This window comes from Tachyglossus aculeatus, chromosome 6 (genome assembly GCF_015852505.1).
Source record: "Tachyglossus aculeatus isolate mTacAcu1 chromosome 6, mTacAcu1.pri, whole genome shotgun sequence".
NCBI lineage: Eukaryota > Metazoa > Chordata > Mammalia > Monotremata > Tachyglossidae > Tachyglossus > Tachyglossus aculeatus.
This window is the reverse complement of record NC_052071.1, coordinates 3,233,036-3,376,669: the sequence shown is the minus strand read 5'-3', so window position 1 is coordinate 3,376,669 and position 143,634 is coordinate 3,233,036. Positions and strand designations below refer to the sequence as shown.

At 49.2% G+C, this 143,634-nt stretch overlaps 2 protein-coding genes across 4 annotated transcripts in view; both read left to right on the top strand.

Moving 5' to 3' along the window:
- The window catches only part of EDA2R (ectodysplasin A2 receptor), a 17,638-nt gene extending 11,327 nt beyond the window's left edge, over positions 1-6,311 (top strand). The window contains exons 2-8 of the mRNA XM_038748449.1: positions 2,210-2,315; positions 2,579-2,757; positions 3,725-3,810; positions 3,929-4,093; positions 4,824-4,976; positions 5,443-5,840; positions 6,099-6,311. Of these exons, the coding sequence (XP_038604377.1) occupies positions 2,229-2,315; positions 2,579-2,757; positions 3,725-3,810; positions 3,929-4,093; positions 4,824-4,976; positions 5,443-5,840; positions 6,099-6,134 (1,104 nt within the window). The 5' untranslated portion in view covers positions 2,210-2,228 and the 3' untranslated portion in view covers positions 6,135-6,311. The remainder of the gene's footprint in view (positions 1-2,209; positions 2,316-2,578; positions 2,758-3,724; positions 3,811-3,928; positions 4,094-4,823; positions 4,977-5,442; positions 5,841-6,098) is intronic.
- An 82,000-nt stretch (positions 6,312-88,311) lies between these two features.
- MTMR8 (myotubularin related protein 8) lies at positions 88,312-138,529 on the top strand. Of its 3 annotated transcripts, none has more exons than XM_038747838.1 (14): positions 88,312-88,350; positions 98,957-99,079; positions 103,026-103,188; positions 105,560-105,717; positions 107,956-108,084; positions 113,551-113,685; positions 115,772-115,904; positions 118,442-118,551; positions 121,089-121,214; positions 125,840-125,889; positions 126,468-126,668; positions 127,764-127,892; positions 130,164-130,290; positions 134,144-138,529. In XM_038747838.1, exons 1-14 carry the CDS (start codon positions 88,327-88,329, stop codon positions 134,411-134,413), a joined length of 1,878 nt encoding a protein of 625 aa, XP_038603766.1. In that variant the 5' UTR covers positions 88,312-88,326; the 3' UTR covers positions 134,414-138,529. The 3 variants fall into 3 exon arrangements, with proteins under 3 accessions (XP_038603766.1, XP_038603764.1, XP_038603767.1); XM_038747836.1 differs by having other exon boundaries at positions 130,164-130,308; XM_038747839.1 differs by lacking the exon at positions 88,312-88,350 and adding an exon at positions 96,914-96,990 and having other exon boundaries at positions 130,164-130,308.
- Positions 138,530-143,634: the final 5,105 nt, after the last annotated feature.

The following is a 143,634-nucleotide window of genomic DNA, read 5'->3' as shown; positions in this document are numbered from 1 at the left end:
GCACTTAGAACGGTGCTTTGCACATAGTAAGTGTTTAATAAATGCCATTATTATTATTATTATCCCCATTGTATAGATGAGGCTCTGTAAAGTGAAATGACTTGCCGAAGGTCACACAAAAGGCTAGGGCCAGGACTGGGGCAAGAACCCCGGTCTCCTGACTCCTGGTCAAGGTTACCCCTACTGCCCTGTGGCCCCATCTGCTCCTTCAGACTGGTTCTTTCCTCTGCCATGCTGCAGGCTGGGCTCTGGGCAGCTGGGCCTTAGTACAGTGCTCTGCACACAGTAAGCGCTCAATAAATACGATTGAATGAAATGAATGGGCCTCCTGAAGGGCGGGTCAGAGAGAAGCAGCACGGCGTAGTGGATAAAGCACAGGCCTGAGTCTCAGAAGGTCGTGGGTTCTAATCCTGGCCCCGCCACGTGTCTGCTGTGTGGCCTTTCATTCATTCATTCATTCATTCAATCACATTTATTGAGCGCTTACTGTGTGCAGAGCACTGCACTGACGCTTGGGAAGTACAAGTCGGCCACATATAGAGACGGTTCAAACCCAACAACGGGCTCACAGTCTAGAAGGGGGAGACAGACAACAAAATAAAACATGTAGACGGGTTTCAAAATAGTTAGAATAAATAGAATTATAGGTATATGCACATCATTAACAAAATAAATAGAATAGTAAATATGTACAAGTAAAATAAATAGAGTAATAAGTCTGTATAAATATATACAAATACTGTGGGGAGGGGAAAGAGGTAGGGCCGGGGGGGATGGGGAGGAGGAGAGGGAAAAGGGGGCTCAGTCTGGGAAGGCCTCCTGGAGGAGGTGAGCTCTAAGTAGGGCTTTGAAGGGAGGAAGAGAGCTAGTTTTGCGGATGTGTGGAGGGAGGGCATGCCAGGCCAGGGGAAGGACGTGGGCCGGGGGTCGACGGTGGGACAGGCGAGAACGAGGCACAGCGAGGAGGTTAGCGGTGGAGGGTGCGGTCAGGGCTGGAGAAGGAGAGAAGGGAGGTGAGGTAGGAGGGGACGAGGTGATGGAGAACCTTGAAGCCGAGGGTGAGGAGTTTTTGCTTGATTCGTAGGTTGGCGGGCAACCGCTGGAGATTTTTGAGGAGGGGAGTGCCATGCCCAGAGCGTTTCTGTACAGAGATAATCCGGGCAGCAGAGTGAAGTACAGACTGAAGCGGGGAGAGACAAGAGGATGGGAGACCTTGGGCAAGTCGCTTCATTTCTATGGGTATCAGTCACCTCTTCTGTAAAATGGGCATTGAGACTGTGAGCTCCATGTGGGACAGGGACTGTGTCCAACCCGATTTTCTTATATCCATCACAGCATTTAGTACAGTGCTTGGCACATAATAAGCGCTTAACAAATACCGTCATTATTATTACTATTATGTGGTGTCTGTGTCGCCAGTGACATCTGGCCCCTCAGGAAGCCAGCTCAGGACCCCTCTTTCGTACGGAAACCAGGCACTGAGGGGTCAGGACAGAGCCACATCTCCTCTAAACTAAGCTCCCTGTGGGCAGGGCAACTGTCTGCCAACTCTGTTGTATAATAATAATAACAATAGTAACTGTGGTATTTGATATTAATAATAATACTAATAATCACTGTGGCATTTATTAAGTGCTTACTAGGTGCCAGGCACTGATTTAAAAGCTGGGGTGGATACAAGCAAATTCGGTTGGACCCAGTCCCTGTTCCACATGGGCCTCACAGTCTTAATCCCCATTTTACAGACGAGGCAACTGAGGCCCAGAGAAGTGAAGTGACTTGCCCAAGGTCACCCAGCAGACTAGTGGCACAGCTGGGATTAGCACCCAGGTCATCATCATCATCAATCGTATTTATTGAGCGCTTACTGTGTGCAGAGCACTGGACTAAGCGCTTGGGAAGTACAAATTGGCAACATATAGAGACAGTCCCTACCCAACAGTGGGCTCACAGTCTAAAAGGGGGTCTGAAAGGTCCTTCTCACTTCCAGGCCTGTGCTCTCTCCACTAGGCCATACCGCCAAGCACGTAGTGAGCGCACAGAAAATACCATCGATGTTGATGATCTCCTTTCGTCCAAACCAGGTCCTACCTGTTGATTGCAGTTCAGACCAGGAAAGGGGTTAGGATTTAGTGGGTGGGGAGGGTCCGGCCAGAGGCTGTCGCTTTGCCCACCCCCATCCCTGACCATGCCCCCCGTGTACCCCCAGCCAACGCCCGGGCAGCAGCATGGTGTGCCAGGAGAACCAGTTCCAGGACGAGCGGGGTCAGTGTGTGGACTGTGGGCAGTGCGGCCCAGGTTGGGAGCTGGCCAAGGTGAGGGATGCCCGGGCCTGGCACTGCCGCATCTCTATTTATCCCCGGGGAAGGGGTACTCCCTGGGTAGGGGAGCGGTGGGGGTCTCGGTTCTCCAAGGTGAGGGGTGTCCGGGCCTGGGGAAGGGGCATTGTCCAGGGAACGGCAGCAGGGAGTTGAATCAGGTGGCGGGATGGTGCAGGGAGGGCCAGCCCAGGGCCCAGTCCTCCCAGTCCCCCAGCCCCACTCCCCTCGGGTCCCCAATGCGGCTAGTCTGATTTCAGGAGTGCGGCTACGGGGAAGGGGGCCCATCCCCTTGTACGGTTTGCCCCCGCCGGAGATTCAAGGCGACCCAGGGACACCACGGCTGCCAGGCCTGCACCTCCTGTGCCCTCTTCAACCGCGTCCAGACGGCCAGCTGCACGGGCACGGCCGATGCCGTCTGCGGGCACTGCCTGCCGGGGTGAGTTGCCGCCGGCCCGGGCAGCGGGGCGAGGGGTGGCGGAGGTTCCTCCGGCCGGGTCGCAAGGCAGCAAGGGGCAGTCCGTATTCCCCCCACCCCGGGGGACCCAGGAGAAGAAACCCCGACCTGAGCAAGTGGCCCGATGAGCCCGGGGTCAGGAGGAAAGCTGGTTGTGGGTCCAAAGGAAAGTAGGCAACAGGCCTGAAGGAAATCAGGCAGGTGGTCTGAAGGAAATTGAAGGAAAGTCCAAAGTAAATCTGGTAGTGGGTCTGAAAGAAACCAGGCAGTGGATCTGAAGGAAACCAGGCAGTGGATGTGCATAATAATAATAATAATTGTGGTATCTGTTAAGTACTTACTATGTGCCGGGCACTGTACTAAGTCCTGGGGTGGATACACGCAAATCGGGTTGGACACAGTCCCTGTCCCACGCGGCGGTGCTCATAGTCTCAACCCCCATTTGACAGATGAGGTAACTGAGGCCCAGAAGAAGTGAAGAGACTTGCCCAGGGTCACACAGCAGACAAGTGGCAGAGCCGGGAATAGAACCCAGGTCCTTCTGACTTCCACCGCTCCATGCTGCTTCTCTCCACAAGGAAGGAGACTATTCATTTTTCATTCATTCAGTCGTATTTATTGAGCGCTTACTGTGTGCAGAGCACTAGACTAAGCGCTTGGGAAGTACAAGTTGGCAACAAATAGAGACCAGGCAGCAGGCCTGAAGGAAATCCAAAGGAAATGGGGCAGTGGTCTAAAAGAAATCAGGCAGTGGGCCTGAAGAATATCAGGTTGAGTCCAAGGGAACTCTGAAGGAAAACAGGCTGCAGATGTAAGGGAAATCAGGCTGTGGTTCTGAAGGAAATTAGGCAGCAGTTCCAAAGAAAACAAGGCAGCGGGCTCCGAGGAAATGGGGCAGCGGTGCCGAAGGTGAGTGAATGACGTCCGCCGCTCCCGTCCGGCCCGGCAGGTTCTACAGCAAGACCCGGATCGGAGGCCGGCAGGACCGGGAATGCTTCCCCTGCAGTCCGCAGACGCCGCCCTCGGAGAACCAGTGTGGGTGCCCACTTCGACCCTCCCCAGACCCCCGGTGGCCCTGGCTGCCCGCCCAGGGTGGCCCCGCATGCCCGGCCGCCCCGCTGACCCTGCGACCCCCTCCTCCCCCCGTCCTCAGGTCCCGTCCGGCTGGACGCGGGGCAGCCGCCCGGACCCTCGGCATCGTGGCAGGAAGCCGTGCTGGTCACCCTGGTGAGCTGTGCCCTGGTGGCCATTGCCCTGGTGCTGGTCGCCCTGGCCTTCCTCTACCTCCGACGCTTCCTCAAGAGCCACTGCCAGCAGGGTGAGGATGCCCACCCCCCTCCTCCTCCCTCCCCTGTTCCAGCACAGTGAAGACCCCCATCCCCCTCCTCCTTTCCCCAGCCCCAGCACAGTGAGAACTCCCAGAGTAATAATAATAATAACGATGGCATTTGTTCAGCGCTTACTATGGGCCGAGCACTGTTTTAAGCGCTGGGGGGAGATACAGGGTCATCAGGTTGTCCCCCGTGGGGTTCACAGTCTTCATCCCCATTTTACAGATGAGGGAACTGAGGCACAGAGAAGTCAAGGGACTTGCCCAAAGGCACACAGCTGGTCAGTGGCGGAGCCGGGGTTAGACCCCACGACCTCCGACTCCCAAGCCCGGGCTCTTTCCACTATGCCACGCTGCTCCTGTCCCCCTCCTCCTTGCTCCCCCTGCCCCAGCATGGTAAGGGGCCCCCGTCCCCTCCTCCCTCCTTTCTTTCTTCCTCCTCCTCCCTCTCCCAGCACGGTGAGGACCCCCCATTCCTCTCCTTCTCTCGCCATCCAGTATGATCAGAACAGTGGGACCCTCCCCTCCTCTGCCCCTTCTCCTTCCCTTCCTGCTCCCTGCCCCACTGGGTGGGGACCACCCCTCCTCCTTCCTCGTTCTCCTTTTCCCTTAGGGTGAGGGTCTCCCCCCTAGCTCCATTCCCTCCCCCCACCCCTCCTTGCCTGGTGGTGACCCGCTCTCCCTTGGGCTCCCTGCCCTCTCCACCCCACCCCCTCAGTCTTCAGGAGGTCCCAGGACTTCATGGGTCAAATGGGCCCCTGTCCGATGTCCAGCTCAGGGGGCTGCTCCCCAGATGAAGAGCCCCCGCCCGGCCCCTGGGGCTTGGCTGCCAAAAGTTGGGGCTCGTGTGTCCGACCGGCTGCAGCTGGAGGTGAGCGCTGTCTGCCCGGCACTTGGGAGAGGGGGGGATCCCTGGATCTCACCCGGCCACCCTGGGAAAAGTTAGGGTCTCTCCCGACACTGACACACGCACAGGGTTCCCGTCCCCCAGGGACTGTCCCACCGCAAGGAGACCCGTCCCATGTCCAGATCTTGGGGGTCTCGACTCCTACCCCGCTGCATGGGGAGGGAGGGGGAGAGAAGAGGGGGACAGGGCGCCTGTCGGAGGTTAGGTATAGGCCAGTCACAGGAGGGAGGAGGTTGAGGGGGGTGGGCGGCCCTGACTCCAGCCCCTGTAGAAGAGATTAGATGTCCAGCTGGTCACCGGAGGGAGGAGGTGGGGGGCCCTGACTCCAATTCCCATCACAGAGGTTAGTTGTAGGCCAGTCACAGGGGAGAGAGGGGGTTGGGGGGGGTACCCTGAGTCGAACACCTGTCGGTGCCTGCTTCCCTGACAGCAAGTGCGGTGGACGACGTGGCCCCTGGCCTCCAGATGCCCCTCGCGCCCGCTGGCTGTGAGCTCTGCCCAGCCTGCCCCACTCCGGGCCTGGGCCCCCGGCCAGCTGCGAGTTCCCCGGACACCCAGCTGATGCTCTGTTCATCGGAGGGACACTCCGGCTGGGCACCAGGGTCCCTTTCCTCCGCCGGACCCCCCGGTGCCGGCCCCCCTCCCGCCTCCGCCCCCGCCTCCTGCGCCTCGGAGACTCACGCCCGTTGGCCCCACGCTCCCGTCGAGTGCACGGAATTCGACCTACACAAGTTCTCCAACATTGGCACCAATGAGGGGGCAGGGCCGGTGTCCCCCTCCTGCTGCCTCCACGCCAGGCGACCCCCGCAGGCTCCCCAGCCCCCCACAGTGAGCCCTCTTTCCCTCCCGGGTGGGGCCGGGGGGGCATTATTTGGGGTCTAGGGGCAGCTGGTGGGGCCACATCAGCCGGGGAAAGGGTCTGGAGGTGACCCAGAGGGGTGGGAGGGGTGAACCTGGGGAACCACCAATGCCTGATTTGGCGGGGATCTGGAAAAGTGGTCTGGGTGCAGGCAGGCAGTGGGTGGGAGTTCTGAGCTCCTGCCCTGGCACTAACCTGTGTGCCTTTCTCTCTCCTTCCCCTTCCAGGCATCCTCGTCCCACGGTGCCCACGTTCCCTGGTGACTCGGCCACACCTGCGTTCGCCGGATGGGCTCGGAGAAGGGAGCAGGGGTCCCGTCCCCGGCCCCTGGCCTGCCACCAGCCGGGTTTCCACAGGCTGTGGAAGGGTATGGCCCATTTTGCCCCCACAGGGGACAAGGGTCTTGAAGCAGGTCTAGTTTTGGGGGGCTTAGGGGGAAGGGCGACACTCTTCGCTGCTGTACGTCCTTTTCCCAGCTACAATAGCCCTTGGGGGTAGTTTGGGGGTCGGGGTGGGAGAGTTCTCCACAGTGGCAAGCCCCGCCACTTTTATTTGCGTGCTCTTCTTTGGGGAGCACTTTGGAATTCCTTTCCCTAATGTTTCCCTTCTTGATTGTGGTTCTGGGTGTTCCCGAGCACTGTCCCCGCTTCTTGGGGAACATTTTACATAATGCTAAGGGTCCTGAAGGGATCTGAACTTCCAGGCACTGTACCTCCTCCCTTGGGAGCACTTTTTATCTACTTAAGAGCGGCCCGCTTTCTACAGGATCCTGAGCAACGTCTCCCATCCTGAGAGAGCACATTTAGTAGTTTTCAGGAGCCTGAGGGCCGTGTTCCATAAAATGGCTCCGGGTGCGGGAGTTTCTGGAGCCGCTGGGCTCGGTGTGGGCTGGGCATTGGCTTAAGTGTAGTCTCAGGCATGGGCTTTGTGTGGGCTAGGCGTGGAGGTGGCATGGACTCAGATCTCCACGGCTGGGCAGGTTGGCAGCATGGTGATGGGGGTCCGTGGTCCAGACCACTAGCTCTCCCCTGCCCTCCCCTCTCCTTCGTGAGCAGCCTCCACCACGGCCAGTTGGGCTTCCCACTCTCCGCGTGCGTCTGCGTGTGTGTATGTCTGATTAGCATTCTTTCTACATTCCTGCGGATGTGGGAAAGGGATTGTCCTAGGTTTTGCCAGCCACATTTGCCAGGCTGGCCAGCAGCCATGGGCAGAGTCCCACCCCCGGCCGGTCCAGCGGGATTGTCCGGGGTTGGGGGAGAAGCTGGGACAGAACGGGCAGGGTCTCTAGAGCACCAGGCAGAGGATGTGGAGCGCACTCGGGACATATTTCCCGAAGCCTGGCAGGCCTCACCTACAGCTGCGTTTCGGGACATCAGCTTTTCTGGGAAAATGCCCCAAAGCATGACTGCACGTGGCCTGCAGCAGAATCCGGACCAGTGATACCCGTGGATGAGCTCAATGAATAAGCCCGGCCCCCTGCTCATCTCTCATGTATCGGGGTCCCCGCACTGTCCCTGGCCTCGGCAATACCGGCTAGCGGTACTTGGGCCAGGGACGGCGGCGGGCACTGGCCGTGGCTTATTGGAAACAGCCCAGGTCTTTGGGGTCAGAGGACCTGTTTTCTAATCCCACCTCTGACATCTGCCTGCTGGGTGACCTTGGGCAAGTCATCTGCTTCTGCCCTCTGCCTCAGTTCCCTCATCTGTACAACGGGGATTCAGTGTATGTTCTCCCTCCTACTTAGTGTGTGAGTCCCTCGTGGGACGGGAACTCTCTCCGACCTGATTATCCTGTATATAGTCCAGCGCTTGGCACAGTGCTTGGAACGTAGTAAGTGTTTAATAAATACCACAGTAATGATGATTATCTGGGCATCTACCAGTGGAGCAGCTTTGAGGTGGGTAGGCAGGGCAGCCCAACCTTGCTGCAGGGCAGAGTGTCACCCCAATACTGGAAAAGCCCATTTTCTGGGATGGTGTCCCCTCTCTCCCCCCAGTGCCCCCTTGTCTTAATCCAGCCCCTGTGCCCCCTGAGGTGGGGTCTCCCTAACATGGGGATTCCAAGGGTTGAGGGGCCCATATGGGCATCAGTCAGTCAGCCTTATTTTGTGCAGAGCACTGTACTTGGTACTTGAGAGCGGGGCTGGGAACGCAGCACAGCAGCTGGGGTGGCTCTCTGGGAAATTTGCCAAAATGCATTTGGTCTGACTTGGCTAGATATTTCAGGGGAGTGACTCTTCTGATGGTCTGAATTAGTCAAGTGACTTGCTAGTGTGGCCTGCTGGCCTGTGACCTCCAGCGACAGTGAAGTCTTTGCCCCAGCGAGACCAGCGATTTCTGTGGCTGAAGTGGGGCTGGGGGACGCTGCCCGTCGCTGACCCCCCGTCTCGGTGGTTTCAGCCTCTCCTGCTTGGAGGCGGTGGCCTGGATGAACTGACCCTACCTGGGCCCTGGGGCTCTCTGGCCGATTTGTTGCCGATTTGTACTTCCCAAGCGCTTAGTACAGTGCTCTGCACATAGTAAGCGCTCAATAAATACGATTGATGATGATGATGATGATGGCCACACTGCGTGGCCAGCCTGCTTTTGAAAGGGTCGCTCATTTCTTCTTAAGTGAGCTGGCTCGCTGTCAGCTGGTTCAGTGATTTTTCTTCATCCTCTCCATCACTGTCTAATCAGAGTAGCCGAAAGCCTCCTCTCTGAGCCAGGGCGGACGGGGTTTGTCGTTGCCCAGGTGCCGGTTGTGTGATTGGCCAGGGTGCCACCTGAACGCCAGCAGTTGCCAGGGGCACACATCCTGCTCCCCCTTCCCCAGAGGGTGACTGGGCACTCAGTAGCTCTTAACAGCCGTGGAGCTCAGTAAAGAGGCAGGCCAGGGTAGCAGCTGTCAATCATGGCCTCGGGTTCTAGGTAGCCAGTCAATTGTATTTATTGGGCACTTACTGTGTGCAGGGTACTGTACTAAGCACTTGGGAGAGTACAATATAACAATTGTATTTATTGGGCACTTACTGTGTGCAGAGTACTGTACTAAGCATTTGGGAGAGTACAATATAACAATTGTATTTATTGGGCACTTACTGTGTGCAGAGTACTGTACTAAGCACTTGGGAGAGTACTATATAACAATAAACAGACACATTCCCTGTCCACAATGAGTCTAGAGGGGAAGGCACACTTAATGCCAGTAAATAAATTACTGATATGTAGATCAGTGCTGTGGGGCTGGGAGGGGGAGATGAGTAAAGGGTGCAAGTCAGGGCGATGCAGAAGGGAGTGGGAGAAGAGGAAAGGAGGGCGTGATCAGGGAAGGCCTCTTTGAGGAGCTGGGCCTTCAGTAAGGGGCTGAAATGGTGGGGGTGGGGGGTAATTGTCTGTTGAATATGAGGGAGGGCGTCCAGGCCAGAGGTGGGATGTGGGCGAGAGATCGGCAGCGTGACAGAGGAGATAGAAGTGTAGTGAGAAGCGGATCAGCAGTGTCAGTCCCAGCTCCGTCACCTCTACCTCAGTTCCTGGGACCCCGGGGCCGTGGAAGTGACTGCAGGACACTGGCCATGGCCTCTGGATTTCCTTTCTCTGGCCACTTTCCCTGATCCTTTTTCTGACCCCTTTCAGGGAGCCCAGCGGGCTGGGGAGGCCTCCCCCGGGGGTTGCCCCCCGAAGTTTGTCCCTTCTCTATTCCAGTCCTGTGGGCCCGGGGCCCAGGAGGATGTCAGTCTCCCGACGATGGCGGCGGCTGTGTTAGCAGCCTCCCTACGGGCCCCCCCCACCCCGTTTCCACTCCTCTCACATCAAGCCCCGACTGGGATGTCTCTCTATGGTGAACGTGAATTTCTTTTGTAAACTGCTTTTATTTATGAAGATTTCACCCACCTTGGGTCCCCTGCCTGGGTGGGGATAATGACTCGATGTGGTTCTGATTTCCTCTGAGATGTGGGGCTCTGGAAACGTTTCATACTTGCAGTTCAATAAAAAGAGATCACAAAAATGTGTGCGTGTGCGCGCCAAGCTGTCCTCAAATATCTGGGTTAGATATAATATAGTCCCTGTCCTACATGGGGCTCACAGAGTGAGGGTGAGGGTGAACAGGCATTTTATCCCCATTTTACAGGTGAGGAAACTGAGGCACAGAGACGGTAAGTGACTTGACTCTAGTCATACAGCAGGCAAGTGGGTGTTAGAACCCAGGTCCTCTGATCTGATTTTATCGCATCTTCCCCAGGCACAAGTGGGTGTTAGAACCCAGGTCCTCTGATCTGATTTTATCGCATCTTCCCCAGTACTAAGAACAGTGCTCTGCACATAGCAAGCACTTAATAAACACCACAGTTAGTATAGGGAGCACAGGCCTGGGACTTAAAACAGCCCCTATCCCACACCAGGCACACATCTAATGGGGAGGTAGAGCGGGTATTTAATCCACATTTTGTAAATGAGGAATTTGAAGCCCAGAGAGTGAATCAGTCGATATTTACTGAGCACTTTTGGTGGGCCGAGCACTGTATTAAGTGTTTGGGAGTGTACAATACAATAGAGTTGGTAAGACAGTGATCCCTACCCACAAGGAGTTTAGGGAGGGAAACACATTAAAGTACATTACAGATAGGAGAAAGGGCAAGGTATAGGAATAGGTATGTGTGTTGTGGGGCTGAGGGTTGGGTGAAAACAGGTGCTTAAAGGGTAATAATAATAATAGCATTTATTAAGTGCGTACTATGTGCAAAGCACTGTTCTAAGCGCTGGGGAGGTTATGAGGTGATCAGATTCATTCAATCGTATTTATTGAGTGCATACTGTGTGCAGAGCACTGTACTAAGCGCTTGGGAAGTACAAGTTAGCAACATATAGAGACAGTCCCTACCCAACAGCGGGCTCACAGTCTAGAAGGGGGAGACAGACAACAAAACAAATAAACCAAATAAAATAGAATAAATATGTACAGGTAAAATAAAGAGTAATAAATATGTACAAACATTTATACATATCTACAGGCATCTACCTATCCTAGCCTACCTACCCCCTACAGCGCCTGGCGTGTAGTAAATACTCCTCAAAATCATCATCAGATGATGATGATGATGGCATGTCGTATTTATTGAGCGCTTACTGTGTGTAGAGCACTGTACTAAGCGCTTGGGAATAGGATAGTATATAGTATATTACACTATAGTATAGTACAGTATAGAGAAGCAGTGTGGTTCTGTGGCAAGAGCCCAGGCATTCGAGTCAGAAGTCAGGGGTTCAAATCCCCCTCCACCGCTTGTCACCTGTGTGACCTTGGGTAAGTCACTTCACTTCTCCGGGCCTCAGGTTGTCCCACGGGGGGCTCACAGTCTTCATCCCCATTTTACGGATGAGGGAACTGAAGCCCGGAGAATTCATTCATTCAATCGTATTTATTGAGCGCTTACTGTGTGCAGAAGGGCACTGTACTAAGCACTGGGGAAGTACAAGTTGGCAACATATAGAGACGGCCCCTACCCAACAGTGGGCGCACAGTCTAGAAGAAGTGAGGTGACTTGCCCAAAGTCACCCAGCTGACAAGTGGCAGGGCCGGGATTTGAACCCATGACCTGTGCTTAGCTCAGAGCTAAGAGCACAGAAGACGCAGAGGGGAGAGCGGGTAGGGAAAATGAGGAAGGCCTCTTGGAGGTACGACTTTAATGAGTCTTTGAAGGTTGGGAGTGCGGTCATCTGTTGGAGGGAGGACGTGGGCGAGGGCTCGGCGGCCGGATAGACGAGATGGAGGCACAGGGAATGGATTGGCGTTAGAGGAGCCAAGTGTGCCGGTTGTAATAGATCGGTGAGGTAAAGTAGGAAGGAGAGAGCCGAATAAGTGCTTTAAAGCGGACGGTAAGACGTTTCCGTTCCACTCGGAGGTGGGTGGGTAACCGCTACAGGTTCTTGAGGAGTTGGGCTGAGTGGTTTTGAAGAGAAATGACCCAGGCGGCGGTGAAGACTGGAGAGGGGAGAGGCAGGGAGGTCAGCGAGGAGGCTAGCGTACTAGTCGAGGTGGAATAGGATAAGTGATCGGATCCGTGTAGCAGTTTGGAAGGAGAGGAAAGGGTGCATTCTAGGGTAACAGACACGATTTTATGACAGATCGAATGTGTGGGATAAACGAGAGATGGGTAAAGGATGCCTCGGTTATGGGCTTGTGAGATGGAGAATAAGAGCGTTTGGTTTCCTCGCCCATAAGATGGGGACTCGATATTATTATTCTGATTATTATTAGTAGTAGTAGTAATAGTAATATCTCAGGGTCAGCTCTATCTTCGTCACTGGGCTTTATTCACCAGATCTCAGCCCACCATGCCAAGAGAAGCAGCGCGGCTCGGTGGAAAGAGCCCGGGCTTGGCAGTCAGAGGTCATGGGTTCTAATCCCGGCTCCGCCACACGTCTGCTGTGTGACCTTAGGCAAGTCACTTAACGTCTCTGAGCCTCAGTTACCTCATCTGGAAAATGGGGATGAAGACTGGGAGCCCCACGTGGGACAACCTGATCACCTTGTATCCCCCCCCCGCCCCAGCACTTAGAACGGTTCTTTGCACATAGTAAGCGCTTAACAAATGCCATCATCATCATCATCAATCGTATTTATTGAGCGCTTACTATGTGCAGAGCACTGTACTAAGCGCTTGGGAAGTACAAATTGGCAACATATAGAGACAGTCCCTACCCAACAGTGGGCTCACAGTCTAAAATGCCATCATCATCATCATCATGCCAGGACACAGCTGGTTGTATCTCACCCTAATCAGCATTCAAAATGCCCTCCTGCCCCCTCCACTCTCATCCCCCAACCCCAAACTGTCCCTCACCGAGACCGCACTATTAACTGAGTGACTGTTGCTAGCAGTATGACAAGTGTTACTATTCTCCTGTCCTATAAGTGGGAGCTCAGAGAGGTTAAGTGTTTTACCAACAGACACAAAGCAAATAAAGCTCAGGTCAGACACCAGAGTCCGGAATGGTGGACCGCATGCGGGAGAGAGACAGTGTCCTGATAGAACTGAATTCTATCTATCCCGGCACGGAGAAACAGTGCTTGGCACATAGTAAGCATTTGACAAATTCCACTGTAAACATTATGATACATCAGATTATTGGGGAAGCACCATACAAGAAAATAGAAAGAGCACCGTACTGGGATTCATTCATTAACCCCAGCTCTGCCACTTGCTGCTGTGTGACCTAAAGTAACTTAAATTCACTGTGCCTCGGTTTTCTAACCTGTGAAAAGGAGATTCAATGCCTATTATCCCTCCCCCTTAGACAGTGAGCCCTGTGTGAGGTAGGGGGTATGTCTGTTCTGATTATTTTGTATCTGCCCCAACACTAAGCTCAGCGCTAGGCACATAGTATGGTAATTAAGGACCAAAATTATGACTGTTATTTCTCATGTCAGGGTGCCACCCAGCAGACTCTCCTGCCGGCTAAGAGTCAGGCACATAACTGCTTTGAGGTGAATTTTTTGCACAACCTCAATAGCCCTCTGGCTGGAACCAAAGACTTATTTCAAACAATAGAACTGTGAGCTCTTATGTGCTTACAGCTTTTCACGGCAGATCACAAAACAGGGCAATTTGGGAACAGCCTGAGCCTTAGTGCTCGCTCTGAGAAGATGTCTTGGTTAGACTCCGGGGAGAAGGGAGAAATGTCTCGGTTAGAACCCAAGGTGGAGGGGGAGAGGTCTTGGTTAGACTCCAGGGTGGAAGGTTAGATGTCTTGGTTATAATCCAGGCCATAAAGGTAGATTCTTGGTTAGACTCAAGGGTGTAAGGGGAGATGTATCGGTTAGACAGCAGGGAAAAGGGGGAGATGTCTTTGCTACACTACAGGTTGGAGGGGGAGATTCATTCATTCATTCATTCATTCAATCGTATTTATTGAGCGCTTACTGTGGGGAGAGCACTGTACTAAGTGATTGGGAAGTACAAGGCGGCAACAGATAAGACGGTCCCTACCCAGCAACGGGCTCACAATCTAGAAGGGGGAGACAGATGACAAAACAAAACATGTAGACAGGTGTCAAAACCATCAGAATAAATGGAAGTATAGCTAGATGCACATCATTAACAGAATAGTAAATATGTACCAGTAAAATAAATAGAGTAATAAATCTGTACAAACATATATACAGGTGCTGTGGGGAGGGGAAGGAGGTAGGGCTGGGGGGGATGGGAAGGAGGAGAGGAAAAGGGGGGATCAGGCTGGGAAGGCCTCCTGGAGGAGGTGAGCTCTCAGCAGGGCTTTGAAGGGAGGAAGAGAGCGGATGTGTGGAGGGAGGGCATTCCGGGCCAGGGGAAGGATGTGGGCCGGGGGTCGACAGTGGGACGGGCGAAAATGAGGAATAGTGAGGAGGTTAGCGGCCGCAGAGGAGCGGAGGGTGCGGGCTGGGCGTAAAGCGTCTTGGTTAGACTATAGGGTGGAAGGGGAGAGGTCTTGGATAGACATCAGGGGTGGAAGAGATGTCTTCGTTAGGCATCAGGGGGAGGGGGAGATGCCTTAGTTAGAGACCAGGTGGGAGGGGAAAATGCCTTGATTAGATCCTCAGGGAGAGGAGCAATGTCTTGGTCAGACTCCAGAGCGGAAGGGGAGATGTCTTGGTTAGACTCCGGGGCGGAGAGGGTGACGCCTTGGTTAGACTCTGGGTGGGGTCTCCCCCTTTTAGGCTGTGAGCCCACTATTGGGTAGGGACTGTCTCTATATGTTGCCAACTTGTACTTCCCAAGCGCTTAGTACAGTGCTCTGCACACAGTAAGCGCTCAATAAATACGATTGATGATGATGATGGAGGGGACGATGTCTTGGTTAGACTCCAGGGTGGAGGGGTAGAAAACTTGGTTAGATACTCAGACGGAGTGGGAGATGTCTTAGTTAGACAATAGAGGGGAGGGGACATGGTCATGGTTAGATTCCAGGGCCAAGGGGGCGATTTCTTGGCTAATAATAATAATAATGATGGCATTTATTAAGCGCTTCCTGTGTGCAAAAGCACTGTTCTAAGCGCTGGGGTAGATACAAGGTAATCAAGTTGTCCCACGTGGGGCTCACGGACTTAATCCCCATTTTCCAGATGCGGTAACTGAGGCCCAGAGAAGTGAAGTGACTTACCCGAAGTCGCACAGCTGACAAGTGGCGGAGCCAGGATTTGAACCCATGACCTCTGACTCCAAAACCCGGGCTCTTTCCACTGAGCCACGCTGCAGGCGCCACACCGGAGGGGAAGATTCATTTATTTAGTCATTCAATCGTATTTATTGAGCACTTACTGTGTGCAGAACACTGTACTAAGCGCTTGGGGAGATATCTTGGTTAGACCCCAGGCAGAGGGAACAATAGTGTCATCATCATTCGTATTTATTGAGTGCTTACTGTGTGCAGAGCACTGTACTAAGCACTTGGGAAGTCCAAGTTGGCAACATATAGAGACAGTCCCTACCCAACAGTGGGCTCACAGTCTAAAAGAATGATGGCATTTATAAAGCGCTATGTGCAAAGCACTGTTCTAAGCGCTGGGGAGGTTACAAGGTGATGAGGTTGTCCCACGGGGGGGCTCACAGTCTTCATCCCCATTTTACAGATGAGGTCACTGAGGCCCAGAGAAGTGAAGTGACTTGCCCAAAGTCACACAGCTGACTAGCAGTGGAGCCGGGATTTGAACCCATGACCTCTGACTCCAAAGCCCGGGCTTTTCCACTCCGATCTTTGCCCTGCCTGGCTAAAGATTCACCTCAAGCAGATTTCTGCTTCCCTTGGATGAGATCCTTGGATGCCCCTCACCCAGATTTCTGATGCCCTAGGGAGAGATCCATAGATTCACCTCCTCCCAGATTCCTGGTCCCTGAAATGAGATGTGTAGATTGACTCCCCCCGCTGAGCAGCCCTAATTAACCGGGAGTTCATTCATTCAATCGTATTTATTGAGCGTTTACTGTGTGCAGAGCACTGGACTAAGCACTTGGGAAGTCCAAGTTGGCAACGTATAGAGACGGTCCCTACCCAACAGTGGGCTCACGGTCTAAAAGAACAATGGGCTCACAGTTCCTACATCATCATCATCATCATCATCAATCGTATTTATTGAGCGCTTACTATGTGCAGAGCACTGTACTAAGCGCTTGGGAAGTACAAATTGGCAACATCTAGAGACAGTCCCTACCCAACAGTGGGCTCACAGTCTAAAAGGGGGAGACAGAGAACAAAACCAAACATACTAACAAAATAAAATAAATAGAATAGATATGTACAAGTAAAATAAATAAATAAATAAATAGAGTAATAAATATGTACAAACATATATACAGGTGCTGTGGGGAAGGGAAGGAGGTAAGATGGGGGGGATGGAGAGGGGGGCGAGGGGGAGAGGAAGGAAGGGGCTCAAGGCAGTCCGCTGACAAGTTCAAAGTGAAACCCAACCATCACCACTGTGTGCGGCAGAAAACTTTATTCCGCTCTTGGCCTAATTTAAAAAAGGGGTAAATTCATACACACCCACACAGTCTCCCCCATACACTCAAACACAGACACACTCACACACGAATGCATCATTTTTTTTCGCCCATGGTACTCATTCCCACACTAGACATACACCTACATAACCCCCCACAAGCATACATGCTCCCTTAGAGACACATACACACACCTGAACACATGGATCTGGTCGCTCCCCAGACACGCAGACACAAAGACCCGTTTTAACCTAGTTACACTGCCACAGCCCCAAAATGCCCACACAAAGCTGTTGGGTAGGGACCGTCTCTATATGTTGCCAACTTGTACTTCCCAAGCGCTTAGTACAGTGCTCTGCACACAGTAAGTGCTCAACAAATAAATAATAAATAAAGTGCTCAATAAATACGATTGAATGAATACAGATACATCCTTGAATCATACAGAGATCTACTTTCCCACAGACCCACATTCCAAACACACACACACGCTCTGTCAGCTTGATCTAACTATGCAAGAGGCCTTCCCTGACTCTATTGGTTGCCTAATTGTACTTTCCAAGCGCTTAGTACAGTTCTCTGCACACAGTAAGCTCCCATTAAATACTATTGAATGAATAAATATGAATCATACAGAGATCTACTTTCCCGCAGACCCACATTCCAAACACACACACACACACGCTCTGTCAGCTTGATCTAACTATGCAAGAGGCCTTCCCTGACTCTACTGGTTGCCTAATGGTACTTTCCAAACGCTTAGTACAGTGCTCTGCACACAGTAAGCACTCATTAAATACGACTGAATGAATAAATATGAATCATACAGAGATCTACTTTCCCACAGACCCACATTCCAAACCTGCAAACACGCACACACTCTGTCAGTTTGATCTAACTATGCAAGAGGCCTTCCCTGACTCTATTGGTTGCCTAATGGTGCTTTCCAAGCGCTTAGTACAGTGCTCTGCACACAGTAAGCACTCATAAAATACAATTGAATGAATAAATATGATTGAATGAATAAGCCCTCCTTTCCTCTTCTCCCTCTCCCTTCTGCATCACCGTGACTTGCTCCCTTCATTGGTCCTCCCTCCCAGCCCCTCATCTGGAATTTATTGATACTAACGTCTGTCTCCCCCTCCGGACTGTAAGCTCACTGTGGGCAGAGAATGTGTCTGCTATACCGTTATACCGTACTCTCCCAAGCGCTTAGTACGGTGCTCTGCACAGAGTAAACCCTCAAAAAATACGATTGACTGACCGATTGAGCGCTTAGAGGCCTCTAAGCCTCGTTTCCCCTTCTCCACCTCCCTTCTCTGGCCCCGCAACTGCCTTCCCCCACTCTACGGCTTGTCTGCTGTGTGACCTTGGGCAAGTCACCTCACTCCTTTGGGCCTCAGTTCCCTCATTTGGAAAATGGGGGTGGAATGAATGAATGAATGAATGAATGATGGCATGTGTTGAGCGCTTACTATGTGCAAAGCACTGTTCTGAGCGCTGGGGAGGATACAAGGTGATCAGTTTGTCCCACGTGGGGCTCACAGTCAATCCCCACAGTCAATTGTATGTATGTATAAATGTTTGTACATATTTTTTACTCTATTTATTTTACTTGTACTTTACTCTCCCCCTTCCAGACTGTGAGCCCACTGTTGGGTAGGGACTGTCTCTATATGTTGCCAACTTGGACTTCCCAAGCTCTTAGTACAGTGCTCTGCACACAGTAAGCGTTCAATCAATACGATTGATTGATTGATTGATTGACTGGCATGTTCCCTCTACACTCTGTCAGCTTGACCTAACTACTGAAACCAAACCTTAGCGCTGCCTCTTGTGAGGGCCAGTTGAAGATGTGTGAAAGACTTCGGATGAGGGAGTGACCCCTTGCAGAGAAGCCTGACTCCTGGCCTTGCCCCCCCTCTCCTTCCTCACCCTGCTCTGGCAGCCCGATCAATCAATCAATCAATCGTATTTATTGAGCGCTGACTGTGCGCAGAGCACTGGACTAAGTGCTTGGGAAGTACAAATTGGCAACATATAGAGACAGCCCCTACCCAACAGTGGGCTCACAGTCTAAAAGGGGGAGACAGAGAACAAAACCAAACATACTAACAAAATAAATAGAATAGATATGTACAAATCAATCAATCAATCAATCATATTTATTGAGCGCTGACTGTGTGCAGAGCACTGTACTAAGCGCTTGGGAAGTACAAGTTGGCAACATAATCAGGATCCGGGAGTCTCGTCAGCCCACGTGGGCGGGAGACCCTCAGAAGACGGTGAGGCCCTATCCCTGTCTCTCTTCCCCCCACCCTGCCCCTCATCCCCAGCTCATTTATTCCCCAGCTCTATTTATTATTAGATCCTGAACAACTATTATATACAGACCACGATTCCGAGCAACCATTGTGCGCAGATCACGACTCTGAGATGCCGGGCCCCGCACGGAGAACCTATTACCGAGTAATAGATTGAAAATCTACTGGGCCTACGGGATGCTGAGCACTGTACTGGATGCCTACCGTGAGCACAGTTCTATTCGCAGTTGAAGGGCAGGCCCCCGGCAAAGGGGAGGATTCTGGAAAAGCTGTTTACTGCTCAAGGAACCGATGTGAATCAGCGTGAGCCGGTAGTTCTCAGACCTGATTCAGGATAGGTAACTTGGTGGGGATGGGAGGCCCAAGATTAAACAGGATCCCTTCCCACGAGCAGTCAGAGCTGGATCCCTGTCCCCAAAGGGTTGGGGGGGGGTCCCTTACAGGTGGGTGGAACAGAGAGAAATGGATGAGAAGAAGCAGCGTGGCTCAGTGGAAAGAGCCCGGGCTTTGGAGTCAGGGGTCATGAGTTCAAATCCCGGCTCCGCCACTTGTCAGCTGTGTGTCTTTGGGCAAGTCACAAGTTATGTGGCCAACTTGTACTTCCCAAGCGCTTAGTACAGTGCTCTGCACACAGTAAGCGCTCAATAAATACGAGCCCACTGTTGGGTAGGGACTGTCTCTATATGTTGAATGAATGAAGTCACTTCACTTCTCTGGGCCTCAGTTACCTCATCTGTAAAATGAGGATTAATCATTGAATGAATGAATGAATGAATGAAGTCACTTCACTTCTCTGGGCCTCAGTTACCTCATCTGTAAAACGAGGATTAATCAATCGTATTTATTGAGCGCTTACTGTGTGCAGAGCACCGTACTAAGCGCTTGGGAAGTACAAGTTGGTAACACATAGAGATGGTCCCTACCCAACAGTGGGCTCACAGTCTAGAAGGATTAAGACTGTGAGCCCCCCATGGGACAACCTGATCACCTTGTAACCTCCTCAGCGCTTAGAACAGTGCTTGGCACATAGTAAGCGCTTAACAAATGCCAACATTATTATTCTTATTATGAGGATTGACCAGGGGGCAATGAACACTTCTCTGGGCCTTACTGAGAGCTCACCTCCTCCAGGAGGCCTTCCCAGACTGAGCCCCTTCCTTCCTCTCCCCCTCGTCCCCCTCTCCATCCCCCCATCTTACCTCCTTCCCTTCCCCACTGCACCTGTATATATGTATATATGTTTGAACATATTTGTTACTCTATTTATTTATTTATTTTACTTGTACATATCTATTCTATTTATTTTATTTTGTTAGTATGTTTGGTTTTGTTCTCTGTCTCCCCCTTTTAGACTGTGAGCCCACTGTTGGGTAGGGACTGTCTCTATATGTTGCCAACTTGGACTTCCCAAGCGCCTAGTACAGTGCTCTGCACACAGTAAGCGCTCAATAAATACGATTGATGATGATGATGATGATGGGCCTCAATTCCCTCATCTGTAAAATGGGGATTAAGACTGTGAGCCCCTGTGGGACAACCCGATCACCTTGTAACTTCCCCAGCCCTTAGAACAGTGCTTTGAACATAGTGAGCGCTTAATAAATGCCACCATCATTATTATTATCTGTTTCAATCAACAAATAGAGAAGCTCAGGCCTGGGAGCCAGAAGGTCATGGGTTCTAATCCTGGCTCTGCCTCTTGCCTGCTGTGTGACCTTAGGCAAGTCACTTCACTTCTCTAGCCCTCAGTTACCTCCTCTGTAAAATGGGGATTGAGACTGCGAGCCCCACATGGGACAGGGACTGTGTCCAACCAGATTTGCTTGTATCCTCCCCATTGCTTAGGGCAGAGCCCGGCATAAGTGAATACTACTATTATTAATCAATCAATCATATTTATTGAGCGCTCGTTCTTTGCTGAACACTGGACTAAGAGCTTGGGAGAGTACGGTGGAACAATCTAACAGAGTTGGCAGACGAATACCAACAGTCGGTAAAAATAAATGAATTGCAGATATGTATATAAGTAATGTGAGACTTGGGAGCAAATCAGGGCAACACGGAAGGGAGCGGGAGAAAAGGAAATGAAGGAAGGGAAGGTCTCTTGGAGGAGATATGCTTTCAATAAGGCTTTGAAGGTGGAGAGAGTGATGGTCTGTCAGATATGAACCCCCCGTGGGACAGCCTGATCACCTTGTAACCTCCCCGGTGCTTGGTACAGGGCTTTGCACATAGTAAGCGCTTAATAAATGCCATTATTATTATTATTATTATTATTATTATACCGATCTAGGCATCCACGACCAAGTGCGGGGCTCAATCCAGGAGGGCTTTCCGGAGGCAGTGACCTTCGGCTGCAATTTACAGCAGGGAAGGGCAATGCCAGGCCGAGGAGAGTTGCGGGGTCTATCAGGGTCCGGGCTGGGGTTGGGGGTGTCTGAGGGGTCTGGCATTGAGGGGCAGCAGGGATGGGCATCCTGTGGGGATTGGGAAGCTCTCAGCTTCCCGGGTCCCCCCACCCTCTCCGGAGACTAGGACACATTAGACTGGGAGCCAACTGTTGGGTAGGGACTGTCTCTATATGTTGCCAATTTGTACTTCCCAAGCGCTTAGTACAGTGCTCTGCACACAGTAAGCGCTTAATAAATACGATTGATGATGATGATGATATGAAGAGGAAAGGAGGGCCAGGCCAGAGGCGAGATGTGGGCGAGAGGTCGGGGGCAACGTACTTCGAGGTACAGCGGGTAAGTTGGTATTAGAGGAAGGAAGTGTGCGGGCAGAATTGTAGTAGAGCAGCGAGGTGTGAGAGCACTGAGGTGGGAGAGGAGGGAGCAAGGGGATTGAACGCTTTAAAGTTGATGGGAAGAAGTTCCTTTTTGATGCCGTAGTGGACGGACAACCGCTGGAGGTTTTAGAGGAGTGGGGGAAAAATGGACTAGAGGCGTCTGTAGAAGAACGATCTGGACGGCAGAGTGGAAAGGGGAGAGACGGGAGTACATTAGAATTTGCAGACCCTGATCACTGCTCTCAAGGAGCTTGCAGCGGGCTGGGCACAGGTGTTTGGAAGAATACGATAAAGTAAGCACTCAATAAATACAACAGATTGATTGTTTGATCCTGATCTCAAGGAGTTTACAGTTGGGCAAGTCTCTGGGCCTCAGCGACCCCATCTGTAAAATGGGGATTAAGACTGGGAGCCCCCCGGGGGACAACCTGATCACCTTGCAACCTCCCCGGCGCTTAGAACAGTGCTCTGCACATAGTAAGCGCTTAATAAATGCCATCGTTATTATTATTACAGCTAGGTAATCCCCTAGTTGGTGCGGTGGGGAAAAGGGTACCGTTTTGAGGAGAGCAGTGTTTTCGAAGTGACATTTCCAGAAGATGACGATGAGCAGGCTCCTCCTCCCCCTCCCATCCTCTTACTGTGGGAGTTCCCCAAGGTTCAGTGCTTGGTCCCCTTCTGTTCTCAATCTACACTCACTCCCTTGGTGACCTCATTCGCTCCCACGGCTTCAACTATCACCTCTACGCTGATGACACCCAGATCTACATCTCTGCCCCTGCTCTCTCCCCCTCCCTCCAGGCTCGCATCTCCTCCTGCCTTCAGGACATCTCCATCTGGATGTCCGCCCGCCACCTAAAGCTCAACATGTCGAAGACTGAGCTCCTTGTCTTCCCTCCCAAACCTTGTCCTCTCCCTGACTTTCCCATCTCTGTTGACGGCACTACCATCCTTCCCGTCTCACAAGCCCGCAACCTTGGTGTCATCCTCGACTCCGCTCTCTCATTCACCCCTCACATCCAAGCCGTCACCAAAACCTGCCGGTCTCAGCTCCGCAACATTGCCAAGATCCGCCCTTTCCTCTCCATCCAAACCGCTACCCTGCTAATTCAAGCTCTCATCCTATCCCGTCTGGACTACTGCACTAGCCTTCTCTCTGATCTCCCATCCTCGTGTCTCTCTCCACTTCAATCCATACTTCATGCTGCTGCCCGGATTATCTTTGTCCAGAAACGCTCTGGACATATCACTCCCCTCCTCAAAAACCTCCAATGGCTACCAATCAATCTGCGCATCAGGCAGAAACTCCTCACCCTGGGCTTCAAGGCTCTCCATCACCTCGCCCCCTCCTACCTCACCTCCCTTCTCTCCTTCTACTGCCCAGCCCGCACCCTCCGCTCCTCCACCACTAATCTCCTCACTGTACCTCGCTCTCGCCTGTCCCGCCATCGACCCCCGGCCCACGTCATCCCCCGGGCCTGGAATGCCCTCCCTCTGCCCATCCGCCAAGCTAGCTCTCTTCCTTCCTTCAAGGCCCTGCTGAGAGCTCACCTCCTCCAGGAGGCCTTCCCAGACTGAGCCCCTTCTTTCCTCTACCCCTCGTCCCCCTCTCCATCCCCCCGCCTTACCGCCTTCCCCTCCCCACAGCACCTGTATATATGTATATATGGTTGTACATATTTATTACTCTGTTTATTTATTTATTTATTTTACTTGTACATTTCTATCCTACTTATTTTATTTTGTTGGTATGTTTGGTTCTGTTCTCTGTCTCCCCCTTTTAGACTGTGAGCCCACTATCGGGTAGGGACTGTCTCTATGTGATGCCAATTTGTACTTCCCAAGCGCTTAGTACAGTGCTCTGCACATAGTAAGCGCTCAATAAATACGATTGATTGATTGATTGATTGATTGATTGATTATGGGAAGCAGCAGCGTGGCTCAGTGGAAAGAGCACGGGCTTTGGAGTCAGAGGTCATGGGTTCAAATCCCGACTCCGCTAATGGTCAGCTGTGTGACTTTGGGCAAGTCACTTAACTTCTCTATGCTTCAGTTCCCTCATCTGTAAAATGGGGATTAAGATTGTGAGCCCCATGGGGGACAACCTGATCACCTTGTAACCTCCCCGGCTCTTAGAACAGTGCTTTGCACATAGTAAGCACTTAATAAATGCCATGATTATTATTATTATTATTATAATCAGCGTGGCTCAGTGGAACGAGCACGGGCTTTGGAGTCAGAGGTCATGGGTTCAAATCCTGGCTCCGCCAATTGTCAACTGTGTGACTTTGGGTAAGTCACTTAATTTCCCTGTGCCTCAGTTACCTCATCTGTAAAATGGGGACTAAGACTGTGAGCCCCCCGTGGGGCAACCTGATCACCTTGTAACCTCCCCAGCGCTTCGAACAGTGCTTTGCGCATAGTAAGCGCTTAACACATGCCATCGTTATTATAATCAGCAATGGTACTTATTGAGCACTTACTATGTGCAGAGCACTGTACTAAACACTTAGGAGAGTTTAATAAATGCCATCTTTATTATAATCAGCAATGGTACTTATTGAGCGCTTACTATGTGCAGAGCACTGTACTAAACACTTAGGAGAGTACATGATCTGGATTGTAGAGGGCAGAGTAGACTGAGGAGAGAGTGGGAGGCAAGGAAGGAGGCTGATGGCAGTATCTAGTTGGGTGGTGGCCATTTTTCCGATGGAAAGGACGAGAAGGCACCCATCTCCCCATCCGTGCTCGTCCCCAGCTCCCAAACTTCCTCTCCTGTTCCCGTCCTGGGAGGCCAGAGGGGCCAGGAGTGGTGCTGAACAAATCAATCAATCAATAATATCTGTGGAGGACCGACTGGGCAGTATTGTTCAGATTCTTTTTAACGGTATTCGTTAAGTATTACTGTGTAACAGGCACCGTACTAAGAGCTGGGGCATATACAAGCTAATCAGGTTGGACACAGTCCATTTCCCGGATGGGGATCAATCAATCAATCAATCAATCAATCAATCGTATTTATTGAGCGCTTACTATGTGCAGAGCACTGTACTAAGCGCTTGGGAAGTACAAATTGGCATCACATAGAGACAGTTCCTACCCAACAGTGGGCTCACAGTCTAAAAGGGGGAGACAGAGAACAGAACCAAACATACCAACAAAATAAAATAAGTAGGATAGAAATGTACAAGTAAAATAAATAAATAAATAAATAAATAGAGTAATAAATATGTACAACCATATATACATATATATATATATATATATGTATACATATGTATATATATGTATACATATATACATATATACATGGGGATCACAGTTTTAATCCCCATTTTACAGATGAGGGAAGTGAGGCACAGAGAAATGAAGTGACTTGCCCAAGTTTACACAGCGGACAGGTGGCCGAGCTAGGTTTGGAATAGAGATCCTCCTGATTCCCGGTCCCGGGCTCCTCTCCCTGTGAGCAGGGAATGTGTCTCTCGTCTTCATTCTGGACTTCTCAAGCACGCAGCGCGGACGGGAGAGGTGATTTGTAAAGCCAGCTCTGCCGCTTGCCTGCCGTGTGTCCTTGGGCAAGTCACTTAACCTCTCTGGGCTTCATTTCCCTCATCTGTAAAAATGGAGATTCAATCCCGGCCCGCCCTCGCGGCTTTAGACTACGAGCCCCATGTGGGACAGGGACGGTATCCATTGTATCCATCCCAGCGCTGGTACAGAATAAGAGGCTGACAATTACTACAATTATTAGTCTCTGGCCTCCTGCTTTCTTCAGGAGAATGAGAGGAGGCCAGATTGCTTAAGGAGAACGAAAATGTCTTCGAATCACAGGCAAACAAAGGCCCACTAGGGAGGGCCAGGGGCGAGCCTTGAACCGGAATGGCTCCGCAAGCATTTCACCAGCTGAAATAAGAACCCCTTCCCCCGCCCATTCAGTCTTTTGAGATGAAGAATTTGCCATTTCAGGGGAAATCTACATTTCCCCGTCAAGCTGGAACACGGCGTTCGGCCTGGGTAATCAGCCAGCGAGGCAGGCGGGCCTGGGGCCTTCTCGGCAGCGGGCTCAGGCTTCAGTGAAGTCGCGGATTGCGGCGAATGTATTTTTTGGGGGGCCAGAGCAGGGGGGTTTTGTGAACGCCTTTACTTTTGCGAATGCCAGAGCCCGGCTTGGAGCCTGGGTGGTTATCGCTTTCACCTGGCGTGCGTCCCGGGTTAGCTTTGTCTTGGAAAGGGGTTACCATGGTGAAGGAGAATTCCCGTCTCACGAACGGCGCTGAAAAACAGATCCCCTCAGAATAGCCTTAACCCTGACCCTTAATAATTATGGTGTTCGTTAAGTACGTACTATGTGCCAAGCACTGTTCTAAGGACAAGGGGAGATACAAGATATTCAGGTTGGACACAGTCCCTGCCCCACATAGAGGGAGAAGAATTTAATCCCCATTTTACAGATGAGGTAACTGAGGCACAGAGGAGGGGAGTGACATACCCGAGGTCACACAGCAGACGAGTGGCAGAGCCAGGATTATTACCTAGGTCTACTGCCTCACGGACCTGTGCTCTTTCCACTATTCATTCAATCGTATTTACTGAGCGCTTACTGTGTGCGGAGCACTGTACTAAGCGCTTGGGAAGTACAAATGGGCAACATATAGAGACGGTCCCTACCCAACGACGGGCTCACGGTCAACAAAACAGAACAAGTAGACAGGTGTCAATACCATCATCCATTCATTCAGTCGTATTTATTGAGCGCTTACTGTGTGCAGAGCACTGTACTAAGCGCTTGGGAAGTACAAGTTGGCAACATGTAGAGAAGGTATTCAATCGCATTTAGTGAGCGCTTACTGTGTGCAGAGCACTGTACTAAGCGCTTGGGAAGTACAAATGGGCAACATATAGAGACGGTCCCTACCCAACGACGGGCTCACGGTCAACAAAACAGAACAAGTAGACAGGCGTCAATACCATCATCCATTCATTCAGTCGTATTTATTGAGCGCTTACTGTGTGCAGAGCACTGTACTAAGCGCTTCAGAAGTACAAGTTGGCAACATATAGAGACGGTCCCTACCCAACAGCGGGCTACCATCAGAATAAATAGAATTATAGCTATATACACCAGGCCACACTGCTTCCCGTTATCACCAAGGCTAAGGAAAAGATTCTTTGACAAGCCTTAAATCAATCAATCGATACCATTTTTGTTTGGGGTTTTTTCATATTTGTTAAACGCTTAGTATGTGTAACTCTGTCAATCAGGTGGGATCAGGTGTCAATCAGGTCAATCAGGTGTTGCTCTGCACATAGTAAGCGCTCAATAAATACGATTGATGATGATGACGCAGTCTTTGTCTCACAGTCCAAGTAGGAGGGAGAACAGGTATTCAATCATCGTTGTGCAGACGGAGGAACTGAGGCAAAGAGAAGTTAAGTGACTTGCCCAAGGACACGCAACAGGCAGCTGGAGGAGCAGGATTAGAACCCAGGTCCTCTGACTCTCAGGCCCTTGTTCTTTCCACCAGGTTACGCTGCGTTTGGGAGGAGGACCCAACCCCTGCCCTAAAGGAGATGACAGTCTACTATGCACAGAGCGCAGTATTGAGCGTTTGGGAGAGGACAACTCTTGACAACTTCAACAGCTTGAAATGGGAGAGAATTGGAGTGGGAGCGCTTAGAACAGTGCTTTGCACATAGCAAGCGCTTAATAAATGCCATCAAAAAAAAAAAAAGGCCGTATCTCTGAGTTGGGGAAGGAAAACACATCCTTAGTTTTGAAAAACAGTCAATGCAGAAAGGTAGAAGAGCTCATCCCTGGGCTAAGGAAAAGCTAGTGGAAGGAAAAACGATAAAAGAGCTCACCCCCGGGCTAAGTAAGGTGCTTAGTACAGTGCTCTGCGCACAGTAAACACTCAATAAATATGATTGAATGAACGAATGAATGAAAGGCTGGTAAAAAGAAGACTTTAAAACATCACTTTGACCCCACTCTGGCCCCAATGAAAACCTGTTCACTTCAGGCCACTGTCCCTAAAGAACCTTCTCTTTTCCCTCCTCCCTCTTTCCTCTTGATCGTCTTCTTAATAGCATTTATTGAGTGCCTACGGTTTGCAGGTCACCTCCAGCTGTCAGCTGTGTGACTTTGGGCAAGTCACTTAACTTCTCTGTGCCTCAGTTACCTCATCCGTAAAACGGGGATTAAAACTGGGAGTCCCGCGTGGGACAACCTGATCACCTCGTAACCTCCCCAGCGCTTAGAACAGTGCTTTGCACATAGTAAGCGCTTAACAAATACCATTATTATTATTATTATTATTACTGAGCACCTACCGTGTACACAGAGCATTGTACTGAGCCCCTATCGCGTACAGAGCCGCTCCGAATTGAGCGTCTCTGTGTAGAGCACTGAACCAAGCACTAATTGGGTGTTGACAGGAGGGGAGTCTACTATGCCGATGGGGGAGCCCACCCCGGTTGCCATGGAAGGGGAGCCCACTTAATGATGGCATTTATTAAGCGCTTACTATGTGCAAAGCACTTGGGTTGCCATGGAGAAGGGTCCACTGTGGCTACCATGGGGGAGTCCACTTTACCTTCTGCGGGAGAGTCCACTCTGCCAGCTGCGGAGGAGTCCTCTCTGCCGGTTGTGGGGGTAGTCCCATCTGCCAGCTGTAATTAATAATAATAATAATAATAATAATAATAATAATAATAATAATAATAATAATAATAATAACTATAATAATATAATGGCATTTGTTAAGCACTTACTACGTGCAAAGCACTGTTCTAAGCGCTGGAGGGGATACAAGGTGATCAGGGCGTCCCACGTGGGGCTCACGGTCTTCATCCCCGTTTTACAGATCATCATCATCGTCATCATCATCATCAATCATATTTATTGAGCGCTTACGATGTGCAGAGCACTGTGCTAAGCACTTGGGAAGTACAAGTTGGCAACATACAGAGACAGTCCCTACCCAACAGTGGGCTCACAGTCTAAAAGGGGGAGACAGAGAACAAAACCAAACATACTAACAAAATAAAATAAATAGAATAGATATGTACAAATAAATTAAATAAATAAATAAATAAATAGAGTAAAAAAATATGTGCAAACATATATACATATATACAGGTGCGGCGGGGAAGGGAGGGAGGTAAGATGGGGGGATGGAGAGGGGGACGATTGATCATCATCAATCGTATTTATTGAGCGCTTATTATGTGCAGAGCACTGTACTAAGCGCTGGGAAGTACAAGTTGGCAACATACAGAGACAGTCCCTACCCAACAGTGGGTTCACAGTCTAAAATACAGATGGGGTAACTGAGGCTCAGAGAAGTGCAGTGACTTGCCCAAAGTCACACAGTGTGGCTCAGTGGAAAAAGCCCGGGCTTTGAAGTCAGAGGTCGTGGGTTCAAATCCCCCCTCTGCCACCTGTCAGCTGGGTGACTTTGGGCAAGTCACTTCGCTTCTCTGGGCCTCAGCTCCCCCGTCTGGAAAATGGGGATGAAGACCGTGAGCGCCCCCCCCCCCTCCGTGGGACAATCTGATCACCTTGTGACGTCCCCAGCGCTTAGAACAGTGCTTTGCACATAGTAAGCCCTTAAGAAATGCCATCACTATTATTATTAGTATTAAGTGGCGGAGCCGGGATTAGAACCCACGACCTCTGACTCCCAAGCCCGGGCTCTTCCCACTGAGCCACGCTGCCCTGGAGTCCACTTCACCCGCTGCGGGGGAGTCGATTCCACCAGCTGTGTTGTTGAGGGGGGGGTCCCCCTCTGCCAGCTATGGGAGGGTTAATCTACCAGCTTTGGGGGTGTCCACTCTACCAGCTTTGGGGGAGTCCACTCTGGCCTCTGGGACAAACACCCCAATACGTAGTTGTGCTCGATCTGTGCCCCCTAACCAATTATAATAATATATTATATATTATAATTATAATCCAATTATAATTAGAGAAGCAGCGTGGCTCAGTGGAAAGAGCCTGGGCTTTGGAGTCAGAGGTCACGGGTTCGAGTCCCGACTCCGCCACATGTCCGCTATGTGACCTTGGGCAAGTCACTTCACTTCTCTGAGCCTCAGTTCCCTCATCTGTAAAATGGGGATTAAGACTGTGAGCCCCACGTGGGACAACTTGATCACCTTGTATCCCCCCCCCAGCGCTTAGAACAGTGCTCTGCACATAGTAAGCGCTTAACAAATGCCATTAAAAAATAAATAAATAAATAAATAAATACTATTGATTGATTGATTGATTGATGGGTTCAAATCTTGACTCTGCCAATGGTGAGCTTTGTGATTTGGGGCAAGTCACTTCTCTGTGCCTCAGTGACCTCATCTGGAAATGGGGATTAAGACCGTGAGCCCCCCGTGGGACAACCTCATCACCTCGTGACCTCCCCAATGCTTAGGACAGTGCTTTGCACATAGTAAGCGCTTAATAAATGCCATTATTATTATTATTATTATGGGGGCAGGGGAAGCCAGGGGCACAGACATGTTTCAGGAAGGAAAGGAGAAGTCGTCGGGGGAATCTGGTTCCTCTCCCTGCCAGCCCCAGTCTAACAGGGGGAGGGTGGCAGAGCTCCAAGCTTCACCCAGGGAGAACGGGACCCTCAGATGGGCTCGGAGGATTCCCGCCCTGCACCCCCAGTTATGGCAGAGAGTCGGGGGTCCCTAATTTCATCAGGCAGGCGGTGGCCTTCCACCTCTGCCTGGGTCTCCTGGGGGAGGCCCTTCCAGGGGGTGTCTCATGGGGAGTCTCCCCATTGAGTCTCCTGGGTGAGTCCCCAAGGGGCCCCACGGGTGCCCAGGTGGGCCCCCCGCTCCTGGTCCCCCAGATGGCCCGCTCAATGTCATTCCACAGGGGTCCCGGAGATGGGCACGGTCGCTGGAGAAACCACGGCGGGAGTTACGGGCTTCGTAGCTCGCTCTCTTCCTCCCTTCAAGGCCCTACTGAGAGCTCACCTCCTCCAGGAGGCCGTCCCAGACTGAGCCCCTTCCTTCCTCTCCCCCTCGTCCCCCTCTCCATCCCCCTCATCTTACCTCCTTCCCTTCCCCACAGCACCTGTATATATGTTTGTACATATTTATTACTCTATTTTACTTGTACGTATCTATTCTATTTATTTTATTTTGTTAGTATGTTTGGTTTTGTTCTGTGTCTCCCCCTTTTAGACTGTGAGCCCACTGTTGGGTAGGGACTGTCTCTAGATGTTGCCAACTTGGACTTCCCAAGCGCTTAGTACAGTGCTCTGCACACAGTAAGCGCTCAATAAATACGATTGATTGATTGATTGATTGATGCTATTGATGCCGAGGGGCATCGTAGCCAAGGGCCGCCAGTCGGGAGGGGGCAAGGAGGAAGTGGCACCTGTGCCCGCACGAAGCCTACATGGGGCAGAAAGTGGGCAGGAAACCCAGGGAAGGCGGATGCCCCAGATGCCTGGGCTCCATACCCATGGGCTCCTGGCCCCTCTCTCTGCCCAGAGCCATCAGGGTCCTCATTCATTCACTCATTCATTCAATCGTATTTCTTGAGCGCTTACTGTGTGCAGAGCACTGGACTAAGCGCTTGGGAAGTACAAGTCGGCAACATCTAGAGACGGTCCCTACCCGACAACGGGCTCACGGCCTAGAGAAGCAGCGTGGCTCGGTGGAAATAGCCCGGGCTTTGGAGTCAGAGATCATGGGTTCAAATCCCAGCTCCGCCAACTGTCAGCGGTGTGACTTTGGGCAAATCACTTCACTTCTCTGGGCCTCAGTTACCTCAACTGTAAAATGGGGGTGAAGACTGTGAGCCCCACCTCGGACAACCTGATCACCTTGTAACCTCCCCAGCGCTTAGAACAGTGCTTTGCACATAGTAAGCACTTAATAAATGCCATTATTATTATTATTCTCTGTGCCTCAGTTACCTCAACTGTCAAATGGGGATGAAGACTGTGAGCCCCCCGTGGGACAACCTGATCACCCTGTAACCTCCCCAGCGCTTAGAACAGTGCTTTGCACATTGTAAGCGCTTAATAAATGCCATTATTATTATTATTCTCTGTGCCTCAGTTACCTCAATGGTAAAATGGGGATGAAGACTGTGAGCCCCACGTGGGACAACCTGATCACCTTGTAACCTCCCCAGCGCTTAGAACAGTGCTTTGCACTAGTAAGCACTTAATAAATGCCATTATTATTCTCTGTGCCTCAGTTACCTCAACGGTAAAATGGGGATGAAGACTGTGAGCCCCACGTGGGACAACCTGATCACCTTGTAACCTCCCCAGCGCTTAGAACTGTGCTTTGCACATAGTAAGCACTTAATAAATGCCATCATTATTCTCTGTGCCTCAGTTACCTCAACGGTAAAATGGGGATGAAGACTGTGAGCCCCATGTGGGGCAACCGGATCACCTTGTAACCTTGCACATAGTAAGTGCTTAATAAATGCCATTATTATTATTATTCTCTGTGCCTCAGTTACCTCAACGGTAAAATGGGGGTGAAGACTGTGAGCCCCACGTGGGACAACCTGATCACCTTGTAACCTCCCCAGCGCTTAGAACTGTGCTTTGCACATAGTAAGCACTTAATAAATGCCATTATTATTCTCTGTGCCTCAGTTACCTCAACGGTAAAATGGGGATGAAGGCTGTGAGCCCCACGTGGGACAACCTGATCACCTTGTAACCTCCCCAGCGCTTAGAACAGTGCTTTGCACATAGTAAGCACTTAATAAATGCCATTATTATTCTCTGTACCTCAGTTACCTCAATGGTAAAATGGGGATGAAGACTGTGAGCCCCACGTGGGACAACCTGATCACCTTGTAACCTCCCCAGCGCTTAGAACAGTGCTTTGCATATAGTAAGCGCTTAATTAATGTCATCATTATTATTATTAGAAGGGGGGAGACAGACAACAAAGCAAAACTTGTGGACAGGTGTCAAGTCATCAGAACAAGTCGTCATGTCCCTACAGGCCCAGTGGCAGGGGGGGGCCTCAGGCAGGTTTAGAGTAGAGGGCCCCGGGCCCCGACAAACCAAACCAAACCAAACCAAACCGAGCCAAGCCAGGCTACCAGGGACTGCCGCCATGTTTGGGGGAAGAATCAATCAATCAATCAATCAATCATATTTATTGAGCGCTTACTATGTGCAGAGCACTGTACTAAGCGCTTGGGAAGTACAAATTGGCAATACATAGAGACAGTCCCTACCCAACAGTGGGCTCACAGTCTAAAAGGGGGAGACAGAGAACAGAACCAAACATACCAACAAAATAAAATAGGATAGAAATGTACAAGTAAAATAAATAAATAAATAAATAGAGTAATAAATATGTACAACCATATATACATATATACAGGTGCTATGGGGAAGGGAAGGAGGTAAGATGGGGGGATGGAGAGGCGGACGAGGGGGAGAGGAAGGAAGGGGCTCAGTCTGGGAAGGCCTCCTGGAGGAGGTGAGCTCTCATTGGCAGAGTCGGGATTTGAACCCATCAATCAATCAATCAATCAATCGTATTTATTGAGCGCTTACTGTATGCAGAGCCCTGTACTAAGCGCTTGGGAAGTACAAGTTGGCAACATATAGAGACAGTCCCTACCCAACAGTGGGCTCACAGTGGGCTGACCCCATCCCTAACCGCAACGCTGACCTGGATCTCAGCCCTGGCCCCAGGCACTGACTGTCACCTCTCCAACCCCGACAGTCCCCCAGCGTGGGCCGTCCAACACCCCTTACTTGAGAAGCAGCGTGGCTCGGCGGCGGAAAGAGTGCTTTGCACATAGTGGACAACTTTGGAGCTTTGGAGTCAGAGGTCATGGGTTCACGTCCCGGCTCCACCAGTTGTCAGCTGTCAGCTATTCACTTCTCTGGGCCTCAGTTCCCTCAACTGTAAAATGGGGATGAAGACTGTGAGCCCCACGTGGGACAGCCTGAGCACCTTGTAACCTCCCCAGCGCTTAGAACAGTGCTTTGCACATAGTTAGCCCTTAATAAATGCCATTATTAGTATTCATTCATTCAGAGCACTGTACTAAGCGCTTGGAAAGTGCAGATCAGCAACAGAGACAATCCCTGCCCACAACAGGCTCACAATCTAGAAGGGAGGAGACAGGCCTCAAAATAAGGCAACAGGCATCAATAGCATCAATCAATCATATTTATTGAGCACTTACTGGGTGCAGAGCACTGTACTAAGCGCTTGGGAAGTACAAGTTGGCAACATATAGAGACAGTCCCTACGCAACAGTGGGCTCACAGTCTAAAAGGGGGAGACAGAGAACAAAACCAAACATACTAACAAAATAAAATAAATAGAATAGATATGGACAAGTAAAATAAATAAATAAATAAATAGAGTAATAAATATGTACAAACATATATCCATATATACAGGTGCTGTGAGGAAGGGAAGGAGGTAAGATGAGGGGGATGGAGAGGGGGATGAGGGGGAGAGGAAGGAGGGGGCTCAGTCTGGGAAGGCCTCCTGGAGAAGGTGAGCTCTCAGTAGGGCCTTGAAGGGAGGAAGAGAGCGAGCTTGGCGGATGGGCAGAGGGATTGGGGGCATTCCAAGCCCGGGGGATGACGTGGGCCGGGGGTTGATATAAGTTAATAGAATTATAGACATATACACATCATTGATATAAATAAATAGAATAATAAATACGTACATATATACACAAGTGTTGTGAGGCGGGGACTGGGGTAGAGCAAAGGGAATGATTTGGGGTGATGGGGAGGGGGAGTAGAGGAAATGGGGGGCTTAGTCTGGGAAAGCCTCCTGGAGGAGGTGAGCTTTCAGTAGGGCTTTGAAGGGGGGGAGTGTGATTGTTTGGCAGATTTGAGGAGGGAGGGCGTTCCAGGCCAGAGGTAGGACGTGGGCCAGGGGTCGACGGTGGGATGGGCGAGAACGAGGCACAGTGAGATGGTTAGTACCAGAAGAGCGGAGTGTGCAGGCTGGATGTAGAAGGAGAGAAGGGAGGTGAGGTGGGAGGGGGCCAGGTGATGGAGAGCTTTGAAGTCAATAGAGAGGAGTTTTTACTTGATACGGAGGTTGATAGGCAGTGACCGGAGATTTTTGAGGAGGGGAGTGACATGCCCAGAATGTTTTTATAGAAAATTAATCCAGGCAGCAGAGAGAAGTATAGACTGAAGTGGGGAGAGACAGGAGGATGAGAGATCAGAGAGGAGGTTGATGCAGTAATCCAGTCGGGATAGGCTGAGAGATTGAACCGACAAGGTAGCGGTTTGGATGGAGAGGAAAGGGCAGATCTTGGCGATGTGGTAAATTAATCCAGGCAGCAGAGTGAAGTATAGACAGAAGTGGGGAGAGACAGGAGGATGAGAGATCAGAGAGGAGGTTGATGCAGTAATCCAGTCGGGATAGGATGAGAGATTGAACCGACAAGGTAGAGGTTTGGATGGAGAGGAGAGGGCAGATCTTGGCGATGTTGCGGAGGTGAGACCGGCAGGTTTTGGTGATGGATTGGATGTGCGGGGCGAATGAGAGAGCGGATTCAAGGATGACACCGAGGTTGCGGGCCTGTGAGACGGGACGGATGGTAGTGCCGCCCACAGTGATGGGAAAGTCAGGAGAGGACAGGGTTTGGGAGGGAAGAGAAGGAGCTCAGTCTTGGACACGGTGAGTTTTAGGTGGCGGGAGGACATCCAGGTGGTGATGTCCTGAAGACGGGAGGAGATGTGAGCCTGGAGGGAGGGAGAGAGAACAGGGGAGGAGCGATAGTTTTGGGTATCATGTGGTAGAGATGATAGTTGAAGCCGTAGGAGCAAATGAGTTCACCGAGGGAGTGAGTATAGATGGAGATTCTTCCCCAGTAATCCAATACCTCTGACTCTCCCCTCCCCATCCCTGATTCTCCCCCAGTGACCAACACAGACCATCAAATACCCTTGACTCTCCCATTTCTGGCCCTGACTCTCCCCCAGTGACCCAGCACGGACCATTCAGCCCCCTACACCCTCTCCCCTCCATCCCTGACTCTCCTACGGGGCCGGAGACAGGCTGGGTTCTCACAAGAAGGAAATGTGGCCAAGACTCTCCTCCCCTGAATCTCCCTTTTTCGTCTAATCCTTGGTCTCTCGGAGGAGATCTCCCTGCTCACCCTCCTCACACCACCAGCAGCCTGCTCAGGAAGAAGCATTCGGGTCAAACAGCTAACTTTTCCTCAATCTGACTCACTTTAGGAGGTGAGCTCCTAAAGGGCAGAGATCCGTGGCTCAGTGAGAAGATCACGGGCTTGGGAGTCGGAGGTCATGGGTTCTAATCCCGGCTCCGCCACTTGTCAACTGTGGGACTTTGGGCAAGTCACTGGACTTCTCTGGGCCTCAGTTACCTCATTTGCAAAATGGGGGTTGAGACTGTGAGCCCCACGTGGGATAACCTGATGACCTTGTATCTACCTCAGCGCTTAGAACAGTGCTTTGCACATAGTAAGCGCTTAATAAATGTCATTATTATTATTCTCTGTGCCTCAGTTGCCTCATCTGGAAAATGGGGGTTGAGACTGTGAGCCCCACGTGGGATAACCTGATGACCTTGTACCTACGTCAGCGCTTAGAACAGTGCTTTGCACATAGTAAGCACTTAATAAATGTCATTATTATTATTATTCTCTGTGCCTCAGTTACCTCATCTGGAAAATGGGGGTTGAGACTGTGAGCCCCACGTGGGATAACCTGATGACCTTGTATCTACCTCAGCACTTAGAACAGTGCTTTGCAAATAGTAAGCGCTTAATAAATGTCATTATTATTATTATTCTCTGTGCCTCAGTTACCTCATCTGTAAAATGGGGATTAAAAGTGTGAGCCCCATATGGGACAACCTGACTAGCTTGTACCCCCCCCAGTGCTTAGAACAGTGCTTGGCACATAGTAAGCGCTTAACAAATGCCATCGTTATTATGTCTACTCACTCTATTGTCCTTTCCCAAACACTCAGTACGGCACTCCCTATCTTGCTACCCAAACCCTATCCTTCCCACAACTTTCCCAACACTGTAGACAATACCATTATCTTCCTTATCTCATAAGATGGTAACTTGGACATTATCCTGGACTCTTCTCTCTCACACAACCTACATTCATTCAATCATATTTATTGAGCACTTATTGTGTGTAGAGCACTGTACTAAGTGCTTGGGAAGTCCAAGTTGGCAACATATAGAGACGGTCCCTACCCAACAGCGGGCTCACAGTCTACATATTCGATCTGTCACCAAATCTTGTCAACTCTACCTTCACAACATCTCTAAAATCCATCTTTTCCTCTCCGTCCTAACTGCTACTATGCTGATCCAGCACTTAAACAATTCTGCCTTGACTGTACATGCTTTGTTAGCGTCCTCCCTACCTCTGACCTCTCCACACTCTGTCCGTACTTCACTCTCCTGCCCAGATCATTTTTCTAAAAAAGGTTCAGGCCACATCACCCCACTTCTCAAAAACCTCCCATTCATTCATTCATTCAATCGTATTTATTGAGCGCTCACTGTGTGCCGAGCGCCTGGGAAGTCCAAGTTGGCAACGTCTAGAGACGGTCCCTACCCAACAACGGGCTCACAGTCTGGAAGGGGGAGACAGACAACAAAGCAAAACATGTTGATAGGTGTCAAAACCGTCAGAATAAATAGAATTATTGCCATATGCACATCATTAACAAAATAGAGTAGTAAATCAATCAATCAATCATATTTATTGAGCGCTTACTGTGTGCAGAGCACTGTACTAAGCGCTTGGGAAGTCCAAGTTGGCAACATATAGAGACAGTCCCTACCCAACAGTGGGCTCACAGTCTAAAAGGGGGAGATGGAGAACAAAACCAAACATACTAACAAAATAAAATAAATAGAATAGATATGTACAAGTCAAATAAATAAATAGAGTAATAAGTAAAATAAATAAATAAATAAATAAATAGAGTAATAGTAATAAATATGTACAAGTAAAATAAATGAGCCCGTTGTTGGGTAGGGACCGTCTCTATATGTTGCCAACTTGTACTTCCCAAGTGCTTAGTACAGTGCTCTGCACACAGTAAGCGCTCAATAAGTACGATTGAATGAATGAATGAATAGAGTAATAAACTTGTACAAATGTATAGGACTGCTGTGGGGAGGGGAAGGAGGTAGGTCAGAGGGCGGGGATGGGGAGGAGGAGAGGAAAAAAGGGGCTCAGTCTGGGAAGGCTTCCTGGAGGAGGTGAGCTCTCAGTAGGGCTTTGAAGGGAGGAAGAGAGTGAGCTTGGCGGATGTGTGGAGGTTCCAGGGCAGGGGGAGGACGTGGGCCGGGGGTCGACGGTGGGACAGGCGAGAACGAGGAACAGTGAGGAGGTTAGCAGCGGCAGAGGAGCGGAGCGTGCGGGCTGGGATGGAGAAGGAGAGAAGGGAGGTGAGGTAGGAGAGGGTGAGGTGATGGACAGCCTGGAAGCCGAGAGTGAGGAGTTTTTGCTTGATTCGTAGGTTGACAGGCAACCATTGGAGATTTTTGAGGAGGGGAGTGCCATGCCCTGAGCGTTTCTGTACAAAGATAATCCGGGCAGCAGAGTGAAGTATAGAGTGAAGTGGGGAGAGACAGGAGGATGGGAGATCAGAGAGGAGGCTGATGCAGTAATCATGGTTGTTCAGCCACCTCTGGATCAGGGAGAAATTTCTTACCAAGCACTCAATCAACTCACACTTTCCTACCGTAAAACAGGCCAGGGAAGGACATAAAAGGTAAAAGAGGTTCGGGAGGGCCATTAGGGGAAGAGAGGCCTGTGAGAGGCATCAAGGGGAAGAGAGGCCCAGGGGGGCCATCAGGGAGGGGCGTCAGGGGTAGGAGAGGCCCGAGAAGGGCAAAATGGGCTAAGACGTGAGAGGCAACAGGAATAAGAGAGGCTGAGGATGGGCATTAAGAGAAGAGAGGTCTGTGGAGGCATCAGGGGTGACAGAGCCCGGGAGGGATATCAGGGGAAAGAGAGGCCTGGGACGGGCCCAAGGTGGGGACGCAGATAGGAAAACCGACTCGCAGACATGAGTTCGGATGGAGCAGAAGAGGTAGGAAAGCTGCTCGCCCGTTCACCTCCTGAGAGGTGGAGAACCACCGTGGCACAGGGGAGAGAGCCCGGGCTTTGGAGTCAGAGGTCATGGCTTCAAATCCTGCCTCCTGTGTGACTTCGGGCAAGTCACTTCACTTCTGTGGGCCTCGGTGGCCTCATCTGGAAAATGGGGAATAAGACTGGGAGCCCCCCGTGGGACAACCTGATCACCTTGTAACCTCCCCAGCGCTTAGAACGGTGCTTTGTGCATAGGAAGCGCTTAATAAATGTCATCGTTATTATTATTAGTCCGTGGCTCAGTGGAAAGAGCCCGGGCTTTGGAGTCAGAGGTCATGGGTTCAAATCCTGCCTCCGCCAATTGTCAGCTGTGTGACTTCGGGCAAGTCACTTCACTTCTGTGGGCCTCGGTGACCTCATCTGGAAAATGGGGAATAAGACTGGGAGCCCACCGTGGGACAACCTGATCACATTGTAACCTCCCCAGCGCTTAGAACGGTGCTTTGTGCATAGTAAGCGCTTAATAAATGTCATCGTTATTATTATTAGTCCGTGGCTCAGTGGAAAGAGCCCGGGCTTTGGAGTCAGAGGTCATGGGTTCAAATCCTGCCTCCGCCAATTGTCAGCTGTGTGACTTCGGGCAAGTCACTTCACTTCTGTGGGCCTCGGTGACCTCATCTGGAAAATGGGGAATAAGACTATGAGCCCCCTGTGGGACAACCCGATCACATTGTAACCTCCCCAGAGCTTAGAACGGTGCTTTGTGCATAGGAAGCGCTTAATAAATGCCATCGTTATTATTATTAGTCCGTGGCTCAGTGGAAAGAGCCCGGGCTTTGGAGTCAGAAGTCATGGGTTCAAACTCCGGCTCCTCCTATTGTCAGCTGTGTGACTTCGGGCAAGTCACTTCACTTCTCTGGGCCTCAGTGACCTCATCTGGAAAATGGGGATGAAGACTGTGAGCCCCCCGTGGGACAACCCGATCACCTTGTAACCTCCCCAGCGCTTAGAATCAATCAATCGTATTTATTGAGTGCTTACTGTGTGCAGAGCACTGTACTAAGCGCTTGGGAAGTACAAGTTGGCAACATATAGAGACAGTCCCTACCCAACAGCGGGCTTAGAACAGTGCTTTGCACATAGTAAGCGCTTAATAAATGCCATCATTATTATTATTATTATTTCGTGGCTCAGCGGAAAGAGCCCGGGCTTTGGAGTCAGAAGTCATGGGTTCAAACTCTGGCTCCGCAAGTCACTTCTCTAGGCCTCAGTGACCTCATCTGGAAAATGGGGATGAAGACTGTGAGCCCCCCGTGGGACAACCTCATCACCTTGTAACCTCCCCAGCGCTTAGAACAGTGCTTTGCACATAGTAAGCACTTAATAAATGCCATCATTATTATTATTATTATTACGAGTGACGAACAGCCCCGATCCCAGCCGCTTCTTTCCTTTTCTTTTGGTGTACTTCCCAAGCGCTTGGTACAGTGCTCTGCACACAGTAAGCGCTCAATAAATACGATTGAATTAATTAATTAACTAATTAATTAATTCCCCATCGGAGCTACACAAAGATTTCCCAGGCGCGGGAAACTTTGGCACCCTGTTAAAAGAAGATGTTAACAGGAGACATCGCCCACACACGATGGAGTCGTCTACCGCTTTGATCAGTGTCAGCCCTTCTCGATTTACAGGATCTTCCTCCAGGCCGGCGCCTATTGCTCGCATATCTTTGGAGTCGGGGGTCATGGGTTCAAATCCCGCTCGGCCGCTTCATTCATTCGTTCAATCGTATTTATTGAGCGCTTACTGTGTGCAGAGCACTGTACTACGCGCTTGGGAAGGTCAAGTTGGCAACATATAGAGACGGGACCTACCCAACAGTGGGCTCACAGTCTAGAAGCAGAAAGCGGGAAGCAGCATGGCTCAGTGGAAAGAGCCCGGGCTTTGGAGTCAGAGGTCATGGGTTCAAATCCCGACTCTACCACTTGTCAGCTGTGTGACTTTGGGTAAGTCACTTAACTTCTCTGGGCCTCAGTTACTTCAACTGGAAAATGGGGATTAAGACTGTGAGCCCCCTGTGGGACAACCTGCTCACCTTGTAAGCTCCCCAGCACTTAAAACAGTGCTTTGCACATAGTAAGCGCTTAATAAATACCATTATTATTATTATTATTAGAAGGGGGAGACAGACTACAAAACAAAACATGTAGACAGGTGTCAAAATCGTCAGAACAAATAAAATTAAAGCTATATGCACATCATCAATAAATCAATCAATGATAGCGTGGCTTAGTGGATAGACCCGTGTTTGGGAGTCAGAGGTCGTGGGTTCTAATACCGCCTCCACCAATTAATGATAATAATAATAATAATAATAATAATAATAATTTTGGTATTTGTTAAGCACTTACTATGTGTAAAGCACTAATTGTCAGCTGTGTGACTTTGGGCAAGTCACTTTACTTCTCTGAGCCTCAGTTCCCTCATCTGTAAAATGGGGATGATGACTGTGAGCCCCCCGTGGGACAACCTGATCACCTTGTATCCCCCCAGCGCTAAGAACAGTGCTTTGCACATAGTAAGCGCTTAACAAATACCATTATTATTATTATATCCTGTAGTTAAGCCCTGCATACCATGGAGTCGGTTATGCTAAGCCTTTAGGGAAAATGCAGTCAATGCCGCTTCTGCATATTGGAGTATCATCATCATCATCAATCGTATTTATTGAGCGCTTCCTATGTGCAGAGCACTGTACTAAGCGCTTGGGAAGTACAAATTGGCAACATATAGAGACAGTCCCTACCCAACAGTGGGCTCACAGTCTAGCATGGACAACACTTACTACTAATAATAATGAAGGCGTTTATTGAGCGCTTACTATGTGCTTACACTGTTCTAAGCCCTGGATTTATTATGTGCCAAGCACTGTTCTAAACCTTGGGGTAGATACAAGGTAATCAGGTTGTCCCCCGTGGGGCTTCACACGTTTAATCCCCATTTTACAGATGAGGTCACTGAGGCACAGAGAAGTCAACTGACTTCCCCAAGGTCACACATCTGACAATATAATGAGCCCGTTGTTGGGTAGGGACCGTCTCTATACGTTGCCGACTTGTACTTCCCAAGCGCTTAGTACAGTGCTCTGCAAACAGTAAGCCCTCAATAAAAACGATTGAATGAATGAATGAATAATAATGGTGGCATTTATTAAGTGCTTACTATGTGCAAAGCACTGTTTTAATCAATCAATCAATCAGTCGTATTTATTGAGCGCTTACTGTGTGCAGAGCACTGTACTACGCGCTTGGGAAGTACAAGTTGGCAACACATAGAGACAGTCCCTACCCAACAGTGGGCTCACTAAGCGCTGGAGAGGTTACAAGGTGATGAGGTTGTCCCACGGGGGGCTCACAATCCTAATCCCCATTTTCCAGATGAGGTCACTGAGGCCCAGAGAAGTGAAGTGACTTGCCCAAAGTCACACAGCTGACAGTTGGCAGAGCTGGGATTCGAACCCATGAACTCTAACTCCAAAATCCGTGCTCTTTCCACTGAGCCACCATGACAAGTGGCAGAGCCGGGATTATGTCCACATCTGTACCTTTATTTATTTATATTAATATCTGTCTACCCCTCTAATAATGACAGCATTTATTAAGCGCTTACTATGTGCAAGGCACTGTTCTAAGCGCTAATGACGGCATTTATTAAGCGCTTTACTATGTGCCAAGCCCTGTTCTAAGCGCTGGGGAGGTTACAAGGTGATCAGGTTGTCCCCCGGGGGGCTCACAGTCTTCATCCCCATTTTCCAGATGAGGTCACTGAGGCCCAGAGAAGTGAAGTGACGGGCCCAAAGTCTCCCAGCTGACAAGTGGAAGAGCCGGGATTTGAACCCATGACCTCTGACTCCAAAGCCTTCCACTGAGCCACACTGCTTGCAAGCTAGTTATGGTCAGGGAATGTGTCTCTTTTATTGCGCTCTCCCAAGTGCTTAGTACAGCGCTCTGCACACAGTAATCGCTCAATAAATTTGATTGACTCGCTCTCCGTCTTCCAATGAATAATGTATCAATTACCGCACATTTGAATGTGAAAACCCCTTCAGCCTTGTTATTCAGATTGAGTTGGGTCATTAAAACCGCGTTGATATTCCGCTATTCTCACCAGAGCGGGAGAGAGGGCCGGTGTAATAGTAGTCTCTCTCTTTTCTAACACAATGGCAATTAAATTAGGGATTTATCTCCCCCAGTTCTCACTCGTGGCTTTGTTATTCAAATTAGGGAAGGGAGATAAGATTGTGAGCGGCTGATAAAAGCACAAAAAAATTAGGAGGAGGAGGAGGATTAAAGGAACCTCTTTGAGTTAATGGTTAGGTGCTTGTGGAGAACAAAAAAGAGGGAAGTGGAGGGGACTAAAATCCACCGCTATTGCTGTTTTCCCCGGGCGCTATCGTTATTTTTCCCGGTTTGTGGACACGCAGGCCTGCTTTTATGACATTTTTATGACATTCCGTCCTGTCCAGTGGCCGGGAATTTCCTTCCCCTCCATAGTCGACAGACCACCACTCTCCCAAATTCAAAACTTGATTTAAGTCACATTTCTTCCAAGGGGCCTTCCCCGACTAAGCCTCAATTTCCTCTTCTCCCACTCCCTTCTTGGAACTTCGCAGTTGGATTTGCGAGAGAAGCAGCGTGGCTCAGGAGAAGGAGCCCGGGCTTGGGAGTCAGAGGTTATGGGTTCAATTCCCGGCTGGTCGTGGTCGTGGGTTCGAATCCCGGCTCCGCCACCCGCCTGCTGGGTGACCTTGGGCAAGTCACTTCACTTCTCTGAGCCTCAGTTCCCTCAGCTGTAAAATGGGGATTAAGATTGTGAGCCCCGCGTGGGATAACCTGATCACCTTGTATCCCCCCAGCGCTTAGAACAGTGCTTTGCACTTAGTAAGCGCTTAACAAATGCCATTATTATTATTATTATTATTCTCTGTGCCTCAGTTCCCTCATCTGCAAAATGGGGATTAAGACTGTGAGCCCCTTTGCACATAGTAAGCGCTTAACAAATGCCATTATTATTATTATTATTCTCTGTGCCTCAGTTCCCTCATCTGTAAAATGGGGATTAAGACTGTGAGCCCCCCGTGGAACAACCTGATCACCTTGTATTCCCCCCTCGCACTTAGAGCAGTGCTTAATAAATACCATCATCATTATTATTATTACAGTACTTGGCATATAGTAAGCACCTAACAATTACCATTGTTACCAAACCGCTGTACTCTCCGGAGAGCCTAGTACAGTGTTAATAATGTTGGCATTTATTAAGCGCTTACTATGTGCAAAGCACTGTTCTAAGCGCTGGGGAGGTTACAAGGTGGTCAGGTTGTCCCACGGGGGGCTCACAGTCAATCCCCATTTTCCAGATGAGGTAACTGAGGCACAGAGAAGTGAAGTGACTTGCCCAAAGTCACACAGCTGACAGGTGGTGGAGCCGGGATTTGAACCCATGACCACTGACTCCAAAGCCCGGGCTCTTTCCACTGAGCCACGCTGCTACAGTGTTCTGTACAGTAATAATAATAATGGTATTTGTTAAGAACTCACTATGTGCCAAGCACTATTCTAAGCGCTGGGGGAGATCAAAGTTTATCATAATGGTATTTGTTAAGCACTTACTATGTGCCAAGCACTATTCTAAGCGCTGGGGGAGATCCGAGTTTATCATAATGGTATTTGTTAAGCACTTACTATGTGCCAAGCACTATTCTAAGCGCTGGGGGAGATCCAAGTTTATCAGGTTGTCCCAAGTGGGGCTCACAACCTTAATCCCCATTTTCCAGATGAGGTAACTGAGGCACGGAGAAGTGAAGTGACTTGCCCAAGGTCACACAGCGGACAAGTGGTGGAGGCGGTACTAGAACCCACGACCTCTGACTCCCAAACCCGGGCTCTTTCCACTGAGCCACGCTATCATTGATTGATTTATTGATTTTTATGCCAGGCAGTAACATAATTTTGATGTTTAGATCTCTAGACTGTAAATTCCCCCTCAACAGTAAACTCACTGTGAGCGGGGATCACATTCACTCATTCAATCGTATTTATTGAGCGCTTACTGTGTGCACAGCACTGTACTAAGCGCTTGGGAAGTACAAGTTGGCAACATATAGAGACGGTCCCTACCCAACAACGGGCTCACAGTCTAGAAGGGGGAGACTGACAACAAAAACACATGTACCGACTCTGCTACATTTTCCAGTCCCAATCACTTAATACAGTGCTCTGAAGCGCTCAATAAATACGATTGATTGAATGAATGAATGAATAAACTTTAATCACTTCCTATGTGAGCCCACTGTTGGGTAGGGCCCGTCTCTAGATGTTGCCAACTTGGACTTCCCAAGCGCTTAGTACAGCGCTCTGCACACAGTAAGCACTCAATAAATACGATTGAATGAATGAATGAATGTGCCAAGGGCTGTACAATATAATCAGGTCGGGCAAAGTCTCCGTCCCACTTAATACTCGCAGTCTAAGTAGCGGGGAAGAATAGGCATTGAATTCCCATTTCACAGGTGAGAAAATTGAGGCCCAGAGAATAATGATGAGGATGATGATATTTGTTAAGCGCTTACTGTGTGCTGGCAAGGTAACTGGGCTGGACACACACCCTGTCCCACATGGGGCTCACGGTCTTAGCCAGTGTTTTACAGATGAGGTAACTGAGGCACAGAGAAGTGGCTAGCCAAGGCCAACCAACAGGCAACTGGCAGAGGCAGGATTAGAACCCAGTCCTCTAACTCCCTGGTTTGGGCTCTTTTCTGTAGGCCACACAGTTTCAGCAGTCCTTTCCCTTGGGAAGACCGCGCGGTGTCTGGTGGAGAGTGCCCAGGACTGGGAGCTTTGAGACGAAAGTCCAATCCCAGCCCCACCACGAGCCTGCTATGTGACCTTGGACAAGTCACTGCACCTTTCTGCACTTCCGTTCCCTCATGTAGAACCGAAACCCAACACTGCTCCCCCACCCTTTTTAGACTTGCCCGTCCCGCCGTCGACCCCCGGCCCACGTCCTCCCCCTGGCCCGGAATGCCCTCCCTCCGCACATCATCATCATCAATCGTATTTATTGAGCGCTTACTATGTGCAGAGCACTGTACTAAGCGCACATCCACCAAGCTCGCTCTCTTCCTCCCTTCAAAGCCCTACTGAGAGCTCACCTCCTCCAGGAGGCCTTCCCACACTGAACCCCTCCTTCCTCTCCCCTTCCTCCCCCTCTCCATTCCCCCCGCCTTACCTCCTTCCCTTCCCCACAGCACCTGTATATATGGATATATGTTTGTACGGATTTATTACTCTATTTATTTATTTATTTTACTTGAACATATCTATTCTATTTATTTTATTTTGTTAATATGTTTGGTTTTGTTCTCTGTCTCCCCCTTCTAGACTGTGAGCCCGCTGTTGGGTAGGGACCGTCTCTCTATGTTGCCAACTTGGACTTCCCAAGCACTTACTACAGTGCTCTGCACACAGTAAGCGCTCAATAAATAAAAATGATTGATTGATTGATTGATTTTACTTGTACATATCCATTCTATTTATTGTATTTTGTTAATATGTTTGGTTTTGTTCTCTGTCTCCCCCTTCTCAACTGTGAGCCTGCTGTTGGGTAGGGACCGTCTCTATATGTTGCCAACTTGGACTTCCCAAGCACTTATTCCAGTGCTCTGCACACAGTAAGCGCTCAATAAATATGATTGCTTGATTGATTGATTTTACTTGTACATATCTATTCTTTTTATTTTGTTAACATGTTTGGTTTTGTTGTCTGTCTCCCCCTTCTAGACTGTGAGCCCACTGTTGGGTAGGGACTGTCTCTCTATGTTGCCAACTTGGACTTCCCAAGCGCTTAGTCCAGTGCTCTGCACACAGTAAGCTCTCAATAAATACGATTGATTGATTGATTGATTTTACTTGTACATATCCATTCTATTTATTTTATTTTGTTAATATGTTTGGTTTTGTTCTCTGTCTTCCCCTTCTAGACCGTGAGCCCGCTGTTGGGTAGGGACCGTCTCTCTATGTTGCCAACTTGGACTTCCCAAGCGCTTAGTCCAGTGCTCTGCACACAGTAAGCGCTCAATAAATATGATTGATTGGGGAGGGGTTGGGTGAGAGGGGGAAGTGCCATCCAAGGACTGCTTCTGCTCGCTCTGCAGGCTTTGGTGGGGGTCTTCTCGCACCCCCTCAGTGAGCCCATCTGTGTGTCTTCAGCACTCCCCATCCCCGGCTGTCATGGAGAGAGCGGAGCCATCATGGGCCTGGAGGGGGGCTTGGGCACCAGGGCAGCAAAGCAGCCTATTAACATTCCTTTTTCTTCTCCCTAATTAAAAACATCGCCCATCGTCCGGGCATCTGCTGCGTACAGGAGTCCTCCAATTCCTGAAGGGGCCCGGGACATGGAAGCAGCCGGGGAAAGCACAGATTGCAGTGGAAGGGACTTGGGTGAGACATGAGGAAGAACTTCCTGGCAGTGCAGGGTTTGAGACACGGGTAGGAGAAGAAAAAGGACTCTTTTAGACTGTAAGCCCACTGTTGGGCAGGGACCGTCTCTATATGTTGCCAACTTGTACTTCCCAAGCGCTTAGTACAGTGCTCTGCACACAGTAAGCGCTCAATAAATACCATTGATTGATTGAGTCTCCTGATAATCGGCTTTTAGTCTCTCCCCAACTCTCCCGTTCTTCCACATCTGCTCTCTTGGAGAAGCAGTGTGGCTCGGTGGAAAGAGCCCGGGCTTTGGGGTCGGAGGTCATGGGTTCGAATCCCGGCTTCGCCACATGTCTGCTGTGTGACCTTGGGCAAGTCACTTCACTTCTCTGAGCCTCAGTTACCTCATCTGTAAAATGGGGATTAAGACTGTGGGACAACCTGATCACTTTGTACCCCCCCAGCACTTAGAACAGTGCTTTGCACATAGTAAGCGCTTAACAAATGCCAACATTATTATTATTATTAATTCCCAACGGGCTCTGACAGTCCTCCCAAGCTTGCCTCAGATCCCTCGCTCATGTTGTCTCTTTGGCCCTTCCTTCCATTTCTCCCCCGTCCGCGGGACCACAGTTCTCTTCCCGTCCAAAGCCCTCCTGGATTAATTCAGTTGTATTTATTGAATACCTTATTATCATTATTAATCCCTGCCGCGTGCCGAGTTCTGACATAAACAGCATTTGGGGAGTTAATAGTTCGCAGGCAAGATTCCTGCTGTAGTACAGTGCTCTGCACACAGTAAGCGCTCAATAAATACCATTGATTGATTGATTGATTGATTGATTACAATCCACTGAATGCCGAACACTGGACCGATCCTTAGGAGCGACAACAGAGTTAGAGTAGACAGGATTCCTACCATCAAGGAGCTTGTAATATATTGTGGGCAGAACTCTATTTTCAGTGCTCAGGAGAGTACAATTGGGTTAGGAGATAGGAAGCAGCGAGGCTCAGTGGAAAGAGCATGAGCTTTGGAGTCAGAGGTCATGGGTTCAAATCCCCACTCTGCCAGCTGCGTGACTGTGTATCACTTCACTTCTCTGGGCCTCAGTTCCCTCATCTGGAAAATGGGGATTAAGACTGTGAGCCCCCCGTGGGGCAACCTGATCACCTTGTAATAATAATGATAATAATAATAATAATAATAGCATTTATTGTAACCTCCCCAGCGCTTAAAACAGTGCTTTGTGCATAGTAAGCGCTTAATAAATGCCATCATTATTATTTATTTATTACTATCCCTGTCTTCAAAGGATTTACAGTCTATGATGTGCAGAGCACTGTACTGAGAGAAAGGGAGAAAGAGAAGAGGGAAAGGGGGAAAGAGGGAAAGGGAGAGGAAAGAGGGAAAGGGATATGGAAGAAGCAGCATGACTCAATGGAAACATCGCAGGCTGTGGAGTCAGAGGTCACGGGTTCAAATCCCGGCTCCGCCAATTGTCAGCTGTGTGACTTTGGGCAAGTCGCTTCACTTCTCTGGGCCTCAGTTCCCTCATCTGTAAAATGGGGATTAAGACGGTGAGCCCCCCGAGGGATAACCTGATCACCTTGTAACCTCCCCAGCGCTTCGAACAGTGCTTTGTACATTGTAAGGGCTTAATAAATGCTATTATTATTATTATATGGAGGGAGAGAACTGTGAGCCCACTGTTGGGTAGGGACTGTCTCTATATGTTGCCAATTTGTACTTCCCAAGCGCTTAGTACAGTGCTCTGCACATAGTAAGCGCTCAATAAATACGATTGATGATGATGAGAGAAGGCAAAGAAGCAGGACTGTACTGAGATCTTGGGAGAGCACAGTAGAGGAAGTCCATGTGACCCCTGCCCTCAGGGAGCTGACTGTCTAGCAAGGGAGACAGGCAGGAAAATGATGGCTAAGAGGAGGAAAAAGAGGGTAAAGCTTTCTCTGCTTCCCTCTGTCAGGCCTCCATTGGGTTAATGCGTGGAAGGAGCGGAGCGGATGACCTTGAGGGCGGCTGAGGCCCAGGCCTCTCCTGGGCGTCTGAGCATCAGGGCCTGCCTGCCCTGCCGGGGAGCAGGTAGACAGAGGCGGGAGGGAGGTGGTCCATCGGGCAGGCAGACAGCCCCTCAAGCCTCAGGGCAGATGGATGGAAGGGCCGGCTCTTTCGACTTGCAGGGGCTCTCTCATCCTCTCAACATTCCTGGGCAACAACCGGTGGAGGGGGGGAAGCAGGAGGCCAGCAAAGCCGTCTCGCATATGGGGAAACAGAGGCATGGGACCGCTCGGTTGCTCCCTCCCTCTCTCTGTTCTGTCCCAAAACAAGGTTGAGTTCTTTTCTTCTGTGGATCACTCTTTCTTTCCCCCTTCCCTCTTTTTCCCCTCTTCTCCTTCTATTTCCCCCCTTCCCCTCTCTCCCTTCTCCTCCTGTCTCCCTTTCCCTCTTTTCTTCTGTCTCCCTCTTTCCCTTTCCCTTTCTCCCCCCTCCCCATCTCACTCCTTTTCTCTCCCCAACTCTTTCTCTTTTTCCAGCCTTCTCTCCCTCTCTCCTTTTCCTCTCTTCTCCTCTCTCCTCCTTTCTCTTGCCCTCTCCACCTCTCCCTTTCCCTTCTCTTCTCCTTTCTCCCTTTCCCTCTTTTTGCTCTCTCCTGCTTCTTTGCCTTCTCTCCCTCCATATCCCTTTCCCTCTTTCCCCCTTTTCCTCTTTTCTATTTCTCCCTTTCCCTCTCTATCCCCCATCTCCCTCCTTTTTCTCTCCCCATCTTTCTCTTGTTCTGACCTCCCATCTCTTCCTTCCCCCCCTCCTTTCTCCATTTCCCTCTTTTCTTCTCTCCCTCCCTCTCTGCCTCCCCATCTCTCCCTCTCTCACTTTTCTCTCCCCATCACATTCTCTTGTTCCCTCTCTCTCTCCTCTCATTTTCTGTCTTGCTCTCTCAATTTCCCTGTCTTTCTCCCTCTCCCTCTCCCCTCCACTCCTTTTCTTTTTCTTCCTTTCTTTCATTCTCTTTCCTTCTCCTGTCCCCCAATTCCTCTTTTCCTGATCATTCCTCATTTTCATAGTTGTCCACAGCAGTTCCCGGCACCCAGTCAAGCGACCCCACACGATCTGGATTCCGGTTGTTTGTTAGCCTAAAGAGCCATGGGGATTTATATACTTCATAGCTCAAGGAGGCAATTTTCCTCTTGGAAAATTTCCAGTTTCTGAATAGCTAGACACCCTCTCTGGCTGAGAATACAATAAGAGCCAGAGTTTTTTTGTCACGCTCATTTCCATAGTCATGAGGTTATCCCAAGATATCCAGGAGCTCGTCTGGAAAATGGGGATGAAGGCTGTGAGCCCCCCCGTGTGACAACCTGATCACCTTGTAACTTCTCCAGTGCTTAGAACAGCGCTTTGCACATAGTAAGCGCTTAATAAATGCCATCATCATCATCATCAGGGTCCCCAGGTGCTCGGCCACCTTGTCGATGCATTTGGCCGCCCGGTGCGTCATTCATTCATTATTTCAATCGTATTTGTATCGTAATCGTAATCGTATCGTATCATTCATTCAATCGTATTTGTTGAGCACTTACTGTGTGCAGAGCACTGTAGTAAGTGCTTGGGAGAGAACAATAAACAGACAATTCCCTGACCAGAGCCTCCAGCTGAGGGCCCCCGCCGCCCTCCCCGGGGCCCATGGCTAACAGCTCCAATGGGACAACTAACAGAAGCAGCGTGGCTCAGTGGAAAGAGCCCGGGCTTTGGAGTCAGAGGTCATGGGTTCAAATCCAGGCTCCGCCACTTGTCAGCTGGGTGACTTTGGGCAAGTCACTTCACTTCTCTGGGCCTCAGTTACCTCATCTGGAAAATGGGGATTAAGACTGTGAGCCCCCGTGGGACAACCTGATCACCTTGTAACTTCCCCAGAGCTTAGAACAGTGCTTTGCACATAGTAAGCGCTTAACAAAAGCCATCATCATCATCAACAGGGACAGCAGCGGCAACAAGCAAGATAGGTAGTATCCTATTCATTCATTCATTCATTCAGTCGTATTTATTGAGCGCTTACTGTGTGCAGAGCACCGTACTAAGTGCTTGGAAAGTACAATTGGGCAACAAATAGAGACAATCCCTACTCAACTGGCTCAATAATAAACAGACAATTCCCTGGATTGTCCTTGAACTGTTGTCTAGACAACAAAACAAAACAAAGCAAGTGGACAGGCATCAATAGCACCAATGTAAATAAATAGAATTATAGGTAGAGAAACATCATTAATAAAATAAATAGAATAATAAATATGTACAAATATACACTAGTGCTGTCGGGCGGGAGGCAGTAGGGGTGATGGGGAGGGAAGGAAGAGCCGAGGAAAAGGGGGGCTCAGTCTGGGAATCAATCAATCATATTTATTGAGCACTTACTGTGTGCAGAGCACTGTACTAAACGCTTGGGAAGTACAAGATGGCAACATATAGAGAAGGTCCCTACCCAAGGTCTCCTAGAGGAGGTGAGCTTTCAGTAGGGCTTTGAAAGAGGGAAGTGTGCTAGTTTGGTGGATAATCATAATGATAATAATAATAACGATGGTATTTGTTAAGCGCTTACTATGTGCAAAGCACTGTTCTAAGCGCTGGAGAGGTTACAAGGTGATCAGGTTGTCCCACGTAGGGCTCCCAATCTTAATCCCCATTTTACAGATGAGGTAACTGAGGCAGAAGTGAGGTGACTTGCCCAAAGTCACACAGCTGAGAAGTGGCAGAGCCGGGATTTGAACCCATGACCTCTGACTTCAAAGCCCGGGCTCTTTCCACTGAGCCGCAGAATCGGATCAGACCCAACCCCTGTTCCACGTGGGTTTCACGGTCCATAGAGAGACGGGGAACAAGTATTTTCTCCCCATTTTCCAGATGAGGGAAGTGAGGCCCAGAGAGATTGAGTGACTTGCCCCAAGTCACACAGCAGGCAAATGACAGAACCCAGGTCTAGGCTTCTGATTCGTCTTCGCTAGTAATACAAGTACTAATTCACGTTCATATCCCAATATCTTTCTTCCTCCTGGTTGTAAAATGATTTTCGCATCTGCTTCTACCGCTAGACTGAAAGCTTTCTGAGGGCGCGGATCATCCCGGCTCCGCCAACTGTCAGCTGTGTGACTTGGGGCGAGTCACTTCACTTCTCTGGGCCTCGGTTCCCTCATCTGGAAAATGGGGATGAAGACTGGGAGCCCCCCGGGGGACAACCTGATCACCGTGTAACCTCCCCAGCGCTTAGAACAGTCCTTGGCACATAGTAAGTGCTTAATAAATGCCATCATTATTATTATTCCTCTTTATTTATTTATTTATTTATTTTTATATTTTTATTTATTTATTTATCTCTCCCCTCCCCACTCCTCCCCCAAACACTTGATACAATGATCTTTCCACAGGAAGTGCTCCGTAACTGCTGTTTGGCTGACTTGATTGAGATTGTAAACTCTCTGAAAGCGGACATCTAGTCTACTAATTCGGTTGTCCTCTCCCAAGGACCATATTGGGCCCTATTCCCTGATTGATTGATTGATCGATTGACATCGGAGAAGCAGCGTGGCTCAGTGGAAAGAGCCCGGGCTTTGGAGTCAGAGATCATGGGTTCAAATCCCCACTCTGCCAATTGTCAGTTGTGTGACTTTGGGCAAGTCACTTCACTTCTCTGGGCCTCAGTTACCTCATCTGGAAAATGGGGGTTAAGACTGTGAGTCCCCCGTGGGACAACCTGATCACCTCCCCAGCGCTTAGAACAGTGCTTCGCACGTAGTAAGCGCTTAATAAATGCCATTATTATTATTATTATTGGGAGCTTCTAAAGGGCCGGATTGTGGACGCTCAGTAAATGCGGGTTTTACCGTGAACGCAGTCCACTGACCAGGTGGGATTGGCCACTATGGAAATACAGCAGGTTGGGCTCTGCCTCAGTTTACCTAGCCTTGACTGCCTTGTGGAGTCAGTGCCTCCGAGCCTGTCCGGCCGCTTGACGATTCCCCGGAGAACTCTTCGCCCCTCCGCCAGCCCCAGAGAGGGAAATGCTGGCATGGATTCAGGATACCAAGGGAGAAGCGATGGTTTTTCTCTCTGGCTCCTGCCGGCTCTGACGGGACACCAGCCGTGAGCTTGGGAATCCATCTGCTCCCGCAACATGGTCGCCACAACTCTCCCCCTCTCCCCCACCCCTCCGGAGAAGAAAAAGACTTCGGCTCGATTAAAATAACTCCCAGGCCATCTTCATCCTGGGAAGATGGGAAAAATTCGGGAGACAGTCCTCAGGTATATGGGAAGCAAGGAGAAGCAGGAAAAGGCAGTGGAAAGAGCCTGGGTTTGGGAGCCAGAGGACTCTTAATCCTCATTTTACCGATGGGGTAACTGAGGCCCAGATGATGATGATGATGATGGCATTTATTAAGCGCTTACTATGTGCAAGGCACTGTTCTAAGCGCTGGGGAGGTTGCAAGGTGATCAAGTTGGCCCACGAGGGGCTCACAGTCTTAATCCCCATTTTACAGATGAGGGAACTGAGGCCCAGAGAAGTGAAGTGACTTGCCCAAAGTCACACAACTGACAATTGGCGGAGTGGGGATTTGAACCCATGATCTCTGACTCCAAAGCCCGTGCTCTTTCCAATGAGCCACGCTGCTTCGCTGGGGAGGTTAAAAGGTGATCAGGTTGTCCCACGAGGGGCTCACAGTCTTAATCCCCATTTTACAGATGAGGGAACTGAGGCCCAGAGAAGTGAAGTGACTTGCCCAAAGTCACACAACTGACAATCGGCGGAGCCGAGATTTGAACCCATGACCTCTGACTCCAAAGCCCGGGCTAGATACAAGGGTAGATACAAGGTCATCAGGTTGTCCCCCGTGGGGCTCACAGTCTCAATCCCCATTTTACAGATGAGGTAACTGAGGCCCAGAGAAGTGAAGTGACTTGCCCAAAGTACAGTTCTGCCATCTTGTACTTTTTAATTTATTTTTTATTGATATTGGTTAAACTCCTATTGTGCCAGTTACTGTACTAAGTGCTGGGGAAGATGTAAGCTAATCAAATTGGACAAAGTCCATGTTCCACATGCGACTCAGAGTCTTAATCCCTGTTTTACAGATGAGGTCACTGAGGCCCAGAGAGGTTAACTGATTTGTCCAGGTCACACAGCAGATTCGTGGCGAAGCCGGAATTAAAACCCAAGTCCACTGACCCCCCAGGCCCGGGCTCTCTCCACTAAGATGTTTGTCTGTTGTGTGACCTCGGGCAAGTCGCTTCACTTTTCTGTGCCTCAGTTCCCCCATCTGTAAAATGGGGATTCAATACCTGTTTTCCCTCCTACGAAGCAGAATGGCTCAGTGGGAAGAGCCCGGGCTTTGGAGTCAGAGGTCATGGGTTCAAATCCCGGCTCCGCCAGTTGTCACCTGTGTGACTTTGGGCAAGTCACACAGCTGACTGTGAGACTGTGAGACTGTGAGCTGACTTCTCAACTGTGAGCCCGTTGTTGGGTAGGGACCGTCTCCGTATGTTGCCAACTTGTACTTCCCAAGCGCTTAGTACAGTGCTCTGCACACAGTAAGCGCTCAATAAGTACGATTGAATGAATGAAGTCACTTAACTTCTCTGGGCCTCAGTTACCTCATCTGTAAAATGGGGATGAAGACTTGTGAGCCTCATGTGGGACAATCTGATCACCTTGCATCCTCCCCAGCACTTAGAACAGTGCTTGGCACATAGTAAGGCTTAATAAATGCTATTATTATTATTATTATTATTATTATTATTACACTGATTGTGAGCCCATGGGGGACCTGATGATTTTGTATCTACCCCAGCACTTAGCACAGTGCTTGGCACATAGTAAGTGATTGATAAATAGGACACAGGTGGGTGTCTTGGATGAACTTTGGGAGAAGTTGGTGGACTGTGAGCCCACTGTTGGGTAGGGACTGTCCTATATGTTGCCAACTTGTACTTCCCAAGCGCTTAGTACAGTGCTCTGCACACAGTAAGCGCTCAATAAATACGATTGATGATGATGACCGGGGAGATTGGAAGGTGGCTTTCCGGTTTGACTGGAGATTGGCCCAGCTCCTCTAGCCCCCAACAGCTCTCCAGCGATCTGTGTTTAGCAAACGGAGCGAAAAATCGGAATATTTCTAGCGAGCGCGAACCCCCTTTTCCTGCTAGGCTATATGGATCACTCGGGAAAAAAAAATAGATGGCTTGAGGGTGTGGAGGAGTACGGAGGGACCGGAGGTTTGCCGTCAGGGAGTGACCAGCAAGGTCACCCCTGCACACTCCCCTTTCTGGGGTCCCTCAAATTGGAACTTTTAGACTGTGAGCCCACTGTCGGGTAGGGACTGCCTCTATATGTTGCCAATTTGTACTTCCCAAGCGCTTAGTACGGTGCTCTGCGCATAGTAAGCGCTCAATAAATACGATTGATGATGATGATGATGATGGAAGAGGCTATTTGATTCCAGAACCTAAGACACAGCCACAACAGGGGCAGCTCAGCACAGCGACTTGCCCAAGGTCACCCAGCAGGCAAGTGGCGGAGTGGGGATTCGAACCCGGGTTTTTAGGGTTCTGTTTTTCTCTCAAACGCAACACAGCGCTCTCGAGGACAGGGATTGTGTCTACTAAACTCTATTGTACTCTCTCAAGAGTGCAATACAGTGCTCCGCACGGACTAGATTAAGCTCCAGGACAGCAGGGATTTCTGTCTCTACCGTCCTCTCTCCCAAGCGTTCAGTACAGTGGCCTGCCCACAGTAGACTATAAACTTCCTCAAGGGCAGGGATTGTCTCTACTAACTCCATTGTCCTCTCTGAAGCATTCAGCTCAGTGTTTTGCACAAAGCAGGTGCTCAGTGAGGATACACCGATTGACTGAAGAAATCCTCTAGACTGTAACCTCACTGTGGGCAGGGAATTTGTCTGCCACCTCTGTTGTGTTGTACTTTCCCAAGCGCTTCTGCAAATAGGAAGTGCTCAATAAATACCACTGATTGGGATAATAATAGTTATGGTATTTGTTAAGTGCTTACTATGTATATATGTTTGTACATATTTATTACTCTATTTATTTATTTATTTTACTTGTACATATCTATTCTATTTATTTTATTTTATTTTGTTAGTACGTTTGGTTTTGTTCTCTGTCTCCCCCTTTTAGACCGTGAGCCCACTGTTGGGTAGGGACTGTCTCTATATGTTGCCAATTTGTACTTCCCAAGCGCTTAGTACAGTGCTCTGCACATAGTAAGCGCTCAATAAATATGATTGATGATGATGATGATGATGATGTGCCAAGCACTGTTCTAAGCACCGGATGATGAGGGGTTCAGGTTTGGCGGGGCAGCGTGTAAAGAACCTCGGCCTTGGAGACAGAGAACCTGGGTTCTAATAATAATAATGGTATTTGTTAAGCGCTTACTACGTGCAAAGCACTGTTCTAAGCGCTGGGGGGGATACAAGGTGATCAGGTTGCCCCACATGGGGCTCACAGTCTTAATCCCCATTTTACAGATGAGGTAACTGAGGCACAGAGATGTTAAATGACTTGCCCAAAGGCACACAGCTGACAAGTGGCGGAACAGGGATTCGAACCCATGACCTCTGACTCTCAAGCCCGCGCTCTTTCCACTGAGCCATGCTGCTTCTCTCTGGGTGTTTGCTACCTGCCTTCCATGTAACCCTGGGAAAGTCCTGTAACTTCTCTGTGACTCAGTTTCCTCATCTGAAAAATGAGGATTTAATATCCATTCTCCCACCATCTTAAGAATGCGAGCCCTGTATATGATAGGGACTTTGACCTAATATACTCTTATCTACCTCTGTGCAGAATAATAATAATAATAATACGTTTGTTTAGAGGTTACTATGAGCCAAGCCCTGCATTGGGTTAAAACACAAGATTATTAGATGCCATATGTGGCTCACAGTCTAAGTAGGAGGGAAGAGGGTTTAATCCCCGTTTTGCAGGCACAGCGACTTGCCCAAGGTCACCCAGCAGACAAGTGGCAGAGGGGGGATTCGAACCCAGGTCCTCTGATTCCCAGGATCTTTGCAGTAGGCCATGCTGCTTCTCGTTAGTTCACTGCTTAACGAATACCACAGTTATTATTATTATCATTATTATCTAAGCAGGGGATGGGAAGCGATGGAGCCAACAGATGATCTCTCATCCCTACCTTGCCCTGCTTATTCCTGCTTTTTCCAGGGACCCCGAGGCATGAGGGAACTGGGCACGAGGTGGGACAGGGACAGGGTTTAGCGCGGCCTCGGGCCTGGCTGGGCCGGAGGAGCTTTGGAATGGGCTCGGGAATACTGTGGTTGTCTCCTCTTTGTATCCAGGCTGGAAAAATGTCTGGCTTCCTGGGCTCTGTTGCCCGGCAGAGCGAAGAATTTCACAGTACTCAGAATCCCAGAAACGAACCTGGCCCCTTCCATGCGCCCCGAACTTGTCTCCCCGGCTCCTGGCCCCTTCACTGCAGGCCGAGGGAGAGGGGAGGAGGAGGACGACGACGATGAGGAAAACAAGTAGGAAAAGGAAGAAGAAGCGTGGCACAGTGGAAAGAGAGTCAGAGGTCATGGGTTCAAATCCCAGCTCCGCCACTTGTCAGCTGTGTGACTGCGGGCAAGTCACTTAACTTCCCTGTTACCTCATCTGGAAAATGGGGATGAAGACTGTGAGCCCCACGTGGGACAACCTGATCACCTTGTCACCGCTTTGCACATAGTAAGTGCTTAATAAATGTCATTATTATTACTATTAATAATAATTAATAATATATATAATTATTATTAAGAGAGCAAGAAGTGGGGGGGAGAAGGAGGAGAAATTTGGAACTTCTCTTCAGCACTAACGGGAGACTGGAGGAGGGGGATTCAATGCCCGTCCTCACTCCCCTTTAGTCTGTGAGCTCTGTGTCTGGGCCACAAAGTCTTCCTGTCCTGTGTCCCTGTTGGGATTGCTTCTCCAAATCTGGGAAAACTCAGCACCCCCCGGTTCCTCTCCGCTTCTTCCCACCTCACTCCCCCTCTTCCCACCCTGCACCCCTCTCCCCTCCTCCCCAGCTTTCTTTCTTCCAGACAGGGCAGCTGAATAATGCTTAGGGTCTCATTCACCGCTTTCAATCCCCGCAGCCGCTGAAGAAAAATATTGGTTTTGTTTTATATTATTAAATACTTATCATCATTAAATAGTTATATTATTGAGAAGCAGCGCGGCTCAGTGGAAAAGAGCCCGGGTTTTGGAGTCAGAGGTCATAGGTTCAAATCCCACCCTGCCAATTTTCGGCTGTGTGACTTTGGGCAAGTCACTTTACTTCTCTGTGCCTCAGTTCCCTCATCTGTAAAATGGGGATTGAGACTGTGAGCCCCCCGTGGGACAACCTGTTCACCTTGTAATCTCCCCAGCGCTTAGAACAGTGCTCTGCACATAGTAAGCACTTAAATAAATGCCATTATTATATATTATCATCAATACAATTGTCATCTCAGCCCTACTGAGAGCTCACCTCCTCCAAGAGGCCTTCCCAGACTGAGCCCCCTTTTTCCTCTCCTCCTCCCTTCTCCATCGCCCTACCTCCTTCCCCTCCCCACAGCAGCTGTATATATATTTGTACAGATTTATTACTCTATTTTACTTGTCCATATTTACTCTTCCGATTTATTACTCTGTTTATTTTACCCGTACATATTTACTATTCTATTTATTTTGTTAATGATGGGCATTTAGCTTTAATTCTATTTGTTCTGACGACTTGACACCAGTCCACATGTTTTGTTTAGTTGTCTGTCTCCCCCTTCTAGACTGTGAGCCTGTCGTTGGGTAGGGACCGCCTCTATATGCTGCCAACTTGTACTTCCCAAGTGCTTAGTACAGTGCTCTGCACACAGTAAGCGTTCAATAAATACGATTGAATGATGAATGAATCAATAATAATAATCAGAGGCATTTGTTCACCACTTACTACGAACCAAGCGCTGGGCTCGAGACAAGATAATCAGGTCGGGCAAAGCCCAGTCCCACATGGGGTTCACCATCGAAGTGGGAGGGAGACCAGGCCTTGAACATTTTACAGAGGAGGAAACCAAGGCCCAGAGAAGGGAAATGACTGGATCAAGATCATACAGCTGGCAAGTGGCAGCGCCAGGATTAGAACCCAGATCCTCTGATTCCCAGCCTCGGGCTCTTTCCACTAGGCCGCCCAGCCTCTCAGGGACGTCCGATAGCGGACGAATGTCTCCTCAGACACGGATCCTTTTTACTTTTTGATTCTTTTGATTTTTCTTTTGTTTAATCAGTAAAGGTTTTAGACTGCGCGCTCCCCAGGGGCGGAGGATTGGCCACTTCTTTTTTTAGTATTTCCCAAGCGCTCAGTATAGCGCATTGAACCCAGTGGGCTCTCGATAGGGGCAATTAGTACCCCGGCCACCATCTCTCCTACAGTGTGGCCTAGTGGCAAGTGGCACTGGTGGCCTAGAGAAGCAGCGTGGCTCAGTGGAAAGAGCCCGGGCTTTGGAGTCAGGGGTCATGGGTTCGAATCCCACTCCACCAATTGTCAGCTGTGGGACTTGGGGTAAGTCACTTCACTTCTCTGGGCCTCAGTTCCCTCGTGTGCAAAATGGGGATTAAGACTGCGAGCCCCCTGTGGGACAACCTGATCACCTTGTAACCACCCCAGCGCTTAGAACAGTGCTTGGCACATAGTAAGCGCTTAATAAATGCCATCATTATTATTAAGTGATGGAGCCGGGATTAGAACCCAGGTCCTCTGATTCCCAGGCTCGGACTCTTTCCACTAGTCCGCACAGCCTCTCAGAGACGTCCGATAGTGGGACCTCTCCTTGAACATGGATCCTTTTTACTTTTTGATTCTTTTGATTTTTCTTTTATTTAATCAGTAAACGTTTTAGACTGCGCGCTCCCCAGGGGCAGAGAATTGGCCACTTCTTTTTTTAGTATTTCCCAAGCACTCAGTATAGCGCACTGAACCCAAATGGCTCTCAATAAGGGCAACTACTACTCCGGCCACTATCTCTCCTACAGTGTGGCCTAGTGGAAAGAGCCCAGGCCTGGGAATCAGAGAACCTAGGTTCTAATCCCGGCTCCATCACTTGCCCGCTTCATGCCTCAGTTTCTTCATCAGCAAGATGGAACTTAACACATATCCCAATGATGATTAAGTGGTGGGGGACAGAGGGAGAAAAGTGGGACTGCTCTGTCATTTCTGAGGTGACGCCCGGGACTCACTCTTTATCTCCGTCCCCCCGCAAAGACATTCTATAATTCCGTCTCCACCCTTTCTGCTTCAATTACAAGCTACTGAAGATGAACAATCGGAAAATCCCGACCATCAGCTTTAAGGCACTCAATCAGTTCTCTCCTTCCTACTTACCTATCCACTCTTTTCTCCTCTACATCCCAACGCACAATCTTCACTCCTCTCCAGTCAGCCTGCTCACCCAGCTTCGCTCTCATTTTCCTGGCCACGGCTGCCCTTCCTCCCTCTCTCCTCCTCCGTCCCCGGGCTGGAGTTCCCTCTTTCTTCACAACCCGCGGACCGCTGTTCTCCCCATCTTTAAAGCCTGTCCAAAATTATATCTCCTCCTGGAGATCACCCCCAATTACTCCCTAATTTCCCCACTTTATATGCCCACCTACTAACACTCCAGTCTTCCCTTATCTAAGAACTTGGGCCCTCCTCCCAATAATAATAATAATAATAATGGCATTTGTTAAGCGCTTACTATGTGCAAAGCACTGTTCTAAGCGCTGGGGGGGATACAATGTGATCAAGTTGTCCCACGTAGGGCTCACAGTATTAATCCCCATTTTTACAGATGAGGCTCAGAGAAGTTAAGTGACTTGCCCAAGGTCACACAGCAGACTTGTGGTAGAGCCGGGATTCAAACACATGACCTCTGACTCCAAAGCCCGTGCTCTTTCTACTGAGCCACGCTGCTTCTCTAACACATATAACACTCATTATCATCATGATCATCATCGATGGTATTTATTGAGCGCTAACTATGTGCACAGCAGTGTACTAAGTGCTTGGGAGAAGCTGCAGGATGTAGTGGATGGGGCTGGGAGTGAGAAGGCCATCTCTGCTGTGTAACCTGTAGACTGTGAGCCCACTGTTGGGTAGGGACTGTCTCTATATGTTGCCAGCTTGTACTTCCCAAGCGCTTAGTACAGTGCTCTGCACACAGTAAGTGCTCAATAAATACGATAGATTGATTGGACGAGTCACTTCATTTCTCTGTGCCTCAGTTACCTCATCTGTAAAATGGGAATTGAAACCGTGAACCCCATGTGGGACATGGACTGTGGCCAGCCTGATTAGCTTATATCTACCCAGTGCTTAGTACAGAGCCTGGTTCATTCATTCATTCATTCATTCAATCGCATTTATTGAGCGCTTACTGTGTGCAGAGCACTGGGGAGTACAAGTCAGCAACATCTAGAGACGGTCCCTACCCAACAACGGGCTCACAGTCTAGAAGGGGGAGACAGACAACGAAACAAAACATGTAGACGGGTGTCAAAATCATCAGAACAAATAGAACAAATAGACTTTTAGACTGTGACCCTCCACTTTTAGACTGTGAGCCCACTGTTGGGTAGGGACTGTCTCTATATGTTGCCAACTTGTACTTCCCAAGCGCTTAGTACAGTGCTCTGCACACAGTAAGCGCTCAATAAATACGATTGATGATGATGATGATGATGAATTAAAGCTATATGCACATCATTACCTCCTCCTTCCCAGACGGAGCCCCTTCCTTCCTCTCCCCCTCGTCCCCCTCTCCATCCCCCCCATCTTACCTCCTTCCCTTCCCCACAGCACCTGTATATATGTATATATGTTTGTACATATTTATTACTCTATTTATTTATTTTACTTGTACATATCTATTCTATTTATTTTATTTTGTCAGTATGTTTGGTTTTGTTCTCCGTCTCCCCCTTTTAGACTGTGAGCCCACTGTTGGGTAGGGACTGTCTCTATATGTTGCCAATTTGTACTTCCCAAGTGCTTAGTACAGTGCTCTGCACATAGTAAGCGCTCAATACACATGATTGATTGACTGATCATTAACAAAATAGAATAGTAGGCACTTAAAAAAATACCACAAAAACAAAGCCGAACAAAAATCGATGTCTCCCTCCTTCCACCTCCTCCCCAGGGCCTCACCGTTTCCTGCAGCACCAGGGAACAGCCCTGCAATGGGTAGAAAATGAAGGACTGTGTGAGAGCCTCTTCTGCGTCCTCTCCCGCGGCACAGGAATCGATAATACCTCATCCCCAGCACCTGCACGGCATTGATCTCATTTTCCTACATCATCATCAATCAATCGTATTTATTGAGCGCTTACTGTGTGCAGAGCACTGGACTAAGCGCTTGGGAAGTCCAAGTTGGCAACATATAGAGACGGTCCCTACCCAACAGTGGGCTCACAGTCTAAAAGGGGGAGACGGAGAACAAAACCAAACATACCAACAAAATAAAATAATAGAATAGATATGTACAAGTAAAATAAATAAATAGAGTAATAAATATGTACAAACATATACACATATATATACAGCCCTCTGAGGCCGGGGGAAGCAACCGTGATGAGCCCCATTTCACAGATGAGGACACACTGAGGGTCAGAGAGGTTAATAATAATAATAATGGCATTTATTAAGCACTTACTATGTGCAAAGCACTGTTCTAAGCACTGGGGGGATGCAAGGTGATCAGGTTGTCCCACGGGGGGCTCACACTCAATCCCCATTTTACAGATGAGGTAACTGAGGCCCGGAGAAGTGAAGTGACTTGCCCAAGGTCACACAGCTGACAATTGGCGGAGCCGGGATTTGAACCCATGACCACTGACTCCAAAACCCATGCTCTTTCCACTGAGCCACGCTGCTTCTCAATGACCTTGCATCTACCCCAGCTCTTAGAACAGTGCTTGGCACATAGTAAGCGCTTAACAAATAATAATAATAATAATGATGGTATTCATTAAGCACTTACTATGTGCCAAGCACTGTTCTAAGCGCTAATAATAATAATGTTGGTATTTATTAAGTGCTTACTACGTGCCAAGCACTGTTCTAAGTGCTGATAATAATAATGATGGTATTTATTAAGCGCTTACTATGTGCCAAGCACTGTTCTAAGCGCTGATAATAATAATGATGGCATTTCCTAAGCGCTTACTATGTGCAAAGCACCGTTCTAAGCGCCGGGGAGGTTACAAGGTGATCAGGTTTCCCCACGGGGGGCTCACAGTCTTAATCCCCATTTTCCTGATGAGGTAATTGAGGCCCAGAGAAGTGAAGTGACTTGCCCAAAGTCACACGGCTGACACTTGGAGGAGTTGGGATTTGAACCCGTGACCTCTGACTCCAAAGCCCGGGCTCTTTCCACTGAGCCACACTGCTTCTCAACTACAATCACTATTAATGGGCTGATCCAGAATAATAATGATAGTATTTAATAATGATGGCATTTGTTAAGCGCTTACAATGTGCAAAGCACTGTTCTAAGCGCTGGGGGCGGGGGGTTACAAGGTGATCAGGTTTCCCCACGGGGGGCTCACAGTCTTAATCCCCATTTTCCTGATGAGGTAACTGAGGCCCAGAGAAGTGAAATGACTTGCCCAAAGTCACCCAGCTGACAATTGGCGGAGCCGGGATTTGAACCCGTGACCTCTGACTCCAAAGCCCGGGCTCTTTCCACTGAACCACACTGCTGCTCAAATACAATCATTATTAATCATTATTAATGGGCTGATCCAGAATCTATTTATTTATTTATTTATCTTGCCTGTACATATCTATTCTATTTATTTTATTTTGTTAGTATGTTTGGTTTTGTTCTCTGTCTCCCCCTTCTAGACTGTGAGCCCACTGTTGGGTAGGGACTGTCTCTATGTGTTGCCGACTTGTACTTCCCAAGCGCTTAGTCCAGTGCTCTGCACACAGTAAGCGCTCAATAAATACGATTGATTGATTGATTGATTGATTGATTGATTGAATTGCAGAGGCGGCCTCCTGACACCCAGAGGGAACAGATTGGGCCGCTCTAACCCCTTCCCTGCCCGCTGACACCATCCTAACTGGGAGCTGGGTTTGGGAGGGCCGGCACGGAGGACGGAGATGCTGGGAAGGCTTGGTCCATCCAGTCAATCGTATTTATTGAGCGCTTACTGTGTGCACAGCACTGTACTGAGCGCTTGGGACCTCACCCCACCCACCTCTCTTCTCCCCATGCTCTTCTCCCTTAATAATAATAATGGTATTTATTAAGCACTTACTATGTGCAAGGCACTGTTCTAAGCTCTGGGGAGGTTACAAGGTGATCAGGTTGTCCCACGGGGGACTCACAGTCTTCATCCCCATTTGACAGATGAGGGAACTGAGGCCCAGAGAAGTGAAGTGACTTACCCAAAGCCCCCCAGCTTGGTGGTGATGACCTCTGACTCCAAAGCCCGGGCTCTTTCCGCTGAGCCCCGCTGCTTCTCTCGTCTCCCATCTTCTCCCTTCTTCCCCTTTCCTCCTCTCCACCCCCTCCTCCCTTCTTCCTTCTTCCCATCGTCTCTCTCCCCCTCTCATCATCATCATCAATCGTATTTATTGAGCGCTTACTGTGTGCAGAGCACTGTCCTAAGCGCTTGGGAAGTACAAGTTGGCAACATAGAGAGACGGTCCCTACCCAACAGTGGGCTCACATCCCACCTGTTTCCCCACTCTTTCCTTGTCCCTACTCCTCTCTCCTGCCTTTGGCCAGGTGCAGCTGCAGCAGGATACAGGGATTGGGAAGCGGCGATGCTTCCTCCTTTTCCTTGTGTCTCCTGGTTCTGGTGGCAGAGACGGTGAGGCAGTCCTGGGGGGTGGGAGGGAACTGACTCGGTAACGAGTTCAAGAAAAGATCCTGTAAAGGGTGACGGGTGGGCCAGAACAGAGATCCCCCCTTTTAGACTGTGAGCCCGCTGTTGGGTAGGGGACCGTCTCTATATATTGCCAATTTGTACTTCCCAAGCGCTTAGTACAGTGCTCTGCACACAGTAAGCGCTCAATCAATACGATTGATGATGATGATGATGATCCGGGAGTTGGGGAGGCAGATCCAGGGGTGCAGGGGATGGGGGGGAGCCAGATTCAGAGGTTCAGGGGAAGGGGAAGGAAGATTCAATCAATCAGTCAATCAATCAATCGTATTTACTGAGCGCTTACTGTGTGCAGAGCACTGTACTAAGCGCTTGGGAAGTATAAGTTGGCAACATATAGAGACGGTCCCTACCCAACAGTGGGCTCACAGTCTAAATAGAGTAATAAATACATACTACTATGGGAAGCAGCGTGGCTCAGTGGAAAAAGCTTGGGCTTTGGAGTCAGAGGTCATGGGTTCAAATCCCAGCTCCGCCAATTGTCAGCTGTGTGACTTTGGGCAAGTCACTTCACTTCCCTGTGCCTCAGTTCCCTCATCTGTAAAATGGGGAAGAAATCAATCAATCAATCGCATTTATTATTATTAATAATAATGTTGGTTTTTGTTAAGCGCTTACTATGTGTGAAGCACTGTTCCAAACGCTGGGGTAGGTACAAGGTAATCAGGTTGTCCCACAAGGGGCTCACAGTCTTCATCCCCATTTTACAGATGAGGGAACTGAGGCCCAGAGAAGTGAAGTGACTTGCCCAACGTCACACAGCTGACAAGTGGCAGAGCTGGGATTTGAACCCACAACCTCTGACTCCAAAGCCCGGGCTCTTTCCACTGAGCCAGCGCTTACTGTGTGCAGAGCACTGTACTAAGCGCTTGGGAAGTACAAGTTGGCAACATCTAGAGACAGTCCCTACCCAACAGTGGGCTCACAGTCTAAAAGGGGGAGATGGAGAACAAAACCAAACATACTAACAAAATAAAATAAATAGAATAGGTATGTACAAGTAAAATAAATACATAGAGTAATAAATATGTACAAACATATAAACAGGACTGAAGACTGTGAGCCCCCCGTGGGACAACCTGATCCCCTTGTTACCTCCCCAGCACTTAGAACAGTGCTTTGCACATAGTAAGCGCTTAATAAATGCCATTATTATTAGTAGTAGTACTACTACTAGCATAGCACGGGTCATGGGTTCAAATCCCGGCTCCGCCCCTTGTCAGCTGTGTGACTTTGGGCCAGTCCCTTCCCTTCTCTGGGCCTCAGTTCCCTCATCAGTAAAATGGGGGTGAAGACTGGGACAACCTAATGACCTTGTATCCCCCCCAGCGCCTAGAACCGTGCTTTGCACATAGTAAGCGCTTAATAAATGCCATTATTATTATTATCATCATCATCAATCGTATTTATTGAGCGCTTCCTATGTGCAGAGCACTGTACTAAGAGCTTGGGAAGTACAAATTGGCAACATATAGATACAGTCCTGACCCAAAAGTGGGCTCACAGTCTAAAAGTCTAAATATTATTATTATTAATCGCACAGTGAGCGCTTCATAAATCCGATGGAGTGAACGAGGGGCGAGGTGTTGATGAGTTCTGAGAGCGAGGCCCGATCCCTCCCAGTGATGGTGGATTGTTGCCTTGCTAGCCCGGGCTCCGGGCTGGTTATTATCTGTCCTCGGAGATATTTTCACCTCACGGAACAACCCTGGGAGGCCTTTGGCAGTATAATAACCGCTCTTCGGCGGAATAATAGAGGCTTTCTGCGGCCGATGGAGACGGGGCGCCGAGCGGCTCCCAGCTCTTGACGAGCTCCTCCGAACAGATTGGCAGCGCCCGGCCTGACCCCGGAAAACCCAAGCGGGCCCGCTGCCCTTCCTGCCCAGTCGGTGCCCGGGCTGACCCCGGGAAAACCAAGCCGCCCAGTCCGCCCAGTCAGAGCCAGAAGTCGGAACCAGTTTGGATCGAGCGCATCTTGTGTGCAGAGCACTGTACTAGGCACTTAGGGGGGTGTAATAGTACAACAGAGTTGGTAGTCACGATTCCCTACTGAGAGCCCACTGTTGGGTAGGGACTGTCTCTATATGTTGCCAACTTGGACTTCCCAAGCGCTTAGTCCAGTGCTCTGCACACAGTAAGCGCTCAATAAATACGATTGATTGATTGATTAAGAGTCTGAGCCCCATGCGGGCTCCATGTTGATTGATTGATTGATTGAGAGTTCACCTCCTCCGGGAGGCCTTCCCACACTGAGCCCTCTCCTTCTTCTCCCCCCTCCCCATCCGCCCGCCTTACCTCCTTCCCTTCCCCACAGCACCTGTATATATGGATATATGTTTGTGTGGATTTATTACTCTATTTATTTTACCTGTACATATTCTATTTTTCTATTTTGTTAATATGTTTTGTTTTGTTGTCTGTCTCCCCCTTCTAGACTGTGAGCCCGCTGTTGCGTAGGGGACCGTCTCTATATGTTGCCAACTTGTACTTCCCAAGCGCTTAGTGCAGTGCTCTGCACACAGTAAGCACTCAATAAATACGATTGATTGATTGATTGATTGATTAACAGCCTGAGCCCCATGCGGGCTCCATGTTGATTGATTGATTGATTGAGAGTTCACCTCCTCCGGGAGGCCTTCCCACACTGAGCCCTCTCCTTCTTCTCCCCCCTCCCCATCCGCCCGCCTTACCTCCTTCCCTTCCCCACAGCACCTGTATATATGGATATATGTTTGTATGGATTTATTACTCTATTAATTTTACCTGTACATATTCTATTTTTTTATTTTGTTAATATGTTTTGTTTTGTTGTCTGTCTCCCCCTTCTAGACTGTGAGCCCGCTGTTGGGTAGGGGACCGTCTCTATATGTTGCCAACCTGTACTTCCCAAGCGCTTAGTACAGCGCTCTGCACACAGTAAGCGCTCAATAAATACAATTGAATGAATGAATGAATGAATTCCCGCCCTACCTCCTTCCCCTCCCCACAGCACCTGTATATACGTTTGTAAAGATTTATTACTGTATTAATTTTACTTGTACATATTTATTATTCTATTAGTTTTGTTAACGATGTGCATCTACCTTTACTTCTATTTATTCTGATGACTTGACACCTGTCTCCATGTTTTGTTTTGTTGTCTGTCTCCCCCTTCCAGACTGTGAGCCCGTTGTCGGGTAGGGACCGTCTCTATATGTTGCCAACTTGTACTTCCCAAGCGCTCTGCACACAGTAAGTGCTCAATAAATATAATTGAATTAATTAATTAATGGGGATTATATTGCCAACTTGTACTTCCCAAGCGCTCTGCACACAGTAAGTGCTCAATAAATATAATTGAATTAATTAATTAATGGGGATTATGTTGCCAACTTGTACTTCCCAGGCGCTTAGTACAGTGCTCTGCACACAGTAAGAGCTCAATAAATACGATTGATTGATTGATTGATTGATTGATTAAGAGTCTGAGCCCCATGCGAGACAGGGGCTGTGTACAACCCAATATGCTTGTATACACCCCAGCGCTTAATACAGTGACTGGCACATTGTAAGAGCTTAGCAAATACCACCATCATTATTATTATTATCATAGGATTTGGGGGATCAGGATTCGGGTTCGTGTAGGGTCGAACAATGACTCCAGGGTCCCCGGGTCTCGTTTCTGGTCACAGGTCCGCTGTTGTACATATCTATTCTATTTATTTTGTTAGTATGTTTGGTTTTGTTCTCTGTCTCCCCCTTTTAGACCGTGAGCCCACCGCTGGGTAGGGACTGTCTCTATATGTTGCCAACTTGGACTTCCCAAGCGCTTAGTACAGTGCTCTGCACATAGTAAGCGCTCAATAAATACGATTGATGATGATGATGATGATGTTGTCTCAGAGACAGGGACCTGACAGTTCACAGCTTCTGGACTCCAACCGTTTCATTAATTAATCTATCCATCAACAGTATTTATTGAGCGTTTACTGTGTATAGGGCACTGTGCCAAATGCTTGGGAGAGGAGAGCACAGTAATAATAATAATAATATTAAAAATAATGATGGTATTTGTTAAGCGCTTACTATGTGCAAAGCACTGTTCTAAGCACTGGGGGATACAAGGTGATCAGGTTGTCCCACGTGGGGCTCATAGCCTTCATCCCCATTTTACAGGTGAGGGAACTGAGCATGGCTCAGTGGAAAGAGCCTGGGCTTTGGAGTCAGAGGTCATGGGTTCAAATTCCATCTCCACCAACTGTCAGCTTTTGTGACTTTGGGCAAGTCACTTCACTTCTCTGGGCCGCAGTTCCCTCATCTGGAAAATGGGGATTAAGACTGTGAGCCCCCCGTGGGACAACCTGATCACTTTGTAACCTCCCCAGCGCTTAGAACAGTGCTTTGCACATAGTAAGCGCTTAATAAATGCCATTATTATTATTATTGAATCCAGTCAGTCCTACCTTGACAACATTGCCAAAATCCACCCTTCCCTCTCCTTCCTCACTGATCCAAGCACTTATCCTAACCTGCCTCATTTACTGCATCAACTTTCTCCCTGCCTCCCGTCTTTCTTCCCGCCAGTCCACTCATCACTCTGCTTCCCAGATCATTTTTCTAAAAAAAAAAATTCAGTCCTCACCTTCTCAAGAACTTCCAGTCATTGCTCATTCCACTACCCTCTGCCATAAGAGAAGCGGCTTGGCTCAGTGGAAAGAGCCCGGGCTCTGGAGTCAGAGGTCATGGGTTCAAATCCTGGCTTTGCCACTTTGCTGTGTGAACTTGGGCAAGTCACTTCACTTCTTTGGGCCTCAGTTCCCTCATCTGTCGAACGGGGATGAAGACTGGGAGCCCCACGTGGGACAACCTGATCACGTTGTATCCCTCCAGCGCTTAGAACGGTGCTCAGCACGTTGTAAGGGCTTAACAAATGTCATCATCATCATTATTATTATAATTATAAAGTCCTCAATCACCTCTTCCCCTTCTAATTTACCTCCCTGATTTCCTAGAGCCCAGCCCACACATTTCACTCCCCTAACACCAACCTACTCACCGTACTTCAGTCTCATCACCGACCCCTCATCCACATCCTCCCTCAGGCCTGGAGCTCCCCTTCCTCACCCCCGACATCTTATCTGACAGCCCACCCCGTTCCCCACCTTCAGAGCCCTCCTAAAATCACACCATCCTTGACTAATCCCTAATCTCCCCGTCCCATTTCTCCCTGCAGCTGAAATTTCAGCAGTTCTGCATCACTTGTGTCTCTAGATGTTGCCAATTTGTACTTCCCAAGCGCTTAGTACAGTGCTCTGCTCATAGTAAGCGCTCAATAAATACGGTTGATGATGATGACTTGAGCCCTTGGAGATTTGCCCCTCCAACTCCCACTCATTATACCCTGCACACAATAGACTATCAGCTCCTTGAGGGCAAGGAGTGTGACTACTAACTCCACTGCCCCCTCCCAAGTGTTCAGTACAGTATTCAGCAATCAATTAGCCAGTGAACTGCATTTGCAGTTGTATATATGTTTGTACATATTTATTACTCTATTTATTTATTTATTTTACTTGTCCATATCTATCCTATTTATTTTATTTTGCTAGTATGTTTGGTTTTGTTCTCTGTCTCCCCCTTTTAGACCGTGAGCCCACTGGTGGGTAGGGACCGTCTCTAGATGTTGCCAATTTGTACTTCCCAAGCGCTTAGTCCAGTGCTCTGCACATAGTAAGCGCTCAATAAATACGATTGATTGCTTGATTGATTTGCGGATTGCTTACTGTGGGCAGAGTAGGCCCTCAGTGCCTTCTGTCGATATATTCTCTCAGTCCATGGCAGGAAATGCAGACTTCCAGGCTCAGGGGCTCTGGGGGTTAGGGCGGACCCTTCCCAGGGGATCCAGGGGATCCCGGCTGGACCCTGGAAGACTGCACCCGGCTTGTGGTCGCTCTGGGCATGTCGCTGCCCTCCTCAGAGATCTCCAGTGGTTGCCCATCAACCTTCGTATGAAGCAAAAACTCCTCACCCTGGGCTTCCAGGCTGTCCATCCCCTCGCCCTCTCCTACCTCACCTCCCTTCTCTCCTTCTCCAGCCCAACTCGCACCCTCCGCTCCTCTGCCGCTGCTAACCTCCTCACTGTTTCTCATTCTCGCCTGTCCCGTTGTCCACGTCCTCCCCCTGCCCTGGAACCTCCACACATCCTCCAAGCTCGCTCTCTTCCTCCCTTCAAAGCCCTACTGAGAGCTCACCACCTCCAGGAGGCCTTCCCAGACTGAGCCCCCCTTTTCCTCTGCTCCTCTTCCCCACCCCATCACCCCCTCCCTGCCCTACCCCCTTCCCCTCCCCACAGCACTTGTATAATAATAATGATGATGATGGTATTTATTAAGTGCTTACTATGCGCCAGGCACTGTTCTAAGCGCTGGGACAGATACAAGGTTATCGGGTTGTCCCACTTGGGGCTCACAGTCTTGACCCCCATTTGAGGTAACTGAGGCCCAGAGAAGTGAAGTGACTTGCCCAAAGTCACACAGCAGACAAGTGGAGGAGTGGGGATTAGAACCCACGTCCTCTGACTCCCGAGCCCGGGCTCCTGCCACAAAGCCACGCTGCTTCTCAGTATTTGTACATATTCATTCATTCATTCATTCAATCGTATTTATTGAGCGCTTACTGTGTGCAGAGCACTGGACTAAGCGCTTGGGAAGTACAAGTTGGCAACACACAGAGACGGTCCCCACTGTTGGGTACATATATATTACTCTATTTCATTTGCACATATCTATGACTCTATTTTATTCATTCATTCATTCATTCAATCGTACGTATTGAGCACTTCCTGTGTGCACAGCACTGTACTAAGCGCTTGGGAAGTCCAAGTTGGCAACATAGAGAGACGGTCCCTACCCAACAGTGGGCTCACAGTCTAGAAGGGGAGACAGAGAACAAAACAAAGCATATTAACAAAATAAAATAAATAGAATATGTACAAGGAAAATAAATAGGGTAATAAATATGTACAAACATATATACATATATATACATATATCCCTGCCCCAACAGGGCCCCTGAGCAGCCCTCCCCTCCTTGCCCCCATCGCCCAACGACGCCAAATGATGTGTATATAGTTATAATTCTATTTAATCTGATGGTATTGACACCTGTCTACCTGTTTTGTTGTCTGTCTCCCCCTTCTAGACTGTGAGCCCGTTGTTGGGTAGGGAAATGCCACCAATATTATTATTATTAGAGAAGCAGCATGGCTCAGTGGAAAGAGCACGGGCTTTGGAGTCAGAGGTCGTGGGTTCGAATCCCGACTCATCCACATGTCTGCTGTGTGGCCTTGGGCAAGTCACTTCACATCTCTGAGCCTCAGTTGCCTCATCTGCAAAATGGGGATTAATTAATCAATCAATCAATCAATCGCATTTATTGAGCGCTTACTGTGTGCAGAGCACTGTACTAGGCGCTTGGGAAGTACAAGTTGGCAACATATAGAGACAGTCCCTACCCCACAGTGGGCTCACAGTCTAGAAGTCTAGTCTAGGGATTAGTCTAGGGATTCTTTTAGACTGTGAGCCCACTGTTGGGTAGGGACTCTCTCTATATGTTGCCAACTTGTACTTCCCAAGCGTTTAGTACAGTGCTCTGCACACAGTAAGCGCTCAATAAATACGATTGATTGATTGATTGATTAAGACTGTGAGCCCCACGTAGGGCAACTTGATCACCCTGTATCCCCCCCAGCGCTTAGAACAGTGCTCCGCACATAGTAAGCGCTTAACAAATGCCATTATTATTATTATTATTATTATTCATTCATTCAATCTTATTTATTGAGCGCTTACTTATTATTATTATTATTATTATTATTATTAATCATCGTAGGACTTTGGGGACCAGGGTTCAGGTTTGTGTGGGGGTCAAACAATGACTCCAGGGTCCCCGGATCTCGTTTCTGGTCACAGGTGTGTTGTCGATGTGTCCTTCCCAAGCGCTTAGTCCAGTGCTCTGCGCACAGTGAGCGCTCAATAAATACGATTGAATGAATGAATGAATGAATGAATGAATGAATGAATGAATGAATGAATGAGGCTGCTTGGCGCTGCCCCGCGGCTGAGGAAGGAGCGGGTCAACGGCGCCCTCTGCTGGGCACGAGTGGGATGAACAGGCCAGCCGAACCCCGGATCGCAGAATCAATCAATCAATCAATCAATCAATCGTATTTATTGAGCGCTTACTGTGTGCAGAGCACTGTACTAAGCGCTTGGGAAGTACAAGTTGGCAAAATATAGAGACGGTCCCTACGCAACAGTGGGCTCACAGTCTAGAAGGGGGAGACAGGGAACAAAACAAAACATGTTAACAAAATAAAATAAATAGAATAGGTATGTATAAGTAAAATGAATAAATAAATAGAGTAATAAATATGTACAAACATATACGCATATATACAGGTATAATAACAATAATGATGATGGCATTTGTTAAGCGTTTACTATGTGCAAAGCACTGTTCTAAGCGCTGGGGAGATACAACGTAATCAGGTTGTCCCGGGCGGGGCTCACAGTTCTAATCCCCATTTTACTGATGAGGTAACTGAGGCTCAGAGAAGTTAAGTGACTTGCCCAAGGTCACACAGCAGATATGTGGCCGAGCCAGGATTTGAACCCATGACCTCTGACTCCAAAGCCCGGGCTCTTTCCACTGAGCCACGCTGGGTATAGAGTAAGAGAAGAAGGGACAGAGGCCTGAGGCCTGCTGGACCCTGTATATATGTTTGTACATATTTATTACTCTATTTATTTATTTATTTATTTTGCTTGTACATATCTATTCTATTTTATTTTGTTAATATGTTTGGTTTTGTTCTCCGTCTCCCCCTTCTAGACTGTGAGCCCACTGTTGGGTAGGGACCGTCTCTCTATGTTGCCAACTTGTGCTTCCCAAGCGCTTAGTCCAGTGCTCTGCACACAGTAAGCGCTCAATAAATACGATTGATTGATTGACTGATTGACCCCCCCCCAGTTGGAGACAGGAGGCTCTATTCGTTTATTTATTTATTTTACTTGTATATATCTATTCTATTTATTTTATTTTGTTAATATGTTTGGTTTTGTTCTCTGTCTCCCCCTTCTAGACGGTGAGCCCACTGTTGGGTAGGGACTGTCTCTAGATGTTGCCAACTTGTGCTTCCCAAGCGCTTAGTCCAGTGCTCTGCACACAGTAAGCGCTCAATAAATACGACTGACTGATTGATTGATTGATTGATTGACCCCCCCAGTTGGAGACAGGAGGCTCTATTTATTTATTTATTTATTTATTTTACTTGTATATATCTATTCTATTTATTTCATTTTGTTGATATGTTTGGTTTTGTTCTCTGTCTCCCCCTTCTAGACTGTAAGCCCACTGTTGGGTAGGGACCATCTCTAGATGTTGCCAACTTGTGCTTCCCAAGCGCTTAGTCCAGTGCTCTGCACACAGTAAGCGCTCGATAAATACGATTGATTGATTGATTGATTGATTGGTGGGGAGCCAGGCAATGAGACAGAGGAAAAACACAGACCAGAAGCTTTTTCCAGTTTTTCAGTCTCCCTTTCTGAGGAGAGATGGGTTTGCTTGGTTTCCTTTCCATTTCGGCCTCTCGGCTGTGGAGGCAAAGCTGAGGCTAGGAGTTGCCCGCGGGCTGGATTCTGAATTTCCTCCACCTCGGCTGGCCGGGGGAGGAAAAGGGGGTTCAGTCTGATCAAAGATTTCCCGGGACGCAGATCTTCTGGGAACCGCCAAGCAGAAGGGTCAGGAAGGAGAGGAGCGGCTCAGGTACAATCCATCTTCCCCAGCTGCTTCACTGCCCTTGCCCCACTCCTCAGAAACTGGGCCGTGAGCTGCTTTAATAATAATAATAATAATAATAATGGCATTTATTAAGCGCTTACTATGTGCAAAGCATTGTTCGAAGCGCCAGGGAGGTTACAAGGTGATCAGGTTGTCCCACGGGGGGGGCTCACAGTCTTAATCCCCATTTTTTACAGATGAGGAAACTGAGGCACAGAGAAGCTATGTGCTGTCTGATTTCCCAGAACAATAATCATCCCTGCTGCCCCTCTCATCTCCCAGCTCCAACTGGATCTGCATCCGCTGGCCACTCACAAGCGATTAATATTACAGTATTGATAATATATGATATACATAATATATATAATATATAATATACAATAATAATATTGGCATTCCCAGGCCTGGAATGCCCTCCCTCTGCCCATCCGCCAAGCTCGCTCTCTTCCTCCCTTCAAGGCCCTACTGAGAGCTCACCTCCTCCAGGAGGCCTTCCCACACTGAGCCCCCTCCTTCCTCTCCCCCTCCTCCCCCTCACCTTACCTCCTTCCCTTCCCCACAGCACCTGTATATATGGATACATGTTTGTACGGATTTATTACTCTATTTATTTATTTATTTTACTTCTACATATCTATTCTATTTTATTTTGTTAATATGTTTGGTTTTGTTCTCTGTCTCCCCCTTCTAGACTGTGAGCCCACTGTTGAGTAGGGACCGTGTCTCTCTGTTGCCAACTTGTACTTACCAAGCACTTAGTCCAGTGCTCTGCACACAGTAAGCACCCAATAAATACGATTGATTGATTGATTGACCCCCCGCACCCCCCCCCCGCAGTTGGAGACAGGAGGCTCTAATTGTTTGTTTATTTATTTTACTTGTACCTATCTATTCTATTTATTTTATTTTGTTAATACGTTTGGTTTTGTTCTCTGTCTCCCCCTTCTAGACTGTGAGCCCGCTGTTGGGTAGGGACCGTCTCTCTATGTTGCCAACTTGGACTTCCCAAGTGTTTAGTACAGTGCTCTGCACACAGTAAGCGCTCAATACATACGATTGATTGATTGATTGATTGGTCAGTCCCTCCAGCTGGCTCCTCAGCTCAGGGCTCCTGACCATTACCCGCGTATCCGGCAGCCCCTGCCAGGTCCGGGGAGCCTGGGATAGCTGCCACGTCAGGACACTGGACTGTGAGCCCACTGTTGGGTAGGGACCGTCTCTCTATGTTGCCAACTTGTACTTCCCAAGCGCTTAGTCCAGTGCTCTGCACACAGTAAGCGCTCAATAAATACGATTGATTGATTGATTGATTGACACTAGGCCTTGTCTGGCCTCCAGAACCGTGGCATTGGAGCCCAGCACCAAATGCCCGGGGATTCCAGGAAAGAAAGACAAGGCCCCACCAAACCTGGTCTGGCATAGAGAAGCAGCGTGGCTCAGTGGAAAGAGCCTGGGCTTTGGAGTCAGAGGTCATGGGTTCAAATCCCGGCTCCGCCAATTGTTAGCTGGGTGACTTTGGGTAAGTCACTTCACTTCTCTGGGCTTCAGTTACCTCATCTGGAAAATGGGGATTAAGACTGTGAGCCCCCCCACGGGACAACCTGATCACCTTGTAACCTCCCCAGTGCTTAGAACAGTGCTTTGCACATAGTAAGCGCTTAATAAATGCCATCATTATTAATATTATTATTATCTAGGGTGGCACCTAGAGTGCCCAGCCAGGCCCAGCTCAGCCCCTAAGGTGGCAGAGGGGCTGGACTCTGGGTACCCAGCCCCGCCTGATCCCCTCAGTAGCAGCAGGGCCTAACTCTAGGTGCCCGGGGCTCCTGGGAATAATAATGATGGTATTTGTTAAGCGCTTACTATGTGCCAAGCACTGTTCTAAGCGCTGGGGGGGATACCAGGTCATCAGGTTGTCCCAGGTGGGGCTCACAGTCTTCACCCCCATTTTCCAGATGAGGTCACTGAGGCCCAGAGAAGTGACTTCTCCTCCAGGAGGCCTTCCCAGACTGAGCCCCTTCCTTCCTCTCCCCCTCGTCCCCCTCTCCATCCCCCCATCTCACCTCCCTCCCTTCCCCACAGCACCTGTATATATGGATATATGTTTGTACATATTTTTTTACTCTATGTATTTATTTATTTAATTTATTTGTACATATCTATTCTATTTATTTTATTTTGTTAGTATGTTTGGTTTTGTTCTCTGTCTCCCCCTTTTAGACTGTGAGCCCACTGTTGGGTAGGGACTGTCTCTATATGTTGCCAATTTGTACTTCCCAAGTGCTTAGTACAGTGCTCTGCACATAGTAAGCGCTCAATAAATACGATTGATGATGATGACGATGATGATGATGACTTGCCCGAGGTCACACAGCTGACAAGTGGCAGAGCCGGGATTAGAACCCATGACCTCTGACTCCCAAGCCCGGGATCTTTCCACTGAGCCACGCTGCTTCTCTAGGGAAGGAGAGACAAGGCCCCCAGAGACCCCAGCTTCAAGATGTTGGGGGAACGGAGCAGACCACAGCCAGTGGACGCAAGGCAGACACACAAACACACACATAGACCCACATAGACACATTCGTTCATTCAATCACCTTTATCGAGCGCTTACTGTGTGCAGAGCACCGTACTAAGTGCTTGGAAAGTACAATACAGCAATAAAGGGAGACAATCCCTGCCCACAACGGGCTCACAGTCTACATTCACACCGCACTCACAAAAACACACACACACAAATATACATATATACTCACGCAAACTCCTGCAGTCATAAATACAGGCACACACACATGCACACATAGGGGAATGAGGCACACATAGGAGAAGGGTGAGGTGTCAAATGTACCCAGCGCTTAGAACAATGCTTGGCACATAGTAAGCGCTTAATTAATGCCATCAGTATTATTATTATTACAGACAAGGAGGCGGGTGGGTGGGTAATCAGGGCAATCTTCCTGGAGGAGGGGGCCTGGAGAATTATTATTATTATAATGGCATTTACTAAGCGCTTACTATGTGCAAAGCACTGTTCTAAGCACTGGGGAGGTTACAGGGTGATCAGGTTGTCCCACGTGGGGCTCACAGTCTTCATCCCCATTTTACAGATGAGGTAACTGAGGCCGAGAGAATAATAATAATAATAATGATGGCATTTATTAAGCACTTACTATGTGCAAAGCACTGTTCTAAGCGCTGGGGAGGTTACACGGTGATCAGGTTGTCCCACGGGGGGGGCTCACAGTCTTAATCCCCATTTTACAGATGATGGAACTGAGGCCCAGAGAAGTGAAGTGACTTGCCCAAAGTCACACAGCTGACAATTGGTGGAGCCGGGATTTGAACCCATGACCTCTGACTCCAAAGCCCGGGCTCTTTCCACCGGGCCACACTGCTTCTCTAATATCCATGATATTGGGCAATGACTGCTGACCCGCGGTCCATCAGAGCGATTTACTTTTCATTCATTCAATTGTATTTACTGAGCGCTTACTGTGAAGTGACTTGCCCAAAGTCACACAGCTGACAATTGGCGGAGCCGGGATTCGAACCCATGATCTCTGACTCCATAGCCCGGGCTCTTTCCACTGAGCCACGCTGCTTCCCTGATAATAATGATGATGGCATTTATTAAGCGCTTACTATGTGCAAAGCACTGTTCTAAGTGAAGGGGAAGGTTACAGGGTGATCAGGTTGTCCCACGGGGGGCTCACAGTCTTCATCCCCATTTTACAGATGAGGGAACAGAGGCCCAGAGAAGTGAAGTGACTTGCCCAAAGTCCCACAGCTGACAATTGGCGGAGCCGGGATTTGAACCCATGACCTCTGACTCCAAAGCCCGGGCTCTTTCCACTGAGCCACGCTGCTTCCCCGATAATAATGATGATGGCATTTATTAAGCGCTTACTATGTGCAAGGCACTGTTCTAAGTGAAGGGGAAGGTTACAGGGTGATCAGATTGTCCCACGGGGGGCTCCCAGTCTTCATCCCCATTTTACAGATGAGGGAACTGAGGCCCAGAGAAGTGAAGTGACTTGCCCAAAGTCCCACAGCTGACAATTGGCGGAGCCGGGATTTGAACCCATGACCTCTGACTCCAAAGCCCGGGCTCTTTCCACTGAGCCACGCTGCTTCCCCGATAATAATGATGATGGCATTTATTAAGCGCTTACTATGTGCAAGGCACTGTTCTAAGTGAAGGGGAAGGTTACAGGGTGATCAGATTGTCCCACGGGGGGCTCCCAGTCTTCATCCCCATTTTACAGATGAGGGAACTGAGGCCCAGAGAAGTGAAGTGACTTGCCCAAAGTCCCACAGCTGACAATTGGCGGAGCCGGGATTTGAACCCATGACTTCTGACTCTTTCCACTGAGCCACGCTGCTTCTCAATGACAGTAAACTCAAGTTTTCAGGGGCCCGTGGGGTTACGTCTGTCCTCCGCTCGGCCCCAGTCTGGCCCTCCCTGCCCATCTGTGGGGGTGAGGGGCTTGAAGGCTTTGGGGACGGAGCGGGGAGGGGGGGCTCTAATGCAGGGGGAGCAATCAATCAATCAATCAATCGTATTTCTTGAGCGCTTACTGTGTGCAGAGCACTGTACTAAGCGCTTGGGAAGTCCAACTTGGCAACATCTAGAGACGGTCCCTACCCAACAGCGGGCTCACAGTCTAGAAGTGAGTGTGACAGGATGATTGGAACCGAGATCTAAGTGGAAAGGTGAATCCTGAGTGCCTCTGCCACGGTTTGGCTCTGAAGGCCCGGAGTGACAAGATGAAGTGCCCTTTCCCAGAGAGAAGATTCTCAGAAAAATGATTCCAGATTCTCCGCTCTTCGCCGCAGGAGCGAAGAAGTGCTATTAAACTGTGTAAGGAAGTGGCACTTGGTGACAAGAGGAAAGGAACTCACGGAGGGTTAATGGAGGCTGGATTCAATGGAAACCACTGGTTTCAGCCCAGGGACCCCATGGTGATTATTGTCAATCACAATAGCCAGAACAGACATTCCCTCCCCCTCTCCCTGCTGAAACACTTCTGGTTCCCTGACTAATCCTCTTTTAATAATGATGGCATTTATTAAGAGCTTACTATATGCAAAGCGCCGTTCTAAGCGCTGGGGAGGTTACAAGGTGATCAGGTTGTTCTACGGGGGGCTCCCAATCTTCATCCCCATTTGACCGATGAGGGAACTGAGACACAGAGAGGTGAAGTGACTTGCCCAAAGTCACCCAGCTGACAATTGGCGGAGCCGGGATTTGAACCCGTGACCTCTGACTCCCAACCCCGGGCTCTTTCCACTGAGCCACACTGCTTCTCTATACAAGTTGCTATGCAAGTCGCAGCGCCGGAGCTTTATAGACTTTCCTCTAACTGTTTTTAGACTATCCCTCTTTTCCTTTCTGTCTGTCTCTCTCTCCAGATTCTTCCTTTCTCTTTTGTCTCTTTCTAAATGTTCTCTTTCTCTAGATTCTGTCTCTTACTCTTTCCCCCCTTTCTTTCTAGACTCGGTGTCTCTCTCCCTAGATTCTTTCTTTCTCTTTTGTCTCTTTCTAAATGTTCTCTTTCTCTAGATTCTGTCTCTTACTCTTTCCCCCCTTTCTTTCTAGACTCGGTGTCTCTCTCCCTAGATTCTTTCTTTCTCTTTTGTCTCTTCCTAAATGTTCTCTTTCTCTAGATTCTGTCTCTTACTCTTTCCCCCCTTTCTTTCTAGACTTGGTGTCTCTCTCCCTAGATTCTTTCTTTCTCTTTTGTCTCTTTCTAAATGTTCTCTTTCTCTAGATTCTGTCTCTTACTCTTTCCCCCCTTTCTTTCTAGATTTGGTGTCTCTCTCCCTAGATTCTTTCTCTTTTGTCTCTTTCTAAATGTTCTCTTTCTCTAGATTCTGTCTCTTACTCTTTCCCCCCTTTCTTTCTAGACTTGGTGTCTCTCTCCCTAGAGTCTTTCTTTCTCTTTTGTCTCTTTCTAAATGTTCTCTTTCTCTAGATTCTGTCTCTTACTCTTTCCCCCCTTTCTTTCTAGACTTGGTGTTTCTCTCTCTAGATTCTTTCTCTTTCATCTCTTTCTAAATGTTCTCTTTAGATTCTGTCTCTTACTCTTTCCCCCCTTTCTTTCTAGACTTGGTGTCTCTCTCCCTAGATTCTATCTTTCTCTTTTGTCTCTTTCTAAATGTTCTCTTTCTCTAGAGTCTGTCTCTTACTCTCTTTCCCCCCTTTCTTTCTAGACTTGGTGTCTCTCTCCCTAGATTCTTTCTTTCTCTTTTGTCTCTTTCTAAATGTTCTCTTTCTCTAGATTCTGTCTCTTACTCTTTCCCCCCTTTCTTTCTAGATTTGGTGTCTCTCTCCCTAGATTCTTTCTCTTTTGTCTCTTTCTAAATGTTCTCTTTCTCTAGATTCTGTCTCTTACTCTTTCCCCCCTTTCTTTCTAGACTTGGTGTCTCTCTCCCTAGATTCTTTCTCTTTTGTCTCTTTCTAAATGTTCTCTTTCTCTAGATTCTGTCTCTTACTCTTTCCCCCCTTTCTTTCTAGACTTGGTGTCTCTCTCCCTAGAGTCTTTCTTTCTCTTTTGTCTCTTTCTAAATGTTCTCTTTCTCTAGATTCTGTCTCTTACTCTTTCCCCCCTTTCTTTCTAGACTTGATGTCTCTCTCCCTAGATTCTATCTTTCTCTTTTGCCTCTTCCTAAATGTTCTCTTTCTCTAGATTCTGTCTCTTACTCTTTCCCCCCTTTCTTTCTAGACTTGGTGTCTCTCTCCCTAGATTCTTTTTCTTTTGTCTCTTTCTAAATGTTCTCTTTCTCTAGATTCTGTCTCTTACTCTTTCCACCCTTTCTTTCTAGACTTGGTGTCTCTCTCCCTAGATTCTTTCTCTTTTGTCGCTTTCTAAATGTTCTCTTTCTCCAGATTCTGTCTCTTACTCTCTTTCCCCTCTTTCTTTCTAGACTTGGTGTCTCTCTCCTTCTCTTTCTCCCGATCCTTTTTTCTCTGTCTCTTTCTGTAGAGGCAGTCAAAGATACAGTTTTCTGTATTATGAGATGGAGCGCTACCAGCACTCTTGTTCCCCACTCAGTGTGTCTCTCCTTCCATTCCCTGCTTTCTACCGCTCCCTTTTTATGAATGGTTTTGTTAAGCTCTTACTATGCGACAGGGACTGCATTGAGAACTGGGGAAGATAAAAAGCTAATCAGGTTGGACATAGTCTGTGTCCACATGGGGCTCACAGTCTTAATCCCCATTTTAGAGATGAGGAAACGGAGGCCCAGAGAAGTGAAGAATTGTCCACGGTCACAGAGCAGACAAGTGCCTGTGTTGGGATTAGAACCCAGGGCCTCAGGATTCCCAGGCCTGTGCTCTATTCATTCATTCATTCATTCAATCAATCGGATTTATTGAGCGCTTACTGTGTGCAGAGCACTGTATTAAGCGCTTGGGAAGTACAAGTTGGTGACATATAGAGACGGTCCCTACCCAACAGTGGGCTCACAGTCTTGGGGGTGGGGGGGAACAACAAAACAAAACATATTAACAAGATAAATAGAATAGCAAATTCATTCATTCATTCATTCAGTCGTATTTATTGAGCACTTACTGTGTGCACAGCACTGTACCAAGCGCTTGGGAAGTCCAACTTGGCAACATCTAGAGACTCTATCCACTAGGCCGTACTCCTTCCCTCTCATTGTTCTAAGCGCTGGGGAGGTTACAAGGTGATCAGGTTGTCCCATGGGGGGCTCCCAGTCCTCATCCCCACTTGACCGATGAGGGAACTGAGACACAGAGAGGTGAAGTGACTTGCCCAAAGTCACACAGCTGACAATTGGCGGAGCTGGGATTTGAACCCGTGACCTCTGACTCCCAAGCCCGGGCTCTTTCCACTGAGCCACGCTGCTTCTCTATACAAGTTGCTATACAAGTCGCAGCGCCGGAGCTTTATAGACTTTCCTCTAACTGTTTTTAGACTATCCTTCTTTTCCTGTTTTTCCTGTTATCCTGTTTTTCCACTTTCCCCCGGACACCTCCTTGGGCAAATAGCTGCCGAGGGTGAAGGGTCCTCAACTTCCCCGGCCCTCTCTTCCCAGCATTCCTGGCCCTGGCTCTCTGGGCCCAGCTCCTCTCTCCCCAACAATTCCAGGCCCGGCTTTCTCCGTCTGGCAATTCCGGCCACGGCCCCATGTCTTTGAGGCAGGAGCGCCGGGTGAAGAGGAGAGAGGAGGAGAGTGGACCAGGTCCGGGCTTGCTGAGGCCGGGGATGCCAGGTGGAGAGGGTCGGGAACGTGGATGCCGGGCAGGAAAGACCAGAGCTGGGAATGCTGGGCCAAGAGGGCCCGGACCAATCAATCAATCAAATTTATTGAGCGCTTACTATGTGCAGAGCACTGCACTAAGCGCTTGGGAAGTCCAAGTTGGCAACATATAGAGACGGTCCCTACCCAACAGCGGGCTCACAGTCTAGAAGGGGGAGAGACCAAGGCACGGGGTGGAGAGGACCGGGATTTGGGGATGTTGGAGAGGGAGGGCCAGGGCCGGGGCTGGAGTTCCGGGCCGAGAGGGCTTGACCAAGGCCAGAGTGCCTTATTTATTCATTCAATCGTATTTATTGAGCGCTTACTGTGTGCAGGGCACTGTACTAAGGCGCTTGGGAAGTACAAGTTGGCAACAGCGGGCTCACAGTCTAGAAGGGGGAGACAGACAACAAAACGGAACATATTAACAAAATAAAATGAATAGAATAAATATGTACAAATAAAATAAATGAATAAATACAGTAATAAATCCATACAAACATATATACATATATACAGATGCTGTGGGGAGGGGAAGGAGGTAAGGCGGGGGGCATGGGGAGGGGGAAGAGGGGGAGAGGAAGGAGGGGCTCAGTCTGGGAAGGCCTCCTTACACTCAGAAAGAATATTCCAATCAATCAATCAATCGTATTTATTGAGCGCTTACTGTGTGCAGAGCACTGTACTAAGCGCTCGGGAAGTACAAGTTGGCAACATTCCAGACTGTCTCTATAAGTCACCAATTTGTACTTCCCAAGCGCTTAGTACAGTGCTCTGCACACAGTAAGCGCTCAATAAATACGATTGATGATGATGATGATGATGATGCCCTTTCCACTTGGCAACCCCAGCAGCAGCCGCGGCGGCGGCCCTGGCCCTCTCTCCCAAACTCCCCAGCCCAAGTCCTGGCTCTCCAGAATTCCTGAACCCAGACCTCTTTATCCAGCATCTCCAGAATTCCTGAACCCAGACCACTTTATCCAGCATCCCTGGCTTCGGGCCGGTCCCAGAATCCGAGAACGCAGAGACAACAGCTGGATCCAAGTCGGACAACTTTACTCGCATTCGCTCCTGGAGGGCTCAGCAACGTGGCCGCGGTTCCATGTCCCTGTACTGAGCGTGGACTACTTACTTAGAGAAGCAGCGTGGCTCAATGGAAAGAGCCCGGGCTTGGGAGTCAGAGGTCGTGGGTTCCAATCCCGGCTCCGCCACGTGCCAGCTGCGTGACTTTGGGCAAGTCGCTTCATGTCTCTGGGCCTCAGTTTCCTCATCTGTAAAAGCGGGATAATAATAAAGGTATTGTTAAGCGCTTACTAGGTGCCAAGCACTGTTCTAAGCGCTGGGGGAATCAAGGTGGTCAGGTTGTCCCCCGTGGGGCTCACAGTCTTCACCCTCATCCTGTGCAGCTGAGGCCCAGAGAAGTGAAGTGACTTGCCCAAAGTCACCCAGCTGACAAGCGGCAGAGCCGGGATTTGAACCCATGACCTCTGACTCCAAAGCCCGGGCTCTTTCCACTGAGCCACGGGGATGAAGACTGTGAGCCCCACGTGGGACAACCTGATCACCTTGGATGCTCTCCAGTGCTTAGAACAGTGCTTGGCACATAGTAGCAGCACGAGAAGTGCGGCTGTTTATATATATATATATATGTTTGTACATATTTATTACTCTATTTATTTATTTATCTTACTTGTACATATCTATTCTATTTATTTTATTTTGTTAGTATGTCTGGTTTTGTTCTCTGTCTCCCCCTTCTAGACTGTGAGCCCGCTGTTGGGTAGGGACTGTCTCTATGTGTTGCTTACTTGTACTTCCCAAGCGCTTAGTACAGTGCTCTGCACACAGTAAGAGCTCAATAAATATGATTGATTGATGGGTTCTAATCATCATCATCATCATCATCATCATCAATCGTATTTATTTATAATCCCAGCTCCGCCGCTTGTCAGCTGTGTGACTTTGGGCAAGTCACTTCACTTCTCTGGGCCTCAGTTTCCTCACCTGTCAAGTGGGGATGAAGACTGTGAGCCCCACGTGGGACAACCTTGATTACCATGTATCCCCCAGTGCTTAGAACAGTGCTTAGCACATGAGAAGCAGCGTGGCTTAGTGGAAAGAGCCCGGGCTTGGGAGTCAGAAGTCATGGGTTCTAATCCCGGCTCCGCCACTTCTCAGCTGTGTGACTTTGGGCAAGCCACTTCACTTCTCTGTGCCTCATCATCATCATCATCAATCGTATTTATTGAGCGCTTACTATGTGCAGAGCACTGGACTAAGCGCTTGGGAAGTACAAATTGGCAATATAGAGAGACAGTCCCTACCCAACAGTGGGCTCACAGTCTAAAAGGGGGAGTCAGAGAACAAAACCAAACATACTAACAAAATATAATAAATAGAATAGATATGTACCAGTTCCCTCATCTGTAAAATGGGGGTTAAGGCTGTGATCCCCACGTGGGACAACTTGATCACTTTGTAACCTCCCCAGCGCTTAGAACAGTGCTTTGCACATAGTAAGCACTTAATAAATGCCATCATTATTATTATTATTATTCTCCAGGCCTCAGTTTCGTCACCTGTCAAATGGGGATGAAGACTGTGAGCCCCAGGTGGGACAACCTTGATTACCTTGTATCCCCCCAGCGCTTAGAACAGTGCTTGGCACGTAGTAAGCGCTTCACAAACGCTATCATTATTACTCAAGAGGGGTTTTACCACGACCTTTCCTTTGCATCAGCTCCCCCGGGGCCTCAATTATTAGTCCCAGTGCCGGCAGTCAGGATCCGTGTGGTCGACTTGTCCATCCCAAGCGCTTAGTCCAGTGCTCTGCACATAGGAAGCGCTCAAGAAATACAGCTGAATGAACGATGAAGCAGCGTGGCTCAGTGGAAAGAGCCCGGGCTTTGGAGTCGGAGGTCATGGGTTCAAATCCCGGCTCCGCCAACTGTCAGCTGGGTGACTGTGGGCAAGTCGCTTCACTTCTCTGGGCCTCAGTTCCCTCATCTGGAAAATGGGGATGAAGACTGTGAGCCCCCCGTGGGACAAGCTGATCACCTTGTAACCTCCCCAGTGCTTAGAGCAGTGCTTTGCACACTTAACAAATACCATTATTATTATTAATATTATTTGGAGTCGGAGGTCATGGGTTCAAATCCCGGCTCCGCCAACTGTCAGCTGGGTGACTTTGGGCAAGTCACTTGACTTCTCTGGGCCTCAGTTCCCTCATCTGTCAAATGGGGCTGAAGACCGTGAGCCCCCCGTGGGACAACCTGATCACCTTGTAACCTCCCCAGTGCTTAAGAACGGTGCTTTGCACATAGTAAGCACTTAATAAATGCCATTATTATTATTATTATTTGGAGTCAGAGGTCATGGGTTCAAATCCCGTCTCCGCCAACTGTCAGCTGTGTGACTTTGGGCAAGTCACTTCACTTCTCTGGGCCTCAGTTACCTCATCTGCAAAATGGGGATGAAGACTGTGAGCCCCCCTTGGGACAAACTGATCACCTTGTAACCTCCCCAGTGCTTAGAATAGTGCTTTGCACATAGTAAGCGCTTAATAAATGCCAACATTATTATTATTATTATTAGAGAAGCAGCGTGGCTAAGTGGAAAGAGTCCAGGCTTTGGAGTCAAAGGTCATGGGTTCAAATCCCAGCTCTGCCAATTGTCAGTTGTGTGACTTTGGGCAAGGCACTTCACTTCTCTGGGCCTCAGATACCTCATCTGTAAACGGGGGATTAAGATTGTGAGCCCCCCTTAGGACAAACTGATCACCTTGTAACCCCCCCAGTGCTTAGAATAGTGCTTTGCACATAGCCAACTGTCAGCTGTGTGACTTGGGGCAAGTCACTTCACTTCTCTGGGCCTCAGTTCCCTCATCTGTAAAATGGGGATGAAGACTGTGAGCCCCCCTTGGGACAAACTGATCACCTTGTAACCTCCCCAGTGATTAGAACAGTGCTTTGCACATAGTAAGCACTTAACAAATGCCATTATTATTATTATTATTATTATTATTATCACCTCGTAACCTCCCCAGGGCTTAGAACAGTGCTTTGCACATAGCCAACTGTCAGCTATGTGACTTCGGGCAAGTCTCTTCACTTCTCTGGGCTTCAGTTCCCTCATCTGTCAAATGGGGCTGAAGACCGTGAGCCCCCTGTGGGACAACCTGATCACCTTGTAACCTCCCCAGTGCTTAGAACAGTGCTTGGCACATAGTAAACGCTTAATAAATGCCATCATTATTATTATTATTATTATAGTAAGCGCTTAACAAATACCGTCATTATTAGTATGATTATGGTGATGAAGAGGCCTCAGCCAGGAGCCAAGATGGCCGCGGCGGCCGCTCCTGATCACGTGACTCCGCGGCGGGGGGGTGGGTGGAGGGGGGAAGCCGGGCTCCTCCGGCTCCCGATCACGTGACTCGGAGGCGCGGGGGGGGAATGGGGCGGGGAAGTCTCGTGAGGGGGGCAGGGGGAAGTCTCGCGCGAAGTGGCGGGGCGGTCCAGTGGGCGGGGCCGAGCCGGGCTCCTCCGGCTCCCGATCACGTGACTTGGAGGCGCGGGGGGGGGCATGGGGCGGGGAAGTCTCGCGGGGGGGGGCCAGGGGGAAGTCTCGCGCGAAGTGGCGGGGCGGTCCAGCGGGCGGGGCCGAGCCGGGCTCCTCCGGCTCCCGATCACGTGACTAGGAGGCGCGGCGGGGGGATGGGGCGGGGAAGTCTCGCGAAAAGGTGGGGGGGGCAGGGAGAAGTCTCGCGCGAGGTGGCGGGGCGGTCCAGCGGGCAGGGCCGAGCCGGGCTCCTCCGACTCCCGAACACGTGACTCTGATGCGGGGGCGGGGAAGTCTCGCGAGGGGGGGGCAGGGGGAAGTCTCGCGCGAAGTGGCGGGCGGTCCAGCGGGCGGGGCCGAGGCGGGCTCCTCCGGCTGCCGATCACGTGACTCGGAGGCGCGGGGGAGGGGTGGATGGGGCGGGGAAGTCTCGCGCGGAGTGGCGGGCTCCTCCGGCTCCCTATCACGTGACTCGGAGAAGGGGCGGGGGGAATGGGGCGGGGAAGTCTCGCGCGAAGTGGCGGGCGGTCCAGCGGGCGGGGCCGAGGCGGGCTCCTCCGGCTGCCGATCACGTGACTCGGCGGCGGTGGGGGGGGAAGTCTCGCGATGGGGGGGCGGGGGGAAGTCTCGCGCGAAGTGGGCGAGGCGGGGGCACGGAGCCCGGGCCGGGCCCCGCTGAGGGCAGGGGCCGCCGCCGCCATCGCCATGGAGCACATCGCCGTCCCCAAGGTACGGGCTCCTCTGACGCGTCGATGAGTCGTGGCAGGCGTCAGGCGCTTACTAATCAATCAATCAATCAATCAATCAATCAATCGATCGATCGATCGAGCGCTTACAGTGTGCACAGCACTGGGCTAAGCGCTTGGGAAGGACCAAGTTACTAGGTGCCAACCACTATTCTAAGCGTTGGGGAGAATGCAAGATCACCAGGTGGTCCCCCGTGGGGCTCACACTCTTCATCCCCATTTTCCAGATGAGGGAACTGAGGCCCAGAGAAGTCAAGTGACTTGCCCGAAGTCACACAGCTGACAAGTGGCTCTACTAGTAATAATGGTGGTATTTGTTGAGCGCTTACTAGGTGCCAAGCACTGGGGGAATACAAAATCACCGGCTGGTCCCCCGTGGGGCTCACACCCTTCATCCCCATTTTCCAGATGAGGGAACTGAGGCCCAGAGAAGTCAAGTGACTTGCCCGAAGTCACCCAGCTGACAAGGGGCTGTAGTAATAATAATAAGTAAGCGCTTACTATGTGCCAAGCACTGTTCTAAGCGCTGGGTAGACACAAGATGATCAGGTTGTCCCGTGTGGGGCTCACAGTCTTCATCCCCATTTTCCAGATGAGGGAACTGAGGCCCAGAGAAGTCAAGTGACTTGCCCAAAGTCACACAGCTGACAAGTGGCTCTACTAATAATAATGGTGGTATTTGTTAAGCGCTTACTATGTGCCAAGCACTGTTCTAAGCGCTGGGGGGAATAATAATAAGTAAGCGCTTACTATGTGCCAAGCACTGTTCTAAGCGCTGGGTAGATACAAGGTGATCAGGTTTGTCCCCCGTGGGGGTCACACTCTTAATCCCCATTTAACTCATGAGGAAACTGAGGCCCAGAGAAGTGAGGTGACCTGCCCAAAGTCACACAGCTGACAAGAGGCTGTAGTAATGATAATGATGGTATTTGTTGAGCGCTTACTAGGTGCCAAGCACTGTTCTAAGCGCTGGGGGGAATAATAATAAGTAAGCGCTTACTATGTGCCAAGCACTGTTCTAAGCGCTGGGTAGATACAAGGTGGCTCACACTCTTCATCCCCATTTTCCAGATGGGGGAACTGAGGCCCAGAGAAGTGGAGTGACCTGCCCAAAGTCACACAGCTGACGAGAGGCTGTAGTAATAATAATGATGGTACTTGTTGAGCGGAGCGCTTACTAGGTGCCAAGCACTGTTCTAAGCGCTGGGGGGAATTCAAGATCACCAGGTGGTCCCCCGTGGGGCTCACACTCTTCATCCCCATTTTACAGATGAGGGAACTGAGGCCCAGAGAAGTCAAGTGACTTGCCCGAAGTCACACAGCTGACAAGGGGCTGTAGTAATAATAATAAGTAAGCGCTTACTATGTGCCAAGCACTGTTCTAAGCGCTGGGTAGACACAAGATGATCAGGTTGTCCCCCGTGGGGCTCACACTCTTAATCCCCATTTTCCAGATGAGGTAACTGAGGCCCAGGGAAGTGAAGTGACTTGCCCAAAGTCACACAGCTGACAAATGGCTCTACTAATAATAATGGTGGTATTTGTTAAGCGCTTACTATGTGCCAAGCACTGTTCTAAGAGCTGGGGTAGATATAAGGCAATGGGGTTGTCTCTCAGTCCTAATCCCCATTTTGCAGATGAGGGAACTGAAGCACAGAGAAGTGAAGTGACTTGCCCCAAATCACACAGCTGATAAGTGGCCGAGCCGGGATTAGAAACCACGACTTCTGACTCCCAAGCCCAAGCTCTTTCATCATCAATCGTATTTATTGAGCACTTACTGTGTGCAGAGCACTGTACTAAGCGCTTGGGAAGGACAAGTTGGCAACATATAGAGACGGTCCCTACCCAACAGTGGGCTCTTTCCACCGAGCCACGCTGCTTGCTGAACGCCCACTCTAATAATAATAATTTTATTATTATTATTATTTTATTACTCTATTTTACTTGTACATATCTATTCTATTTATTTTATTTTGTTAGTATGTTTGGTTTTGTTCTCTGTCTCCCCCTTTTAGACTGTGAGCCCACTGTTGAGTCGGGACCGTCTCTATATGTTGCCAACTTGTACTTCCCAAGCGCTTAGTACGGTGCTCTGCACACAGTAAGCGCTCAAGAAATACGATTGATGATGATGGTAATTTTGGTACTTGTTAAGCGCTTACTGCACTGTTCTAAGCTCTGGGTAGATCCAAGGTAATCAGGTTGTCCCACATGGGGCTCACAGTCTTCATCCCCATTTTCCAGAGGAGGTAACTGAGGCCCAGAGAAGGGAAGTGACTTGTCCAGAGTCACACAGCTGATAAGTGGCAGAGCCGGGGTTGGAACCCACGACTTCTGACTCCCAAGCCCGGGCTCTTTCCACTGAGCCACACGGCATTATGTGCAGAGTTTTGTGCTTAATAGTTCGTGTCCTCTTTCTCTGCGTTCTCCTTTCTCCCTCGTCGAGCTCTAGTGCTTGCGGAGTGCCCCCTGAGTAATAATAATAATAATAATAATAATAATAATAATAATAGTAATAATAGTGGTATTAATCGCTTACTATGTGCCAAGCCCTGATCTAAGCAGTGGGGTAGATACAAGACCATCAGGTTATCCCATGTGAGGCTCACAGTCTTCATCCCTTCCCCCAGTTAATCCATCAATCATATTTTGATTGTGATATTTAGACTGTGAGCCCACTGTTGGGTAGGGACCGTCTCTATATGTTGCCAACTTGTACTTCCCAAGCGCTTAGTCCAGTCCTCTGCACACAGTAAGCGCTCAATAAATACGATTGATGATGATGATGATGCGGGGCTCACAGTCTTCATCCCTCCCCCCAGTTAATCCATCAATCATATTTTGATTGTGATATTTAGACTGTGAGCCCACTGTTGGGTAGGGACCGTCTCTGTATGTTGCCAACTTGTACTTCCCAAGCGCTTAGTACAGTGCCGTGCACACAGTAAGCGCTCAATAAATACGATTGATGATGATGATGATGATGTGGGGCTCACAGTCTTCATCCCTTCCCCCAGTTAATCCATCAATCATATTTTGATTGTGGTATTTAGACTGTGAGCCCACTGTTGGGTAGGGACCGTCTCTATATGTTGCCAACTTGTACTTCCCAAGCGCTTAGTCCAGTGCTGTGCACACAGTAAGCGCTCAATAAATACGATTGATGATGATGATGATGATGATGCGGGGCTCACAGTCTTCATCCCTCCCCCCAGTTAATCCATCAATCATATTTTGATTGTGATATTTAGACTGTGAGCCCACTGTTGGGTAGAGACTGTCTCTATATGTTGCCAACTTGTACTTCCCAAGCGCTTAGTCCAGTGCTCTGCACACAGTAAGCGCTCAATAAATACGATTGATGATAATAATGATGATGATGCGGGGCTCACAGTCTTCATCCCTTCCCCCAGTTAATCCATCAATCATATTTTGATTGTGATATTTAGACTGTGAGCCCACTGTTGGGTAGGGACCGTCTCTATATGTTGCCAACTTGTACTTCCCAAGCGCTTAGTACAGTGCTCTGCACACAGTAAGCGCTCAATAAATACGATTGATTGATATTTTGGGAGAGTACAGTACAGAGTTAGTAGGCATTGTTGTCCGTCTCCCCCTTCTATCAATCAATCAATCATATTTATTGGGCGCTTACTAAGCGCTTGGGAAGTCCAAGTTGGCAACATATAGAGACAGTCCCTACCCAACAGTGGGCTCACAGTCTAAAAGGGGGAGACGGAGAACAAAAGCAAACATACTAACAAAATAAAATAGAATAGATATGCACAAGTAAAATAAATAAATAAATAGAGCAATAAATATGTACAAACATATACGTATATCAAAACAAGTAAACAGGCATCAGTGGCATTGTTCTAAATCAATCAATCGTTCTAGACCGCGAGCCCGCTGTCGGGTAGGGACCGTCTCTAGGTGTTGCCTGCCTGTCCTTCCCAAGCGCTTAGTACGGTGCTCTGCACACAGGAAGCGCTCAAAAATACGATTGAATGAACAGGCCCTGCCCACAGTGAGTTTACAGTCGAGAGGGGTCGATAGACATGAATATAAATAAATTATGGATTTGGACGTAAGTGCCGTGGGGCTGAGGGAGGAGGGGTGAATGAAGAGTGAAGACCTGTGTCTGGCCTGCCTCCACTAAATGCCATCATCATTATTATTATTATTATTATTATTTCATCATTTCTACTCCCACCGAGCCCAACCCGGCAGCGAGCAGGAGGCAGGGAGGGGAAGAGGGTGGCCCATGATATTTCCTCCTGTTCCCTAATTTCCCTTATTTGGGGCTTTCCATGTCCCTGCGTGTTTCCTGCCCCGTGCTATCGCTTCGCACACCGCGTCTTGGGACAGAAGGCATCGCCTGACGGGATGAGAAAGGGGCCAGGCCAGATGTGTCTGTGAGCCCACTGCTGGGTCGGGACCGTCTCTCTGTGTTACCAACTTGGAATTCCCAAGCGCTTAGTACAGTGCTCTGCACGCAGTAAGCGATTGATGATGATGATGATGACCTCTGACTCCAAAGCCCGGGCTCTTTCCACCGAGCCACGCTGCTTCTTAAATGATCGATCTTTTGGCCGTTCGGCGGCCGGAGATCTCTCCTCTCGTCCGAAGACGGCCCAGTGGGTAAATTTGGGTTGGGACTGGCTTTGTGGATAGATTTTTTTTGGTGATCTCTTAGCCCTCCCACCAAGTTTTACAGGTCTTCCGTTACCCTGCTTCTCCCGGCACTCGGCTGTCCTCAGCCTTTCGAATCATTATTCTATCCGCCTCCTTCCATCAAGCTTGTTATGGCCAGGTAACGTGTCTGCTAATTCTATTTTATTTTACTCTCCCAGGCCTTTAGTACGGTGCTCTGCACATAGTGCTCAATAAATACGATTGCGCAGCCCGAGATTGAGTCAGAAATGAAATGTTTTCTTCCCTCCACTTCGCTCTTCTGTTTTTTCTTCACATGCACAGCCCCCCTCACAGCTAGTAGCTCACATTCATCCTGTCCTTACATCAGCCGAAACCACACACCCGCTGTAAGCGAGGCTCTAGGCCCCCGTGGTTTCCGTCAGCGCTGACAAACGGCAGCCGCAGCTCAGCCGGGCAACCTAGTCTTTGGGCTTTCGGTCTCTGCTCCACCTTTTCAGGCAGTCTTCCCCGGTGAGCGCCTTTTTCGTCATTTTTCAGGACTTAGATGGACGCCGGTTGTGTGGGAATCTCGGGGGGCCGACGCAGTTGACCGTCCACTGTGGGCCGGGACCCATCCCCTCGACGGCCGCCTTCCCTGTGTTGGGGAGCTGACCATCAAAGATAGCTACCCCGAGAAAGTCAGGCGGGAGAAGCGTCAATCAATCAGACTTATAGAGCCCTCTGTACTAAGCGCTTGGGAGAGTAGAGTGTAACAAAGTTGGTAGACACATTCACCACCCACAAGGAGCTTCGAGTCTAGCGTGGGAGACGATCATTGAGCATGGGTCTAAGCCTTATTCTGCAGGCTGGCAAGCAGGGCCTCTGGACTACCAACTATATGTTGCCAACTTGTACTTCCCAAGCGCTTAGTACAGTGCTCTGCACGCAGTAAGCGCTCAATAAATACGATTGATGATACCAAGAGGAGATGCACCCCTCCCCGTCTAGTTTTCTGAAGTTTAGAGCCAGGGACCTTCCGGCCTCTTTGGTCTGGGGGTCACGTTTATCCTCGCTGTCTCAGACAGTGGGGCAAGGCATTGAAGAGAAGCAGGGTGGCTCAGGGGAAAGAGCCCGGGCTTTGGAGGCAGAGGTCATGGGTTCAAATCCCGGCTCCGCCACTTAATAATGAGTAATGATGGCATTTATTAAGTGCTTACTATGTGCAGAGTACTGTTTTAAGCGCTGGGGAGGTTACAAGGTCATCAGGTTGTCCCATGGGGGGCTCACAGTCTTCATCCCCATTTGACAGATGAGGGAACTGAGGCCCAGAGAAGTGAAGTGACTTCATCATCATCATCATCAATCGTATTTATTGAGCGCTTACTATGTGCAGAGCACTGTACTAAGCGCTTGGGAAGTACAAATTGGCAACATATAGAGACAGTCCCTACGCAACAGTGGGCTCACAGTCTAAAAGGGGGAGACAGAGAACAAAACCAAACATACTAACAAAATAAAATAAATAGAATAGATATGTTCAAATAAAATAAATAAATAAATAAAGGAGCCATGCTGCTTCGCACTTGTCAGCTGTGTGACTTTGGGCAAGTCGCTTCACTTCTCTGGGCCTCAGTTCCCTCATCTGGAAAGTGGGGATTGACTGTGAGCTCCCCGTGGGACAACCTGATCACTGTAGCCCCTCCAGTGCTTAGGACAGTGTTTTGGAGAAGCAGCGTGGCTCAGTGGAAAGAGCCCAGGCTTTGGAGGCAGAGGTCATGGGTTCAAATCCCGGCTCCGCCACTTGTCAGCTGTGTGACTTTGGGCAAGTCACTTCACTTCTCCATGCCTCAGTTACCTCATCTGGGGATTAAGACTGTGAGCCCCCTGAGGGACAACCTGATCACCGTGTAACCTCCCCAGCGCTTAGAACAGTGCTTTGCACATAGTAAGCGCTAAATAAATGCCATTATCATTATTATTATTACTGCAGAAGAGCTTGCACTTGTATGAAGGGAAAAGCATTTGGTTTGGGACTGTGTGTTCAGTTCCGTTTTAGGTTTCCTGGGGTATGTCTGGATCTTGAAGGATATTGTTACGTTGAGGACCTGCTGGACACAAACATTTCTAGGGTATTTATGGCGCTTTCAAGCATTTATCAGTATTTGGCGCATAGGGACTGTCTCTATATGTTGCCAGCTTGTTTTTCCCAAGCGCTTAGTACAGTGCTGTGCACACAGTAAGCGCTCAATAAATACGATTGATTGATTGATTGGTTGCATCAGGGCCCTGGCTCCCGGTGGAATGGGGCCAGCTCACCAGGAAGCATTCCCCACCAGCTGGCGGGAGGGATATTTGCTTGGTGAAAGGTTGGAAAAAAACACTGGAATAGTAATTTTAAAATATCGTAAGGGTTTCTCGGAACTGGGGAGCCTAGGGAGAGAAGGTGAAATGGCCTAGTGGGTGTCAGAGTACGTGGGCGCCCACCGGGTGACCTTGGGGAAGTCATGTCGCTTCTCTGGGCAGCGTGGATGAGTGAGAAGCAGCGTGGCTTATTGGAAAGAGCTCGATCCTGGGAGTCAGAGGACTTAGGTTCTAATCCTGGCTCCGCCACGCACCTGCTGTGTGACTTGGGACAAGTCACCTGACTCCTCTGTGCCTCAGTTCCCTCATGTGCGAAAGTGAGGCCGTTACCTCATCTGTAAACCGGGGATTAAGGTGAGTCCCACGTGGGACACCCTGATGACCTTGTATCTACCCCCGCACTTAGAAAGACTGCAGTACTTGTCCTTCCCAAGCGCTTAGTACAGTGCTCTGCACACAGTAAGCGCTCAATAAATACGATTGAATGAATGAATGATGGTATTTGTTAAGCGCTCACTATGTGCCAAGCACTGTTCTAAGCGCTGGGGGAGATACAAGGTTATGGTAATAATAGTAATAATGATGGCATTTGCTAAGCGCTTGCTATGTGCCAAGCACTGTTCTAAGCGCTGGGGGAGATACAAGGTATCTTGTATCAATCGTATTTATTGAGCGCTTACTGTGTGCAGAGCACCGTACTAAGCGCTTGGGAAATACAAGTTGGCAACATATAGAGACGGTCCCTACCCGACAGTGGGCTCACAGTCTAGAAGGGGGAGACAGAGAACTAAACGAAACATGTTAACAAAATAAAATAAATAGACTAGATATGTACAAGTAAAATAAATAAATAAATAGAGTAATAAATCCATACAAACATATATACATATATACAGGTGCTGTGGGGAAGGGAAGGAGGTGAGATGGGAGAGGAAGGAGGGGGCTCAGGCTCGGGGGGGTCGCGTAACTAGTTAGAACAGTGCTTGGCACATAGTAAGTGCCTAACAAATACCTTCATCATCATCATCATTATTATTATTATTTATTGTTTTACCTATTTGTATTAATGTCTGTCTCCCCCTCTAGACCGTGAGCTCGTTGTCGGGTAGGGACCGTCTCTATATGCTCCCAACTTGGACTTCCCAAGCGCTTAGTCCAGTGCTCTGCACACAGTAAGCGCTCAATAAATACGATTGAGTGAATATTATTAAAAAGCGTTGATTGGCGCAGAACATCATTACGAGTCCTCAGCAGCGGCAGTCTGTGCTAGACATGCCGCAGAGTGAGTGCCTAGATACTGCAACTCCTGGGTTGTTGTCTCAACCGTTGTGTTAAGCATTGTGTGAGCCATGACATGCCTAGCGCCGGTAGTTGGGGAGATGTGGCTGAAACGGTGCCCTGCGTTCTCTTTCCTTCCATCATCATCATCATCAATCGTATTTATTGAGCGCTTACTGGGTGCAGAGCACTATACTGAGCGCTTGGGAAGTACAAATTGGCAACGTATAGATCCACCGCTCTTATTGCTGCTTTTTCAGCATGCCGTCCTCTCATCCCCCTCCAAACCCCAAACCCCTCAGCAGCAGCCGACAAAGAATCCAATTCTGCCCCAGGAGCCTGTCAGGTAAGGCCTTGGCCAGGAGTTCTCAGTAGTGTTAAAGCCCTCTGGTCTCTTACTTTGGGACGAGTTTTCGGAATAGATAATAATAATAATAATAATAATGGCATTTATTAAGCACTTTGTGCAAAGCACTGTTCTAAGCGCTGGAGCATCCGACAAAGAACCCAATTCTGCTCCAGGAGCCTGTCAGGTAAAGCCTTGGCCAGGAGTTCTCAGTAGTGTTCAAGCCCTCTGGTCTCTCACTTTGGGACGAGTTTTGGGAATAAATAATAATAGTAATAATGATAGCATTTATTAAGCACTTACTATGTGCAAAGCACTGTTCCAAGTGCTGGAGCAGCCGACAAAGAACCCAGTTCTGCTCCAGGAGCCTGTCAGGTAAGGCCTTGGCCAGGAGTTCTCAGTAGCGTTAAAGCCCTCCGGTCTCTCACTTTGGGACGAGTTTTGGGAATAAATAATAATAATAATAATGATGATGGCATTTATTAAGCACTTACTATGTACAAAGCACTGTTCTAAGCGCTGGAGCAGCCGACAAAGAACCCAATTCTGCTCCAGGAGCCTGTCAGGTAAGGCCTTGGCCAGGAGTTCTCAGTAGTGTTAAAGCCCTCTGGTCTCTCACTTTGGGATGAGTTTTCAGAATAAATAATAATAATAATAATGATGGCATTTATTAAGCACTTACTATGTGCAAAGCACTGTTCTAAGTGCCGGAGCAGCCGACAAAGAACCCAGTTCTGCTCCAGGAGCCTGTCAGGTAAGGCCTTGGCCAGGAGCTCTCAGTAGTGTTAAAGCCCTCTGGTCTCTCACTTTGGGATGAGTTTTCAGAATAAATAATAATAATAATAATGATGGCATTTATTAAGCACTTACTACGTGCAAAGCACCGTTCTAGGTGCTGGAGCAGCCGGCAAAGAACCCAGTTCTGCTCCAGGAGCCTGTCAGGTAAGGCCTTGGCCAGGAGTTCTCAGTAGTGTTAAAGCCCTCTGGTCTCTCACTTTGGGACGAGTTTTCAGAATAAATAATAATAATAATGATGGCATTTATTAAGCATTTACTACGTGCAGAGCACTGTTCTAAGCGCTGGAGCAGCCGGCAAAGAACCCAATTCTGCTCCAGGAGCCTGTCAGGTAAGGCCTTGGCCAGGAGCTCTCAGTAGTGTTAAAGCTCTCTGGTCTCTCACTTTGGGACGAGTTTTGGGAATAAATAATAATAGTAATAATGATAGCATTTATTAAGCACTTACTATGTGCAAAGCACTGTTCTAAGTGCTGGAGCAGCCGACAAAGAAACTAATTCTGCTCCAAGAGCCTGTCAGGTAAGGCCTTGGCCAGGAGTTCTCAGTAGTGTTAAAGCCCTCTGGTCTCTCACTTTGGGACGAGTTTTGGGAATAAATAATACTAATAATAATAATGATGGCATTTATTAAGCACTTACTATGTGCAAAGCACTGTTCTAAGCTCTGGGGAGGTTACAGGGTAATCAGGTTGTCCCATTTGGGGCTCACACTCTTAATCCCCATTTTCCAGATGAGGGAACTGAGGTCCAGAGAAGTGAAGTGACTTGCCCAAAGTCACATGGCTGACAATTGGCGGAGCTGGGATTTGAACCCATGACCTCTGACTCCAAAGCCCGGGCTCTTTCCACTGAGCCACGCTGCTTCTCCAGGGAAGAAATCTATCCATTGTATTTATTGAGTGTTTACTATGTGCAGAACACAATCAATCAATCGTATTTATTGAGCGCTTACTGTGTGCAGAGCACTGTACTAAGCACTTGGGAAGTACAAGTTACAGGACTGAGCGCTTGGGAGAGGCCAATACGACAGAATTGGAGCCCACAGTGAGCTTACAGTCTAGAGAAGAAACTGTTACCGTATCCTACGTTGAACGTTCACCCTCTCTAATGATGAGAAATGAGTCGGGGGCCTTAATGGGAATTTTTTTCCCTTCTGTTTTCCCAATCACAGGTAGAAAACGTGAAATTACTCGATCGCTATGTAGCCAAGAAATCGGCCAACGGGACCCTGTACCTGACTGCCACACACCTCATCTACGTAGACGTATCTGCTGAAGTCCGGAAGGAAACGTGGGTATGTTTTGTGGAGAAAAAAATAGCAATCTGAACTGAGAATGTGAATGCCTGGGCTTTTTATATGGTGCTGGGGTATTCCCTGAAAACCTTGTTATTCATCCATTATTTATTAGGAGTAGTAAACGTTTACCGTGTGCAGAGTACTCTACTGAGCTCTGGGAGCAAGGATACAGATGGGAATCCAACACGGTCCCTGTCCCTTATGGGGCCATGATATAGCCATTTTTGTTATATTTGTCCCCAATTGATTCAGTTTGTTAATTTTAATTAATTAATTTTGGTATTTGTTAAGCACTTACTACGTGCAAAGCACCGTTCTAAGTGCTGAGGAGGATACAAGGTGATCAGGTTGTCCCACGTGGGGCTCACAATCTTAATCCCCGTTTTACGGATGAGGTAACTGAGGCCCAGAGAAGTGAAGTTTTATTTTATTTTATTTTATTTTGTTAGTATGTTTGGTTTTGTTCTCTGTCTCCCCCTTTTAGACTGTGAGCCCACTGTTGGGCAGGGACTGTCTCTCTGTGTTGCCAACTTGTACTTCCCAAGCGCTTAGTACAGTGCTCTGCACACAGTAAGCGCTCAATAAATACGATTGATGACGAAGTGACTTGCCCAGAGTCACATAGCTGACAAGCGGCGGAGCTGGGATTCGAACCCATGACCTCTAAGCCCGGGCTCTTTCCGCTGAGCCACGCTGCTTCTCTAAGGTGTCAAAGTTGTCTAAATTCCCAGAGTTGTCTTTGGGCAATCAGAATAAATGGTTTGCGGCATCAGTAACTGACCCTAGTTGTTTTGAACTCAGTGTGTTGCTCCTGATCACTTTTCCCAAACAGGATCAAAACTAACTGTTCATCCCAGATCCTCACTTAAAACGTTCGGTGTGACAGTTTCTGGCTTTGAGAAAATGAGCAGTGAGGGGAAGGGAGGAGCTAAAATAGAAATAGAGAAGCAGCGTGGCTCAGCGGAAAGAGCCCGGGCTTTGGAGTCAGGGGTCACGGGTTCAAATCCCAGCTCCGCCTATTGTCAGCTGTGTGACTTGGGGCAAGTCACTTCACTTCTCTGGGCCTCAGTTCCCTCATCTGGAAAATGGCGATTAAGACTGTGAGCCCCCCGTGGGGCAACCTGATCACCTTGTAACCTCCCCAGCGCTTAGAACAGTGCTTTGTACGTAGTAAGCACTTAATAAATGCCATCATCATTATTATTAGTATTATTATTAAAGGCCAGGGAAAGATATATATATCTTGTCTATATATATGTATATATGTTTGTACATATTTATTACTCTATTTATTTTACCTGTACATATCTATTCTATTTATTTTATTTTGTTAGTATGTTTGGTTTTGTTCTCTGTCTCCCCCTTTTAGACTGTGAGCCCACTGTTGGGTAGGGACTGTCTCTAGATGTTGCCAACTTGTACTTCAAAAGCGCTTAGTCCAGTGCTCTGCACACAGTAAGCGCTCAATAAATACAATTGATTGATTGAAAGATGTAGGTGGAGAACTCTAGACGTGTAGGGACGGATGAGAAAGGTGGTACTCATTTGAGGAGTTAATTGCCCAGGTGGCCGGAGTGAACCAACGGAAAAGACCACATCAAAGATCTCTCTTAGCGGAAAGCAAGGGTAGGTAGGCAGACTGGATTAAAGAGGCACAAAATCCAACAGGTGACACAAAATCCGAAAGGCAGAATCCAACTGTATATATGTATACATGTTTGTACGTATTTATTACTCTATTTATTTATTTTACTTGTACATACCTATTCTATTTATTTTATTTTGTTGGTACGTTTGGTTTTGTTCTCTGTCTCCCCCTTTTAGACTGTGAGCCCACTGTTGGGTAGGGACCGTCTCTAGATGTTGCCAACTTGTACTTCCCAAGCGCTTAGTACAGTGCTCTGCACACAGTAAGCGCTCAATAAATGCGATTGATTGATTGAATGTGAACTACCAGAGGGCAGGCATCACTGAATGGTGGTGGATCTTGGACTGTGTTGTGAGTAGATTAGCGGGGCATGTGGCCCTTTCTCCTCTCTTCTCTAAATAGGTTATTATTATAATTATTATAATAATAATTGTGGTATTAAACACTTACTGTGTGCGCACTAGGATACTTCCTCCTTCCTCTCCCCCTCCTCCCCATCTCCCCGCCTTACCTCCTTCCCCTCCCCACAGCACCTGTATATATGTTTGTATGTATTTATTACTCTATTTTATTTGTACATATTTATTCTATTTATTTTATTTTGTTAATACATTTTGTTTTGTTCTCTGTCTCCCCCTTCTAGACTGTGAGACCACTGTTGGGTAGGGACCGTCTCTCTATGTTGCCAACTTGGACTTCCCAAGCCATTTTCTCTTCTCTGGGCCTCAGTTTCCTCAACTGTAGAATAGGGAGTAGGTGACTGTGAGACCTTTGTGGGACAGGACCGCATCCAATCTCATAGTACAGCGCTCTGCACACAGTAAGCGCTCAATAAATACGATTGAATGAATGAATGAATACAAGCTAATCAGGCCCCACATGGAGCTCATAGTCTAAGTAGGAGGGAGAAGAGGTATTGAATCTTCTTTATGCAGATAGGGGAACTGAGGCACAGAGAAGTGAAGTTACCCGCCCAAGGTCACACAGCAGATATGTGGTGGATCTGGGACTAGAACCCAGGTCCTTTGAATCCCAGGCCTGGGCTGTTTTCCAGTAGACTTTGCTGCTTTTCAGATTCCCTGTGCCCTTCCAATTAAGATATTTCCATAATCTTGATTATTCAGGCCTAGCCAGGGTTTAGTTCTGTTCCCCCCATTTTCCCAACATGCCCACTGAAGCAAGCGTCAGTTGTTTTCAGCACCCAGAAAACCAGAAAATTATGCTTTCACTTTTGGAGCCCAACAGGGGCATTTGGGGGTTTCTTTTTTCCCTTTAAATAATTCAGGCTCGAAGACAGGTCATCTAATTTGTCGGCAGAAATAGAGCGTGGGTTCAGAATTAACGTAGTAAGTCTCAGCCCCAAAATGACATCTGCTTCTTTGAAAGGAGAGGCTCTTTAGGCAAGATTTAGCTGGGGCTGTAGTTGATGCCAGTGGCCTACCACCTAAAAGCCTGCTGCGTTGACCTCTTCAGTGATGCTAAGCTTCCCTCTGAAATTTGTTAAAATCCAGATCCTTCTTGAATACTTTCCACTTCCTTTCCACCCCCTTGTCTGCTTTTTTCCCGTTGGAAGGAGCCAGATTCTGATTTTCTTGTAATTGTTAACAGTGCTACGTGTGGAGAAGCAGCGTGGCTTAGTGGAAAGATCCCGGGCTTGGGAATCAGAGGTCGTGGGTTCTGATCCCGGCTCCACCGCTTGTCAGCCGTGTGACTTTGAGCAAGTCACTTCTCGGTGCCTCGGTTACCCCATCTGTAAAATGGGGATGAAGACTGTGAGCCCACTGTTGGGTAGGGACTGTAGGGACTGTCTCTATATGTTGCCAATTTGTACTTCCCAAGCGCTTAGTACAGTGCTCTGCACATAGTAAGCGCTCAATAAATACGATTGATGATGATGAAGACTGTGAGCCCCACGTGGGACAACCTGTGGCTACCCCAGCGCTTAGAACAGTGCTTGGCACATAGTAAATACCATAGTTATTCATTATTATTATTAAGCACTTAGGGAGAGCCAAGGCTGCGAGATTGGATGCAGTCCTGTCCCGCGAAGGTCTCGCAGTCACCTTCTCCCTATTCTACAGTTGAGGAAACTGAGGCCCAGAGAAGAGAAAATGACTTGCCCAAGGTCCGGCTGGGCCTGCAAACTGTGTCTCCCTGACTTTCAACCCTGGGGGGTATTCTTGGGTTGTGGCCGCAGTTCAGAATCCCCGTTCCGAGGGAGGGTGCTGAAATCCACTTGGCCGTTAGGAAGTTTGCGGCTGTGCGATCTCCCTCTGCTCCTTCCTGTTTTTGCAGATTTTGCACCACCACATTGCCAGTGTGGAGAAACTGCCTCTTACCCCTGCAGGGTGTCCCCTGCTCCTCCGCTGCAAGAACTTCCGAGTGGCTCACTTCGTCTTCGGGTCCGAGCGCGAGGGCCATGCGGTTTATTCCTCTCTCCTGAAGCTTTCCCAACCAGGTAGGCCTCCGATCACTGGGTGGGGAAAAAGCACAAAGCAGTGTGAAGGTGAACCTGCCGGCAGAGCACACGGGGAGGGGGCAGTGGCTCGGAGCCTGGAGGCTCCCAGTAGGTGCAGGAAGGAAGGTGGATTTGGGACGGAAGCCGTTTCCTCTTCCGTCCACGTTGTTTCGCTCGGTCGCCTGGGTCCGGCCCCTGTCCGCAGTGCGTCTGGGAGACACCAGTCAGGATGGCCAGAGGGTCTCAACAAGGACACGCGGAGGAAGCCGTTTGGGACCTGGGACGCGGGGACGGTGAAGTGGGGGAGGCCTGGGGACGGGGTCGCACGACACAGCATCCTCGCCCTGTTCATATGCTCAGTTCTGGGTTTCGTCGGCGTGTGCGGCGTCTTCCCCTAGATTTTCTCCTGACAAAGTAACTCCTTAGGGCTCGTTCATAATCAGTGGATGGGATCGTCATCATCAATCGTATTTATTGAGCGCTTACTGTGTGCAGAGCACTGTACCAAGCGCTTGGGAAGTACAAATTGGCAACATATAGAGACAGTCCCTACCCAACAGTGGGCTCACAGTCTAAAAGGGGGAGACGAAACCAAACATACTAACAAAATAAAATAAATAGAATAGATATGTACAAGTTAAATAAATAAATAGAGTAATAAATGGGATGTAGTTGATCCCCAGTCTGCTCTGCGGGGACCGTCTCTCTTTATTGCCGAATTGTTATTTCCAAGCGCATAACACACAGAAAGCGCCCAATAAATACGATTGATTGAATGAATGAGTGATAACCATCAAGCAGTGGTATTTGAGTGCTTTGCTTTGTGCTGAGCACTCTACTCAATGCTTGGGAGAGGATAATACAGAGTTGGTAAGCAAGTTCCCTGCCTACTAGGAGCTTATAGTCTAGATGGGGAGACAGACATTAAATTAGCAGCATGGCTCAGTGGAAAGAGCATGGGCTTTGGAGTCGGAGGTTATGGGTTCGAATCCCGGCTCCACCAATTGTCAGCTGTGTGACTTTGGGCAAGTCACTTCACTTCTCTGGGCCTGTGACCTCATCTGTAAAATGTGGATGAAGACTGTGAGCCTCCCCATGGGACAACCTGATCACCTTGTAACCTCCCCAGTGCTTAAGCACTTAATAAATGTCATCATTATTATCATTATTATTAGGGAGAGGGACATAGGTGCTGTGGGGCTGGAGGTGTGGTAAATATTAACTGCTTAAGAGGGGCAGATGCAAGCACAAGGGTGCTGCAGAAGGGAGAGGGAGTAAAGGAAATGAGGGCTTCGTTGGGGAAGGACTTTTGGAGGAGATGTGATTTCAACAAGGCTTTGAAAGTTGGGAGATCAGTGGTCTGTCAGGAAGGGAAGGGGTTCTAGGGCAGAGGGAGGGTGTAGGCGAGGGGTTGGCGGTGAAACAGATGAGACCACGGGACAGTAGGTTGGCGTTAGAGGAGCCAGGTTTGCGGACAGGGTGAATCTAGTCAGGTAAGGTAGGAGGGGGTGAGCTGATTGAGTCCCTTTAAATCCTTTGGTCAGGAGTCTGACGCGGAGGTTTTAGAGGAGTGGGGAGATTATGGACTGAATGGTATTGTAGAAAAGTGATCTGGGCAGCAGAGTGAAGTATGGTTTGGAGTGGGGAGAGAGAGGAGGCAGGGAGGTCGGCAAGGAGGCTGATGCAGTAGGACAGCGGGGTATGATAAATGCTTGGATTAATGTAGCAGTTTGAATGGAGAGAAAAGGGAGGATTTTAGCCATGTTGCGAAGGAATAACTGACAGAATTTAGGGGCAGGCTTAATATGTGGGTCCAATGAGAGTTGAAGAAACTGCCAGTGTTTTGGGCTTGTGAAACAGGGAGGATGGTGGTGCTGTCTATAGCGATGGGACGGCAGGGGAAAGCTAGGAATGAGTTCCTGTGGTGCGAACTGGCCTCGGGACTCACCAGTTGCATTGGCTTCTTGTGAAGAGGAGGAGACGGGAGGTTGATGGGGCGGAAGAGACTAAATGTGAGAGAAAGCGGTTATGCTTTGGCTGTCGTGTTAAAGGAGATGGAGCAAAAGGAATTCAGGCGAGGCACTGAGGAGGTTGAGAGAGTGGGTTTTCGTGTGAGGGAAGCAATCCCGTTCCTTTCTTGGAGGGGCCGAGTGCTAAATTGCACCCCTGCGAGCTGGAAGCCCTCGGGTCATCAGAGGTCTTCCCTTTTGGCTAAGGAGTAGCTGCACGCCAACCCATTTTCCTGAGTCCTTCTTGCCCCACGGAGGATCCCCAAGTGAATCCAGAGGGCCGGGGCTCTCTGTCCAGGTACCAACCACCTTTGCCTCGCTCTCACCCCCTGCTCGTTGTCATTTCTGTTTGGGCTCGTCAGTGAAACCAGATGAACTCTACGCTTTTGCGTACAACCCCAAGTCTTCCAAAGACAGCCGGGAAAGTGGATGGAAACTGATTGACGTGAAAGCAGATTACCGGCGAATGGGGATACCAAATGAATACTGGCAGATAACAGAGGCCAACAAGAACTACGAGGTAATGAGAACTTCCGTCCCCTTCCACCACCTCCTCAACTCTCTTCCCTTCTCACTACTAGCTCCCCTCCTTCCCCCTTCCTAGGTCCCCTCCCTTCTCCCCTTTGTTCTTCTCCCTCCCCTCCTAATTGTTGTCCTAGTTGTTTTTTTTAATGGTATTTTTTAAGCACTTACTATGTGCCAGGCACTGTACTGAGCATTGAGATAGCTACAAGGTATCTTCAGCCGCTCACTCTCCAATGGCTTCTTCCCCACAGCCTTCAAACACACTCAAGTCTCCACCATCCTAAAAAAACCCTCCCTTGACCCCACAGTCCCCTCCAGTTATTGCCCCATCTCCCTCCTACCCTTCCTCTTCAAACTCCTACATTCATTGCCTTGAATTCCTCTCCTCCAACTCTCTCCTGAACCCCCTCCAACCTGGCCTCTGCCCCCTTCACTCCATTGAAACCGCCCTCTCAGAGGTCACCAGTGACCTCCTGCTTGCCAAACCCAACAGCTCCTACTTCATCCTGATCCTCCTCGACCTCTCAGCTGCCTTTGACACGGTGGACCATCCCCTTCTCTTCGATACATTATCCAACCTTGGCTTCACTGACTCAGTCCTCTCCTGGTTCTCCTTTTGTCTCCCTGGATGTTCATTCTCAGTTTCCTTTGTGGGCTCCTCCTCCCCCTCCCTTCCCCTAACTAACTCAAGGTTCAGTCCTTTGTCCCCTTCTGTTCTCCATCTACACTCACCCCCCTGGAGAACTGATCCACTCCCACGGTTTCAGCTCTCATCTCTACGCACATGACACCCAAATCTGTATCTCCTCCGCTGTTCTCTCTCCCTCCCTCCAGGCTCACATATCCTCCTACCTTCAGAACACCAAGTGATGTGTGATGTTAGCTTGGTAGCATCATGAATCTGGAATGTGAACAGTCCTACCCTTCACCTCGCCCTACTAAAATCCCGTATCCTCAGGGAAGCCTTCCCTGGACTCATCGCTCACCCTATTTTCCTCCCTAATGCATCACCTGTGTACTTGAAGCCATACCTAAATCAGTCAGTGGCATTATTGAGCACTTACTGTGTACAGAGCACTGTACTAAGTGCTTGGGAGAGTACAGTACAACAGAGTTGGTGTGTACGTTCCCTGCCCTATTCTAAACTATTCATTCCACCTCCCTCCCCACCGCACATAGGTATGTAGGTATTTTTATACCCAGTTACTTCCCCTTTCTGTAATTGATTTTGTTGTCCATCTCCCCCTGCTACACTACAAGCTCCTTGAAGGGAGAGATTATATCCCCCAACTCCGACGTGCTCTCCTAAGCACTTAGGATCCACTCGGTGCTCGATAAATACTGTCGATTGATTGTATAGTCCCCCCCACGGGTCTGATACTCTCAAGAGATGCAGTGTGGCCCAGCGGAGAGAACACGAGCCTGAGAGTCAGAGGACCTGGGTTCTAATCCCAGATCTGCCATTTGTCTGCTGTGTGATCTTGGGCAAGCCACCTTACTTATCTGTGCCTGTTTCCTTATCTGTAAAATGGGGAATTAGTCCGTGAGCCCCATTTGGGACGTGGCCTATGTCCAAGCTGATTCTCTTGTATCTTAGAGAAGCAGCGTGGCTCAATGGAAAGAGCCCGGCCTGGAGAGTCAGAGGTCGTGGGTTCTCATCCCGACATCACCACTTGTCTGCTGTGTGACCTTGGACAAGTCACTTTACTTCTCTGAGCCTCAGTTCCCTCATCTGTAAAATGGGGATGAAGACTGTGAGCCCCACGGGGGACAACCTGATCACCTTGTATCCCCCGCCCCCAGCACTTAGAACAGTGCTTCACACATTGTAAGCGCTTAACAAATACCATCATTATTATTATTATTACCCATGTGTGACAACCTGATCACCTTGTATCCCCCTCAGCGCTTCATTCTCTCCCCTTGAGGGGAGAGATTATGTCTCCCAACTCCGTCGTGCCCTCCTAAGCACTTAGGATCCACTCGGTGCTTGATCAATACTGCCGATTGATTGTATAGTCCCCCCCATGGGTCTGATACTCTCAAGAGATGCAGTGTGGCCCAGCTGAAAGAACATGAGCACAGAATAAGCGCTTAACAAATACCATCATCATTATTGTTATTACCCCAGCGCTTCACTCAGTGTGTGGCGCAGAGCAAATACTTAACAAATACCATTTTTTTTAAGAATGCATAATATAAGAAATTCCATTTGTTTCTTTTCTCTTATAAGGTCTGCAGTACTTACCCTCCTGACTTGGTGGTGCCAAAAACGGCCAACAGGACTACAGTGGTGGGAAGTGCCAAGTTTAGAAGCCGAGGAAGGATCCCGGTGCTTTCGTACTTCTACAAGGCGAACAATGTCAGTGGAGACCTATCCCTCTCCGTAGCTCACTCCTTTTCTACTTGCTTGCTTTCTTTTCCACGCCTAGTCGCAGGGGTTGGCAGAATGGGAGGTGACGGAGAGCTAGGTAATAGCTGCATTTTGGCCCATTTGGGCTCCTCACCAAGGCCCAGGCAATCAATCAAACATGCAGTGGTATTTATTGAACACTTACTTTGTGCAGAGGACTGGACTAAGGTGTCTCTCAGGTTAGTTACCGGCTCTTCTCTTGACTTTGGGGAAGACAGGGCAATGGACAGTGCCAGGCTTGGAGTAGGCGTTCACTGTAAATGACCTGCTGCCTTAGGAGAGAGGCTCTAAGGCCTAGAGGAAAGAGTAGTCGTTGAGAGTATTAATTAGTGCTTACTACCAATGATATTAGTGCTTTTTGCTAAGGGCTTACAATGTGCCAAGGAGATACTAAGGGCTGGTGTAGATAAAAGATAAGCAGGTCCCACATGGAGCTCATATTTATTCATTCAGTCGTGTTTATTGAGCGCTTACCGTGTGCAGAGTACAGTAGGTGGGTGTAGGTTCCCACACAGTAGGACAGTAGGTTCTCCCTCGCAGTAGGAGGAAGAACAGGTAGTGAATCCCCATTTTGCAGATGAGGAAGCTGAGGCTCAGGGAAGTTAAGTGCCTTCCCAAAGATCACATAGCAGGTAAGTGGCAGAACTGGGATTAGAACCCAGGGGCCAGTCACTTAACTTCTCTGGGCCTCAGCTTCTTCATCTGTACAATGGAGATTCAATATCTGTTCTCCCTCCTACTTCATTCATTCAATCGTATTTATTGAGCGCTTACCGTGTGCAGAGCACTGTACTAAGCGCTTGGGAAGTACAAGTTGGCAACATATAGAGACGGTCCCTACCCAACGACAGACTCACAGTCTAGAAGGGGGAGACAGACGACCAAACAAAACGTGGACAGGCGTCAGGTCATCAGAACCAATAGAATTAAAGCTAAATGCACATCCTTAACAAAATAAATAGAATAGTAAATGCGTACAAGTAAAATAAATAGAGTAATAAATCTGTCCAAACATATAGACAGGTGCTGTGGGGAGGGGAAGGAGGTAGGGCAGGGGGATGGGGAGGAGGAGAGGAAAAAGGGGGCTCAGTTTGGGAGCCCCGTGGGGACAGGGACTGTGTTCAGTCTGATTAACTTGTATCTACTCTAGCGCCTAGACCAGTGCTTGACACATAGTAAGTGCTTTACAAATGCTTTTTTAAAAAAGGATAAGACAAAGAGGGCGAAACTACCATAAAAGACGAGGATGGGTAAAAATTCAAAATAAAAGCAGTAGGGGACCGTGGCTGGAAGAGCAGAATTTCGGGCTTCTCGTCCCAAGTCCGATGGTGACAGCTGCACCACAGTAACTGCCTCAGCTAGGACTCTCTCAACAGTTTGCATTTTGTGGAGGTAGGGTGCTGCCTTCGTCTCTGTCCTCCCCTCACCCCCGGGATGGGCTGAGAGTCAGAGTCCCAGCTCTGCCACCGGTGCCTGGCCGGCGACCCCGTGCAAGTCACCTGCTCTCTCAGTGCCTCATTTCCCTCCTCTGTACAATGGAGGTAAGATATCTCATCATCATCATCATCAATCGTATTTATTGAGCGCTTACTGTGTGCAGAGCACTGTACTAAGCGCTTGGGAAGTACAAATTGGCAACATATAGAGACAGTCCCTACCCAATAGTGGGCTCACAGTCTAAAAGGGGGAGACAGAGAACAAAACCATACTAACAAAATAAAATAAATAGAATAGATATGTACAAGTAAAATAAATAAATAAATAGAGTAATAAATATGTACAAACATATATCCATATATACAGGTGCTGTGGGGAAGGTAAGGAGGTAAGATGAGGGAGATGGAGAGGGGGACGAGGAGGAGAGGCTCTCCAATCAATCAGTAGTATTTACTCAGCTTTTACTCAGACAGTACTGAAGCAGCATGGCTCAGTGGAAAGAGTACGGGCTTTGGAGTCAGAGGTCATGGGTTCAAGTCCCGGCTCTGCCACTTGTCAGCTGTGTGACTTTGGGCAAGTCACTTCACTGGGCCTCAGTTACCTCATCTGTCAAATGGGGATTAAGCCTGTGAGCCCCACGTGGGACAACCTGATCACCTTGTAAAAAAAAACTCCCCAGCTCTTAGAACAGTGCTTTGCACATGGTAAGCGCTTACCTCTTAGGTTGTGAGCCCCACGAGGGACGGTAACTGTGTCCAATCTGCTTATCTTGTATTTACTCCCACGATTAGCATGGGGTTGGGTAAACGCCTAATAAATATCATCATTTCACAGCTGTAGTGACCCGGATGGGTGCTCTTATGCCTAATGAACAATCAAAAGGAGCAGTGAATAAAGTGACCCGCTCACTGAAGTCAGAGAAGATTAGTTTGTATCCACCCTAGGACTTAGAACAGGGCTTGGCACAGAGTAAGCGTTTAATCAGTACCAGAATTGCTGTAATGATTGTTTCCTTCAGTTATTTTAGCAACATTTTTAGGTGGGCTGGATAATCTTTAACAAATCGTGCCTTATATAACGGAGGTCTGGTGTCAGTATTGACCCGGTTGAATGGCTGTATAGTTTGATATTAACTCCTGCTCTCTGTAGGCACCAGTGACTATGATGAGGATTCTGCTGCCGCCGCAAATCTTGGCAGTAACGGGGGGACTTGAGGGCCACCTGGGAGCCAGAGCAGAAAAGTTCCTGGCATCATCACATACCAGAAACGTGGAGAGCTGGGGATTTGTCCAGGAAGTCTCGGGGATTTGGGGTCGTGGTTGACGGACCGTGAGCGAAGTCCCACGGGAGGCCGGTGGGCCGGAGCGGCCTGGCTTAGTAAAGAGCACAGACTTGAGAGTCAGAAGGACCTGGGTTCTGATCCAGGCCCTGCCGCTTGTCTGCTGTGTGACCCTGGGCTAGTCACTTCACTTCTCTGGGCCTCAGTTCCCTCATCGGTAAAATGGGGATTAAGGCTGTGAACCCCATGTGGGACAGGGACTATCATTCATTCAGTTGTATTTTTTGTACAGAAGAGAAGCAGCGTGTCTCAGTGGAAAGAACATGGGCTTTGGACAATTGACAAAGCCAATTGTCAGCTGTGTGACTTTGGGCAAGTCACTTCACTTCTCTGTGCCTCAGTTCCCTCATCTGTAAAATGGGGATTAAGACTTTGAGCCCCCCGTGGGACAACCTGATCTCTTTGTAACCTCCCCAGTGCTTAGAACAGTGCTTTGCACATAGTAAGTTCTTAATAAATGCCATCCTTATTATTATTTTTTGAGCGCTTTCTGTATGCAGAGCACTCTACTGAGTGATTGGGAGGATACAGTACAGCAATGAACAGACACAATCCCTGCCCCACAACGAGCTTACAGTCTGGGGGGGGGGGAGACACAGCAATACAAATAAATATTTGTATATATATTTATTTGTAAATAAATAAATAAATAAATATAGATAAATTACAGGTATGTATGTAAGTGCTGTAGGACTGGGAGAGGGGAAGAGCAGAGGAAGCAAGTCAGGGTGACGAAGAAGGGAGTAAGAGATGGGGAAAGGCCTCTTGGAGGAGATGTGCCTTTGAAATGGGAGAGAGTAATTGTCGGATTTAAGGAGGGAGTGCGTTCCAGGCCGGAGGCAGGATGTGGGCTAGGGGTGGGTGGCAAGATAGGTGAGATCGAGGCACAGTGAGAAGGTTAGCACTCCAGGAACGAAGTGTGCGGGCTGGGTTGTAGAAGGAGAGAAGCAAGGTGAGGTAGGAGGGGGTAAGGTGATGGAGGGCTTTAAAGCCAATGGTGAGGAGTTTTTGTTTGATGTGGAGGTGAATGGGCAACCACTCAAGTTTCCTGAGGGGCAGGGTGACGTGTCCTGAACGGTTTTGTAGAAAAATGATCCAGGCAGGAGAGTGAAGTATGGACTGGAGTGGGGAGAGACAGGAGGCTGGGAGGTCAGCAAGGAAGCTGATGCAGTAATTCAGGCGGGATAGGATGAGCGATTGTATTAACATGGTAGCAGTTTGGATGGAGAGGAAAGGGCAGCTCTTGGCGATGTTGTGAAGGTGAGACTGGCAGGTTTTGGTGATGGATTGGATGTGTGGGGCGAATGAGAGAGCGGAGTCAAGGATGACACCAAGGTTTTGGGCTTGTGAGACGGGACGGATGGTAGTGCCGTCCACAGTGATGGGAAAGTCGGAGCGGACAGGGTTCAAGCAGGAGGAGATGAGAGACTGCAGAGAGGGAGAGAATCAAGGTTGGAGATGTAGATTTGGGTGTCATCTGCATTTGAAGCCATAGGAGTGAATAAGGGAGTGGGTGTAGATGGAGAATAGAAGGGGAACCAGAACCGAACCTCGAGGGACCCCCAGAGTTACGGGGTGGCAGACGGAGAAGGAGCCCGCGAAGGAAACTGAGAATGAACGGCCAGAGAGATGAGGAGAGACAGGAGAGGACAGAGTCAGGGAAGCCAAGGTTGGGCAGTGTTTCCAGGAGAAGGAGGTGGTCCACAGTGTTGAAGGCAGCCGAGAGGTCGAGGATGAGGTTGGAATAGGCTGTTGGATTTGTCAAGAAGGAGATCAGCGGTGAGAGAGCGGTTTCGGTGGAGTGAAGGGGACGGAAGCCGGATTGGAGGGGGTCAAGGAGGAAATTAGAGGAGAAGAATTTGAGGCCACAGGTGAAGGCAACTCACTCAAGGAATTTGGATAGGAATGGTAGGACGGAGATCAGGTGATTACCGGAGGGAGCTGTGGGGGTCAAGGGAGGATTATTTTTAGGGTAAGGGAGACATGGGCACGTGTCCAACCGAATTAACTTGTATGTACCTCAGTGCTTGGCACATAGTAAGTATAATTATTATTAATAAGCAGAAGAGAATGCTGGGTAAACAGCATTCCGAAAGGAAAAAAGAGGGATGTGAGCTGGGATTGGAGGGAGGAGAAGCACCAACAGGGGAGAGACTGGGAAGAAGAATTTCGAGGTGGTTTTCCAGAGGGAGGGTCCCATCTCCGTTGGAATGTGGATGCCATTCCAGAGGTAATGTGCGCTTGCAGGGACAGCGATGCAGCGCTATTGGTTCGAACCATAGAAAACCCAGAGCCAAGGCTTAATTTTCCCACGGCTTACTGGGCCTCGGCTCTGGGACCCGAGGGCAGAGCCCGGAATTGGCTCGAGAGGCATCTTTTGAGCCCCTGAGGCCGGACCGGAGCCGCCAGTCGGAACTGAACTGAGAGAGAGCCGCTACCAGACGAGGAGAGACCTCCTCCCCATCCTCTGCTCTGAGATATTGCAGTTGAGAGGTCAATCACCAATGGAAGACTAAACAGTTGGTCGCCCAGGACAAGTTGAGGCCCACCCCCCCACCCCCTGCTCTTCTCTAGACTGTAGCGGGGCCCCGTCGAGGCCGGGCGTCCCGCCGCTGCAGTGATGCGTTTCTTCGTTGCAGGCCGCCATATGCCGCTGTAGCCAACCCCTGTCTGGGTTCAGTGCTCGCTGCCCTGAGGATGAGCAGATGCTGCAAGCCATCAGCCAGGCCAATCCGGGAAGCCCGTTCATGTATGTCGTAGACACGCGGCCAAAGGTACCGTCGATGGGGTCGGTCGGGGGTCCCTCCCGCCGTCCGCTTTGCACTCCCGCGGGACTCTCTCAGATTGGGATCGGCAAGGACGTTGGGCAGCCTTGAGCCAGATGGGTGACGGGTTGGAAACGAGGATTTGGAGTCAGGGGTGCCCATCCCACCACCCTCAGAGGGGAAGAAACCTTGAGAGGTATCCCCCTGCTTCAATGATTCCCGAATTCCTTCTGTCGGGAGGACTCAGGAACCGTTCAGTTGTCCAAGGGTGCCCTGCTTCGGGGCTGGCCGACGGAGTCTCTCCGCCCCGACCGTTTCCGGGGGCTTGATGCCGATTCAGCCGGTCAGGTTTCTCACTCTTGAGGGGAGTTTAGTTTAATCTGTCAGTTCTCCAGTGGTATCGGATGAGTGCTCACTGTACTAAGTGCTTGGGAGAATCCCCATACAGCAGAGTTGGTAGACACATTCCCCGCCCACTAGGAGCTTTCAGTCAGATAGGAACATAAATTGTGGATATTCATTCACTCGTATTTATTGAGCGCCGTTATCTGCACTAAGCGCTTGGGAAGTACAGTTCGGCAACAAATAGAGACAATCCCGGCCCCAAACGGGCTCACAGTCTAGAAGGGGGTAGACAGACATCAAAACGAGTAAACACGTATCAGTAGCATCGTTATAAATAAATAGAATTATAGATCTATGCACATCACTAATAAAAGTAAATAGAATTATAATTATAAATAGGTACATTCAGTTGTATTTACTGAGCACTTACCGTATGCAGAGCGTTGTGCTAAGGGATTGGGAAGTACAAGTCGGCAGCATACAGAGACGGGCCCTACCCGGCAATGGGCTCGCAGTCTAGAAGGGGGTACACGAGTGCCGTTGGGCGGGGAGGGAGTCGGGGCGATGGAGAGGGGATATGTGTGGAAGTTCTGTGGGGCTGAGGGTCAACTGACTATTGGGCGCTTAAAGGGTACAGATCTGAGTACTGAAAGCTCACCTCCTCCAGGAGGCCTTCCTCTCCTTCTCCCCATCCCCCCAGCCCTACCTCCATCCCCATATGTTGCCAACTTGTACTTCCCAAGCGCTTAGTACAGTGCTGTGCACACAGTAAGTGCTCAATAAATACGATTAATTGATTGATCCCCTCCCCATACCACCTGTTTATATGTTTGTACAGATTTGTTACTCTGTTTTACTTGTACATATTTACTCTTCTATTGATTTTCTTAATGAGGTGCATCTAGCTTTATTTCTGTTTATTCTGAGGATGTGACTCCTGTCCACATGTTTTGTTTTGTTGTCTGTCTCCCCCTTCTAGACTGGGAGCCCGTTGTTGGTTAGGGACCGTCTCTAGATGTTGCCGACTCGTACTTCCCAAGCTCTTAGTCCAGTGCTCTGCACACAGTAAGCGCTCAATAAATACGGTTGAATGAATGAATGAACTGGCAGCGTAGAAGGGAGAGGGAGTAGGGGAAATGAGGGTTTGGGCAGATCTGGCAATGGTAGTGAGAGCTTACTGTGTGCGGAGCACTGTGCTAAGCGGTTGGGATAATTTAGTACAACGGAGTTGGTAGGCCTGTCCACCAGGAGCTTACAGTCTAGAGGGAAATACAGAAAATAAATTCGGGATATGTTCCTAAGTGCTGTGCGTGATGAACGTGTTGTGAATATCAAGTGCTTAAAAAGGAAACGTTAATCGTCTTCTACAACTTCTGTTTGTTCCCCAAGCGCCCAGTTCAGTGCCATGCCCCCAGCAATCCCTCATCACTCCATTCATCAGTGGTATTTATTGAGCACCTACAGTGTGCAGAGCACTGAAATAAGCACTTGGGATAGCTCAGTACAACAGAGTCGGGAGACACGTTTCCTGCCCTTGATGAGCTCACAATAATGGTAAACAAAAAGATGTAATTGTCCCTGGCACCATTGCCCCTTTGGGAAACGCTCCCTGCCCACAACTCGGAGTCCAGCTCTTCCAGGATCTTTTGGGATGGGATTTGAAACCTCAGGGGCCTGGGGCTTTGCGAGCACCGACTCTCCTTAACCAGGAGTCCTGATACCCTCTGTTCTGTGTCCTCAATTTTCCCAGCTGAACGCCATGGCCAATCGTGCAGCCGGAAAAGGGTACGAAAACGAGGACAACTACGCCAACATTCGTTTCAAGTTTATCGGCATTGAAAACATCCACGTGATGCGAAGCAGCTTGCAGAAACTCCTGGAAGGTACAGGGGCTTGGCTTAGTTCCAGGCTGGGCGACCCAAGGGCACATTCATTCATTCATTCAGTCGTATTTATTGAGCGCTTACTGTGTGCAGGGCACTGTACTAAGCGCTTGGGAAGGACAAGTTGGCAACATATAAAGTCCCTACCCAACAGTGGGCTCACAGTCTAAAAGAGACTAAAAAGAGTTGCCAGCTCGCATAACGGTGGGCTTCGGAGGAAGCGAGCGGGGAGATGGGGACGCATTTTTGGCTCCTACAGGCTGTTGTTCGTCTTGTTCAAGGCGATTTTCGTTGCCCAGTGGACGAGATCTGAGAAGTATCCTTCGGTATTCAGAAATACATATGCCGGATTTGGGCGCGGTAGAGGGAATGAGAAGCAGCGTGGCTCGGTGGAAAGAGCCCGGGTTTGGGAGTCAGAGATCGAGGGTCCTAATCCTGGCTGGCCACTTGTCAGCCGTGTGACTTTGGGGAAGTCACTTAACTTCCCTGTGCCTCGGTTTACCTCATCTGGAAAATGGGGGTTATGACTGCGAGCCCCACATGGGACAACCTGATGACCTTGGGTCTTCCCCAGCGCTTTGAACAGTGCTTGGCACATAGTAAGTGCTAAACAAATACCATTATTATTACTGATTTAGGGGCCCAGGCCTGCCCCTGCTGTGAGGGTGCCAAGCCTTAGCCATAGAATTAATTCCTTGTGGAAGTGGTTGTTGCCTTTGTAATGACAAAAAGCCATAGTAATGCACTTTGGGGGAGATTCATTCAGTCATTTATTGAGCGCTTACTGTGCGCAGAAGTGCTTGAATTACAAAACAAGCGAGTAACCTATTCCCTGCCCACAAGGAACTAAAGGATGATTTGCCATTGATCCTGGAGGGGTCCCTTCTAAAAAAATAATAATAATAACCTTCAAGGAATCCGACATTCCTGTAGACAAACGCCCCTTCCGTTCTTCAGTAAAGAAAGTGGGGGAAAAAGAACCTCTGTGTTTTGCATTTCAGTAGTTGGACATAAAGCCCGTAGTCATTTTTCACCTTTTTGGTCGACAACATTTGGCCGTTCTTTTAAGGATTAGTTTGTTGTGCCAAGCTATCGCTTGTGGTTCACATTTAAACCGAATACAAGTTCAGCTCCAAAGTCAGATGCAAGGGAGGGCAGTAGGTACAGCGTAGGAATTTTAAGAAAAAATGTAAGACTAATACAGGCTAACAGAGAGGCGGCGTGGCCGAGTGGAAAGAGCAAAGGACTTGAGAGGACCTGGGTTCTAATCGTCGCCCTGTCCCTTGCTACTGTGTGACCTTGGGCAAGTCACTTCTCTGTGCCTCAGTTCCCTCATCTGTAAACTGGGGATTTGAATCCTGTTCTCCCTTCTACGGAGACTGTGGACCCTGGATTAACATGTGTCCACCCCAGCGCATAGACCAGTGTTTCACACATAGAAAACACTTAACAAATTCCATTATTTACCAGCTGCAAGTTGCTAGCTCCAATCTACTCCAGTCCTGGAAGAAAAAATGCCGTTTTCAGAGCCCTAGCCTGGACAAGGGCCAATTCGGATTGGAGCCTAGTACCAACCTAGTTCTGTAGTTCTGGACTGATCACGAAAACTTCTCTGGGCCTCAGTTTCCCTCGACTTAATTGATCCCTTCTCCTTTCCCCATCCCAATTCATTCAATCGTAATTATTGAGCGCTTACTGTGTGCAGAGCACTGTACTAAGCGCTTGGGAAGTCCAAGTTGGCAACATATAGAGACGGTCCCTACCCAACAGCGGGCTCACAGTCTAGAAGGGGGAGACAGACAACGAAACAAAACATATTAACAAAATAAAAAGAATAGTACATATGTACAAGTAAAATAAACAGAGTAATCTATCAGAGATTCTGGAAGAGTCAATAAGAGAGGTGTTTAAGGCGCTTGGAGTTCTTTGGGAGGGCCGGGAGGAAGTTCTGGAGCTCCTGGAATAATAATAATTAATAATAATAATGAGTAATCTATCAGAGATTCTGGACGAGTCAATGAGAGAGGTGTTTAAAGCGCTTGGAATTCTTTGGGAGGGCCGGGAGGAAGTTCTGGAGATCCTGAAATAATAATAATAATAATGATGATGGCATTTGTTAAGCGCTTACTATGTGCAAAGCACTGTTCTAAGCGCTGGGGAGGATACAAGGTGATCAGGTTATCCCACTTCACAGTGGGATTCACAGTCTTAATCCCCATTTTACAGATGAAGGTAACTGAGGCCCAGAGAAGTGATTTGCCCGAAGTCACACAGCTGACAATTGGAGGAGCCGGGATTTGAACCCATAACCTCCGACTCCAAAGCCCGGGCTCTTTCCAGTGAGCCTGGAAGCTTCTGGTTGAGTCCCATCAGGAGCGTGCCAGTAGCCCCCGGCCAAGTTGAGGAGGAAGAGCAATGGCTAGGAGGGCAGGTTGCTGTGGGCTGGCCGCAGAGGGCTTACATTTGCGTTAGCCTCCTTGGAGGTTGGAGCGGGCGGGAGGGGTGGATTTTGACTTTGGGTCTTTCCGTCTCCTTAGTCTGTGAAATGAAGGCCCCATCCATGAGTGACTTCCTGGCTGGCTTGGAGAACTCCGGGTGGCTGAGGCACATCAAGGCCGTCACGGACGCCGGGATCTTCCTCGCGCAGGTGGACCGCCAAGTGGGGACTCGGAAGGCCGACTTCCAGTGGAAGGGGAGGTCGGAAGCAGTGTGGCCTAGGGGATAGCGCGGGGGCTTGGGAGTCACTTCTCCGATTGCTCACGGTGGGCAGGGAACGGATCTGCCAACCGCGTTGTGTCGTACCGCGTGGCTCAGCGGGAAGAGCCCGGGCTTTGGAGTCAGAGGTCACGGATTCAAATCCCGGCTCCGCCAACTGTCAGCTGGGGGACTTTGGGCAAGTCACTTCACTTCTCTGGGCCTCAGTTCCCTCATCTGTAAAATGGGGATTAGGACTATGAGCCCCCCGTGAGACAACCTGATCACCTGGTATCCTCCCAGTGCCTAGAACAGTGCTTTGCACGTAGTAAGCGCTTAACAAATGCCATCATTATTATTAAAATGGGGATTAACACTGTGAGCCCCCCGTGGGACAACCTGATCACCTTGTATCCCCCCCCCCCCCAGTGCTTAGAACACTGCTTGGCACATAGTAAGCGCTTAACAAATACCATCATTATTATTATTATTAAAATGGGGATTAAGCCTGTGAGCCCCCTTGTGGGACAACCTGATCGCCTTGTAACCTCCCCAGCGCTTAGAACAGTGCTTTGCACATAGTAAGCACTTAATAAATGCCATCATTATTATTATTATTATTATTACTGTGGTCTGCACATAGTAAGCACTCAATAAATACCATTTATGATGAGGAGGAGGAGGAGCCTCGGTTTCCTCATCTGTAAAATGCAGATTTACTATCTGTATCTACCCCAGCGCTTAGTACAGTTCCTGGCACATCGTAAGCGCTTTACAAATACCATAAAAAACCCTACCCCTTCTCTCTCCTTGATGCAAATGCATCAATATAACACTCTTCTGTCCCTTCTTTATTTCTGTGTGACAAAAATAGCCAAACAGTTGATTATTTTGTCTCTCTTGTGCCTTTTTCTTGGAGGCAGAAGGCGAACTGTAGGTAGGTGAGAATGGAGGGCTTATGACCCCTCAGCCAAAATGAGGAAAAGCAAGGATTTGTGTGTACGTGTGTCTTTTGCATTGATTATCTTCCTTGCATGATTATATTTAGCCTGATACCTTAGCTAAGCGTACCCAAACTTTGTTCCTGTCACAGAGTAAAAAATCATCATTACTAAGTAAGTACTCTTCAGAGAGCGGTGTTTGTTCAGCGCAGATTCCAGGACCGTTAGAGTTGTTCATTTTCTGTACATTTCTCTTCCATTAACCGTTGAAGTTGAGACCAGGACCAGAGCAGAGCAAACAGTTACACCCTTTTCCAATTAATTTAAAGCTGGCTGATCCTCCGTTCTGGTTTGTTCAAACTTCTCAGGATTATTTTTACCTAAATGCCTGATCACACTGGATAATTTTTTGGCTCTCTGCAGTGCTCCAGCAAATCTGGGACCTGAAGGGGAAATCAGTCAATCAATCGTATTTATTGAGCGCTTACTGTGTGCAGGGCACTGTACTAAGCGCTTGGGAAGTACAAGTTGGCAACATATAGAGACAGTCCCTACCCAACAGTGGGCTCACAGTCTAGAAGGTTGGAGACCAAGGCCAGGCCCAAGGTCTCCCCTCACCCATCTCTATATGTTGCCAACTTGTACTTCCCAAGTGCTTAGTACAGTGCTCTGCAAACAGTAAGCGCTCAATAAATACGATTGAATGAATGAATGAGTCTCTTCCCATTCTTGTTTCGGGCTTTGTCCTATGAATCCCAGCAGCCCTAAGAACAACCACACTCATTAGATTTTACGCATGCACTTATGTGTGCATTAAATTTTATTTTGGAGAAGCAGCGTAGCTCAGTGGAAAGAGCTTTGGAGACAGAAGTCCTGGGTTCAAATCCTGGCTCCGCCCATTGTCAGCTGTGTGACTTTGGGCAAATCACTAAACTTCTCTGTGCTTCAGTTACCTCATCTGTAAAATGGGGATTAAGACCGTGAGCCCCCCAGTGGGACAACCTGATCACCTTGTAACCTCCCCAGCGCTTAGAACAGTGCTTAATAAACGCCATAATTATTATGATTATTTTTATTTTATGGAAATATGCATGCATATGGGGTGTGATCCTTCACTGATGGAGTAAACCAGGCTCTGGATTTCAGCCTTCACGTCCGACTCAAGGCCACAGAGGAAGCAGTCGGCAGCCCGACTGCAGAATCCAGACTGTCTACTTCAAATCCTCTGCTTTATTGACTCCGCTCTCTCCCCTGCCCTTCCTCCCCCAGAGAACAGGTTCTTCTTGTCTTCAGAGCATCCTTTCCTGGATGTAGTTATCCCATCTCTCCTCGATCCATTGTCCCTTCATTTCCCCCGCCTTTCCGCGTCAATTATATTTAGAAACCCGCGTTCTGAGCCTGAATTTGCTTTTCGCTCCCCTTCCCGGCCAGCGGTATTGAGACGAGAAAGCTATCTAGTCAAAATAGAGGAATCTCCCTTGGATGAAGGGACCGCTTTTGGCAGCGCTGGGCGGCGACTTATTGCACTCCTTTTTTCTCCTCCTTGCAGGCGGTGGAAAGAGAGAAGGCCAGCGTCTTGGTCCATTGTTCAGACGGGTGGGACCGTACGGCGCAGGTCTGCTCTCTGGCCGGCATCCTCTTGGATCCCTTCTACAGGACCTTCAAAGGGCTCATGGTAAGAGAACTCACGCTTCCTTCGGAGTCAAGTGGACATCTGGAAGGGTGGGGAGATTTCTCCAGAAAGAACGGGGGGCGGGAAAACTGATCGGTATAACACATGTCCGGTCTGTCACCGAATCCTGTCTTTTCTGCCTTTACAATATTGCTAAAATCCGCCCTTTCCTCCCCTTCCAAACTGCTACTGTGCTGATGCCAGCGATTATTTTATCACCCCTTGACTTCCGCATCGGCCTCTTTGCTGACTTCGCTGCCTCTTCTCTCCCCGCTGTGCTGCCCAGATCATTTTTTTAAAGGCGAGGTTCAGTCCCCATCTCCCCCCTCCTCAATCAATCAATCAATCGTATTTATTGAGCGCTTACTGTGTGCAGAGCACTGTACTAAGCGCTTGGGAAGTCCAAGTTGGAAAAACCTCAAGAACCTCCAGTGGTTGTCCGTCCACCTTCGCATCGAACAGAAGCTCCCTGCCGTGGACTTTAAAGCACTTAATCAGTTTGCCCCCTCCTAGCTTTACTTCGTTGTTTCCATACTTATAGCCCAGCCTGTATGCATCCTCTTAATTCCCAAGCGCTTAGTACAGTGCTCTGCACACAGTAAGCGCTCAATAAGTATGATTGAGTGAATGCTAACCTGCCCACTGCGCCTTGATCTCACCTGTCATGCCCCTGACCCCTTTTTTTGTTTTTTTATATTTGTTGAGTGTTTACTATGTACTAGACTGAGCCCCCTCCTTCCGCTCTCTCCCCATCCCCCCCGCCCTACCTCCTTCCCCTCCCCACAGCACCTGTATATCAATCAATCGTATTTATTGAGCGCTTACTGTGTGCAGAGCACTGTACTAAGCGCTTGTGTATATGTTTGTACAGATTTATTACTCTATTTGACTTGTACATATTTACATATTCTATTTATTTTATTCTGTTAGTATGTTTTGTTGTCTGTCTCCCCCTTCTACACTGTGAGCCCGCTGTTGGGTAGGGACTGTCTCTAGATGTTGCCAACTTGTACTTCCCAAGCGCTTAGTACAGTGCTGTGCACACAGTAAGCGCTCAAGAAATACGATTGATTGATTGTACTTCCCAAGCGCTTAGTACAGTGCTCTGCACACAGTAAGCGCTCAATAAATATGATTGATTGAATGAATGAATGAATACTAGGCTTTAAGTGCTGGGGTAATAATAATAATGATGGCATTTATTAAGCGCTTACTATGTGCAAAGCACTGTTCTAAGCGCTGGAGAGGTTACAAGGAGATCAGGTTGTCCCTTGGGGGGCTCACAGTCTTAATCCCATTTTCCAGATGAGGTAACTGAGGCACCGAGAAGTTAAGTGACTTGCCCAAAGTCACACAGCTGGCAAGTGGCGGAGCCGGGGTTTGAACCCATGACCTCTGACTCCAAAGCCCGGGCTCTTTCCACTGAGCCACGCTGCTTCTGCCAGATACAAGCTAATCAGGTTGGACACAGACCGTGTCCCACGTGGGACTCACAGTCCCATTTTACAGATGAGGTAACTGAGGCACAGAAAATTTAAGTGGTTTTTCCCAAGGTGATGCAGCAGACAAGGGACAGAACTGGGATTAGAACCCAGGTCCTTCTGACTCCCATACTTCTGCTTTATTCATTAGGCCATGCTACGTTCTTCTCTTGCCTACATGCTTCATCTGGCGTGGAATTCCCTCCCCTTTCGTAGCCAACAGTCATCATCATCATCAGTCGTATTTATTGAGCGCTTACTGTGTGCAGAGCACTGTACTAAGCGCTTGGGAAGTACAAGTTGGCAACATTATAGAGACAGTCCCTGCCCAACAGTGGGCTCACAGTCAACCACTCTATCCACCTTCAAAACCCTCCTAAAATCACATCTTCTCCAAGACCCCTTCCCAGACTAAGCCTTCATTTGCCCTACTCATCGTGGCTCAGTGGAAATAGGATGGGCTTTGGAGTCAGAGGTCATGGGTTCAAATTCCGGCTCCACCCTGTGTGACTTTGAGCAAGTCACTTCACTTCTCTGGGCCTCAGTTACCTCATCTGTAAAATGGGGAGGAAGACTGTGAGCCCCCCGTGGGACAACCTGATCACCTTGTAACCTCCCCAGCGCTTAGAACAGTGCTTTGCACATAGTAAGTGCTTAATAAACGCCATTATTACTATTGTTATTACTCCCTCTCCCTTCTATATTGGCTGTGTGCTTGGATCTATCCCCTTTAAGCCCTTCATATTCAACTCACCCCCAGAGGACTTATATCCATATCTGTAATTTATTTTAATGTCTGTCTCAATCAATCAATCAATCATATTTATTGAGCGCTTACTATGTGCAGAGCACTGTACTAAGCGCTTGGGAAGTACAAATTGGCAACATATAGAGACAGTCCCTACCCAACATTGGGCTCACAGTCTAAAAGCGGGAGACAGAGAAAAAAAAAGAAACCAAACATACTAACAAAATAAAATAAATAGAATAGATATGTACAAGTAAAATAAATAAATAAATAGAGTAATAAATATGTACAAACATATATACATATATACCGGCGCTGTGGGGAAGGGAAGGGGGTAAGATGGGGGGATGGAGAGGGGGACGAGGGGGAGAGGAAGGAAGGGGCTCAGTCTGGGAAGGCCTGCTGGAGGAGGTGAGCTCTCAGCACTATACTCTCCCCCGCTGTACTATAAGTTCCTTGTGGGCCTGGATCATGTATATCATGTATACTAAATAAGCATTTAGTATAGTCTCTGCACAGCTCTCAGTAAATACCAGTGATTGATAACACTTATCTTCCTCTTGGAAGTGGCTCTAAATTTGATGCCAGTGGTTCACAAGGTAGCCATGGGTTTCTTGGAACTGCACTGGCCTGACTCATTTGCCACCAAAGTCCCTTGCCCATTTAGAGGTGACTCTGCTTAGTGACTACAGAACCGTTCAGGATGTTTCCCTCCTCAGGAAACTGTAGTGGTTGCTCATCCACTTCCTCATCAAGCAAAAATTCATCACCCTTGGCTTTAAAGCATTCAATCACCTTGCCCCCTCCTACCTACTTTTCTGCTCCAGCCCAGCTCCCGCACTTCGCTCCTCTGATGCAAACCTTCTCACTGTACCTTCGTTCCCGCCAACCCCTCGCCCACAAGGCCTCTGGCCTGGATTGCCTTTTCTCCTCAAATCTGACAATTTCTCTCCCCACCCTTAAAAGCCTTATCGAAGGCACACCTCCTGCAAGAGGCCTACCCTGACTGAGCCCCCCTTTCCTCTTTTCCCACCCCATCTGCGTCACCCTGATTTGCCCCCTTTGTTCATCCCCTACTCCCAACCCCACAGAATATGTATATATATATGTAATTTATTCAAAGTAATGTCCGTCTCACCACCCTTTAGACTGTCAGCTTGTTGTGGGCAGGGAGAGTGTCTGTTTATTGTTCATTCATTCATTCAATCGTATTTATTGAGCGCTTGCTGTGTGCAGAGCACTGTACTAAGAGCTTGGGAAGTACAAGTTGGTAACATACAGAGACGGTCCCTACCCAACAGCGGGCTGACAGTCTAGAAGGGGGAGACAGACAAAACAAAACATATTAACAAAATAGAATAAATAGAATAGTAAATATGTGCAAGTAAAATAAATAGAGTAATAAATCTGTACAAACATATATACAGGGGCTGTGGGGAGGGGAAGGAGGTAGGGAGGGGGAGAGGAATGGGGGGGCTCATTGTACTCTCCCAAACTCCTAGTACAGTGCTCTACACCCAGTAAGCGCTCAATAAATAAGAATGAATGAGTGAAATAATTACGGAACAGGTGGTCTCAGGCAGATAATAATAATAATAATAATGGCATTTATTAAGCGCTTGCTGTGTGCCAAGCACTGTTCTAAGTTCTGGAGCACTGTTCTTAGCACTGGATAAATAGACAATTCATTCAGTGGTATTTAATGAACATTGTGTTCCAAGCCCTCGGGAGAGAATTGGTAGTCACGGTCCCTGCCCGTAATGAGCTCGCAACTGGTTACAAGAGATACACAATCTGGAGGAGATGGTCTATTATTCCTCAGCTCTTAGACTTTGAAGCCAACGTACCCCCGCTGTGAAGATGGATTTTTTTACAAAGGGACATACCTGAAATTCTAAAGTTCTAAATTGGTCTCAAACCAGAGACATCACAGTCCCGCAAATGTGCCATTTTTTCTTTCTTGAAGCCCATTGGGGTTTAAACCCTCTCAGTCTAAACCTCTGATGAAATGGCATTTGCTTTGTTTCCATCTTGATACAAACCCTAAGCAGAGATACCCAAAGCATACAGACACCGGCTTCTGAGGTAACGGGTTTGATTCAGTATGGGACTAGCATTGCGTGTCACAGAATGGCATTTTCTTGAAGATTTTGGTGCATATTGTAAAGACCAGTTATTTCACAGTATTTTCCCCTTGGGGACTGGGAAATTTCCAGTGCAGGTTGCTCCTGGAAGGAAATGAGGCCGACCAGCTTGGCTATTAGGTGGGAAGTTACGTCTCAGTGTAGGGCCCAGCCAGGGTCCCGAGGTATCTCGGGGAGCAGAGGGGTGGAATAATTCGCCCAGTCCACTGAACGACTTTCTGACTCTGGCTTTGTTCTCCTGGCATGAAACCGAAGGTGCTGATTGAAAAGGAATGGATATCCATGGGCCACAAATTCTCCCAAAGGTAAAAACAGATAACGATAATAATAATAATAAAAACGACGGTTCTTGTTAAGCGCTTACTACGTGCCAAGCGCTGCTGTAAGCACTGGGGTAGATACAAGGAAATGAGGTTGTCCCATGAGGTAACTGAGGCACAGAGAAGTGAAGTGGCTTGCCTAAGGTCACCCCGCAGACAAGTGGCGGAGCCGGGATTAGAACCCACAGCTTCTGGCTCCCAAGCCCGGGCTTTTTCCGCTAAGCCACGCTGCTTCTCAGTGGAGGGTGAACTTGTGGGGAAGCCCAGGGTAAGGACTTCATGGCCTCCCAGAGTCAGAGCAGGGCTCTTTTGTTTGATTTTTATCGCGGCCTGGTCGTGGGAGACAGACTCGATCTTTCCTTACCCCCCGAGAACCAAGAGGGAGAGGCTTTCCCAGTGGCGACGGCCATCGGAGCCCCAATCCAGTCTGAAAAACCACCGGTTCACCCTTGTGGCATCAAGGCCTGCCCCAAAAGTGCCAGTCTGCCTCTTCCCAGTGGCTGTCGGGAGGGCCCCAGTGCCAAGCAGCGGCATCCACCCGCTTTGCTTAAATCGCCATCCAGGTGCGGTCACCTAGAAGGGGACCCCAAGGAGGTGTCGCCGATCTTCACCCAGTTTGTGGAGTGTGTCTGGCAGCTGATGGAGCAGTTCCCCTGTGCCTTTGAATTCAACGAACGGTTCCTGCTGGAGATTCACGACCACGCCTTCTCCTGCCAGTTTGGAAATTTCCTCGGGACCTGCCACAGGGAACGGGAGGAGCTGAAGTGAGTTGTTGGAAAACTGGCCTTGGGGCCGGAAGAGGTGCATATGGCGCTGCGCGATGGTCCATATAACTCTTGGGTAGCAGGGCTGATCTGTGGGACGAGAAACACGCAACAGGTCTTTAAGAGTTGTGGAATTCATTAAGCGCTTCCTGTGGGCCTGCTACTGTGCCAAGCCCTGGCGTTGAGAGAAGACAGATCAGACAGGGACCACAATCTCGGAGGTGAAGGAAAGGTGGAATTTTATCCCAGTTTTACATCTCCCCCGTCCTAACTTAGCTCACCGATCTCCAACTACAATCCAAGCCCCACATTCTTCACTCCTCTAATGCCATCCTAACTCACTGTACCTCGAACCCCTCGATCTTGCCCACACCCTCCTTCTGACCTGGAAATCCCTATCCCTTCCTATCCAGCCGACCACCACCGTCCCCACCTTCCAAGCCTTACTAAAGTCACATATCCAAGAGACCTTCCCTGACTAAATCCTCCTTACCTCTGCTCATCCTTCTGTATCACCTGTGCACTTGGTTTCATATTACTCTGTCTTATTCTGATGACACCTGTCCACATGTTTTGTTTTGTTGTCTGTCTCCCCCTTCTAGACTGTGAGCCCGTTGTTGGGTAGGGACCGTCTCTATATGTTGCCAACTTATACTTCCCAAGCACTTAGTACAGTGCTGTGCACACAGTAAGTGCTCAATAAATACAATTGAATTAATTGATTAATGTTGCTTTGGTTCCCATAACCAGGAATGTGGAAGAGGGGACTTTCTTGCACCCTGCAGTATCCCTCAAGGTGCAAATTTCGAAAGACGGCAGGGTCCCCCCATCTCTAGAATCATTCATACGATAGTTCCTCACTCACCAAGGGCAAGGGACCCATTAGGTTTGGCCACTGAGCCGACTGGTAAACTTTTGGTCTGCTTTGCAAGAGTGTTTCAAACAGCAGGTGGGCCAAGGCTTCTCAAGGGTCCTGAGAAATTTCTTTAGACCATTTTCCAGTCCCTTCTCCTCACGGTTGTTTCCTCACAAGCCTTGGTCACTCTTTGGGCTCACCAGGATGACTTGTTTCATTTTTTCTTATCTTTTTTTCAGAATCTGTGAGAAGACACATTCCCTGTGGCCCTTCCTGTTACAGAAGAAACAGGAGTTTCGGAATCCACTCTACAAGGGCGTCACTGCTTACGGGACCCTACAACCCAACACTTTACCTTTCAGCTTTCAGTAAGTCCTTACACCCTGCTTCCCCTCTTCCTTGAATCAATCAATCAGTGGTATTTATTGAGTGCTTAATATGTGCAGAGCACCGTACTAAGCACTTGAGAGTACCGTACACCAGAATTGGCAGGCATTTTCCCCCTGCCCATAACAAGCTGGCATTAATATAAATAAGCAATTTATAATATGTAATTTAAAGGTATGTAAAGATAAGTGCTAAGGAGTTGGGGATGGGGCAAATAGCAAATGCCCAAAGGTCACAGATCTAAGTGAAGCGGAAGGGAGAGCGCGTCAGAGAAAAGAGGGCTTAGTCAGGGAAAGCCTCTTGGAGGAACTCTGACCTTAATAATACTTTGAAGGTGGGGAGAATGGTGGTCTGTCTGTTGAAGGGGAGGGAATTCCAGGCTAGGGGGAAGATAGGGGAAAGGGGTCGGTGAAGAGATAGGTGAGATTGGGGCACAGTAGTAGATGAGTGAGGTGAGGTAATACAGAGTGAGCCGATCGAGCACTCTAAAGCTGATGGTGAGGAGTTTGATGTGGAAGTGGATGGGCAGCCACTGAGGTTCTTGAGGAGTGTGGAGTCGTGGACCGGACGTTTCCGTTCAAAAATGATCCGTGCAGCAGAGTGAAGTGCGGATTGGAGTCGGGAGAGACAGGAGGCCAGGAGATCAGCAGTAGTTAAGACAGGCTAGGATAAATGCCTGGATCAACACGGTAGCAGTTTGAATGGAGAGGAAAGGGCAGATTTTAATAATCTTGGCTGGGGAGGGTGGAGTCCAGCCATGATGTTTCTTTCCCAGAGAGGGGTATTGGACTCAGGATCCTGTCTTCCAGGACTACCTCTCTGGCAAAGACCTGGGTTGGGCTCACTCATTTTGTAAGGCTGGGGCCACCTCACCAACGTGGGGGCAAGCAGCGTGGCTCAGTGGAAGAGCCCGGGCTTGGGAGTCCGAGGTCATGGGTTCAAATCCCAGCTCCGCCACTTGTCAGCTGGGTGACTTTGGGCAAGTCGCTTAGCTGCCCTGGGCCTCAGGCACCTCATCTGGAAAATGGGGATGAAGACTGTGAGCCCCACGTGGGAAAACCTGATCACCTTGTATCCTCCCCAGCTCTTAGAACGGTGCTTTGCCACACAGTAAGCGCTTAACAAATGCCATCATCGTTATTATTATTATTATTACTACCTAAAATGAGAAGTGAAGGGAATCCTTTACCAGTCAAGGCATTCCAAAGAAATAAAGGAGATGTGGAATCTGGCCAGAATCCTAGAGGGGACTCCACCTGAGGCCTTTGACAAAATGATAAGCTCTGATCCACATGTCTCCCTGTGCACTGTATTTTTGTTGGCGATACAACTGAAAAGAACGCAAAAAAGAAAATTCTACTGGAAAGCCCCCAAATAGTCTACCAAGCCTCACTTCTCTATCCTGCGTTCTCGTGAGCTTGGTTATTCATTCAGTCGTAATTACCGAGCGCTTACTGCGTGCAGAGCACGGTGATGGAGTGTCCTCACCCCTGTGGAACTTGCTTCTCTGAACTGAAAGAATCAACCTCAGTAGAGAGATTTTATCTCTACTGTCCCTCCCCCAAAAAGAACATGGGGGGCTAGGCCCCATCCAGGACCCCCCCACTTTGCTTCCTGGAAGATGTGGTTTCTCCTTTTTTTCCTCTCTGCAATTCCTTTGCCATCTCCCAACGGGACCTCTGATTGTATGTTTGGGAAGAATCCAGCTCTCACGACAGACTAGCTGAAAAATATGGCCCTGTCTACCAAGCTGGAAAAAGATCCTAAATCACGCAAAGTGCTCTCTCTTCCTCTTTCCCTTCAGAAAGTTGTTCTCCGGTATAAAGACGACACTGCCACCAGTGAGACCGTGTCTCTGGTGTGTGTGGTACTGAGAGAGAATCTCTTGCACATATGTCAGGAAAGGAAAGTAGGGTGCCCCTTATGACCCCCGACTGGTCAGGCGATCATTCCTTAGATATTGAAGAGTATGCCGCCAGCACAGAAGTGCTTACTGTGTACGGAGCCTGGAGAAACAGGCGAGCATTGGACAAGGGCTCCCAATCTAAAGATAAGATGGGGAAGGGTTTGTTGACAGACCTGATAGGAAGAAGGAAAAAACGATCACCCTCCTTTCCTCCTCCTCCTTCTCTCCTCCTTCTTCCTCTGCTACTCCTTCTCCCCTCGGTCCTCCGCCCTTTGCCCCTCTCCCCTTTCTTTTCCCTCCCCGTCCTCCTCCTCCCTGTCTTCCCCTTCCCCTTCCTGTGCTTGAGGTTTTGGTGTGGGATGTTCAACCGATTCGACAAAGGCATGCATCCCAAACAGAGCGCCCTGGACCACCTCCTCACCTGCCTGAGACAGAAAACAGAGTTGGAGGAGAACACGACCCAGCTGGAGAACGTGAGTTCCCCTGGCCAGGTGTGTGAAAGACGCTTAGGTTTGGCGGGGGGTAGGGGGAGCTTAGGCCTGGTGGGGGGGGGGGGTGATCTGGAGTGAGCCACCGAGGCGCTTTGGGCCTCAGTTTCCCCACGGTAAAATGAGGAGAATGTCTGCCCTCCTGCTTTTTGCAGGCCTGTTGTGAGGGCCAATGAGATTGACCAGTTAGTGGTATTTATTGAGTGCTTACTGGGTGCAGAACACTATTAAGCACTTGGGAGAGTACAATATAAGAGAGTTGTTAAACACATTCCCTGCCCACAAGAAGCTTATAGCCTAGAAGGGGAAACAGACATTAGTATAAATAAATAAATTTTGGTTATGGCTATAAGTGCTGTGGGCAGAAGAAAGGATGCAAATATAAGTGCAAGGGCAACCCAGAAGGGAGTGGGAGAAAAAGAGGTGGGGGCTTAGTCGGGAAAGCCTCTTGGTGGTGATGGGATTTCAGCGAGGCTTTGAATCATTCATCCGTTCATTCATTCAATCGTATTTATTGAGCGCTTACTGTGTGCAGAGCACTGGACTAAGCGCTTGGGAAGGACTAGTCGGCAACATATAGAGACGGTCCCTACCCGACAACGGGCTCACAGTCTAGAAGGGGGAGAAAGAAAACAAAACATGTGGACAGGTGTCAAGTCATCAGAATAAATAGAAGTAAAGCTAGATTCATTCATTCAGTCGTATTTATTGAGCGCTTAACTGTGTGCAGAGCACTGGGCTAAGCGCTTGGGAAGTACAGGTCGGCCACAGCTAAAGACGGTCCCTACCCAACAACGGGCTCACAGTCTAGAAGGGGGAGAGAGACAACAAAACAAAACACGTGGACAGGTGTCAAGTCGTCAGAATAAATAGAAGTAAAGCTAGATGCCCATCATTGACAAAATAAATAGAATAGTAAATATGTACAAGTAAAATAAATAGAGTAATAAATCTGTACAAACATATATACAGGTGCTGTGGGGAGGGGGAGGAAAAAGGGGGCTCAGTCTGGATAAAGGGGGCTCAGTCTTCAGTAGCCCTAGAAGTCTCAGACCGGCAGGGCCCCTCTAAACTGTAAGCTCACTGTGGGCAGGTAACATGGCTACCAACTCTGTTATATTGTACTTGCCAAGCGCTTAGTACAGTGCTCTGCACACAGTAAGCGCTCAATAAATGCAATTGATGATGATATATTGTATTCTCCCAAGAGCTTAATGCAGTGCTTTGCACACAGTAGGCGCTCAATAAATACCTCTGGACTGTGAGCCCACTGTGGACCAGGAATGCATCTCCAGGGCTCTGCACACTGTAAGTGCTCAATAAATATCATTGATTGATTTACCAACTGCTGACCTGGTGGAGAAGCACTGTATTAAGCACTTGGGAGAAGACTGGGGTTGGTAGAAATGCTCTCTCCCTCAAGGAGCATCTAATCTAATGGGGGAAACAGAAACTAAAAATAAATTGTCGAGTGGGAGGAAGCAATAGAGTTCATTCATTCATTCAATCGTATTTATTGAGCGCTTACTGTGTGCCGAGCACTGTACCAAGCGCTTGGGAAGGACAAGTTGGCAACATATAGAGACGGTCCCTACCCAGCAGCGGGCTCACAGTCTAGAAGGGGGAGACAGAGAACAAAACAAAACATATTAACAAAGTAAAATAAATAGAATAAATATGTACAAATAGAGTAAATATGTACAAATAAAATAAATAGAGTAATAAATACGTACAAAGTTTAAAGACCCGTACTTCAGTGCTGTCAGTTAGGAGGGGTGATGTGAGGACTCAGGTATTTAGAGGGGTCCTTGGGTCACTGATGCAAAGATTTGTTGCAAAATTTAAATGGATTTTTATTTTTCTCTTCTTTCATGGTATCTGTTAAGCACTTCCTACGTGCCAGGCACTGTACTGAGCGCTGCGGTAGATACAAGTTAATCAGGTTGGACACAGTCCATGTCCCACTTGGGGTTCACAGCCTGGATTACCAAAGTAGCGTGGCTCAGTGGAAAGAGCCCGGGCTTTGGAGTCAGTGGTCATGGGTTCAAATCCCGGCTCTGCCAGTTGTCAGCTGTGTGACTTTGGGCAAGTCACTTCACTTCTTTGTGCCTCAGTTCTCTCATCTGTAAAATGGGGATTGACTGTGAGCCCCCCGTGGGACAACCTAATCACCTTGTAACCTCCCCAGCACTTAGAACAGTGCTTTGCACATAGTAAGCACTTAATAAATGCCATTGTTGTTGTTGTTATTATTGTTATTGTTATTATTTTACAAATGAGGTAACTGAGGCACAGAGAAGTTGTGACTCCACCAAGGTTACAGAGCAGACGAGTGGTCCTCTGACTCAGCCCCGTGTCCTTTGCGCTAGGCCGCGTTGCTTCTCTTTACTAGTAGCTTGATAATCGAACAAACCCCAAAGCCGGGGGTCTTAGGACTCGAGGAGCCCACCTCAGTTAGGAAATGCTGAAAGAGGCCGTGAGCTGCCACTGTTGTGTGCTTGCCTTGTGAACAGCGCTTAGTACAGTGCTCTGCACACAGTAAGCGCTCAATAAATACGATTGATGAAGAGCACACTGTACTAAGCGCCTAGGAGAGGACAACGGGAGCAGCACCGTGGCCTAATGAATAGAGGTAGCAAACCCGGCTTCACCGCTTGTCTGCTGTGTGACCCCCGGGCAAGTCACTTAACTTTAACGTGCCTCAGTTACTTCATCTGTAAAATGGGGATTAAGATTGCGGCCCATGTGGGACACGGACCGTGTCCAACCTTATTAACTTGTATCTACTCCATATAGTAAGCGCTTAACAAATACCATAAAAGAAAAAAGGATCGAGTAGACACGATCCTCTGGCTCTAGTTTGTGAGCCCCACGTGGGACAACCTGATCACCTTGTATCCCCCCCGCGCTTAGAACAGTGCTGTGCACATAGTGAGTGCTTAATAAATGCCATTATTAGTATTATTAGAGGAGACAAACACTAAATTACAGGTTGTGGGGTGGCGGGAGGGGAAGCAACGGAGTTTACAGATAGGAACACAAGTACTCCGGGTGAGGAATGGGGGTGTGTACCCCGTGCAGGGAACGCGTAATAAGTTCTCCACCAGAAAGAGCACATGTACACGTCTTTTCTGTGCCTATTACGTCCTCCTACCTGAAGTTTACTTTTAGCGTCCATCTCCCCCACCAGATTGCCAACTTTCCGAAGCCAGGGATAGTGTCGCTTAGTACAGTGCTCTGCACATAGTAAGCGCTCAATAAATACGATTGATTGATTGTTAATTTGGTTGTACTCTCCCAAGTGCTTAGAATAGTGCCCCGCAGACAGCAGATGCTCAATAAATCCTATCGATGGAGTGATGGAAGAACAGTGGAGCGATGTCCTCCCGATCAGGGTAGCCTCTTGGAGGATGATTCTAATTTCCGTACCACCATCCTTAGCTCTCTAAATACGTACGCCGTCAGGGCCGACTTGACTCGAAAGCGCTAGTGAAGTTTGCTTCTGAATGAAAATGGAGCGAAGCAACCCAGGTCTGACCTCTAAACTGAAAAGTGATGGCTCGGAAGAGGAAGGTTGTGTCTGAACGGGGAGTGTTCGTTTGGGGTGCGTGTTCTCGGTAGGTAGGGCCCAGCTCTCGTGCCCCGTGTCCTCCGGCGGATGGTCCCCACATTCTGGAAATAAATTTGTCCCGGTGGCACTTTTGGCCGCGGACTTGGGAGCGTGGCGGGGCTGGACTGGGAGCTGGGCCTGAAATCCAGCCGTGAGGCTGGCATTCAGGAAGGAATGGGTTCCATTTCGGCACCAACTCCATTCACCCTCTCTGTGGTACTGATCCAGAAACTGCCGGACCTCGGCCGTCCCTTCTCGGAACGCCCCGGCACACAGCCCGAGAAGACGTCGGTTAAGCCTCCGAGAAGCCCACTGGCCGACAGCCCCCTAAGGTGCGAGGAGGAGCCGTCCGCTCCGTTCCCCAATGGCAGCCTCACCCCTAACCTGGCCCCAAGGCCGAAAGAGAGCCCGCCCCCTCCCCACAGGGGCCACAGCGTGACGGGGACCATCGAGGCGAGCGTGGTGGGGGGCGGGAGCCCCGAGCAGCAGCAGCAGTGAGCAGCCACCCCTGCCCCGGACGCAGCAGGTGGAGCAGAGCGGAAGACCGGACTCCGGAAAGACTCTCGTCCCCTGGCCTGCCCGATCGGATGCCGATGACTCGGGGGCCCAGGGGTCAGCGACAGTGGGTTTGGGGGACGTGAGCGGGCCAGGTTGCCCTCGAGGTGGGGGCGGGAGAGCAGATCTGGGAGTGGGCTCGGCTGGGGTTGGAGAGTTTTCCAGTCGGATGTTGAATCCTTTGCCAGTAGCCCAATTTGTGCCGGGCCCGCTCTCCTCCCTTGTCCTGTAGAGAACAGGCAGCTGGAAGCCCAGAGTCTGTGGCTCTGGCCTGGTTTGGGGGGTGGCCCAAAATAGTGGTTCTTCAAATTGTTTCAGCTGGAAGGGGGTGGATGGGCATGTGCCCAAGGTTTAGCCCCAAGATGGATCACCTCCTTTTCCCTGCTGCTTCTCGCCCCCCGCCAACCGCAGTCAGAGAAGTGGTGGGATTGCAAATCATGGCCGGGCAGGTGACATCGCTACTCCCTGGGACAAATGGGCTATCCCCTCGGACTTCCACTGCTCCCTGCACCCTCGGGAGGGGGAATCTGGGCCTTGTTCTGAAGCCCAGCCAGGGCAGTCCAGTGTCTTTTTTTTTTTTTGACCATGCATCAGAGAGTTCCAGGTGCTTATGATTTTTCTGGCCCCTGATAATTATACACTTTTTTGAGAGGTCCAGACCCAATGTGGGTAGCCAATAGTGCACCCTCTAAAGAGGGAGGAGGGTCTTGGAGGAAAGCAGGGAGCCCTGGTTCCCATCCAGGTGCCTGTCTTCCTTCCTACATTATTCTTGACTCGCCTTTTCTCCCCGAGGGTCGGAGGTGTGAGGCCCTTGGGGCTTCCAGACTTCTGCAGGCCACGCTCTGGTCGGCCAGCTGCTTTCCTTCTGTCCCGATGGGGGACAGGAGCCTTACCCAAACTCCCTGAGCTTCTCTCCTCCTTTACCCACCTCCGCCCCTCATCATGTCTGTGTTACGACCTAAGTCACGGGGGAAAACAAGATTGTTTCGGGCAGGAGGTTTCTCGCTGGGGATGTCTCCCGGTGTCGCAAGAAAGGGCAAGGGGAACAAAGAATGTACTCCTCACCTCTTCCCCAGGCCTCACTACTGACTTCAGAACCCCGCTTTCTTGAGAACAATTCTGACTTCTCATCCTTACTCAAATCTCAAATCCTCTTCCGCCTTAGTGCCGCTTTCTCGGGCCACTGTCCCCACTGCCCTTTTCCTCATTCCGTGGAGGAAAAAAAGGTCGTAGGGTCAAATCAGGCATCCCAGCCTCGTTTTCCAAAGGGGAGTTTGATACAGGGGACGGTGATGTGCCCATCTGGCTGCAGGAAATTTGATGCCCGGAGATCTGTTTCCAGACCTGTTGCCTTTCATCCCTTAAATTCCGTTTTCCGGGCAATTTGAAGGACGCATAGTTGTCTTTGTGGGGAAAGGGAGGAATCCTAGGGTGGTGACTGGCATTTTGTAAAGTCCCAGGGAGGAGGAGGATCATTTCCCCAGGCCCAGTTGAAGGGATTTTGGAGAATTCTGAAATCCCGGGCCCAGCACAAAATTATTCTACTCGTCACAGGGCTCAACAGCATTGACGTTGAGAAGGCAGGTTGAGGTCAAGCCTCCTGGATCCCCGAATGTTGGGGAACACAAGGTTGTGTAGCCTGCTGTTGTTGGAAACCAGAAGGTTGTGGTTTCTGGGGGTTGTGTTTCTTCGCCCACCAAAATATGGCTGGAGTCCAGTTCTGCGAGTGAAGTCCAGAAACCTGAGAATTTTTCTGAATTCTTGCCCTGTCCTCTTAGGCCTGGGGCGGAGTTGATAAAGTGTGTTTTTTTTATATTTATCTCGATTTAGTCCTCTTCATTCCCCACCCATCATCTTTTGCCTGCTTCCCTCCTCCCTTTAAGGGAAATGGGCAGGGCTTGAAGACACGGCTGAGAACCCCCAAAACCTGCAGTTAAAGAATCTGCGGTGGATTCTTTTTTTAGGCTTGAGATTCCAGATTCGGAGGGTGGGGGAATAAGCCCATTGTGACTCAACGGCATTTAGGCACTGGAAGAAGCAAAAGCGGCACTATGGAGTGGAGGCTGGCGATACCAGAGATTCTTCAGGAAACTTCGGAGGGTGCCCCGTGGCTGTTGGAGGAAAGAAAGGACTAGCTATTAATAGCCTTGCTTGTGATAGAGAGGGTCTCACATTCTAAAAGCTGAAATTCCATTCCCACGTAGCTCTGGGATATAAAGGGCAAGAGCTCGGAACAGCTGTGGAGCTGGGCTTAGCTTCCAAGGAGATTGAAAAGGGATTGCTACCTCTATACTCCTTTCAGACAGCAAATTGTGTGTGTGTATATGTGTGTGTCTGTGATTGCTCCCTCTGGCTCCATCCAGGGTTCACATGGACCAACCGCTTTCAGAGAGAGGTCTGGAGTTGCAGCGAGAATCGAAGCGTTCCCAGATTTTGACCCCAAAGTGCTTTTCCGGGCCTTGGCGTCGGTCCCAAAGGCCTGGAAGCCGCCGAAAGCTGAAGGTCTCTCGTTGGAGCAGCACCGGGCGATAGCCCATCAAAGACAAAAATAGTTTTCTCCAACTGCCACGGACTTGGCTGGGCCTTTGATAAATGACATTTTATAAATAAGGCCATTTTCAGAACGTAGGATTGCCCTTCGGAAAAATGATTCGTAGAAGGGGTCTGTCCCTTTACGTGCATTGACTTGTTCCTGGAAAGATTAGTCCTCCTGACTTCTGCCAGCATTTGATGGGTTTGATGTAAACGAGACCCCCAAGTGATTCTGACTCTTTTTAAAGGCAGAAACACAATTGTGGGCAGCAGAGAAGAAACACCGTTTTCAAGACTAAGCATTCCAGGTGTTGTGGGCTCATAGACTCCAGGCCTAACTCATCTATTAGTCGGAGCTAGCAAGGTCATGTTACTGGGCATGGGATTTGCCATATGCCACAGGAGAAGGTGGAGTGTTTCCGTGGCTGTCCGATTTGTACGCAGCCTCTTTGCAGAGGAAGGACAAGTGTTTGGAGTTTGGATAATCTGAAGAGGCTGGACTGGGTTGGGTTTGAGGGTGGCGGGATGTTGGATCGCCAGATACCTTCTTGACATAGATGGCACCCAAGGTTGCCAGGCTTTGAGCTGGGGGGTCTCCTGAGCTGGAAAGGGGGATCCATCCATGTGGCTCTTGCCTTTCTCCACGTGGGTTGGCGTTCATCGCCGAAGAGGATCCCGAGCCATGAGAATGCCGCTGCTGGCGGCCGGGCCCGTCGGCTTCACTTCACTCTCATCGCCAACAGGGCTGGTGGCCATTTTCTGGAATTCCTGGGAATTCTGCTACGGGATCCATTGTTTCTGGGTTGGGATACAAAAGGAAGAGCAGGTGTAGTTCTGAAGATGTAGGCCGCGTGGGTCCTTGCATACCGCATCTCTCAGGAGCCTCAGTGGTGGACCGCAGTTCGGATTCCCATGTTCAGAGAATTTATGCGCCGAGTGAAACCTCCCTCCTGAAGTCGGATATCTTTTCTGCTTCCAGCTGAGAGCCCCAGGGGATGAGAGAAGCCAGGACAAGGGAGCAGTTGACAATTCCAAGGCAGAAAGGCCCCAAAACCTGGAAGGTTCCGAGCCAGCCTATTGTAGTCGTCGTCTTTTCCGGGCCTGGAGTGTTCACTGTGCTGTAGCTATAATTTTCAGGCCCGAATTCGCTCCGTTGTTTAGCGGAGTGCAGAGGAGAGCACTTTGTTTGTTCTGTTTTACTAACCACGTATTAGGTCTCCAGTGAATTATTGTGGCAGCTTAAATGGTAAATGCTAGTTGGGCTATTGCAGTAAAACATGCCCACTTCCTGCATCAGACACCCCCACGGAGGGTCATTTGTGTGAGTGACTGATTTAAAGGTTCCTGTCTGTTTTATATTGAGGCCGTATGCGTGTAAACCCTTGTCCGGTTGATGCCCTGCCTGTTTTTGTATTGCGTTTTGGAGAGCACTGCCCTTTCCCCAAAAACCGTGTTCCCCAGACCCATGGTGGTTTTGTTGTTACAGTTTATTTTGTTTAAAATAAAATTCTTTACATTTTTTTGGAGGTCGACGTCTGCGTGCGTGGTGTTCGAAGCCCGCAGGTTTAAAGTTTTCAGTTTTACCTCATGCTTTATATTGTCGTCCCTCTGCCATAGGGTTAATGTTTTCAATTTTACCTCGTGCTTTATATTGTCGTCCCTCTGCCGCTTTCTAGTGGGACCTCCGCTGCTGCCCTTGCAGCTTTGCTGACGTCTTTGGACGGTTCAGGGATGGTCAGGTTAGGCGTCATGCAGGCCTCGACGATAATGGTATCTGTTCAGTGCCTGTCGGTGCCGAGAGCCATCCTAAGCCCCGGGATAGACACAAGATAAATCAGATACGGTCTGAAGACCGAGAGACCTGTGTGGGAATGAAATCTGAGCGACCTGTGTGGGATAGGGGCTACGGCCAATTCATTTTGGTTGTATCCACCCCTGCGCTTAGTGTGCAGTGCCTGACACATAGTAAGCACTTAAATACTATAATTATTGTCATTAATTATTATCCCAGGCTTGGTTAGAGTGACAGGAGCAGTCCCAGCTAGGTCTTGGCCTTGCTCTGGTTCAGAGGAGCAGTCTCGGCTGAGTCCCGGCCTCGCCTGAGGTCAGAAGAGCCGTCTCAGCCAGGCCCCAGCCTGGCCTGCTGTCGGAGAAGATGTTTCTTGTGGATCCTGGACTTCCCTGGGATCAGAGGAGCAGTCTTAACCAGGTCACAGCTTTGCCTGGGATCGGAGTTGCAGTCTCAGCTGGGCCCAGGGCTTGTCAGAGGAGCGGTCTCAGCTATGAACCAGACTTGGCTGGGGTCAGGGGAGCGGTCTCAGTTAGGTCCTGGCCTTGCCTGGCTTGAGAGAAGCAGTCTCAGCCAAGTCCAGGACTTGCCTGGGCTCAAAAGAGTGTAGACCCCAGTCTGGCTTGCCATCAAAGGAGATGTTTCAGCTAGGCCCCAGTCTTGGGGGCAGTGGAATGGTTTCAGCTAGATCCCGGCCGTGTCTGGGGTCAGGGGAGCCGTCTCAACCAGATCCGTACCTTGCCTGGATTCAGAGGCACGATCTCAGCTGGGTCCTGAACTTTCCTGTTTTCAGCATCATCATCAATGTACTTCTTGAGCACTTACTATATGCAGAGAGTACAGTAGCGGAGGAGGACACTTCTCTCCATCCAAACCGCTACCCTGCTAATTCAAGCTCTCATCCTATCCCGTCTGGACTACTGCACTAGCCTTCTCTCTGATCTCCCATCCTCGTGTCTCTCTCCACTTCAATCCATACTTCATGCTGCTGCCCGGATTATCTTTGTCCAGAAACGCTCTGGACATATTACTCCCCTCCTCAAAAACCTCCAATGGCTACCGATCAATCTGCGCATCAAGCAGAAACTCCTCACCCTGGGCTTCCAGGCTGTCCATCACCTCGCCCCCTCCTACCTCACCTCCCTTCTCTCCTTCTACTGCCCAGCCCGCACCCTCCGCTCCTCCACCACTAATCTCCTCACTGTACCTCGCTCTCGCCTGTCCCGCCATCGACCCCCGGCCCACGTCATCCCCCGGGCCCGGAATGCCCTCCCTCTGCCCATCCGCCAAGCTCGCTCTCTTCCTCCCTTCAAGGCCCTGCTGAGAGCTCACCTCCTCCAGGAGGCCTTCCCAGACTGAGCCCCTTCTTTCCTCTCCCCCTCGTCCCCCTCTCCATCCCCCCGTCTTACCTCCTTCCCTTCCCCACAGCACCTGTATATATGGTTGTACATATTTATTACTCTATTTATTTATTTATTTTACTTGTACATTTCTATCCTACTTATTTTATTTTGTTGGTATGTTTGGTTCTGTTCTCTGTCTCCCCCTTTTAGACTGTGAGCCCACTGTTGGGTAGGGACTGTCTCTATGTGATGCCAATTTGTACTTCCCAAGCGCTTAGTACAGTGCTCTGCACATAGTAAGCGCTCAATAAATACGATTGATTGATTGATTGAGACAGCTAGGTCTGGCTGAGGTCAGAGGAGCAGGCTCAGTTACATCCCACCCATGGCTGGGGTCAAAACAGCAGTTTCAATTAGGTCTTGGCCTTTCTTGGTCTCAGCTGGGTCCCAGCCTTATCTGGGGACAGGAGTGGTTTCAGCTAGGTTCCAACTTAGCCCGTTTTCAGAGGTGTGGTTTCAGCTAGGCCACTCAGAAGAGTGGTCTCGGCTAGGTCTCGGCTTGGCCTGGGGTCGGAGGAGCGGTCTCACCTAGGTCCTGGCCCTGCCTGGAGTCGGAAGAGTAGTGTCAGCCAGGTCCTGCCTTGCCTCTGGTCAGAGGAAGGGTGTCAGCTCCATCCTGGCTTTGGCTGGGGTCATAGGAGAGGTGCCTTGGCCTCGCTTGGGGTCAGAGGAGCGGTCTTAGCTAGGTCCCAGCCTTGTCTGGGGTTAGAGGAGTCATATCAGCTAGACCTCAGCTTTGCCTGTGGTCAGGGGAGCAGTCAGCTGGGCTTCGGCCTTGACTGGGGTCAAAGGAGCAGTCTCAGCTAGGATAGGCCCTTGCCTGTTGCCAGAGAAGCGGTCTTGACTAGGTCCTGACCCTGTCTGGGTTCAGAGGAGTAACGTCAGCTATGTCCCAGGCTTGCTTGTGATCAGAGAAATGGTGTCAGCCAGATCCCGACCCTGCCCGGGGTCAGAGGAATGGTTTCAGCCGGGACTCGGCCTCGCCTGGGGTCAGAGGAGCTGTTTCAGCTAGGTCACGACTGTTCCTGGGATCATTGTAGTGGTCTCAGCTAGGCCCTGGCCTTGCCTTGGGGCAGAGGAGCTATCTCAGCTAGGACCTGGGCTTGCCTGGGGTCAGAAGAGTAGTCTCAGCTATGTCCTAGCCTTGGGTGGGGTGATAAAAATGGTCTCGGTTATTTCCCGGCCTTGACTGGGGTCAGAAGAGTGGTCTCAGCTAAGCCCCGGCCTCGCCTGCCGTCAGAGGGGATGTTCCAGTAGCCCTCGTCCTTGCCGGGGGTCGGTGGAGCAGTTTCAGCTTGGCCTCGGCCTCGATTTGGGTCGGAGGAGTGGGGTCAGCTAGGTCCTGGCCTTGCTTGTGGTCAGAGGAACAGTCCTTTGCCTGGGGTCAGAGGAGCGATTTCAGCCAGATCGTGGCTTTGCCTGGAATCAGAGTAGTGGTCTCAGCTAAGCTTCAACCTTGCCTTGGGTCAGAGGAGTGATTTCAGCTACGTTCTAGCCTTGGTCGAAGTCCCGGGGGTCGTCTCAGCTACGCCGTGGCTTTGCTTGGGGTCACGGGAGCAATTTCAACTAGATCCTGGCCCTGTCTGGGGTTACAAGTGCGGTCTCGGTTAGGCCACGGCCCTGTGTGGGATCAGAGGAGTTGTCTCAGCTTAGCCCAGCCTTGCCTGGGGTCAGTGGAGTGGTCTCAGCCGGTCCCCACCCTCACCTGGGGTGAGAGGAGTGGTCTCAGTGAGGGGCCCCCCTTGCCTTTTGTGAGAGGAGCGGTCTCAGCTAGGTCCCAAACTTGCCTTCGTTCAGAGGGACCGTCTCTGATCGGTATTGGCCTTGCCTCGGATCAGAGGATGGATGTCAGCTAGGTCCTGGCCGTGCCTGGAATGAAGGGAGCAGTTTCAGCTAGATACCGGCCTTGCCTCAGATCAGAGGAGTGGTCTCAGCTAGGCTGCAGCCTTGCCTGAGGTCAGAGGAACTGTATTAGCCAGTTACCGGCCTCAGCTGGGGTCACGGGCACGGTTCTGACCTTGCCTTGGGGGAAAACTGGCCTTTGGACCAGAAGAGGTGCATAGGGCGCTGCGCGATGGTCCGTATAACTCTTGGGTCACAGGGCTGATGTGTGGGACGAGAAACACTCAACAGGTCTTTAACAATTGTGGAATTCATTAAGCGCTTCCTGTGGGCCTACTACTGTGCCAAGCCCTGGCGTTGAGAGAAGACAGATCAGACACGGACCACAATCTCAGAGGTGAAGGAAAGGTGGAATCCTATCCCCATTTTACATCTCCCCCATCCTAACTTAGCTGACCGATCTCCAACTACAACCCAAGCCCCACATTCTTCACTCCTCTAATGCCAACCTCACTGTCCCTCGAACCCCTCGATCTTGCCCACATCCTCCCTCTGACCTGGAAATCCCTATCCCTTCCTATCCAGCAGACCACCACCGTCCCCACCTTCCAAGCCTTACCAAAGTCACATATCCAAGAGACCTTCCCTGACTAAATCCTCATTACCGCTGCTCATCCTTCTGTGTCACGTATGCACTTGGTTTCATATTACTCTGTCTTATTCTGATGACTTGACACCTGTCCGCATGTTTTGTTTTGTTGTCTGTCTCCCCCTTCTAGACAGTGAGCCCGTTGTTGGGTAGGGACCGTCTCTATATGTTGCCAACTTGCACTTCCCAAGCGTTTAGTACAATGCTCTGCACACAGTAAGCGCTCAATAAATACGATTGAACAAATGAACAAATTCCTGGCATAGTGGCTAGAGCACAGGCCTGGGATTCAGAAGGTCCTGGGTTCTAATCCCGGCTCCGCCACTTGTCTGCTGTGTGACCTTGGGCAGGACACTTCAGTTCTCTGTGCTCCGGTATCCTCATCTGTGTTCTCTTTCCTGCTCATACCGTGATCCCCATCTGGGGCAGGGACTGTCTGACCTGATTGTCTTGTACCTAATAAGCACAATTGTTATTATTATTCTATTATTTTATCATGAAGCAGCGTGGCTCAGTGGAAAGAGCACGGGCTCGGGAGCCAGAGGTCATGGCTTCTAATTCATTTATTTATTGAGCGCTTACTGTGTGCAGAGCACTGTACTAAGCGCTTGGGAAGTACAAGTCGGCAACACATAGAGACGGTCCCGACCCAACAACGGGCTCACAGTCTAATCCGGGCTCCACCACTTGTCAGCTGTGTGATTTTGGGCAAGTCACTTCTCTGGGCCTCAGTGACCTCATCTGTAAAATGGGGATGAAGACTGTGAGCCCCCCGTGGGACAATCTGATCACCTTGTATCCCCCCCCCCCCAGCGCTTAGAACAGTGCTTCGCACATAGTAAGTGCTTTACAAATGCCATCATTATTATTATTATTATTATATAACAATAATAATGAGTTGTGGGGAGGACAATCCTAGTCTTGGTCACTCCACCCACCCATTCAGAAG

Bases quoted from the DNA above. Each gene is read 5' to 3' on its own strand.
- MTMR8 (XM_038747836.1), top strand. From the start codon at position 88,327: ATGGAGCACATCGCCGTCCCCAAG. The intron at 105,718-107,955 runs GTAATGAGAACT...TTCTCTTATAAG, and splicing joins AGGCCAACAAGAACTACGAG to GTCTGCAGTACTTACCCTCC. The intron at 113,686-115,771 runs GTACCGTCGATG...CAATTTTCCCAG, and splicing joins TCGTAGACACGCGGCCAAAG to CTGAACGCCATGGCCAATCG.